Below are 131,255 nucleotides of genomic sequence, written 5' to 3' on the forward strand. Positions count from 1 at the left end.
CAACTGCAGCAAATTGTAAGCAATCCCAGCACGATGTGGGGCTGCTCTCAGGGGAAGGTGGGACCACCCACCCCCACAGTGCCAGCCCCCACAGGAGGCCCGCCAGGCCCCCGCCTGGCTCCCAGGCTGCTCTGGAACCAGCAGCCAAGTGCAAAATGGAACCAGGCCCGCCCTGGCCAAGAGCGGAAGGAGCTGCTGCTTGTACATTTTCTCCTTTTATTTGAAGCTGTCACAACAGGTGAAGTGCCGAGGCAAGTCCGTCTTCTCTCGTCTTCCAAGGAGCTGGGCCACTGCTCACGCCCGCAGCACCCAGCCCTCACGCCAGCGCGTGGAAAACCTCCAGCTTCTCCCGGTACAGCTGGTGGAACTGCCGGGCCAGGCACTGGAAGGGGGCTTCGTAGTTTTCCATCTCCTTCTGTGGAGACAGGCGAGGAGGGTCGTGCTCTGTGTGGCATCAGAGCCGGCAGGCACTCTTACTGCATGTCAGTGCCACACACACCCGCCTCATTTCGCCTCCACTCCACTGGGGGAGGCTTTACCAGAAGGAAACTGACACAGAGATTAAGTAACTCGCCCGAAGCCACACACTTGTCAGTGGCGGAGCTGGTTTGAACCTAGGCTGCGTCTACAGAGCCCGGCCACTCAGCCACTCACTCCACGAGAAGGGAGTTAAAGGGCACTTCTTTGGCTTTGACCAAAAGGCCCCAGAGGCCACACAAAATAACAGCAAGGACCCCACACCCTCAAGGGAAGGCAGACATGATAGGCCCTCCCACCTCCAGGTCAGGGCTGTGCTGTGGCATTTCCCTCCCGGAGGGCAGGTTCCAAGAGAAAGCCTGAGGCGGGGGCTTAGGCCAGGGAAGAATGAAGGTGTGACAGGCTGGCTATTGTGGTGGCCAAGCCAGGGAGGGCTCAGTGGGACAGCAGCCCTGCTCCTCTGTGCACCTGAGGCCACAGCCGCCCTTCCCTGGACCGAGCAGGAGCACCAGCCTGGAGCTGTCTTAACAGGACTCTGCAGGGACCACTTCCAGGAGGGTGGGTCCCAACAGGAACAGCCGGCCAGGAACCGCTAGAACCGAGGCTGCAGGGGGGTGAGGAGGAGCCCAGCCTGAAGAGGTGTCACCTGCCAGGAGGAGGCTGCAGGTGAGAGCTCCACTGGTGGGGGCAGGGAAGGCCCATCTCTTGAGCATCTGCTGAGACACCTGGCAAGTCCTGAGGGGCCACGGGAGGTGGCAGTAGAGACCCCACGCCCCTCATTCCTCTCTCTTCCCTTTTCCTGCAGCTGCAGGCTGTGAGCTGAGCGCAGCACAGAAACCCAGCAGGTGAGGGGGCGGGGGAGGTGCTGATGTTAGATCAAATCAGGAATTCTGACAGTCACCAGGAACTGGGCATCTTAGTAACTGAAATAATATTTTTGTGATTAACGGTGCCCAAAGGACTTTCTCTCACCCTCTGTGTGCACACACATATTTAAATTTTTTAAGTAAAATTTATTCAAACTAAAAACAAACAACTAGTTCACCCATTTCTCCCGCCTCTACCTCTGGCAACCACCAATCTGTTCTTGATATCTATAAGCTTGCTGGTGTGTTGTTTGTTTTTACCATTTCACAGATTAGACCATATCGTATTTGTCTTTCTCTGACTTACTTCACTTAGTGTAATGCTCTCACGTTTCATCCATGTAGCTGCAAAAGGCAGAACTGCCTTCTTTTTATGGCTGGATAATATTCCACTGCACATACACTGAGCGGCCAGATTATCATGTGCTTCACTGTACCCATCAGTACTTCACTGACACTTTCAAAAATACTGAATATTGAAAACTTCCTAAGCAAATACTCTCAAGGTTTTATTATTATTATTATCTGCATGACTAATTCACATCATTGTACTGATGGGGTGGTCATAATAATCTGGCCACACAGTGTATATGTACCACAGTTTCTTTATCCATTCATCCATCGATGGATACTTAGGTGATTTCCACATCTTGGCTTTTGTGAGTAATGCTGCAATGAACACGGGGATGAAGATATCTTTTCGAGTTAGTGTTTTCCTTTTCTTTGAATAAATATCCAGAAGTGGGATTCCTGGAGCATATGGCAGTTCTATTTTTAACTTCTGAGGAAACTCCATATTGGTCGCCATAGTGGCTATACCTGTGTACATCTTTTAAAATTTTTTTAAAGAAATAAGCAGGTAGAAGAAAGAACTCACAACTTTCAAGGCAGCAGCTCAGCTAAGAACACACGAGAACCAGTTTTCAAACAATCCCTGGCAGCTGACAAAAGTGCAGCCTCCATAAGATGCAATGAACTATCCCCAATGAACGGCATAATTTCCAAACCAAAGAATGTTACAGAATCACCAAGCTCAGGGTTTCACAGACGCCAGCCGGGGCCGGGTGCAGAGCCCCGCCGGAAACTCAGGCTCCCCAGTCTGAGAAGAGCAGCCTGTCTGCCCTGCCAGCTGGGTGACCGAGATGCACCGAGGAACCAGTTCTGGTGGAGAAAGTTACCTGGACTTTCTGGCAAAGGGAATCCCAGGTGGAGGAAATAAGCTGCCCAGAGAAGAGACAGAGGGGGCAGAAGTGCAGGGAGAGGGATCAGAAGGTGGCGGTTAGTAGCCGAGGAGCATGCGCACTAAGTTCATGACTGCTGAGGACAGAGGCCACACCCTCCAATTGGACAAGAGAATTAACCGTTACACCTGCTGGGCACCTTTGGTTGTGCAGAGCATAAACTCCTAGGCCACGCTAATGTCAAATAGAAAGGCTGGACCCCTATGTTACACCATTCACAAACATTAATTCAAAGTGGATTCAAAACCTGAACTTAAGACCTGAAACCATAAAACTCCCAGAAGAAAACATTGGGAAAAAGCTCCCTGACATCGATCTTGGCAATGATTTTATGGGAACGACACCAAAAGCAGAAGTTAAAGCAAAAATCAACAAGTAGGACTATATTAAAGTAAAAAGCTTCTGCAAGGCAAGAGAAACCCACGGAATGGGAGAAAATACTTGCAAACCACACATCTGAGAAGGGGTTAATATCCAAAATACATAACTCGGACAACCCAATAGCAAAAACACAAATAATCTGATAAAACATGGGCAAAAGGCCTGAGCAGACATTTTTGCGAAGAAAATATTCAAATGGCCAACCAGCATATGAAAAGGTGCTCCACATCACCAATCACCAGGGAGTGCAAATCGAAGGCAGTGACTTGGCACCACACGCCTGTTAGAAGGGCTCATCAGGAGGACAAGAAATAACAGTATTGCGGAGGATGTGGAGAAAAGGGGGCCCTTGTGCGCTGCTGGTGGGATTGCAAATCAGGGCAGTCACTGTGGAAATGAGCATTACGCTAAGTGAAAGACGCCACAGAAAGACAAATACCGTATGATCTCACATGTGTGTGGAATCTAGAAAAACAGACCTCACAGAAACAGAGCGCCGACTGGTGGTTGCCAGTGGCCGCGGGCGTGGGGGTGGGCGTTATGGGTGCGGGTGGTCAAAGGGTATCCACTTGCAGTTTTAAGATGAGTACGCTTTGCCCCGGCCGGTGTGGCTCAGTGGATTGAGCGTTGTCCCAAGCACCAGGAGATCATGGGTTCTGTTCCTGGTCAGGGCACAGGCCCAGGTTGTGGGCCCAATGCCCAGTAGGGGGCGTGCAGGAGGCAGCCAATTGGTGTTTCTCTCATACCTATGTTTCTGTCTCTCTCCCTTCCCCTTCCTCTCTCTAAAAAATCAATAAAAACATTACAAAAAGGAAGCTGAGTAAGTTCTGGGGAAGGGACTGCAAATAACAAAAGAAAGGCAGGCAAACACGTAGGCCCCGCCAGGTGCGCCAGACCCAGGCGATGGCGCTGCATTAAGGAGAGAGGAGACGGGCTTGGCGTCAAGACTTGCCTGTGCCTCAGAGTTCAGTTGTATTTCCTGTTTATTTACAGCTTTTTTAACCGAGCTGCCTCAGGGGGAGACTAGTTAACTCGCACAGTTCACACCAAGTGCTTAACTGCAGCCTCTGCAAGCACAGTTTATACCCACGTGTCCACAGTGCGGCAGCAAACACCCGGGCAGAGTGTAAACCCACCGCCCCGTGGCCTCTGGTGTTCACTTTTGAGTTCCATCAGGAGTTCCGGGGAGTATGGGATGTTGGGGTGAGGAGGCAGTTTCACAAATGGGAATGTTGGAAGGGGAACACTAAAATGTTGTTGGCTGCGGGCAGTACGGCTCACTGCTTTGCTCAAAGGCGCACTGCGTAAAACCCTGTCTACACAGGAAAAGCTCGTTACTTTGAGCTTCGTTAATTTAGCATTTGTGATGACTGGGCCGGAGGCAAGAGTGGCATTTATGTTTGTACCACCTAAGAATGAAAGGACTTAGCAGGTGATAGAGTATAAATAAGACGCCTAGGGAAATATTTACATGCTAGAAAAGCTCCCGTGCACGGAGTGTTTGCTGAGCACCCGACTTGGTCTAAGGCAGTGGTTCTTAACCTCGGCTGCACGTTAGAATCACCTGGGAATCTTTTTAAAATCCTGATTTCTGGGCCTCATCCTCCAGAAATTCTGTTTCTTTGTTACTCATGTTGTGGCCTCACTCCATAACAAAGAAACAGAATTTCCGCAGGATGAGGCCCAGAAATCAGGATTTTAAAAAGATTCCCAGGTGATTCTAACGTGCAGCCGAGGTTGAGGACCACTGGTCTAAGTGTTCTATATTCACCATCTGACTCCATTATCAGGCCTACTACTCAACGTGGGGCATGGCTTATGATCCCCACCTGACAGGGCAGGAGCCCAAGGCACTGACAGGTTAAGCGACATGCTGAGGACCCACGGCTAGTCCTGCACTCCCGTGGGAGCTCAGAGCACCTGCCTTTACTCGCTAAGCGCTCCTTAAGGAAGCACGCCTTGGCGGGGCGGAGGTGGGGTGTTAAAGTTCCCATCCACGTGCCACTGAACAGCATCGTCTGCCAAGTTTCGTAGACTCAACAACAGAAGTGCCCGTGGCTTAAGTACATTTTAAGTAAAAACAACCTCCAGGCTATTTATTCATTAGCCCACTGACTTTTGGAGCCAAAGAACCCGGTCCAGGGGCCACATGGCCGGGGTGAGGTCCATGTTACCATCACTCTGTGCCAGGCCTACCGGTCAGCCCAGCAGCCCCGGCGAGGGGCGCTGCTGGCTCTGAAATGGACGTCTCTGGAGAAAAGTGCCGGCCACACAAGCACGTCCGATTGATACAGCCTGGTCACACACCTGCACCCAGTCACAGGGAGGCTGGGACCTCAAAACTCCCAACACAGGAAGCGGGTTCACTAGGACCAAACAGCTAAATCCTGGTGTGTGTACGGAGGGTGCGGTGACAAATCACTCAGACGTCTCCCTTCTGAGGACTCCAGCTGACCCTGCTGGGGGACAGTCTGTGGCTTGGAGTCACCTGGCGGCTGCAGTAGGTGGGACAGGGAGCACTTATGGGAGCCAGATGCTAGGATCCCAATGCTGACTCTGCCCTCTACTAGTCACATGACCTTGGACGAGTCACTTCGCCTCCTCAACACGGAAGCAGGGGCTGAACGGGAACGATGAAGTAACGTTCCAGCGGCACGTAACTCACAAAACTGCGTGCAAACGTCAAGCATCGCTGTAACTGAACACAGTCGGCTTGTACTCTTCACTAACTGAGATACAGCTTTCCCGGGGCTGGCTGGCTAAGCTGCTTTATTGAAATGCACGAGTGACTCCTGCTACACTGAGCAATGACCTTGGGCTGAGAATGTCAACACCAGTTCCTAATTCCCCTGTGGTGCACAATGGTGGGGTAACAACTCCGATGCACGTGAGGTCACGCGAATGCCCGCTTCCAGCAGAAGCCCACTCCCCGCCGGCTACCGAGCACGTGGACACTTACCACGGATGTTTCAAAACATTCCAGGCCTTGGCCCAGCGCCCACTCCTGGGCCTGCGCCGCTTCCACTACTCGTCTGCTGACCAGGTCTGTCTTGTTGCCCACTAACACACCTGCTCAAAAGAAACAACCACAGCATCGCATTGCACTGGCAGCCGGGGCAGCTGGAGGGAAAAGAGCAAGCGGACGGAGGCGCAAAAGATCGCCCGACAGGTGCCTGGTTCGAGGTGGTGAGCAAGACAGGGGCCCTAAGATGTTGACCCTAAGGCCACAGCAGGACGGGCTCTGCTTTTCACACACAGCTCCTGCTCGGCCCTTTCCCTAGACTCCTGTGTATCTGTCTGCCTTGTCCCCTTAAGGCGGCAAGTGCCCTGAAGGCGAGGGCCGAGTGTATGCATTTTCGATAAACTCCTAGCTCATGGAGCAAACTTTAAAAATGGTCATTAATACTAATCTAAGGCCTGGGCTCGGAGTCAGGGATTCGGCGGTAATTTAGTTCTGTCCCCAGCTGCATCCGCTGCAGCTAATTTCTGAGCCTGTCTCTGGAGATGGTTTTTCCTGGTCTGTAATGAGGAGGATTTGTTGATCTCACATGAGGATGAAAAATAAATTGATTTAAAGCATTCAGAAGTGACAGCCGGGCCTGCATGTTTACTTGTGCCCTGCACACAGGAAGCAATGAGTTCTTTGTGGGCTGCCTTTCCAGAAGCGACACCTCCTCTTCCCATCACAGCCCCTCCCCTTTGCTGCCGGAGTCTCCCCAACCCTGCATGGTGGGTGGGTGTCACCATGCCTGTTTTACAGACTCAGAGGTGTGTGCACCCTCAGACTCAAAGCCCAGGGCACCCCTCTGTCCACTCTCAGCCAGGTCTGCGGTGACCTGTGCTCTTGAGGGACAGAGGTGCTGCCGGCAAACCCGATGCCGCAGCTCCTACCTGGGAGGGAGGTGCCTGGCACCTGTGACCGCGCCTTCTCCAGCCACTTGCTGCAGTTGAGGAAGGACTGCTCATTGGTCACGTCGTAGACGAGGCACAGGACGTTGGGACTCTCCCACTGCAAGAGGGACAGGATGAGACATATCAGGAGCAGTGAAAGTGACTTCTAGGCTGGCAGAAAATCTGGCCAATTTTCTGGGGAGGGACATGTGGATGAAGGGAAATGACAAACTGTAAAGGGGACGTGAGTCAGACAGCTGAGCCACAGAAGAGAACAGTTTGCCCAAAGGAATGAATGGAGGGCTGGGCGCGTGGGCGGCTGGGAAAGGGGCGGTGGGGAAGGTGCAGCGACGAAGTCCAGGCGTGAGTTGATGTCAGTGCCAGGCTCTCTGGGCGTCATTGCGAAACACCCAACCCTGCTGGGGTGGTCTCAGCATCCCTGCTGTGCAGCTGCAGTGAGGGTGACCGCCTTGCCCAGGTCAGATATGCTTCCAGCGCTAGAGCAGGACTGCAGCTTTCCTCTCCTGGGAGGCGCTTTCGCCTGCCACTGGCCTCAGGGACTCGTTCCCGCTCATCCTGACGGATGGCCCACTGTTGTGCAAGCTGGTGCGCCGGCTGCTCTGCAGGCCCACAGCGCATCCCTTCTTCCACCAGCCAGTCACCAGCGCTGGTTCATGTGCGCCTCCTTCCTCAGGGCTGCCTTTCCAAAACGCTTCTCCTGCAGAGCACCCGCCCTCACCCAGCCGACACCGCAGGGTCCTGCACTGGGGCTACGCTCTCAGGACGCTCACCTTCTGGGGCTGCTCAGATCCGGGCACCCTGCTGCTGGGCACAGGGGGTAGGACTGCCCTGCTCAGGCTGTGATGCATGTGACTGTGGCCACATCCTGGTCCCTGGGGACCCCCACCTTGCGCAGGGAAAGCCTGGTTTGTTTCTGGGGTGTTGGAACCGCCCAGGGTGTGAGGGAGAATCCTTTTCCCTCCAGTTTTCCTTGGAAGGTCAGCCCAGAGTCGCCCTGGAGGGCTCACCTCCCTACCCACAAGGCCTCCAGGATGGGGAGCACTAAACCGATGATTCCCTCACACCTTCACTCCACAGACTAACTCAGGAACTCGATTAAGCCCCTTCCCCCATGAGCATGCAGGGGACACCTTCTCCCTCCAGGCCTCAGCCAGGGGCCCAGGGCAGTCCCGGGATCGAGCTGGAGCAGGGAGCCTGGAGTCAGGGTGTGCGCTGCTCCTGGCCCTAACCTCCAGGCATGTCCTCCCTCTGCCGGGGAAGCGCAGCACCCAGCGCCAGGCTGTGCACACAGTAGGTAGGCATGTGGTGAGCATGAACTGATGCGTGAAGCCAGTCCTGTGTGAACTTACCATCATTAGATCTGTTTCGCTTAGACAATAGCCCCAAAGGGGCAGGAAACAGTTTCTATTAAAATGTAGCCGTTCTTGGGAAGGCAGCGAGGGCTCTGGGGAGCGTAACCCTTCTAATTAGCTCGCTGGCCCAGATCGGCGGAGCCGCTGCCTGGGAAGAAACAGCAGGCTGGACCTGGGAGGACGGCTGGATGCGCATGGGGAGCCCTGGGCAGCGGGGCACGTCCTAGGCTGAGCCCATGGAGCCAGGGTGTGGGCCCGGAAGGTGAGCCTCAAGCTGGGGCCTCTGGGGCACCCCTTCCCAACCCCCCCAGGGGAAGGAATGTGTGCTCCTATTCTGGGAGGCTGAGGAGGAGGGCTGAGGGGCCACCATCAGGAGGCAGCTGCTCCAAAGGAAGGCCCCGGAGTGGGCGGCTCGAGGACTGAGCCACACAGCTCGGGCGCATCTGGGACCCGGCCTCTCAGAGCTGGGGGGAGGCACGTGCACGAGCCACCCCTACTTGCCAGGAGGCCACAGGTCCCAAGGCTGGGAGCAGTGCCCCTTACAGAATTTTGCCACGATAGCTTCTCTCGGCAGCCAGAGTGCAGTGACGTTTCTGGGAGGGGGCTGTAAGGGGGGACCTGGGGCGGGAGGTGATGTTAGGAAATGAAACCGCAGGATACTTGCCAATTTATCCAGCATTTCCGAAAACAGCTCCTTGCCGGCGGAGTCAAAAATGAAGAGCTCCTAGAATCAGGAAGACGCGTCCCAAGGGTGTCTACACATGCGCGGGGGTGGGGGGGGGGGGGGGGGGGCACTGGCTGCAAGCCAGCGGCACTGCCCTCAGCTCAGTGCTGACCTGGCTTTGGGGTGAGGTGCACGCACAGGTGCACACACACTCGTAGAGGCTGCACCCCCCGCCCTGGGGCACGAGGACGGCGATGGGAAGAGGAACAGCCTCCAGAACCCGCGAGGCGGCCGGTTTCCCACACACCAGCGCTTTCTGCGCAGCTCACCTTTGCTAACCCCAAGTGCAGAACCACCAGGAACAAGCTGACTCCCCACCTGGCAGAACAGAATGCTAAACAGGCTGACAAGTGCTCTGCCTTCCAAAAGGTCATTGTGCACTTTGTTAACCAAATTGATTTTCAAATCTTAAAACCATTCTTTCTAAAGGAGGTCACTGAGCAGGCCTGGGAAGGCGCGGAAAGTAGGACAGTCTGTCATCCCTCCGATGGTGCAGGGTGGTTCTGAGGAGGACACAGGCTGACCCCGTCCACACCTCCGCCAGCCGATGGGAGACCCCTCCCCAACGCTGTTGCCAGAAAGTCCCTCTAAACTCTCCCCTTCAGCTCCCTCGGGCCCTGGAAACGCCTGGCTGGCTTCCGACCCCTGCGCACGCTGTCCGAGTATCAGAGCTGTAATCGGAGCTGTACGCGCTGACCTGTGCACTTCCCACTGTATCAGGGGCAGTTAAAATGGTTTTGGCTCATGGACCTCTTTAAGAATCTGGTGATTCTTAAACCTTCTCCCCAGGGAAGCACAAACATAGGATCTTGCAATTCACTTTTAGGTGTGGATTCCCATAGAGGGAGGCAGGCTGAGAATCTTGATAGGTAAGTTGTGAGGGCAAGGCCCGTATTTGTCTTACTTCCTCTCCCTAGAATGCTTCCCTGCCCCGCAGTGCTGTCCCCAAACGCTCAACGAGTCCAGGCCAAGTCCTTGCACCGTCTCTCACAGGGAGGATGACGGTGACCCGGGGACCCTGGGCACTGAGCTCCCCCGGGGGGAGGACACCACTCACCACACTGTCCCCTGTGTCAGGAACTGGCAGCGTCTTCACCACCAAGTCTACCCCGGTTGTCTGCCAAGGAAAACCAAGAACACGTGTGTCAGGGGCCCCAAGGGGCGTGTTTCAGGAGGTCACGACAAGCACCCACGCCAGGAGACATCCCCAGCGTGGGTGTTTGTGTCCCGCACGCCCTGGTGGTGCAGAGTCACAGAGGACCAGCGAGGCTTGTCCCGCTCCCTGCCCCGGAGGAGCTGTGCGTGGTGAGGTGACCCCTGGCTCAGGGTATCTCCCAGTGCCCGCAGGCCTCGGCTGGCCGACAGCCCCCGCGCCTCACCAGCGTGTAGTTCTTCTGGAAGTGGGCTCCGTCGCTGCGGAAGATCTGCGCCAGGGCGGTCTTGCCCACTGCGGGGTCCCCTGTGCGGACAGAGCACACGAAAAGCCTCACTGCCATCCTGACCGGACCGAGGGCTTCCCACTCCAGAGCGCTGGTCCACAAACCCCAACCTGCACTGAGTTTTCGGAGAAAATGTACTCGATTCTCCTGGGAACTCGCTCTGAGGTCGCTGGCAGGGCCATGGGTCCATGAGACCAATCTCCCAAACCCATGATGGCCAGTGACGTTTCTTCAATGCTAGCCCCTCATCTGAAAGAACTGACCCAGAACTGACACTCTTCCCGGGAACATACCCTGTGGGAAAACCTGTCACTTTCAAACTGGAATTTACTTTGAAGTCTTGAAGGTAAACAGGTGTGGCCAGGCCCAGGCTGACAGGCTCAGCTGACTAAACCCATCTGAGCTTAGGGCAGTGGTTCTCAACCTTGGGTGCACATTAGAATCACCTGGGAATCTTTTTAAAATCCTGATTTCTGGGCCTCATCCTGCGGAAATTCTGTCTCTATTATGGGGCGGCGCCACAACATGAGTAACAAAGAAACAGAATTTCTGGAGGATGAGGCCCAGAAATCAGGATTTTAAAAAGATTCCCAGGTGATTCTAATGTGCACCCAAGGTTGAGAACCACTGGCTTAGAGCATCCAGAGTCAGGACCCTGCATCGTTTTTGTGTGGGGGGGTGTTGTTGGGGGGGGGGGGGAGTTGAGAGTTCCTGCATTTATGTAAAACGAAACGATGCCACCTTCAAGTCCATTTCCAGGTGATACTGCCCCTCCACCTGGGTGTGCCCATCTGTGACCGCTGGGGTCCGTCTTCCCAGGGCCAAGTCTGTCTGCGGCAGCAGCTGTCTCCTCCAGGCTGGCCTCACCCAGTGGGTTCATCTCCCCGGCCTGCCTTTGTGGGTCGATAACCCCATAAACTGGTTCCTCAAAACTAAAGGTTTATGTCATAGTCTCAGGCTGAGATCTGGACTTCTCGTAAGAATGTTGGGGGCAAGTTCATCTGGAGTTCCTCCTGTGCCCCCAAGGGTGCTGGCGGCAGGCCATGCCCATCCTTGATTGCCCTGTGCCCTCCCCACCTTCCCACCGATGGCTCTGCCTGGCCTCCTCTGATGCCACGCTGTTTCCATCTGCAACACCGTCTCCACCGTGAGCCTCACACTGAGTCTCCACCCCCGCCAGCCCCGACAGGACGCCTGTTTTCACTCGCGTCCCTGACTTGCATCCTTGGGTGCCATCTCTTCACCTTCGCTTCCTATTTTACAGCGGCTTCAATGCTTTTCTTGACTTGATTTCCCCATAGCCTTCTGCTCTGTTAACTTTCCTTTTTAACAAACTTTAAATCAGCTTTTATTTTTCAATTCCAGTTGGCATACAGCATCGTATTGGTTTCAGTGACGAGACATATAACTTACCAAGTGATCACCCTGAGAAGCCTCGTACCCATCTGGCACCATACAGCTATCTGTTCACCTCTCAGTTTGGACTTTTCTCATCTATAATTTTCTCTGTGAGACAATGACTTGACTATTCATGGCATTTCATTTCATGTTAATTCCTCCGGGTTTGGGTGAGCTATCGGGGTCTTGCTTTCCTATTGGCCACCACCTCTTACAAGGAAACCAACACCTGTGAGCCTCCCTCCTGAGCCCATTCATACAATCTCAGTCAATGCCGCCCTCCCCCCTCATCATTACCCTCATCTGACAGATGTAGAGACCGAGGCCCAGAGAAGCTGAGTAACCTCCCTAGGATTCCAACACCGTGTTCTCTGGGCCAGACCCCCTGCCCTCCTTGAGCTCAGGGAGCCCTCTGACCATACTGACACGGCCCCCGGGCCCTCATCACAGCAGCCTTCCAGGACACTGGACGACCACAGGCTGGAGTCACCGGCACCCCTCCACCTCCCGCCCCGCCACGCCCCGCGAGCAGAGAGCACATCAATCTCCCTGCGTTTGGCCTGCATCCACCCTCCCCACTCCCTTTGGGCTTCTGAATCCAGTTGGAAATTGGCTCATCCGCTTGTGAAATTCCCCACAGATTTGTCTGGTTAATTTCACATTTCTTTCTTCCGACTGCCAGTCAGTCACCCACACTCATGGGAAACCTCCTGTGTCGGCTGAGGCGGGATCTGAGCACAGCGAGGAGAAAGAGCGATAAACACGTTCGCAGAGCAACAAGATGACAAGTGCAAATTCAAACAGCACAAGCTGAGAAGCCGAGCGTCTGGGGCGCAGCGAGGAAAGAAAGAGCGAGTGGTTTCATTCGTGGGCAGACTTCCCAGGGGCGAGGCTGAGCCGGGGCTGATGGCAGGGAGGGGCACTCTTGACGGAGGGGGTGACATCTGCAAAGGCACAATGCAGGGGTGACCTCCGAATCGCCAAGCCCAGTGGTCTCTTCTCAGTCCTCAAGCTCCTCGCCCTCTGGCCTGGTGGGCCTGGTGGCCCTGCACCGGCCTGGTTCTCCCGCCCCGCAGACGTGGGCACCCCGTGGGTCTGTCCTTGGCCCTCTGCCCTCTGCCCCCGTCTACTCTGTATCCTTTACTCGCTACCTTGACTGCGCCTCGTGAGGAATGACGGGCCTTCACTCAATCCCGGCTCATCTACTGTGAGGGTCAGGTTGTGTCCCCGGGCCCTGCGCTGTCTCACCCACCCCCATCTCGCTGGTTCTGTTCATGGTGTCACCATTCACTGTCACTGCCCCCAGACTCCACCCAGTCACCTCTGACTCTCCTGCTTCCTCCCACGCTCAACCCCCCTCCTCTTCATCCCAGCCACACGACCTGGGTTGTCCCTGCTGGCTGCCCCGGTTACCCCACACCTGGGCTGGTCGCAGCCCTCACCCACCTATCCGGGCCCCGCCCTGTGATGCTGGGGCCGGGACAATGCAAACTCGGCTCTGCCAAGGAGAGTTCTAGAGAGACAGGAAGGTGGCGGGGAGCAGGACTTGCTCCTTGCATCTGCTCGTCGTTTCTCTTAGCAGCAGCCTGGCCACGGCCTTCACCCCAGCAGCACGTTAGCTGCTGCCTCCAGGTTTATTACACCCGCTCAGAGGCACCAGGGGCCCCTCCTCAGAGGTCGCCTCTCAGCTCCCCAGGCTCCTCCGGCTTCGAGGTCCTGAGGACCCCCTCTTCCCTGTTCCCCAGCCCTGGGGCGAGGCTCCTGCAGTGACTCTGCTGCCCTGCTGTCCCCTTTCATCATCCAGGTCCTCCATGGTGGATTAATGTCCCCATGACACCCTCACACCGGGACACCTAGAGCAGGTCTGCGCCTGCCTGGACCCTGACCCCAGTAGCACCGTGGTGCCAGGGATGGTCTGAAATAGACTGGGTCGTGTCCCGGATGGTGGGCAGTGGGTCCCAGTGATCGGTGCCATGGGTGGCCTCCCACGCTGGTGCCCAAGTCCCTGCGGCACCACCGAGTGGGCAGCCTCCTCAGAGGTCTGCGCCTGCTCCGTGGGGTTCTGCTTCAGGCTTCTGGCAACCCCGCCTCTCTCTCCTGGTTCTGTGTCATCTCAGTTTTCCTCTTGTTTTTTTCAGGTCTTCAACACCTGCTGAACCAATTCTCTGTTGAAATGCCTAATGTAGTTTCTGTTTTCTTGACTGGTCTTGCCTGAAAACACTTCCCAACGGGCCCTCTCTCCTTTCTGTCTTCTCCCTGCTCCAACCCACCCCGAGCTCAGCATCAGCAGATGGACCTTCATCACATAACCTTCCATCCTGCTGCTCTCACACGAAGCCCGCCAAGGACTCCTCCCCCTCCCCCCCTCCCCCACCAACCCCTGCCCCCTTCCCACTCGCCCTCCAACTATCCCTTTCACAAAGCCTTGGCTCTGGGCTCTATTCGCTCTGTGTGTAAATGCAGTAACTAATATATATATGTTTCTTTTTAAATGCAGTAACATTGTTAATAACATTATGTAAGTTTCAGGTGTACCTTATAATTCGGTATCTGTATATTAGTACTTGTTCTCCTGATCTCTGAAAATCCCTCGAATACAACCTTCCAGGTCTCCCTAATCCAAGTCCAAATCCTGCCCATTCTCTGCCAGGCCAAGCTCAGTGTCCTCCCTGCACAGCCTCCGAAGGTCATCTCTCCCGCCTTTGTCTGTGTCTGTGTGGCTAATGTGCTCACTGCAGCTAGCATGAGACCCGATGTCAGAACAGCCGGCCAGTGAGGCCCTATTATCATCCCTACTCCCTCCGGCTCCATCATTACCAGCTGTGTGTCTGTGGGTCAGTAATCTCTCCGGGCCTCAGTTGTACCATCTGCAAAATGGGGATAATAGAACCTATTTCACAGAATTGTTATGAGGATTTAATGAGTTCATATGTACAGTGCCTGATGTATGTTGAATAACAGTTAAGTGATTTTTTAAGTAAATAACATGGAGATAAATGTCAAGTGCTGTTTGCCCTCCTGAGCTGAGCCAGCACAATAGCAGCTGTGCCCTGAGGTATTTCTCTGGTGTCTGGCGCACAGAGGGCATTCCGTTCTGTGTGCTGCACGGCAAGTTATCATGTACATATCAGCGCTTCCTGGAGTGCAGGGGCTGGCCTGACTCACCCTTGTATTCCCACCACACCTTGCATGGTGACTTACATGTAGTAGGTGCTCAGTAAAAATCTGTTGAATGAATAAGCACTTGAACTGTGAGAGAAAAAAGGCAGATTAATTGCAACAGTAGGCCTGTGGGGGTAAAGAGAAAGGAAAACTGAGAGGGGGCATGTGTCAGGTGGGGTGGTGTGGAGCTGATTTGCTGTACTGAGGTCTCTGGCCCCGGGAAACTTCCAAGAGGAGATACCCTGAAGGCTTTGAAAGGGGGCTGCAGATTGAGAGCTGGGTTGGAGTTGAGGAATCACTCAGGCATGGGTGAAATCAGGTGCAACAGTACCTGAGGGAGGGGGTGTAAAGAAAGGTAAAGCCTCTAGAATCTAGACTTGAAGAAAGTATAGCTCGGGGCTAAGAACAAGCCCTGGAAATCAGTCACCTGGGACTAGCTCCCAGCTCGGCCACATCCAGCTGTGTGACCCACGGCAAGTGTCTTAACCTCTCTGGGCCTCGGCTGCCCCATCTGTAAAGGATGATGAGGACAATACTGACCCCATCGAGTTGGGTGAGGACTGGGATGACTGCGGTGAGATCTAGCACAATGCTGGCACATGGAGAGTGCTCAGTAAGTTAGCTCCCTGGTGGAAGTTGAATGAAAAAGGAAAAAAAAAACAGAGAGAGAGAAGCCCATGAAAAAAAAAAATCTAACGTCAGAAAATAAAAACGTTCCCACCTTATCCATGCGGAAACTGAGGCTCAGAGAAGTGCTTTGTCCAAGCGGACTCAGCCAATGGAGGCACAGCCAGATTTATTTTTGTTGCTCAATACTGCCTCCCCTGGCGCTCTGCCGGAGCCCTCTCTTGAGAACCATTAATTTCTTTAGCTTCAGTGTGATTTGAGTTACTGTTGTCAGTCATCTTTGTGTGTGACTCTTATTTCCAAATTAGAAAAGTCATCAAAGATATCATCTATTTCAGTCTGCAAGGGATGAGTCAAAAAAAATAAAAAAGAACCTCTTTTTTTTTTCCTAGCAATAATCGCGCCTCAGGTAAACCTCAATGGTTAGGATACTGCCACTGTGCAAAACTTATTTTTCCTCTTTATTATTTCTCACTGCTGCTTTCCTGAGCTGCTCCAGGAACCCTGGAAAGGTCACAGGTTTCAAGAGGAACATGGGTTAAGAGTTTTGGAGTTGAAATCCTACCTATGACCCCCCTTCACTAGGGGTGACCTTGCCTCTTAGTGCCTCCGTAAGGTCAGAACAATCTGGCCCCTACCCCAGGGTGCCACTGTGAGGATGAAACGAAACACGTGTGCCTGGCAGGCAGCAAGGACTCAGTAAAGTACGTGTGTGTTCTGTGGTCCCAGGGCTATAATCCTGGCAAATGCTTTTCTAAATGTCCAGCCTGATTCAAAGAGAGCACCACAAATGGGAACGCCACATACTCATTCATTCCACCAATATTCACCGAGGACCTACGGGCTCCAGATGTTGTCCGGGGTGCTGGGGCTGCATCAGTCAACACAACAAATATGCTTGCCTTTGGGGGATTCAACACTATGACCCCCTGAGTGTGGGGCGGCTCAGTAACTTTAAAAACAACACACACGCGCTTTTTGCAAACTCTGGTCAACTGTAAGCGACTACAGTTGTCTAATCCCCGTTATCAGAGGGGGCGGGGTGAGGAAAAGATCCCATGAGAACGACTACCAAAGTCACTATGCCTAACTTTGGGGTTCAGCACGTGGGTTAGTTGGTGTGCTTAGCCTGCTGTAAGGGACCTTTGCCCCCTCAGGAGAGCTCAACCTGGTGACGGTGGTCTCAGAGTATGACGGGGCGGAAGCCAGCCGGAGGTGCCATGTGCCCTGGAAGAGGATCCTTCCAGGCTAATGGAATTTACACCACCAGCAACTGCATGAGCTCGCCTCGGGGAGAGAGAAAGGGAAAGAGGGTGGGCAACTTGCTGAAAAAAGCTCTCGGTAACTTAGGAGGTCTCTGGACTCCGGACACTGTAAATGTCACTCACCTGCCAGAATGCATTTGGCTGCCAGCTTCACCATGGTAACCAACCCCTCCACGGGCCAGACCGGGGAAGAGTGGAGACTAGAGGCGTTGGGGCCTGTGGCCGCGGTGGGGACAGGAAAGGCGGGCCCCGGACCCTCTGGGCTGCACAGGGAGGGGCGGCTACCGGCGCTGGGGTTGGGGCGGGGGCGCACGGGAGCTCCAGAGGGGACCCGCTCAAGGCCTCAGTAGGCCGCCTGGAAGGTGCCAGCGAGGTGGCACGGCTCCCATTCCCGGCCCGGACCCCGCCAGACCGGGACCATCAGGAAGACTGACCCCGCAACCCTGAGGCCCTAAGCACCGCGCCGGACGCGCTGGCCCGGCAACCGCCGGCCCCGCCCCCTCCGCTTTCTCGCTGGCCCTCGATTGGCTGCCACCAAAAACTCCCACCCGAAGGATTTCGGAGACCAGTGGGAGGAGGGGGCGGGACTAAGATCTTTCTTGCAAGACAATTCGTAGTAGTGTCTGCTCTTCAAGCTTATACCGCTTGACTAATGGTTGTAGGAGATGTCAATCATTTCCACCTCCCGCCTCTCCGCGCTGCCGGAAAGTTCTTGGAAAAGCAGCTCCCACGTCTTGTAGCGGGAGCTGTGATTAAAGAAGCTTTCTGATTGGCGGGAGGGTGACCTGGTCCATCTTCGGGAGGAACGGGGGTTCTCCGTATCCCCTGCGCTCCTGGACGTGGACTCGCCCGCTCAGGGCTCCCGGAGAGCGCGGGAGGCTGGCGCGGCGCCTGCGCAGTAAGGAGACGAGGCCGCGGTTGCCGAAGCGGAGCTTAGGGCGAGTGTGAAATCCCAGCGGTTCTTGTCGCTCCCCAGGTCCCTAGGTTCCGGGAGCGCGGCCGCGAGGTGCATTTGGAAATCCAGTCCTTGCCCCGCATCCTACGGGGAAATCTTATTTTTAAAGCCCAGGGATGATATGCGCATTAAACTCCCAAATATGGAAGTGTTTAGAGTGGTGTCAGTGAATTTGTTTAAATGTTTAAAGTGGTGTCAGAGAACAAGTGAATTTTGATTGGGGGGCAGCGGGGGGTGGGGGGGTGATTGCACTGAGGAATTTTAAGTACCTTTCTCTGAGCCCATTTCCGTGTGTAAAATGAAGAACGTATCACACCGCATATTGAATGAAGCGAGCATCCAGGACACTGGTCACCCGGGGAGGTCCCACTTGCTCTGGTTAGGAAACCCAAAGGGAAATCACTGCCGTCTCCCCTGAGCCTCTTTCCTCGTCTCCAAAGCTGGGCTGGCGGAACCCCTTCATGGGGTTATCCTGAGGCTTAAAAGAGAAAGCATGTGCCTGTCTGGGACCTGGTAGGTGCTCAACACTCAACAGTTGGATGGATGGATGGGGAGAAATGCATCTGGTGGATTTGGCTTATCACGGTCACACAGGTTAGCCAGACGCAGCCTGCTCTCACTCTTCCCGCTCCCGTGGCTGAGCCAAAAGGGAGGAGCAGCCTGAGCGGACATGCGGGTGTTCAGGATCTGCGGCCACATGCCTTTCCGTTACCGGCGTTTTGCGCTCTCTCAGCTGCTCTGTCTCAGTGTAGCCACTAGCCTTGCACCAGGGGGCATGAACATTCCTCCCCCCCCCCCCCCCCCCCCCGTGAAGCTTTCAGCCCTGAATCCGCAGGAAAACAATGCAAACTGCCTGAAATTTTCTCTTCTTGGGAAGCATTCCTGGTGTTCTGGTAAAATCTGTCTCCTTCATTCTCCTTACCTACTTTTTTCTTTGGAGACCTCATGTGCATCTGCCCCAGACACCCCAGGCCTTCCTGCCTCCGCCTCCAGGCTGTCCTGTTCACTGGGACCCCATTAGTCCCTTAAAGGACCCCTTGAGTGAGTCAGCCTTCTGAGGCAGCTCCATGGAGCTGAGACACCGAGCTACATCTGGGGGCATCCTCTGGAGCCTCAGTTTCCTCCCTTAAGGGGGGTAATAGCACCTCCCAGGCAGGGCTGCACCACATCCACTCTTTACCTTTCGTGGCTGCTGCTCTGTGTGACTTTAGTCAGCACCATCATGAGAGCATTCTGGATCGTTCCAGGGAGATGGTAAACCCTGTATATTGAATTCTTCCCTCATCCCAAGGGCCTTCTGTACATTCTTGATAGCTAAGTGACAGCTGCATGACAAGAGTCATTGGCTTTAAGGCGGCCAGAGAGTTTGGAACCATGAAAGGCCTTGAGAAATTCTAATCTAACCCTCTCTGAGCAGCTGCAACAGTGAGAGCTGGCACGTGTTGAGCACGTGCTAAATGCTGGCCCCACTGTAAGTGCTTTAAAGGATTAATTCATTTAATACTCACGCCCACACCTGATAGTCACAATAACCCCTATTACCCCCAGTTGATAGATGGGGAAATTGAAGCCCAATGAGGTTAAGTCAAATGCACAGGGTCGCACAGCTAGTGCATGGCAGAACTGGGGATTACGAGTAAACACAGGTAGTCTAGCACCCCCTGACCCCAGCAGGGCCTCCCCCACCTCAAACTCCATCACACTTCCTCCCATAGGGTTGAGTTCCTTGCAGTAATAGCTCGTGCTGGCCGAGCATTATATGCCAGGCACGTGCTAAGCTCTTCACAGCCTCTCTCTTGTTTGATGCAATGACCCTGGGAAGTGAAAACAATTATTACTTCAACTTAACAGGCAAGGAAAGTGAGGTCCGGAGAGAGCCCAAGGTCATGCATCAAGCCAGCAGGAATCAGAACCAGCCTCGGGTCACCTGCTCTTAGAATTGGTGTTTGTTTGTTTGTTTTTAATCACCTAGACTCTAATCACCTAGACTCACTAATGTTATGGCCCCACCCCATAACAAAGAAACAGAATTTCCAGAGGATGAGGCCCAGAAATCAGGATTTTTAAAAAGATTCCCAGGTGATTCTAATGTGTAGCCAAGGTTGAGAACCACTGACCTAGAGTATCCTTTACAGTTTCACTAATAAGCTTGTTCTGAGTGCATATCCTGGACCAGCCGCTGTGCTGGTTGCTAGGGCCACCACAGCGAAGGTGACAGAACCCCAGAGGCTCTGGCAGACCATGGCCGAGTGAAAGTGCCAGCTCTGCTCTAGCCGGTTTGGCTCAGTGGATAGAGCCTCGGCCTGCGGACTGAAGGGTCCCAGGTTCGATTCCGGCCAAGGGCACATGCCTGGGTTGTGGGCTCAATCCCCAGTAGGGGGCATGCAGGAGGCAGCCAATCAATGATTCTCTCTCATCATTGTTGTTTCTATCTCTCTATCCCTCTCCCTTCCTCTCTAAAATCAATAAAAATATTTATTTTTTAAAAAAAAGAAGAAGAGGAAAGTGCCAGCCCTGACTTGCATCGTGGAGCCCAGAATCTGGATTTTGTGTGAAATCCTCCGACTCTCAGATTTTGGCAACGAACTTAAATTTAAAGCACCACAACCATAATAGGACACCTCTGTTGACTGGTTCAACCTGGGGGGCAGGGCGCTGCGCGGCTGTGGCCACTAGTCAATTGGAGGAACAAACCCCGTGACATGAGTGGATACGGGACCCCAAGGAGCACTCCTGACCCTGGAGAGGTGGAAGGCGCTGGGAAGGAGATGCTAGAAGGAGAGCCCTGAAGCGTGGGTGGGGATTTATGAGGTGGACAGAGAGGAAGGGACGTCCTGAGTAGATGGAACAGCATGTGCGAAGGCATGGAGCTGCGGGAGGTAGTGCCCTGAGCATTTGTAGAATGGCACGTGACTGTCTTCGCTTGGGTGGGAGATTGGTAAGAAATAGGTCTGAAACCTTCATGAAACCTTCTTTGAGGAATTCATCCAACACATACTTTATTGAGTGCTTAGTAAGCACCATGGACAGAACCACCATCTGTTCTCAGGCTCTTCCAGCCCAGGAAGGAGGCAGGTCATCGAGCAACGATGGCCTGTGACTGCTGTGAGAGTGCTGAGCGGGAAAGGGCCTGTTGCATTAGGACCAAACACCGTGTGCTGTTGTCCCCTGACCAGCGGCATCAGCATCACACAGTGACTTGTTAGACATGCACATTCTCGGGCCCCGCCCCAGACACTGAGCACTGGGGGTGAGGACCACAGTCTGTGCTCTCATAAGCCTTCCTGGAGATGCTGACGCAGGCTTGTGTTTAAGAGCCACTGCTGTGAGGTCATGCCAGGACCCACCTTGATCTACTTTCTCTGCTGGCTTTACTGTATCTCAGGCTCCCCTACCCCCCTCCTACCTCAGGGCCTTTGCACTTACTGTTGTCAACATGGCTGCATGACACTTTCCCTCATGACCTTCTGATCTCTGTCCAAGTGCCATCTCCTTGGAGAGGCCTCCCAGCACTCAATTTAAAGAATGCTCCCAATCTGTCAGTCTCAATCCCCTGGTCTTACTTTACTTTCTTCATAGCGCGCACCACTGCCTGGTATTATGTGCCATGTGTATTTGTTTATTTGTGTAGTATCTGTCTACCTCCACGACAAGGTTAGCTTCATGAAAACGGAGACTTGCTTTCTTTTGTCCTCCCAGCATCTAGGACAGGGCCCAGCATGGTGAGACATTCAGTAAATATTTTTGAATGAATGAAATCTCCTAGGGTTTACCTGTCTGGTCATTCATTCATTCATTCAATAAGCACCAATTCTTGAGCACCAGTTCTTGCGTAGGTAAGGGGCTTAGTGGGGGAAGGGGTGCCATGGCCATTCAGATAGGGGCAGCCAGATGTCTGGGCCCTCCACCCCCCTCCTCCATGGCACAGCCAGCTCCATACTCACACAACCTCCAGACCTGTAGGCTCCATGGCGGAGGAGGGCTTAACAGCATTGCTCCCCAAAGCCAGGGACTGGACTGTTTGGGCTAGTTAGGAAGTGAGGGCTTTGAGTGAGAAGGAAGCGAGAGGCAGCTGCTGACAAGTTGTTCCAGGGACTGTTCAGTCATCCTGGGGTTGAACGCTTCCCAACAGTCATGACAAGCAGCGTGCGTCTGAGCAGCGGCTCGGTGCCAGGGACAGCCGTAATATTCCCCGCCCGGCGCCTGGGCTCATGGTGCCCGCTGCAGGCACCAAGCCTCCACCATTGCTTCAGGCTTCTCCTCTGCCCGTGCTGCTCCTCAGAGCCCCATCACCACAATCCCTCTGGGTAAATAAGAGGCTTTAGGGGAAATTAGTGGGAGGGGATCTGGGCAGGAATCTTCAAGAATACCTCTCACGCATTAGATCAATTTTGCGCTAATGCCCTCATGTCAGAGGGCGATGCAAAAGAGGGGCCTAGTAGATTCATCGGAATTTTATGTGTTTAGATCAGGGTTTCCTCGCCGAGGCACAACTGACACTTTGGATTAGATAATTCCCTATTGTGGGGGGCTGTTCTGTGCCTTCCAGGATGGTCAGCAACATCTCTGGCCTCTGCTCACTAGATGCCAGAATCATCTCCCTCCTTGTGACAAACAAAAATGTCTCCAGGAATTGACAAATGTCCCCTGGGCACAAAAATGGTCCATGGGTGAGAACCACTGACATATGAGAAGGAAGTAATGACTTTTAAATTGGAATTTGCAAGGACCTGGACTCAGACTGTCTGGGTTTGAATCCTGCTTTGCCACTTAAGCTCTCTGTGTGTCTGTTTCCTCATCCCTGCCCTGTGGGTGCCTGAGGACCAACTGTGTGAACACAGGGAAGGTTCTAGAACAACGCCTGGCAAGTAGTAAGACCCAGTCAACACCGGCTCTTCTTAACAGCCCTTGGGCTGCCGCTGAGTCCCCGGAGGGCGATCTTGAATGCGGTGGTGGCGTCTGCTTTACAATGTTCTGTGATGCACTGTGTCGCATCTGCCTTCTGGTACACCGCCTGCTCTTGGTAATGACTTTGCTGTTTGGTTTTTCACTGTTCACGTGGCTCTGGTTGTTTATGCCTCCGCTGATGCAGTGCTTGGCATGGCCATCACAATAAAGGGCAGAGGAAATGTGACTGACTCACCTTCCATGCGCCCAGAATGCAAAGTGGAGCCCGGAGCTGTGGGCTCAGGATTGCACGGAGGCTGTGATGTCCCAATCCCGTCAGCAGGGGGCAGCAGCCACCAGGAAAATGCCTGCTGCAGGAGGGCGCCAAGGGTGGCCTTTTGGTTTACTTCACAGCTGCAGGTGTTTCAAGTTGAGCAAATCATTCCTCCAGAGCCACGGGGGTGGGGGTGGGGGTAGTGGGGGCGGGGGATGAGGGGTAGTGGTGGTGGGGGGCCTCCTTTAACAGCCCGCAATAGGTCATCTGCAGGAGCCAAGAGCTACTTTTCTAGAACATTCCACATTTATCCTGGCTGTCCATTTCTGGCTGGTTCAGTCTGAACCTAGGCCAAATTCAGCTAGGGGCAATGTTAAGCTGGCTCCTGTTGCTCTAGGTTCCTTCCCCCTACTGCTCACCACCCCACCCCTAACCCCCAAACCCCTTAACAGTCCCAAGTCGCATCCTCTCATATTTCCCCTGAGTCCACTTTCCCCCTCTCCATTGCATTCTCCTCCCAGCAGCCTGGTCATTTTTTAAATTTTAAATTTTGGGACAGTCTCTTCCCTGGCTTTAAAAATCTAGAAGCGGGGAAAGAGCACTCGAGAACACTTGCTCCGCCCTGCCCCCAGGCTGCAGTGCCCATCCGGGCGACCACCAAGCAGCTCCTGGCGCCTCCTTTCAGGTTATGTTACCTCCATCCCAGCAAACGCCATGAACGTTGCTTCTTATCCCTCCTCTCCTCCTTCCCCCTAAACAGAAGCTGCCACACACTCCCTGCACTTCGCTTTTCCCTCTAACAACACCCACAATGCCTCTCGCCTTATTTATTTTTAAATGGCTGTGTCCTATTCCTTTGCAGAGCGTGGCCCTTTTAAATCCTGTTATATTTTCACTGCTACCCCCTGCCCAAGGCTTCCTACTGTCTGGGGGCGGAGGGGGCGGGATGTCTGCTCTCCTCAGAGAGCTGCCAGGCCACTGCCCTTCTCCATCCCACACTCTGTGCCTTGGGCAGGCGGCTTTCTCCATCCTCAAACCGGCCCGGCCTCTCCTGCCCCCGGGCCTGGGCCCTGCTGCCCCTTCCTAACCTCGTTTGTCCTCCTGTGCTTGTCTCGGCCCGAACATCACTGTGCCTTCCACCAGCGCTGGCCAGCACCTGCAGCTGCTGGGAGAGTCGCGCAGACTGTTGGGGTTCAAATCCCAGCTAGGCCACTTGGTAGCTGTGTGACCTTGGGCAGCTTGCTGCACCTCTCTGCCAACTGGAATGGGAACAGCAACAGATGCTTTGTGCTGGGCGGGTTTGTGGCGAGGATGCGAAGACTGTGAGTCAGCACAGAGGAGGCCTCCGTGCCCCTGGTGATGGGAGACCCCGAGGACAGGGTCCCCCCTTTGTAGGAGTCGTATCCCAGGGCTGGTGTGGAGTGAGAATGCTGGCAAGATGGGCCAAGCCTACTGGGCGTATTTGAAAGCCTCCTGGGCCCACTAGGAAGATCTCTGGAAGAATCATTGTCTTACCCTGTGGTTTTTAACTGTGCCTCCTGTTATATTAGTTAAAATAACAGCCAACAGCCATTGACCCTGGTGCCGGGCTCACCTTTAGTCAGTGATGGCGAACCTATGACACGCGTGTCAGAGGTGACACGCGAACTCATTTTTTTGGTTGATTTTTCTTTGTTAAATGGCATTTAAATATATAAAATAAATATCAAAAATGTAAGTCTTTGTTTTACTATGGTTGCAAATATCAAAAAATTTCTATAGGTGACACGGCACCAGAGTTAAGTTAGGGTTTTTCCAAATGCTGACACGCTGAGCTCAAAAGGTTCGCCACCACTGGGTTAGCTCATGCCGTTCTCAGCACCATCTTGACAGGCAGGGAGCATCATTATCACTATTTTCCAGGTGAGGAAGTGGGGGCCCAGAGAGGGTTGGCAATGCGCCGAGGACCATACGCTTGAACGGGCAGGATTTGAACCACACTCCTGGCCACTCGCTGCTCTGCCTCAGTTTGCGCATCTCTGCCGATTGGCACTGCCCGCCTCTCCTCCCTTCTGGCCTTCTCTCCGCCTTGCTCAGTGACACCCTGCTCCTGGTCCTCCCCTGCCCGCCGGCTGGTCTTTCTCCCATGCACTGGCGGCTGCTCTGCCCCTGCTGTGGGCGTGGTGGTCCCCTAGGCCAGTGGTCGGCAAACTCATTAGTCAACAGAGCCAAATATCAACAGTACAACGATTGAAATTTCTTTTGAGATCCAAATTTTTTAAACTTAAACTATATAGGTAGGTACATTGTTATTAACTTAATTAGGGTACTCCTAAGGCTTAGGAAGAGCCACACCCAAGGGGCCAAAGAGCCGCATGTGGCTCTCGAGCCACAGTTTGCTGACCACAGCCCTAGGGCTCTGTGTCCGCCTGCTTCCTTCCCGGCTCTCCCTGGCGAGTGTGCTCCGGCCATGACCTACCTCCCACCAAAGGCCACTTGGGAACAGCCGTGTCCCACTCCCTTCTTTCTCCAAGAGCTATAGTGGGGGTCAAAATGAACACTGCATGCTGCCGGATACGCCGTGCAATCTGTAAGGTGCTGGACAAAGGCGCGGGCTGTCAGTGTCCATGATCGGCTCCATCCGAGGTTGGTTCCCCACCTCCTGTCACATACTCTGGGAGCGGCCGGTGGCGCCTCCCGTGGTGGCCCAGAGCTGGCACCTGGCAGCCGGGAAGCAGACCGAAACCCCTGTAGCTGTTCGGAATGAAAAGTCGAGACGCCGCTTCCAAATGGAACCACAAGACAAACAGGCGGGCCCAGCGATTGCCCGGCTGGGCGGCCTCCAGGACCCATAGAGGCTGGAAACCCGCACGATCGCTCCTGCCGCAGGCGGGTCGCAGATGGCGCAGAGGATGCCGGCGAGACAGGCAGCCCAGAGCCTCTCCATTGGCCACCGCGGAGGGCAGTGTGCCCAGCGGTGCACCCGGGGGACAAGAGGCACCGCAGGACTGACTTGCGAGTCAACAGAGTCTGAATCTAAACGACAACAAAAGGTGGGATGACCCCTAATCTCCCCCAGAGGGTTCTGACATCTCGCTTGCTGGGGAAGGTTTTAAGAATCTCACTGATTTAATCTTTGTTGGGGAGAAGCCCAGTTTGGGGATATGGGAAACCCAAGAGCGGACACCGGAGTGTGTGAAGTGGTCCCGCAAGGTGCTGGCATTTCACCTCTCTGCCCCTTTAAGAGCCACACGCCCATTTTCCAGAGGAGGAAACCGAGGCTCAGTGAAATGAGTTGAAGACGCATCTGACACAACAGGGGTAGTGAGAAGGGTGAGAGGGATTAGAATTCAGACCTTCGCTCTCCAAGTCTGTTCCACTACTTCCCGGCTGGGTGGCCTTGGGGAGCTAATGAACTTGGCTGAGCCTGTTTCTTTGTCTGGAAGATGGGACCAAAGACCTACCTCAGAGAGCTGTGAGGATTAAATGCATGTAAAGCACTTAATGCAGTCACTGAGTCAACACCCCCAATGCAGGCAGCTGTTACTGCTCTAGGGCTCTGAATGAATGAATGAATGAATGAATGAATAATTAAATGGATGAATGAATAATTAAATGAACAAATGAATAACTTAAATGTACTCCTACCCTCTCCCAAGGGAGAGGACGCTTTCCTTGCAAGAAACCCGAGGACCGAAGGTAATTCCCTTTAGATGGAAATGAGGTGCCCAGTGCAGTTTCACGTGGCAGGAAAATTGGCCACCACATCCTCTGTGTTACTCACATTCCTGAAGGATCTTTCCCAAAGCAAAGGAAGCGCTGGCCTCACGCAGACCATCGCCACCACCTCTCTGGCTAACAAGGCGGCGTTTTGCGACGATGATGCAAGAAGCCTTCCAATAACTGACCCTCCGCCCCGGCTAAAAGCTTTGAATTTTGCAAAACTGCCGGGCAGAGCAATTCCTCATCTGGCGCTGGCTCGCCCGGCGAGGGTCACAGCCACGCAGACCTGTCTCCGAAGCGCTCCGCCGGCTGATTGCCCTGGGCCGGTTCCCGAGAGTGAACAGATGAGAGCGTCAGAGGCGGGGGGACAAGTGGCCCGGGCCCTGGAGAAGCTGGGGTGCTGGGGGAGGGCAGGTTTCTCACTGGCGCGGCCCAAGCTGGCCCCGCAGGCTCCAGGTGAATACAGGCCACGTTGGAATGCTGTGCTCCCGGGGCAGTAGCGGCTTCAGCCCGGTCCCCGGCTGCTGCTTTCCTAGGGCGTCCTGCTCTCGGCTCCGTGTCCCTAAAGTGGGCTGCACATTGGGATGTTTTGCGCATCACCCCACTGGGCAGAGGAGTTCGGTGGGTCCGAGCTTAGGCTGTGGGTGGAGTAAACGGATGGGCCTCGACTCCAACACTGTGTTGGTCCGGGGCTCGCCCAGAGCAGACCCTGAGCGAGGGCCGGGCACAGCGGTTTAGTGTGAGCCGGCTCCTGGGAGCGGTAGTGGGGACGTGAGCCAGGGAGGAGAAAGGAACCAGGAGAGCCTACCACGAAGCCAACTGCCGCTGCGGCAGCTCAGCCCTGCTGGGACTCGGGGAGACTGCATGGCGGACACCTGGGGTCGCCCCAGCTGAGGGCCGAGGAAGCTGGCCAGTTCGTACCCACTCAGCATCGGGCCCTGGCACCCCTGCCTTGCCTGTGCTGGGGCTGGACACGCACAGCCAGGAGCAAACCCCTGCGTCAGCGAGTCCCAGGGCTTCAGGGGGAGGGGCGGGGGCTCGCAGCACAGTCACTGAACCTCGGCCCAGTCTCCTGAGCCGGTCAAAGGGTGAGGATGCCCATCCTGGGAGCTTGGCGAAGGATTCGGGGGAGGGGGCACAAGGCCCTCAGATAGGCCCTGCGGCCGAGTTTGCTATTATTATAATTAGAGTTACCACTCCTGTTTCCGGGAGGCCCTTCTCAAAATATTTTTGCGCTAGCTGGTTTGGCTCAGTGGATAGAGTGTCAACCTGTTGACTGAAGGGTCCCAGGTTCTATTCCAGTCAAGGGCACATACCTCCATTGCAGGCTCCCGACCCTGGTTGGGGGCAGCGGGAGGCAACCAATCAATGTATCTTTCCACCTCTCTAAAAATCAATGGAAAAAATATCCTCAGGTGAGGATTAAAAAAATAATAATTTTTTTAACATTTTCAATTTCAGCTTATATTCAATTTTATTTAGTACTAGAGGCCTGGTGCATGAATTTGTGTACCAGTGGGGTTCCTCGGCCTCGCCTGCGGGATCAGGCTGAAACCAGCTCTCTGACATCCCCCGAGGGGTCCTAGATTGTGAGAGGGTGCAGGCCAGGCTGAGGGACCCCACTGGTGCACGATCAGGGCTGGGGAGAGACGCGGGAAGTTGGCCAGCTGGGGAGGGACTGTGGGAGGGCTGTCTTGTTCAGTCCTGATTGGCCGGACCCCAGCAGTAAGCTAGCCTACTGGTCAGAGTGTCTGCCCCCTGGTGGTCATAGTGACTGGTTGACTGATTGACTATCTGCCCACTGGTGGTCAGTGTACCTCAGAGCGAGCAGTTGAGTGGCCTTAGCATAGCATTAGCATATTACGCTTTGATTGCTTGAACAGCTGACCCTTCCTAACCGCAGTGCATAAATGTCGTGCACCAGGCCTCTAGTATGATATAATATATCTGATACAACATAATATAATATACAAGTCACCTATAACGAGTTGAAATGCACATCGTAGATCTTTCCCCATGTTAGTGTAAAATACCCACAATGTCTAGTTTAAAGAACACACAGCGGTTCGTTTGTAGATGCCTCATAACTTTTCTCGATCTTGTCCCTCCCTGCGTGGCAGGAGCCTTTTTGGGGTCACCAGTGCCTGGCCCTGAGGGAGGGTGGGGCCGGGATGTGGGAATTCAGGTGAGCCCAGCAGAGCAGCAGCTGTGGTGGGCGATGCTGCCAGAAGGTGCCCGTGCTGGGGCCAGGAGGTGGTGGGCACACCGGGGACAGCAGAAACCCTAGCGCGGACGTTAAATGAGCCTGCTGTCCGCACGCCAGAGCCTTCCCAAGCGGCGTTCTGAGCAGTGAGTCAGCCTGGGAGGGACGGAAGAGAGAGAATGACCTGATACCTCTGCCTCCTTAGGACATGGCGCCCTCTTTGGATCCTTCTGTGTGACATCTGCGCTCAATAAATATCCAGGTGATGATGGATTCAACAAGGCAGCACGCAGCCAGCGGGAGGCTAAATGGATTTTAATGGCCTGTAAGTAGGCTCAGATCACAGCGGCTCCGAGTTGGAAGGGACTCGCTGTCTAGGGGAAAACTCCTGCTGATGCATGAGTTCTTTCAACAAGTTCCCTCGTCTCCACTTGAATGCTTCCCATGACAGGCTGCTCACCGCCTCACAGGACAGCTTGTCTTACTGCCCAGCGGCTCCGAGGGTGGACAGGGCTTTCTCAGGGTTAGCCAAGAGCTGTTGCCTGTAACCCCCCTGGTTGGTTTTGATTTTGTGCCTGAAGAATCGCACAAAAGAAACCCGGTTCCGCTTCCGGCCGCACGCCCCGCCTTTAGTTTTGGAAAAGCTTACTCTTCTCCATGTGTGGGTGCTGTGCTTCCTTTTTCACTCATGAATGTTTGTCATTGTTTATGTGTGTACTTATTCCACAAGGATGTGTTAAGCGCCTCCTTTGTGCCAGGGCCTGTGTTGGGTGCTAGAGTCACGATGGTAGGTGACCAGGATTCCAGCCGTCACACCTGACAACCACATAGGAAAGACAGGAGATGATGATGACAGGAGATGATGATGGTGACAGGAGATGATGATGATGACAGGAGATGATGATAATGATAGGAGATGATGATGATGATGATGATGATGATGATGACAACGACTGAGGTGAAATTCACATAACACACAACTAACCATTTTAGTGTGCAACTCAGTGCATTTAGTGCATTCATCATCTTGTGCAAGCACCTCTCCCCAGTTTCAAACGTTTTTCATCACCCCAGAGAACACCCTGTACCCATTGTGTCATTCCCCATTCCTGTTTTCCTTCCATCCATCCATCCATCCATCCATCCATCCATCCATCCATCTATCCATCCATCCATCCATCCATCCATCCATCCATCCATCCATCCATCTATCCATCCACCCATCCATCCATCCACCCACCTACCCATCCATCCATCTATCCATCCAACCATTTATTCATCCATCCACTCATCTATCCATCCACCCACCTACCCACCCATCCATCTAACCACCCACCTACACATCCATCCATCCACCCATCTATCCATCCAACCACCTATCCATCCATCCATCCATCCATCATCCATCCATCCATCCATCCATCCATCTACCCATCCATCCATCCATCCATCTATCCATTCACCCATCCATCCATCCATCTATCCATCCACCCATTTATTCATCCATCCATCTCCTGGAAATCTTTAATCTGCTTTCTATCTCTATGCATTTACCTATTCTGGACTTTTCATATAACATGCAATATGTGACCTTTTGTGTCTGGCTTCTTTCACTGAGCATAATGTTTTCAAGGTTCATCTATGTTGTAGCATGTGTCAGAATTTCATTCCTTAAGGCTGAGTAATATTCCATCATATGAATATGCAGCATTTTGATTACCCATTCACCCACTGATGGACAGTAGGTCATTTTCACCTTTGGGCTATCATAAATAATGCTGCTATAAATATTTGTATATAAGTTTCTGTATGGACGTACGTTTTCATTTCTCTTGGATGTATACCGAGGAGTGGATTTCGAGGTCGAATGTTTTGAGGAACCACTAAACTGCTCTCCACAGTGACTGCACCATTTTAAGCTCTTGCCAGCAAGACACAAGGGTACCAATTTCTCCACATCCCAGCCAATAATTCTTTCTTTCTTTCTTTTTTTATTATAGCTAGCCTAGTGGATGTGAGGTGGTATTTCATTGTGGGTTCTTCATTTTCTTAATGAGTATCTTTTCATGTGCTTGTTGGGCACTTGTATCTTCTTTGGAGAAATGTCTGTTCAAGTCCTTTGCCTATTTTTAAATTGGGTTGTGTGATAGTTCATTTTATGTGTCAACTTGACTGGGCCATGTGGTGCCCAAATATTTGGCCAAACATTATTCTGGGTGTTTTGGTGTGTGTGGGGGATGGGGGAGGGGGCGCGTAGTATTTTTGGATGAGCATAATGTTTAAATCAGTAGACTGAGTAAAGCAGATTGCCCTCCCTGATGTGGGTATGTCTATTCCAATCAGTTGAAGGCCTGAATAGAACAAAAAGACTGGCTTCTCGAGTAAGAGAGAATTCATCAGCCTGATTGCTTTCAAACTGGGACACTGGTATTTTTCGGGCCTCCAGACTTGAGTTGGAACTACACCATCTGCTCCCCTGGGTCTCCAGCTTGCTGATTCACCATGCAGATCTCGGGACTTGTCAGCCTCCATAATCATGTCAGCTAGTTTCTTATAATAAATTTCTTTCTACATCATTACTAGAAGCCCGGTGCACAGATTCATGCACCGGTGGGGTCCCTCGGCCTGGCTTGCGGGAATCGGGCCGAAACTGGCTCTCTGACATCCTCTGAGGAGTCCCGGATTGCGAGAGGGCGGTTCTCAGGTGACACACCCTGAAATCGGGCTTCCTCCTCTCTGGTTCCGAGTGTGTCACCTGAGAACCACAGCTGCCAAGTCACCATAGCTCGGCAGCTCCTGTGTTGAGTGTCTGCCCCCTGGTGGTCAGTGCGCATCATAGCTACCGGTCGGCCGGTCGAACAGTAGGTTGGTTGATTGGTTGCTTAGGCTTTTATATATATAGACTAGAGGCCTGGTGCACAAAATTTGTGCTTGGGGGGCTGTGGGGGTCCCTCAACCCAGCCTGCATCCTCTTGCAATCTGGGACTGCTGGCTCCTAACCGCTCGCCTGCCTGCCTGATCGCCCCTAACTGCTTACCTGCCTGCCTGATCACCCCTAACTGCTCGCCTGCCTGCCTGATCGCCCCTAACTGCTCACCTGCCTGCCTGATCACCCCTAACTGCTCGCCTGCCTGCCTGATCGCCCCTAACTGCTCACCTGTCTGCCTGATCACCCCAACTGCTCACCTGCCTGCCTGATCGCCCCTAACCGCCTCTGCCTTGGCCCCCGCCACCGTGGCTTCCTCTGGAAGGACGTCCGGATTGATGTCTGGAAGGTTGTTCAGCTGTCCGGTCTAATTAGCATATTATGCTTTTATTATTATAGATGTCTATGTCTATGTCTATCTCTCTCCTACTGGTTCTGTTTCTCTGGAAAACCCTGACTACTGTAAGTTAGTTGTCTCTTTGTTGTTAAGTGGTAAGAGTTCTTTATATATTCATGATGCTAGACCTCACCAGATATGTGATTTAAAATTATTTTCTTCCCCAGGACATCTGTAATACTTTCAATAATAAAGATAGATTTTAAGAAAGTTATTTTCTTCCCTTCAGGAAGACAGATCATTAAAAGGTAATAAACATGAAGTGGAGTCGGTGGAGAAGAAAGCACAAAGCACACAGCACACAGCAGAATGGAAGCTCCACGAGAGTAAGCCTCATCGCTTATTTGTTGGGGAACCCTCACTGGGCCTGGCAGATAGTAGCTGCTCAATAAGGAATTGTAAGTACAAACGAGCAACTAAACTTGGGTAGCAGTGGGAGTGGAGAAAGCTTCTTAGAGGCAGCCTCACTTAGCTGAGGCTTGAGGCTCCCATAGGCCTAGTCGGGCAGGGGAGGAACGGTGGTCCAGGTAGAAGGATTAGCCACTGGGAAGGCCCAAGGACAGAGAGGACACGGTGATGTTGGGGACTGCTGTCTAGTCAGAGCAGAGACTGCAGGGCATGATGTAGGGCTGGGGGAGCAGCTAGATGCGGGTGGGAGAGAGGAGCACACAGCAGAGTGGTAACGGAGGGGAATGGTGAGATAGGAAGGGATCAGATGTGAAGGGCTTTGCAGGCTGTTGAGGAGTTTGGAGCTCTCTGAGAAAGAGAGGAAGCACAAAGCAGTGGTGGGTAAATGAATGAGTGGAAACCGAAGGAAGGCCCAGGGATGTGTTCCAGGCACCCGCAGGGGAGGCAGGGGAGGCAGGGGAGGCGGAAGAAGAGCATGGGGCCTGGCTTAGGGTCCGGGCTCCTTGAAGTGTGAATCCTGTCTCTGATCCGCCATCAGACAAAGAGTGGGGGGTCAAGCAAATGGGTCCTGGCATATCTGCCAAGATCTCTAACGCGCCCTTTCCTCATCTGCAAACGGGATGATCAGGGCTCCCTGGCTTGAGTGCCACGCATGGGGCAGCCTGCCCTGGGCCATGGGAGACCCACAGCTGACCCTCACAAAAATGAGCATGTATCTTCTACCACTTCCCTGAGACGGCACAGGGAGAGCGGAAACGAAGGTAAGACAAGTGAGGACCTCTGTGACATGGGACAGGGTCCCGTCTGGCTGCCCAGGCCCTTCTCTGGCTGGAGAGTTCCGGACTTTTGTCCCAACCCCTGGACATGGCCCCTTGGTTCCAACAGAAACCCTAATACCAGAGTCACCCAGCTTGAATCTTGTAGAGGGGCATCAGGGGCACTGGGGCGGGGCGTCTTCACGGTCAGGGGGAGGCAGAGAAAGAAGACCAATCCTCGCTTTGGGAGGAATTCTCACAATTGCTACGTTGGCTCGAGGAGGTGGTGCTCCCAGAGTGCGGGGCTTGTGTCGGACACGCGAACATTCCTTGCTGCGTGGGTGAGTGAGTGTTTTCACATCCTGTTTTCCCTGTGACTAGCTGTGCGATGTGGGAATGTTACCTAACCACTCTGAACCTTCGTTTCCTCACCTGTAGAATAGAGACCGTTCTCTTCCTTGGAGGGCCAGGTGTGAGTTAAGAGGAGGTATAACTGAGCGTCTGGCACTCTGGCGCGCAGTAGGCGCTCTAGGGCGGAAGAGGCAGATTGGGAAGGCAGCTCTGCCCAGCAAGCCCATGGCGTCCAGAGGAGAGAGTCCCCAGCCCCAACGTCCTCTTCCCTTCTTCCCCGCCTCCGATCCTTCCTTCTGACCGCCCTCCCTCCCTCCTTCCTCGCCTACCTGTGCCCTCTCCTTGCTCCAGGACGTTCAATCCATCATCCAGCCCTCTGCCCACAGGCAGGCTGTCCCACTCTTATCAAAAGCCACTCAGGAACCCATTTGCGGCTCTTCCTCCTGGCCCAGCTCCCTCCCTCCCTGCTCCCAGCCTCTCCCAGACAGAAGGGGGACTGAGATAATGAATGAGGCTCCTCTGAGCATAACAATGAAGACCAGCAGACTGTTTAGCTGGTGAGCAAACTAAGAGGGAGAGTGTGGAGGGTGGGGATGAGGTGCTGGCGGTGGGTGGCGCATGGCGGGAGGCGGTGGATGCTGGAGTCTGACAACACGGGGCCTGCAGGGCGGGCGCTGGGCAGGGAGGGCTTCCCTGGGCCTCTCCCTCCTTGCTGAGCAGGGAGGTCTCAGGATGAGGTGGGGGGCAGGGCGGGATGGGAAGCAGGGGCTTGGGGTCTAGTCCCTGCTCTGCTCTCATTTCTTTGTGGCCTTGAGGAGCCCCTGGCCACCTCGGGGGGCCTCTGCAGCCACATTTGGGTCACGTCCCCCTTTTGTGTGCCAGGCTCTGGGATCCAGCAGGGTACCCCACAGATGTGCCCGGGAGCATCTTACATTCGCTGGGAGACATGGCTGTGAATTAGATTGTCTCCATTCCCCCCCCCCCATTTCACCAGGGGACGGGGGGCTGAGGGGGTTCAGGGGCTCTGACCCCAATGGGGGCATCCATTCAGGTGGATTTCCTGAGGATGGATAGGATGGAGCCAGGGAAAGGGGGTGGGAGGCAGGGAGAGCAGAGTCCGGGCTGAGGGAACAGCGTGGAGGGTTGCGCAGAGGGAGAAGGCTGTGATGGACGCCAGCAGGAGACAAGGCTGTGCCTGGATTTTTATGCTATAAAATGACGTATAGAGTAATTTATTATAAATCTATTATGAAATAATAAATAAAATAGAAGTATTTTGTTCTACAATGGGGCAGTCGCTGGATAGTTTTAAGCAGGAGAACAAAGTGACTAGATGTGTTTTAAAGAGAGCCCTGGACTGGGGCGGGGAAGGGGCGGCCAGGACCGGCGAGGAGGCCACACGCTGGTCCAGGGGCCCGGGCTGCTCCCGCCAGCATCTCTCAGAGCCTGGCTGAAGCCAGGTCACCTCCACACCGTATAAAGGTGCCAGACCAGAGTTACGGACAGTGAGCACGGTTACGCCTCATGAGAAGAGAGGCCTGAAGCGGCCACCTGGGCTGTGGGGGCCTGGATCTGGTGGTGAGGCAGCAGGAAGGCTTGGCAATGAGCTGGTGTCGATGTCACTGGCCATGATACATCCTCACTCTGTCTCCCTCCCAGCCCACAAGGTGTCCCCACCTGTCCTGCCCTTGTCCTGCCCAGGCTCAGGCCATTCTTTCCAAACCCAGGGCTCTGAATCCGATGTCCCGTGTCCCCGACAGCCCTGCTCTCAGGCTCGCTGGGCCGCGCGCTCCCCCGCCCTGCGTCTGCGCTGCAGCGTGTGGGCTGTCATTGGGATGTGGGGCCAGCGGCGCTGAAGGCCACCCGGGGCCAGAGGCAGCTGTCACTGTCGCCCTGACCTGCCTGTCTTTCTTGCAGGCCCCGGACTGGTTTCCAGGGAGATGCTCTGGCTGCCCATCCCCACCCTGTCCTCAGTGTCCAAAGTTAGGCCTCCTGAGACGCCACATAAAATCAGGGTCAAGCCCTCGCCGGTGGGGCTCAGTGGGTAGAGCATCGGCCTGTGGACTGAAGGGTCCCCGGTTTGATTCCGGTCAAGAGCACGAACCTTGATTGCAGGCTCCATCCCCAGCCCCTGCTGAGGTGCATGCGGGAGGCAACCAATCGATGTGTGTCTCTCACAACGATGCTTCTCTGTCTCTGCCTCTCCCTTCCACTCTCTCTAAAAATCAGTGGGAAAAAATACCCTCGGGTGCAGATTAACAAAACAACAACAACCAAAGCCTGGGCCACCCCGAACCTGGCTGTTGTGAGCATGTGTCCGCGTGTGTCCACATGTGTCTGTGTATGTCCGTGTGCGCCCTCACCCCCGCCTGCCTGCTCAGCTGCACCGTCTCCTGCAGACCATCCCGCAGCCTCTCCTCTGGCTGAGCCCACGGCAGGTGGCCCGCAGGGACTGTTGCTGCTTTGGCCCAGGTCTGGTCCCCAGGCCGCTCCCAGGCAGGGCCGCTGGCTGCCACCAGGAGGGACGCCAGTGCATCCCTGCCCCTCAGCCCGAATCCCACGGGTTGCCCACTCGGGGCCTTGCCCTCGGTGAGCGCCTTCCCTGACAGTCCTGCCAGGATGACACCTGCCCCCCTCTGGGCCAGGAAGTCTGACACTGGGGAGGGAGGTCGCTCTTCTGTTTCCACCCCAAGGCCGTTGTGGGAAACAGCAGAAGCTGCTGCACTTCCGTCCCCGCCTCTGGTTCCCACCGGGGCATTCTCCCCGACTCCCAGGCCACGAGCTTTCTCCACAGATGGCACCCACAAAATGGGGCTCCCCGATCTGTGACCGGTTCAGGGAGGGACACAGCTCTGGAGGTGGCTGCCGAGTTAGGGTCCTGGCTCCACACTTACTCGTGGTGTGATTTTGGGCAAACATTTCCCTTCTCTGGGCCCAGGTTTTCTCATCTGAAAAATGAAGATAACGGTAGGGTTGTTGTACAGATGGAACCATGGGCATGGCTCAGCATGGAGTAACTGCTCAATGAGCATCAGAAGTGGCATTAATGGGACCTCTGACGGAGTGAATGGAAAAGAGAAGCTTGTTGTTGTGTTTTTACTGGTTCTGCTGGAGCTGCTGGGGGATCTTGCCATCACCAGCGAATCCAGCACAGAGGGAAGCCGTGCCCAGAGGTGGGGCAGGAAGGCCTTAATCCTGATGATGTCACGTGAGTGCCTGGATCCAGCTGCTCCTGCAGACCTGCCCCTGGACTATTTAGGCACGTAGCCAATCAAGTCTTTGTGTTTTCTTCCTCTTTTGCTTAAGTCAGTCAGAGTTGGGTTTCTGTCATTTGTAACAAAAAGAGTTTTAATGGGTATCCATCCGTCCATCCATCCATCCATCCGTCCATCCGTCCACAAGTCCTAGCTGTGTGGACTTGGACACATCCCTTCCTCTCTAAGGACCTGTACAATGGGAGTTTCACCACCTCCCTATGGGGTGGTTTCAAGGGTTAATGGGCAACCCGTGTGGAGTGCTGTGCTCGGTAACAAGGGCCGAGGAGGGGCTCAGTAGATTTCTTTCACCCCATCTTTTCTGTCTAAGCCTGCCCGCCCTGCACAGGTGTGCCTGGAAAGCCAAGGAGGACCACGCCCGCCCCACCCCCTGCCCAGGAGCCTTTCAAGCAGCGGAAGCCCATTGGTTCAGCCTTTATTGTTTCTCCAGCATTTTCCAGAAGGATGGTGTCATTTGAGGGCCGAAGGAGGACAGGGGGGAGTAAAAAATAACATAAACAAACTGAGCAGAAACGGAGGAGGCAGCAGGAGGGGCTGAGGCTGGGGGTCGGGGGTGGGGGGGGGCAGCCAGAGCCTCTTAACTTTCAGCCACCAGAGTGGAGAACTCTGCAAAAGAAAACGACAAAGAGTGAGTCAGAGGTGCACAGTGCAGGACGGACCGGCCGCGGCCCGACCGCTGGGCCCGCTGCGCAGGCCTTCCTCGGGTCTCGCATCTGCTGCCGAAGTCCCGGCGGGATGGGGTGATGAGCGCGGGAATGAGGGAAGGAAGGGAGGAAGGCGGGAAGGCGGGAAATGGTGAGCCTACTGTATCTTTTGCTTCACGATGCCATGCAGCCGGCAAATTATTCATAAAGACAATAGTAATAGCAATGGTGATTTTCTGAATGATTATCACATGCCAGCCACTCTTTTGAGCACTTCATACACAATATCTCATTCGACTCCGACACTAGTCCTGTGATGTGCGTTTTATCATTATTCCCATTCAACAGATGAGGAAGCCCAGGCTCTGAGCCCAGCCATTTTTACACGGAGGAAGCAGCCAGGCTTCAGGCCCAGGTCTGTGTGCCCTCGACTCGGCCCTTTCTCGGCCACTCATCTCGTTGGTCCCCACCTGGCCATCAAGGTCACAGACTCCCAGGCCCTGGCCTTGGAATTTCTGACGGAGGAGGCCTGGGGGAAAGGGCGAGTTATTTTACTTGCTCGAAGGTGATTCTGGTGAGCAGCCAGATTCAAGAACCTCTGTGTGCTCTTCGTCCTCAGGAGGGACCCTGAGCACGGGACATGGCGCAGCTCAGAGGAGTGAGCACAGCAGGTGCTCAGAATAAGCAAAGCTCTGTCTCCCACGGCGCCTCACTTAACATCACAAGCCCTCAGGAGACGGGGGGAGGAGCACCCCCATTTTACAGAAGGAAAAACTGAGGCCCAGAGAGGAGAAGTGACTTTGCAGGTGAGGGGAGGCCCAGGGGAGATATGGTCCCTGCCCCACGGGAGCTTCTTGTCTAGTCGGGAGGAAGACAACGTCTGGCAGGAAGTGCTCCAAGCCGCTGGCCTTTCTCTGAGTCTCAAACCCACTGAGGGTGTGGTCACCTCAGGACCTTTGCACCTGCTGCTCACCCACCTGGTGCACTCTCCGGACCTTCTCAGGGCTGGCTCCCTCCCACTCACGTGGTCTCCTCCCACACGTCTCTCCTCAAGGGGCCTTCTCTGGCCACTCCGGTGAAAGCAGCAATGCCCTTAGCTAGCACCACTTTTTATTATATCCACAGCACTTACACTCTCAAAGGACTTCTGAGTATTTCTTGCACAGTCCTTTGTTGCCTGCCTCCCCGACTGGAACATGATGCTTCAGACCCCCCTGGGGTCTTGCTCACTGCTCATCCCACCCCTGGCTCCGTGCCTGACACTGAGGGGCCACGTGTGGTTGTGAAAGGCTGAGAGGCGCGGGGACTTCACCGCCACAGGGGGACGAGGGCCATCTATCTTTGCAGCAGCAAAACCTTCAGAGGGATGGTGGCTTTGATAGAATCCTGTAAGCAGATGCAGGATCCCACGGGGAAAAGCAGGTGGAGGGGATCGTAGGTGGGGCTCAGACGGAGGAAACAATGGGGTGCATTTGGGAACAACCCAGCAGCCGGCCTGGGCTGCAATGTGGCTCTGTCTCTTATGGGCTGTGTGCCCTGGTCTCTAGCCTCGTCGTCATTGTCCCGCTCGGAGGAGTCAGGAGAGACGGGTGGTGCTCAGGGGGTCCTCGCCTCCTCCCTGAGCCCCTCTGCCCCGTGTTCCACGTCCTTGCAGGTGTGGGGGCCTCGCTGTGGTGGTCAGAGGGGGTGCTGAGACCTGTAATTGACACTAGAGGTCCGATGCACAAAATTCGTGCAAGGGGCTCAGCCCTTGCAGCCCCGGCTTCGTCAGGAAGGACGTCCGGAAGGTCGTTCAGCTGTCCACTCTAATTAGCATATTACGCTTTCATTATTATAGATAAGGGGGCCCAGGGAGTCTCTTCTCTGTAGCTTTTCTCTCCAGGAGACAAGAGAACCAGGAGTTTGCCACCCCCGCCCACACATCCATGTGGCTCTGAGATGCCATGTCCCCGGCCGGCAGGAGACTGAGGCCCCAGGTAAGTCCCCGTCGCCTCATGAAAGTGCAGTGTCCTGAGTGGGGACGCATGGGTGGGGTGAAGAGCTAGGGGGGCCTGCGTGCTAGGAAGCGGACCCTCTGGGCGAAGGACCCCCCATTTGTCATTGTCACTGGAGGGAGGGCTAGGGACAATTCCTTGTGAGAGACAAGGGAAAACGGGATGGCAAGTGGCTTCAGAGAGGCAGAACGAAATCTCTGGCGCTCCCTCGAGGTTTGTCCTGCCCTCGGACTCCGGACCAAGCACGTGCGTGACTCCTTCCTTGTCACCCTGATCCATGGTGACGTCAAAGGCTGGCGCAGGGGGCCTGGGTGAGGTGCACGGAACTGTCCTATGTTTGCAGCTCTTCTGTAAGCTGGAGGAATTTCCAGATCAAAAGGGGGAAAACAAAAGCCAACTAGACCAGCACCGGCTGTCGTCATGGAAATGACCTGGCCCTGACCCTGCCAGGAGGAAGGACCTGGGCTCCTCCCCTTTCCGGGGTCTGACCTGGGAAGTGGGCCCGCCTCCTGTCCCAGGCTGTCCCCGAGGACAGGACGGGAAAGGCAGGTGGCCGGAGGGGGCCCTGAGTACCGCCTCAGGTGGGAGAGTGGGAGGGTCCTCCAGCCGGTCCTGAGACCCCCAGGGCCGCGGGCCGGACAGTACAGCGCGTGGCAGAGACAGAACCCAGACACCAAACACTGACAACCCCTCCACGGGCCTGTGACCCTACAGGAGGCTCTTTGGAGGTGTCTTTTATCGCTAGTACTTCGAGTGACATTGTCCATTTGTATAGAATTTTAAAATTCTTATTTACCCAATGCCGACACGGGGAGCGTTTTGCATGTGTTATCTTATGACATTCTCACCACTGCCCCATGGAGAGATGCTTTTGTCCGCATTTTACAAATGGGGAAACTGAGGCCCGGGGGTGAAGTAGCTCGACCGAGGTCACATAGGAACTTGATTCGGGCTGCGCTCTTGGGCTTCCTTCTTTACCCCAGAGGCGCTGACCTGGAGTGACACACGAGCGGCTCAGATGCTCGCCCCCCCCCCCCCCCCCCCCCGTGATTCTGTCCTATCAGCCCTTTTCTATTTACCTCTTGGTACTTAGCACTTTCTGGAATGATCTTATTTATGTACTTACTTATTTTTACTGGTCTCCCCCTACTGGAATGTCAATTCCAGACGCCAGGGAGCCCTTCTTGTTCAGCACCCTCCTAGCAATAGAACAGACATGGCGCACGGCAGGCAGGTGCTGATACACGGATGCCAAATGGATGGGCTGATGGAGGGATGGAGGGATAGAGGGAGGGATGGAGGGATAGAGGGATGGAGGGATGGAGGGAGGGATGGAGGGATAGAGGGATGGAGGGAGGGATGGAGGGATAGAGGGATGGAGGGAGAGAGGAAAGGAAGGATAGAGAGATGGAGGGAGGGATGGAGGGAGAGCTGGAAGGAGGGATGGAGGGAGGGAAGGAGGGAGGGATGGAGGGAGAGATAAAGGGAGGGAGGGATGGAGGGGGAGAAGGATGGAGAGATGGAGGGATAGAGGGATGAAGGGAGGGATAGAGGGAGGGAGGGAAGGAGGGATGGATGGAGGGATGGAGGGAGGGAAGGATGGAGCGATGGCTCCTTAGGGGTCAGCAAGTACTGACTTCATGTAATTCTCACGCCAGCCCCAGGAGGTGAGTGGGATGACCCCATTTTGCAGATGGGCAAGGGAGGTCTGAAGAGGCGAAGTGTCTGGGTCATGAGGGAAGAGGCAGAGGCAGGACTTGGCCTGTGATGTCAGGAACATCCCGACATGAGTATGGGAGGCCGTTCCCAATGGAGCCAGTGTCCCAGATGGGGTGGGAGCATGAACTCTCTCAGGCTCCGACCTGCCACTCAACCTGGAAAACGGGCCCAGCCAGTGTGTCCTGTCCGTGGGCCCTGAGCTGCACTGTCCGCGACACCAGCTCACGGAGAGACGGCCAAGAGGGGGACTTGTCCTGACCGCTTCCGACGGCACTGGCCTCTCTGATCCTCACCTAGAAATGACCGGCTCTCGGCTGCGCATCAGTAAAGGGCCCTCCATGGCCTTCACCCGGCGATACTCGGTGCGGTCCGAGGGGAGGGGGCCCCGGAACCCCGGCCACGGGGCTCTCTGGCGGTGGGAGGTCAGGCGTTTTGGAGTCTGACTATGGGCGCTATTCTGGACCCTTGGGGTGTTTAGGAGCCTCTGAGAACACACCCCTCTGCCCATCTGGGATCCACCCCGAAGCAGCCAGGACATCGCATGGGGACCCCCTGGCTCTCTGTGGAGAGTGCCAGTCTCTCTAACTGTGTCCTCTCCACACCCCCACCCGGAGAAGGCACCTTGCCGGCAAAAGGAGGGCGGGGTCACCTCTTCTGCTCGGTTTGCATCTCCCTCAGGGCAGAGCTCAGGAAGCAGCCAGTTAACGAGCAGCTCCTATCAGAAAAGGTCTCCTCTACGCAGGCACGTCCCTCCTCAGAGCAAAACACATGGCAAGACCCTGAGGGTCTCGGTCAACCGACTTGGCAGTGACCCTGGGATGGGGAACAGCGTCAGAGCACGGGCGTCCGGCCTGGCTCTGCCACCACTCCTGTCCCTGGACAGGCCCCTCCCCTTCCAGGTCCTGGTTCTCTGATCCGAGCACTGCCGGGTCCAGACGACACCTTTCCACCCACCCCCCGCGTTTGGAGGAGGGGAACTAGGAGTCACTCCCAGTCCCCACTTCCTGTTTCCGTGACCTTGGACCAGACACTTCCCGTCACTGTGCCTCTACTTCCCCGCCTGTGGAATGGTGCTCCTGGGGCTGCCAGAGGAACCAGTAGTGAAGCCCTCGCCACAGGCCTGCTCCCCGGCCAGCGCCCAGCACTGGGTTGCAGGTGTTATCAAGGTGCTTCTACAGCCCCAGCCCCCTCAGAACCAAGCCTATGAGTGCCTGGCGGCTGCCTGGCACGGACTCTGCCAATGGCCATCATCTTTGTTTCTTGGGCCTTGTTGCTGTCCCCTCCATTTCTTGTCCCTGCCCGGCACCTGCAGACAACCTTCCAGCAACCCTGGAGGTGGGTCTGAATCCTGTCCTATCACTTCCTGGCTAGGTGGCCTTCGATCACTACTTTCCTCGCCGAGCCTCAGTTTTCTCATCTGTAAAGTGGGTATGACAATGCCTACTCGCGTGGCTATTGGGAAAACCAGCTGAGCAAATCCAGAAGGAGCCTGGCACACAGAACATGCTCTATACGTGTCATCCCACCTCCCTTGGATCTCTCAGCACAAGTGACACAGGTTGGAGCTTTGAAATTGTCACAGCATTAAGCACACGAATCCCGAAACGACGACCAGGAAGATGTAAACTGACAGAGGGCGCGGGAAGCCTGAAGAGCAAGCAGCAGAGAAGTTTCTGACACCATCTATCTCATCAGAGTGAGGATCCCACCTCCAGCGAGCCCATCCTTGGAAACCCAGTCTCTGACCCTCAGTTTCCGCATCTGTAAAATGGGGGTGCTGAGAGGATCTCTTCATAGGGCTATGGTGAGGGCTGCATGAGACAATGGATGAGAAGTGCTGCGGACAGCGATGCCTGGCTCAGACAGAGAGAGCACAGTGACATCACCCTATGGGTCAGGGAGTGTTTCCTCCCATCAGAATGTAAGGGCAGCCCTACCTTTGCATGGAGGCCTCAGCCCAGGCCCCTGGGGCCAGCTCACTGGGTTCTTCATCTTCCAGTCACGAGATGGGTGGGGCTGTGGGGGAGGGGAGCAGCAGACAGGGGCAGAGGATGATAGGACTCAGTTCTTTCCCTTGGGAACCTGAAATTAGCCTAATTAGGTCTGTCGCAGTGCTGGGCACTGTGGGGATTGGACAAATTTAGAAGTCATTGACAGGTGAGCCCAGCACACGCTGATAGCCCACAGCCCGGGTGAAACTGAGATGAACATTGAGTCAGCGTCTGGAAGGCTCCTTCCTCCCCTCTGTTGTGATGACCAGGACGAAGGCACCGACCTCCCGGTTTATCACCTCGCCTCGAAATAGCTCCCGGGCTGGGTTTCTTATGAATCGCTATTGCAAACAGGGATCGCTTTCTGAACCCAGGAGACCGGGAGCAGGGTCACCCGGGGTCACACCTCACGGCCTGCAAGGAGCCTTCGTCCACAGTTCTGGGGGCCCAGTCACCGCCCTGCATGTCAGCTCATGTCGCCCTTGCCTGCTCTCTTATCCCCATTTTACTTACAGGGAAACTGAGGCTGAGAGGCACGTAGCCAGGAAGGTTCTGACTTAGGCTGGCTCAGGCCAGGGTGCATCTCCTCCCAGAGGCTGGAGCCGACCGGCCGGAGGTGGAGAGGGATCACCCGCGAGGGCCGTCTCGCCTCCGCCCTCACTCCTGTTCCTGATGACAGGAGGGCAGTTATGTAAGGAGCGCGGCTTCGCTCCCTCCGCTAAACGATCCGGTGCCGCGTGAGGCCGGCTGAGGGAGGTCCGCGGGAATGAAAGCAGCATCTGGCTAAGCACAGAACCATTTATAACTCCAGTGTCTCAGCTCAGCCCGACGGAGGGGGAGGGAGGGGCAGAGTCAGAACACCCGCGGCCATTCGACCAAGGATTTGCCCTGTGACATGGGCACGTAACGTCCACGGGCCTCAGTTTCCACGTGTCTCAGTATAGATCGCAGCCCTTCCCGGGGGAGGACCCCACAAGATGGGATAAGGCACTGTACACCGTGGGGCTTTGCCATGGGGACTGCGGGCTGGCGCTGAGGCACCATCCTGCTGGCGTGGAAACCCAATCCCAGAGGGGCCGGAGGCTGGAATTACAGGCCGGGGGGGGGGGGGGGCGGGGGGGGCTCCTTCCATCCTTCTCACTTCCCTCCCGTCTTCGACTCGATTTCACCTCTGAGGACTGTATCCCTCTGCTTCCAAAGGGTCCTCAGGTGGCTCACAAGAGCGAGCACTCACGTGAAAGAAGAAACGGGTCATTCCCAGGCCCCTCACTGATTACAGCTACAGCTTTGAGGTGGGCACATTCCTCCCCACGGGGGTTTTAGTTCCTGCCTGACTTTAGGTAGCTCAGCCCCGGCTTCCTCATCACGCCACCTCCCACATTAGAGCGGCTCCTTAAGGATAAAAGAGAACAGATTCTGCCAGAAGGAAGCAGAAAAGACAAATGCCTTGAGGCCCGTGGATGAAGCAGGCTGGGATGGGAAGGCGATAGCAGCAAAAAAACAAACCCACAGACTCTTGGGTGAAAGCTGGCCTGAAGCGTAGGAGACGGGATCGGGTTTCAGGATTGCACACGTGTGTGTGCGTGTGCCGTGTGCATGTGCCGTGTGCATGTGCCGTGTGTGTGTGTATGGGGTGTGCACACCTTGTCTCCAGCATGGAGAGGAAGATCAAGATATTTGGAGTCAGAGTGTCAACGTTTGAATAGCTCCGCCCTGATACTGATACTGATAGTGATCCTGGGCAAGTTGCCCCACTTCCCGGAGCCTCAGTTTCCTTGTCTGGGGCAGCCGGTGTGGGGACTGCCGGAGCCGGAAGAGGGGAGGCCCGTGTGCAGTCCCCAGTGCACAGGAAGTGCCGCGCGGCCATAACCGCTGTCCCTGTCCCATCCATGTGCAGGCACCGGTGTGGAGAGCCCGGGCGGGGGACAGGCCGGGTGACAGGCAGGGTGGCAGCGGGTCCCAGCTGGACCTGTGAGCCCCAATCCTGGCTCCGTGGCTGAGTGGCCCTGGGCACGTTTCTCTCAGTGCCTCAGTTTCCTCGTTTGTAAAATGGGAAGAGTAAGGGCACCTGTTTTCTCGGGCATTGTGAGGCAGCGGTTCTCCAAGTGTGGTCCCAGCTTATCAGCACCACGGGGACTTGGTAGAAATGCAAACTCGTGCCCCCGCGCCCCCCCCCCCCGGCGCCCCCAATCCTAAGGAACCAGACGCTTCTGTGTTGAGAAACACGCTCTGGGCCATTCAGCCTCAGGTTCACCCTGCTCAGGACGAGGGCTGGGGAAGGAAGCTGGCACTCAGTGTCGTCTGCTGTTTGTGCCCAGAATGGGCAGCTGCTGCTGGGTTGGGGGGCAGCGTCCACCTCTGCCTCAAGCCCCCTTCCCAGCGCTGCACTTGGGGGGCCTCCCAGAACCAGTCGGCCACGCCTACTCAAGTCCGAGGTTCCTGGAACGAGTGGACCAGGGACGGGAATGCAAGGATGATGAAGATTAGAACTTGGTCTTCCTGGTCTCTCCCTTCCGCCTGGGACCCTGAAGAACACGGTAAACACCCCTCATCTTCAGAAGCGCCAACGGCGCTGGAGACGGAGGCAGCCCTGCGTCGAGGAGCCCCACACCTGCTGCACGCCAGCCCCGGCCACACGCGTCTCCAGCCCACACGGACCTCGTCCTCACTGCATCCCCGAGCAGGACACAGGTTCACTCACTCACTCAGCTACCTTCCGGCGTGCCCGCCCTTTTCTAGCACACGGAGCAAAACTGAGGCCTGCTCTCATGGGACTGATATGCCAGCGGGGGAGAGAAGCAAGCAATGCGTCAGTGAATGTCACCGTATGGGAGAAGCTCATTCAACTTTGAGTGAATGAATGAAGCAGGCAGCCCGGGCACGGGCTGGGGGTCCAGACAGACCTGAACTCAGATCTTGACCTTGTCATTTCCCAGGCACAGATATTTAGGCAAACTCAGCCTCTGGGAGCCTCTATAGATGGGATAGTAAGAGTGTCCACCTCCAAGACAGCTGGGAAGCTCCAATGAGTAAATGCTCGCACTGTGCCCGGCACACGGTCAGTGCTCCGTGACGGTGAAGGTGATTGTTGTCACTGTTCAAGGTGGCACAGCCGAGCCGAGGGGCCGGGCTGGGCCTCCTGCAGCGGTTTGTTCCCGGGGACACCCGTGGGTCCCCAGAGCTGGAAGGGACCCCAGTGATTGGCTAGTGACTTGACTCCTGAGCTTAGTAAACAGGCACGTGAAGGTCAGAGGGATTCTGCGACGCCCCCAGTCCCGCCAGGAGGTGAAAGCATCCTCCAGGCCACAGGTCCTCAAACTACGGCCCGCGGGCCACATGCAAATACAAATATTGTATTTGTTCCCATTTTGTTTTTTTACTTCAAAATAAGATATGTGCAGTGTGCATAGGAATTTGTTCATAGTTTTTTTTTAAACTATAGTCCGGCCCTCCAACGGTCTGAGGGACAGTGAACTGGCCCCCTGTTTAAAAAGTTTGAGGACCCCTGCTCCAGGCCCTCCAGCCTTTAGAGCAGCGGTTCTCAACCTGTGGGTCAAGACCCCTTTGGGGGTCGAACGACCCTTTCACAGGGGTCGCCTAAGACCATCGGAAAACACATATATAATTACATATTGTTTTTGTGATTCATCACTATGCTTTAATTATGTTCAATTTGTGACAATGAAATTGGGGGTCACCACAACATGAGGAACTGTATTAAAGGGTCGCGGCATTAGGAAGGTTGAGAACCACTGCTTTAGAGCAAGCAGGCAGCCAAGCTGAGAGCCTGGAATAGAACCTCCTGGGGCGGTTGTGGCTCTGCCCCCATCTGGCTGCCTGCTGGGCAACAGCATGCCCACCTCTCAGCACCTCCCGAAGGAGCGCTGTGTTTGGGGGTGGCCGTGGGGTGGTCTGCTCTCACAGCCTATTTCCTCTCTTGCCCCGCCCCCCGCTGTGTTCTGTCCTGACCCGCAGGCCTTCACCAGGTGGCCTGAGCCGGCACTGTGCTGGCAGACAGACCTGGGTTTGAACCCACTGTCACCTTGGGCCCTGGAGGTGGTCTTTCTGTGACTACACGCATGTCCTCTATCATCTCAAGGTCAAATGAGGTGACATTTGCGCAGACCCCAGCACAGGCTGGGCACACATTACACACCCGGGTAACACTTCTCCGGGCACATCCCACGCTGGGCAAATCAATCATATTGCCTCTTTCTAAACATGCCCTAGACTCCCTCCCTTAGTGGCTTTGCCAGGACCAGCGCCTTGCCTGGGCCTCCCTCCCCGCCCTCCCAGCCTGCGGCGTTCCTGCCCACAGCCTCCAGACCTGCCCGTGTCTCTCCCTCTCCACAGAGCCGGTCTGCACCTCCCGGCCTCTGCCTGGCGTCCCCATTCGTTTGTGTGCACATACACAGGGCTGTGAGCACCGTGGGGACAGAATAGAAACAGTAGCTTGGTGGTGTTTGCTGAGCACGTACTATGTGCTGGGCACTGCACTCAGCACTCCACACATCGGGTCATGGACGCCTCACAGAATCCCAGGTGGGTCTGTATTATCGCATCCCGTTTAGAGATGAGGAAACTGGGGCTCAGGGTTGCTGAGCTGCTGCTTAGGGGCACCCAGCCAGGAAATGGTGCCTCTGGGCGTTGGGCCTGATTCAACTGTACCTCCCCCATGTCCGGCACAGGGGTGCCCCTGGTAGCGTTTGTTGGAAGAGTTTAGTAAGCTCTTTAAGATCGGAGGGAGGGGAGGAGGGAGGGAGCCAAGGAAGCAGGCCAGGACCTGGCCTGGTTTCTCTTCTTCATTTAGGTTGCTGGTGAGCAGCCAGCCATGGAGACCCTGCCTAGGGCTCTGAGCCGTGGCACGTTGGCTGCAAATAAAATGGGAGCAGGTCTGGAGGCCTGGGGTGGGTCACGGCGGGAGTCCAGGCTCCGGGGGAGCTATCCGATAAGTGGTTTGGTGAGGATGGGGGTGTGGGGGAGATGGGCCACTTACTGGAGTCACCGATTTCCCTCCAGCACCCTTCACTTGCCTCCTTTAACCGCCCCCCCCCCCTTCCTTCCCAGCCACAAAAAAGGGGCAGCTGTCATCACCAGGCTGGGCAGCCGCTGCGTCTGACCTTCAGAGGTTCTCTATTCTCGTTTCTGACATAAAACTTTCATAAACGATGCCCGCGATCAGCATCCTCATACCTTTCCCAGAGCAATTTCTGTCTACAGCCACTTAATTTCACAACGAGCACAAGCAGGTCTTAGGCTAAAACTGTGCAAGTGGAACCTCAGTGTGGCCAAGGTCACGGCCGCTGCAGGGCAGAGAGGAAGCCGAGCATGGGGTGGGGGCGGCCTTCCCACTCAGGCGGCAGATGTGCAGTGCGTGCCCGCTTTGGCCAGGTGGACACTGAGGCGAAAGGGTGAGCACCGTGAACAAACGCACTGGGCACTCGCTCTGCACCAGGCACCGTTCGAAACGCTTCGCACACTGACATCTAACCCTCGTGACAAACCTCGGGGAGGAGAACGGTCATCAGGCTCAGTTTAGAGAAGGGAAGACTGAGGCCCAGAGTGGTTACTGGAATTGCCCAAAGGCACGCAGCCGGGAGGTGGCGGAGCTGGGATTTGACCCCAGACCGCCTGCGCCTGGAGGCCAAGCTCCTACACACGGTTTTCACCTAGACCGGCAGGAAAGACGGTCATAGGCGCAGGGGCTGCACAGCGAGTCGGAAAGGGTTCTTCGGAGCTGGTTTGATTCCCTGCCCACCCCTCATGTCCTGGCTCCTTGAATAGCCTAAGGCACAGTGTGCCCACCTGCGAAATGAAGACAGCGTCCGAGGATGCTGTGATGCTAAGGAGGAGAGTGATGCGGGATGTGATGCGGGATGTGACGCGGGATGTGCTCCGGGCACGGGGGTTAGGTCTGCGTGGAGAAGGTTGTGAGAGGCTGGACCGCCAGCCCCTCCCCTGCCCTGGAAGCAAAGCGTGAACAGCAAGGTACTCCGTCTCCTCACTCCCAGCCCGTCCTCGGCCGGCCGTTTTTCCTGGCTCGCCTACAATGCGGGAACGGTCTGTTTGGGTGAACGGGCCTGAGACTTGAAGTTACAGGACACCTGACAAGATGTGGAGGAGGATAGGGGAGAAGGAATTTCCATCCCTGGAATCTGAGAACGTGAGAGCCAGCGGGGTCCGTGGGGATTAGCTGGCCTCATCTCCTCGGGTTACAGAGGGAGACGGAGGCCCAGAGAAGAAGAGAGACTCCCAAGGTCACACAGCCAGTGTGGACAGAGCCAGGACCAAAACCCAGGGAAAGATGCAGGCCAAGTTCAGGGACGGTCCCACATGCTCCTGCCTGCCCTTTCCACAAGGTGGGGGGGGGGGGGGGAGAGGGGCGGGGAGAATCTGCTCCCTTAGGATCGTTCAAATCTGGAAGAAATACACCAGTTTTTCTTTGCCTGGTTACATGACAGAGCCTCAGCCCTAACAGACTGCCTTTCTCCTTCTGATCTTGGGAGTTGTGTGACCCCTCCTCTCCTTGCCCGTGACAGACATAGCTCCGAGCTTTTAGCATCCAAACATCCCAAGATCCCCATGTGCCCGGGCCCCAGGCCGTGGCTACTCACCGTCGATGCCGATCTTGCCATCCCCATCCTTGTCGCCCGCAGCCAGCAGCGTCTTGGTTTCGGTAGCAGACAGGTCTCTGGCATCTGCAGCGAAGCCCTTCAGGATGGATCTGGGAGGAAACGCCGGGGAGGGAGTCAGATCAAGGTCACCTTTGCAGGAACCCTCTGTGGACGGTGGGCTGGCATCTGCAGGGGAAGGGGCAGCTGGGACAGGCAGCCAGCAGCGGGCATGCGGGCGGTTGTGCGGGGCCGGCAGCCGGGCTGTGCTGTGCCCTCCTGGGTGGCTGTGTGGGAAGGACAGGCTGTCCTCAGTGACGGGTCCACCTTGCTCCAGGCAGGGCGCCTGCCCTTGGCTATTTGTTCAGCCAATGCAACCAACACAAAGGTATCCTCTCTGTGCCTGTGCCATGCTGGGAATGGGCACAGAGAAACCCTGGGAAACTGCCTGAAAAGATGAGGAGGGGTCAAACGCCCTGAGAGAGACGGCCCGGTGTGATGGGTGTGGGGGCGGGAAGTAGACAGGTGCTCGAAGGAGGCATCTATCACTCCTGGAACTAAGGGAAGAGTCTGGAGAAGGTGATGCCGGGAGGCGGGTGGCAGTGTGTGTGTGTGTGCGTGTGTATGCACAGGTGTGCACACACATCAGACCCGGGGGGATAGAAGAAGGCTCTAGACCAGTGGTTCTCAACCTTCCTAATGCCGCAACCCTTTAATACAGTTCCTCATGTTGTGGTGACCCCCAACCATAAAATTATTTTCGTTGCTACTTCATAACTGTAATTTTGCTACTGTTAGGAATCGTAATGTCAATATCTGATAGGCAGGATGTATTTTCATTGGGACAAATTGAACATAATTAAAGCATAGTGATTCATCACAAAAACAATATGTAATTATATATGTGTTTTCCAATGGTCTTAGGCAACCCCTGTGAAAGGGTCGTTCGACCCCCAAAGGGGTCGCGACCTACAGGTTGAGAACCGCTGCTCTAGACAGAGGGTAGCCTTGTGGATGGTGGGGGGGGGGGCAGGGGGAGGGAGACTGGATGGATGAGGAAGTCCTCACTCAAAAGGCTCCTCTCCCCCCTCCCCGCTTCTCTTTCTGACAAAATCCAAGGCAGCCTATGCCAGAGAGTGACATGGGGCGCAGCGGGGTCGTGGACCTGGGCCAGGGGGCCAGGGGGGCTGTGGTGGGAGGTTCCTGTGCTGGTGCCTTTGTGCACTTTCCTCATCATGACCTCCTCCTCCTTTGCTTTGCTCCCTGGTCTCCTGAACCCCAATGCTGGTTCCGCCTCCCGGATTCACCCAGGCACTGCCCTGGCCGCCCTGGGCCAGGAGGCTGGGCTCTGTGGGTGGTGGAGGTGCCTTTTAGACAAATGAAAATCGATGGAACACTCGGGCTGGCGCTCTCTGTCTTGCCTATAGTGTTAGGCGGAGAAAAACGGCCTCTGAATTGTGTTAAATTATTAAGTAGCATCAGCCCATTAGCAGGATTAAGCAGCTATCATTTAGGCTAGTTAGTCGCACTTTTTGCTGAGGAGGTGGTTCTCCCGGAAGCAACAGTGGTCGGACGAGGTTATTTCTGTGAAGGTGCAGACAGGAGGGCAAGAGTCCCAGCCCCCACTCCCTCTCCCCAGCCCCCGCTGCGCAGCCCCGCAGGCCTCAGTTTACCCCAGCTCGTCCTCCTCGATGAAGCCACTCTTGTCTTTGTCCAGGATCTGGAACACCTTCTTCACTTCGTCCGCGCTCTTCTTCTTCAGCCCCACCATCTGGAAGAACTTTCTGTGGTCGAAGGAGTCGGCAGCTGCGGGGGTGGAGAGAGGGGTTAGAATGCCTACGGGCAAGGGCAGTAGGGAAGGGGGGTGGGGGGGTGTCCCAGAATTTGTCACTGACTCCCTGTGCCCCTCCTGGGGAAGAAAGGGGATCCACCTCCATGGGAGGGGGGGCAGGCCAGGATGGAGAGGGCGCTTTGCCCAAGGTCACAGAGGCAGAGGTGGGAGAGGGGAGCCTACACCCAGACGCCCTGGCTCCCAGGCCTCCCCCACCCACCACTGGACCCTCCCTCCGCTGATGGTGGGGCCCCCTCCCTCCGAAGGCAGAGGGTGTCCAGGCGCCTTGCTGTGGTGGCTGAGAGGCGGAACTGCAGGATGGGAACCTGGTGTGTGTATTTTGGGGCGGGGGAGCCGGCCGGTGGGGGAAGAGGCAAGCTTTTTCTTGGCCACAGATTGTGTTACCAGAAAACCCACACAGAGAGGAGAAATGTCTCTCAAGGTCACACCCTGGGCGGAGGAAGGGGAGGACCCAGAAATTCTGGTTTTGCTGCAGAAATCCGTTCTGGTGGGAGTTGGGGGGATGTTGGAAGGCTCCCCAGGAATTCCCAGTTAAGTTTCTATTTGGAGGGAGCAAGGCAGCTCCCAGAGAAGTGGGGGGTTGTCTCCGCGCCCTGGAGGGTGGCTTCCCCAGCTTCTTCCTGCCCAGGGGAGGGGGGACCAAGCGGAAAGGAAATGGGGTCCCCCTCCCCAGTGTTCTATGTCCAGAGCTCCTTTTGAAGAACCCCTGGGAAGGGGTACCATGTGAAGGGGGGTAACATGTGTGTGTGTGGGGGTGGGGTGCTGTTAGGAGTCCTGTTCTCCCTTCACCGAGGGCTGACACTAGGGTGGGGGATCAAGACCCAGTCCTAACCCCACTGGTGCCTGCTGGGTGACCTTGGGGTTAGAACTGGGTCTTGGTTTCTGACCCTCTCCCAGCCTCAGTTTCCCCATCCGGGTGATGGGAGGGAGGCGGCCAGCCTGGAGTCCTGGGCTGCTCAGAAGCTTCCCTCTCTCCCTGGGCCGCCCAGGGAGCTGAAGTTGCAGTGCTAAGGATGCTCAGCCTGGCTGGGCAGGGCAGAGCAGGGCGCCAGCCCTAGGAAGGTCACCTCACTCTGGGCCCCCTGGAAAGGGCTCTGAGCCCTGGGGGCGGGGGGTTTGGACAGCAGTGGGGCCAGCCCTTCCCCACTGCCCCGCGGGAAGAGCCCTGTCCACAATGGGGGGCGAGGTAAGGGGTGGGCGAGAAGGCATGCCCGCTGCCTGCAGCCCCTCCTGCGCGCCTAAAGGGGAAGTCCCGGGCCAAGGACCCGGGTCTTCGACCTTGGTGGGGACTCCAGCCCTCCCAGCAGGGCCACCCAGCCTTTGGTGGCCCCAAGTTTCCAGTGGCTGGGGCAGGTCGCACGGCTTCCCCACCGACCCAAGTCCCGCCCGGACGAGTTTGGGACATGCTGAGGACTCCCACTCTCCGCCCGCTCCCCCACCCCCCGCCCCCGGCGCCCCCGACGGGATGCACAGACGGAGAGGGCCAGGGGCCAGGGGCCAGGGTGGTGGGCGAGGGTAGAGGACTGGGTTGGGGGGGGGGCGCTGCTCACCGGCAAAGGCCCCCAGGGCCTTCTTGATGTCCTCAACGCTGAGCAAGTCTGTCATCGACATCCTGCAACTGTTTGAGCGGGCAGAGCAAGTGCGAAAAGATTAAAAAGTGCTTTTCTCATCATTTCTGCTCATATGACCGGCGCTGCAGTGCTGCGCGCCGGGCGCACGCGGGCCGGCTTGGCGCGGAGCCAGGGGGCGCGGGGCCGGGCGCGCAGCCAGAGCCGCTCGGTTCCGCCGGTTCCGCCGGTTCCGCCGCCCCGCGCGAGTCCCGCAGCCGCCGCCGCCGCCGCTGTCCCGCCCCGCCAGGGGTCCTCGCCGCCCCGGGGCTGCGGCCAGGGCACCGGGGGAAGGGGGACCTCTGGACTTTAGGGGTGGCCCGTGTCACCAGCCGGGGTGGAGGGTTCGCCTGCCATCAAGGGCACGCGGGGTGCACCTCGGAGGATGCCCCGCGGCTTCGGGGAGAACGCGGACAGGCAGGGGCCAGACCTACACCCTCCAGGGGCCCGAGCCCGGCCGCCACTCTCTCTCGGCTCCTACCTCACGCAGCCTCCGCTCTGGTCTGTCCTGGATGCAAATTTTATGCTGCAAAATCTGAGCGCTCAGGTCTGGAAACCCGACCCACAGGACTGGGAGGGGGGGCTCAGGTAGGCGGGCACTGCCGGGCTCTCTGCGGGTGCCCCGGCCCACATCTGGTCAGGGATGCGCATCCTGAAACCTCATTTTCTCCCTCTAGTCTCACTTTTCAAAGAACCCTGCTTAGATCTCCATAGCTACTTGCTTCTCGGTCTCCTGAGCCCCGGAATAGCGGGGTGGGACTCCTCCTGCCCCCACAAAACTTTTGGAGGAGGTAGGGCAGGAGAGGCTACTCCGAATCTCTATGTACTGCCCCCCCCCCCCAACTCCCCTCCGTCTTGGAGACCAAAAGGCCCAGGTTTGGGGAGAGGGTGGCACCTTCAGACCACACTTTCCGGACAGCGAAGCGCAGCAGGTAGATGGCCTGAACTCCATCTGGGGAAATGTGACACCTCCTATCTCCACGCAGCAGAAACCAGTTGCATTCTTTCCCACGGCCACGGCCATGGCCACGGCCTCCATCCGAGGAGTCAGGCTGCACGGCCGCCTGTGGAGTGTGTGGAGCACTAAACAGGGAGCCAGGAGGCCTGGGTTCTAGATCTGGGGCTGCGCTAAGTCCCGGTGTGACCTTGGGCTGTGACCGTCCCGTCTCTGGCCTTCTGTCTCCCTTGGTGGATGGGGTTGGTGGTCCCTTGGGGAGGGACCTTGAAACTCCCCCTTCAGGTGTGTGGGCAGGTGGGCAGGGACTAAGATGGTGGCCCTTGGTGGTGGGGGGCAGGGGGAGCAGGGAAAATAGCCAGCTGCCCAGAGCTCAGGTTCCATGGCGCTCACTGTCAACACGGTCTCCCTCCGCTTGGCCCTGGACGGCTGCCCTCCTTGGAAACCTTAGGATGCTGCTGGCGCTGACTGCCCCCCTCCTGTGAGTCAGCTCCTTCAGGAACAGCCTGCCGTCTGGCCTCCCGGCACCCAGGCTGCAGCTCCCGGCCTGGTCCCTCCCGTGGGAGGCCTTCTCCGGACCCTCAGCTGCCCCTGCGGCCCCAGGCAGCTGTCAGCCTGGCCATGCCGGGCCCCCGTGCGCTCATGTCAACCCCCAGAAGCACTCGCTGGAGAATTGGTTTCCCCAGCTGAAGGGTCCTTATGCTGTCCTGGTAGGGAAACTGAGGCCACAGAGCCAGCAAATGGCCCGTGCATGTGCGGAGAGGCAGCGGCAGAGAGCGGCCCACTCCCAGGGCTGCTGACGCGGCGTTGGTGACGCCACCCTGGGGCTCCCCCCAGAGCTCAGGACCCAGCGCTATGAGGTCCCACATGGCTGAGTGTCCGGATGCTGACCCCTGGGGCAAAGGCTCCACAGGGGCCCGGCCTTCGCCTCCTTCCTCCGTCTCTCCCGCTGCAGAGCCTCCATCAACGTGACACCCTCCCCGGGCTGCAGTCCACCCACCAGCATCAGATGCTATCGCCTCAGCCCGGCTCCCGCCCGCCCGTGCCCCTTCCCCCTGCCTCTCTGCCCACTGACGGCAGCACTGGAGCCCACGGATGTCTGGCTCCACCCCTCTCATTTTACAAGTGGAAAACCTGAGGCCCAGCCAGGCAGTCTGCCCCAGGCCGCCCCGGGAGTTAGTCTGGAGCTCCCAGGAATTCTTGTTCTCAGGCCTGGGCTCCGCCACGGCCTACCAGTGCCGCACCCCTCAGCCCAGCCCTGTGCCGCTGGGGGAAGGGGAGGAATGGCTGTCCCTTCCAGCTGGCCTCCTCCCCACTGCATCCCTCCATCCTCCTCCGATCTCAGGAGCTGCCACTCACCTTGGTTGGGGGTGGAGGGCTGAGCCTGGGCTGAGAGGCTGGGCTGGTGGGAGGTCCTGTGGGGAAGTGAGCCTGGTGGTGGGATAGCCGCCTATATAGGCTTCTGCTCTGGCTATTTTGGGAGGTGCTGCTCCCCCCGGCCCACGGCCCCCTCCCCTTCTGGTGTCAGATACTTCTCAACTGCGGTGCTGGGTGTCTGTATCACATTCAGCCTCCCTGGGCCCATCAAGCTGGGCCTATTAATAACCTTGGCCCCTGCCTCCCTTCAGCACCCAAGCTGAGGCTCAGGCCAGGCTCTCCTCTTCCGTGAAGCCTTCCATGACCACTTTCGACGGCAGCAATGTTTCTGTTCTCCAAAAGCCTGCAAGGGAAGGAAGAGGGAGGCGAGCGAAGGGATGGAACTGGGATTGTCTCCCACGCACGGGCTGGGCTCCTGTACACATGTCACCTCACCGCGGCCTCGCTGTTCAGGCCTGGTCCCTCTTGCATGGATGAGGAAACAGTGCAAAGATGTCAGGAGTTACAGGGTTTACACACAAAGCCGTGGGCCTGGAGCAGGAGTGGACTGGCACTTCCATGAGGTGGGCTAGTGCCTGGCAGGAAGCCCTGCTCTCCCTGTTCTCTGGCAGGTCCCTTCCTCTGCATCTCAGCCTCCCGTCTGTGAAATGAGCTCAACCAGGGGCGGACTCTGCTCTATCGATGGGCTTTGGGGGCCATGAACCCCCTGAAATGCCCCAAAAAGTCATGTGCAAGTGCAGCTTTGTGAAGCAAAGGCCCCTGGCGTTCATGAGATTCACACGGGGCAGGTCTCTGGGGTGGTCCGCCTTCAGGGGAGATGAACATCCAAGGGCTGTGTTTTGAAAAGAATGAATGAATGAATGAATGAATGAGACAAAAATTTATTATCTAATGGGAACAGCACGAAAAGCTCCTCTCCTCATGCCCAGCCTTAAAAAGACTCTCCGGGCACCAACACTGTCAACAGTGAAGGCCAATCCTTAATGGCGACATGAGGAGGCCCAGCCTTTATGCAAAGGCTGTTGAGGAGGGAAGCTCCACCATCCTTCACTGGCATCGGCTCCCCGGAGGGGCGGGGGGAGGCGTGGAGGGGGGGCTCCATGGGGAGGCCCGTGCTGGAGCCTGGATGTCCTGGGGGTGTGGCCGAGGATGACGGCCACAGGGGGAGTAGGGGGAGAGGGTTGCATTTCTGAGAAGATGCTCCGGACTTGGGGCTGTCATGAACGAGATGGACAAATCCATGTTAACTCTGAGTGTGTGAGCGGGGTCCATTGGACAACGGAGGGACTGCTTTTGAAGGCGGTAAGTCTGGGCAGGAGGCGGGGCCGGGTTCGGATGATGACATGTTGGCGTTGAGAATCCTGCGATGTTAGGGCCGGGAGAGCCTCTACAGTGATCAGCTATGACCTACTCATGAGATGGGGCAAAAACCAAGACCAAGGTCATGCGCCCAAATCATCCCTGGAGGGGTAGACAAGCCAGGCTGCTGTGCTGGGTGTGGGGAGCCTGGAAGACATTCTGGTGGAGACGCCCGGGGGTCTGAACGCTGGCGAGCAGTTGGGCCTGGACACAGAGCTTTGGTGTTCATCAGGGAGGTCAAGCAATTGAAGCCAAAGGCATGGCGGGGTTCAGAGAAGAGGGAACAAGGCTCAGAGAGGTTAGGCAACTTGCCTCAGGTCACAGAGCATAGGTAGGACTTACACCCAGGTCTCTCTGACCCCAAAGCTCTGGCCTTTTTCTACTCTCCAGTCTTGCTTCTTGATAAGACCAAGAGAAGAAACACGCTGGGCAGTGCCCACCATGAGTGGATTCTCTGGGGCCAGGATGCCTGCCTCTCTGTCCCCATGCGTCTCCTGGAGCAGATCTAAATGGGATGATCCATATTGTAGGGGGTGCATTTATTGACCTACTGTGCACTTGGTGCTATATTGAATTATTTCATTTTACCCTCATTACAGCCCTCAGAGGCTTGAGGAAATGGGGTCTCAGAGAGGATTAGTGACTTGTCCAAGGTCACACAGCTAGTAAGAGAGAGCTGAGATTTAAACTCAAGGCTTCCAGTTCAGAAGCATGTTCCCCCTTCTCCCCCTCCAATGACACTGGAAGAGGGTAGGACATCCTAAAGCCTGAGTTGAAATCTTGAAGAATTATTCAGTTCCTTCTCCCTGAATCTCTGCCAATTCGAGCATCCATCACTTTATTAACATGGTTTTACAAGAGACCTTTATGCCAGAGAATAGATTTATCAGGCAGGACCTTTTAGACTGCAAGCGACAGAAAGCCTGACTTAGGCTGGTTGAATTCTGTGCCTGTGTGTGGTGACAGATGTTAAATAGACTTATTGTGGTAGTCATTTCACAATACATACAAATATAGAATCATCATGCCGTAGGCCTGAAACGAATATAATGCTGGATGACAATTATACCTCAGTAAAAGAAGAAGCATTCCATGCTGCCCCCTCCACCCCCCAAACAAGGACGAAAGGGGCATTTGTTGCCTCGCGTAACTGAGAAGTCCATGAGGTTTAGGTATGGCTCCATCCAGAACTCAAATGCCGCCATGAGAATGAGAATGCTGGCTCTATCTCTCAGCAATTCCTTGTGCTGCAGTGGCCCCCTTCTCAGACTGGCTGTCCCCTGAGGGAAACAGGGCCTCCCTCCTGCAGGGCTGTAAGTCCTGTGGGGAGAAGGGAGCCCACTGCCCTCGTTTTGGTCGAAAGTCCCAGAACTGAGTTTCATTGGCTGTGATCGGCTCGGTTTGGACGTACACGGTCACTAGCAATTGCAAGGGTGGAGGCTGGGCCACAAGGCCACCTTCACGCTTGGGTGGGGCTGAATGTCAAGTCATTGGAGCTGCTTGGGGTGAGGACCCGCCTTGGACCCTCTCCAGAGGTGAAGGCGTCTAGGTGGTCAGGGCCCGGAACTGCTCGTCGAGCGAGTCTCTGGGGCGCCCACGCGTGCCGGGCACCCGGGAGGGTCAGGCCCTGGTGAGTGCAATGGCAGCTCACATTGACCTCAGGAAGGATTCACTCTGGGGCAAAGTGCCTTTCTGGACCTGAGATCCCCACCCCCAACCTGTCCCTTGTGAGGCCTAATGAGCAGCTACCCCAGCCCCTGAGCCGCTGCTTAAAAAGGCAGCCGAAGGGCCAGTGGGATTTCCCCCTGGTTCAGGGTTTCTCACTCTGGACATCAACAAGGCTGCTGGGTAGGCAGACGGATGGCACAGTGTGGGGACATTGACCTTTCTATCCCCTCAGCCCAAAAACTGTGCCTGGCCTGGAGCTGGACACTTGCTTATCCATGTTGCGGGAGTGATTCCATTATCGTCTTTTTACAGATATAAAGACCAAGGTTCAGAGAAGTCCAGCCACTTACCCCAGGTCACACAGCACGCAGAGACCAGAGCCTGGGCTGTCTGCCTCCACCGCGCTCAGCGCCCTCCCCACAGGGGCCTCCCAGCTGGTGCGTGGGTCAGCAGTCTCTGAGCTGCCAGGAGACGGCACTCAGCTGTTAGCGGTGCTGGTGGTATTTCCTTAGTTCACACTATTTCCACCTGCTGTGGCCGGAAAAAGATAGACTTCCTGCTGGGGGCCTAGTGGGCTGGGTGGATGCTGCAGGACCTAATGATACTCATGAGCTCAGCCCGGTGCGATGGTGAGCATTCACTCCAAGGGCTCTCGGCCCCATTCCTGAGTCAGATCTCCAGACTGAGGTCTTGTTTCCCTGCCCACCCCTCACCACCAAGAGAGAGCCCTATGGGTGGTCAGGCACATAAGTAGACAGCCCTGGGTCCCTACCCTGGCTCTGCCTCTTACCTGCTGTGTGACCTTGAGCAGTTGCTTTACCTCTCTGAGCCTCAGTTTCCCCATCTGTAAAATGGAGCTGAAGAGAAAGCTGTGGTGAGTACTCAATGACATCATGTCTGAGTAAGGGGTTTGGAGGACACAACGTCCTACACACATGATAATCAGGGTGGTCGTTCATCATTGTGTGGCATTTACCCTTGACCCTGTGCTGCCACTGAAAGAGAGGGCCACCAAGTTTCTTTATGGATAGAAACCTGTATTGACCTTGATCATGAACTCAATAATGGCCCCATTATTCCCCTATTCTCCAGCCATCTTTCCAGCTGGGAGTTGGAGGCACCAACACGGGTGTCCAGCTTCTCTCCACGAGGGCCTCTAAGGAGAATACATTAAACTGATGCTTTTATTTAAGAATATTTTTATTGATTTCAGAGAGGAATGGAGGGGGAGGGAGAGATGGAAACATCAATGATGAGAGAATCATTGACTGGCTGCCTCCTGCACACCCGCTACTGAGGATTGAGTCTACAACCCGGGCATGTGCCCTTGACTGGAACCGAACCCAGGACCCTTCAGTTCGCAGGCCGACGCTTTATCCACTGAGCCAAACCAGCGAGGGCCAGACTGCTGTTTTTATTTTTGGTTGTGTGTGGACAGTGGTGTTGTTCTCGAAAACATTGCAGGAACGCTACTTACAATGCTGCTGAAACCCATTTCTTCATGGCACTTCAGGGGCAGCTGCTGGTGTAGAATTAGTTTTTCAGGAACTGGAGCCTTCCCTTGGGGTTCAAGCCTCATATCTACTGGGCTCTCTCCTCCTGACCCAAAATCGCGGCTTATATTCTGATAAGAGAGGACACTTTGGGGAACAGGAAACTGGATATTGAAACCAGGCTGAGCCAATCTGGGACGTGTCTTGGTGGCCCTTCAGCCCGGGGGGCGGGGAGGCCTGCTGTTGGCGCCGAGTGTGAGAGCCCTAGGGATGCGACCAACAAGTGCCCAGGGCATGACCGAGTCATGGTTTTTTCTTATCAAATGCGTATTGCTTTCGTCCTGATTCTGGGTCAAATTCTACTGAAAAAAATCTTAAACCACAGCAGCTGAATCCGATTGAAAACCCCATGGTTCCCATCTCGCTCCGGTACTGTATGCAGATTAGGGCTGAGGTGTGACGGATGGCAACCACTGAGAATGGGGAGTAAACACCCTCCTCTCGATCATGAGTCCTTGGTCGCACAGAACTGGGGGGCCCTTAGCAATCCACTAAGCAATTCAGCCATCTTAAGGTTTTTCTTTGTGCTGCATTTTTTTTTATTGTGATAAAAAATGAATAACAAAATCTAACTGCAGGTACACAGGGCGGCCACCACAGGCCCCAGTGGCTGCCCAGCTTGTGAAATATACATGCTGTGTTGCAGGATCATGGCATGCAGCAGAGATAGAGACATACTCCGCTCTCCTGGGTTCTGAACAGATTCTCTTACACGTGAGCTTTTAAGGACTCCCAGGGCCCACCCAGACTCTTAGAGTGATCTGCAGACGAGCAAGAAAGGAGAGCTTCATTCCTGTAGGTGTGGTTCATGCCGGGTCAAGTTTATGTCACTTGCAACAGAAAGAGTCCTGACTATGATAATCTATCATATTGGTGAGTCCTACTTTTATTTTACTTATTATTATTTATTTTTTTTGTTAATCCACACCTGAGGATGTCTCTCCATTGATTTTTAGAGAGTGGAAGGGAGAGAGAAAAACATTGATGTGAGAGAGACACATCAGTTGGTTGCCTTCACATATGCCCCGACCAGGGCCAGGGATCTAGCCTGCAACAGAGGTACGTGCCCTTGACTGGAATCAAACCCAGGACCCTTTAATCCCCAGGCCGACACTCTTCAGCTAAGGCCTGATGAGCCATGTCTTTAGTATTTGTGCTCAATGCTGTCACTTCCCCTTGACTGTGGGTGGGGTTCAGTATGGGATGGAAGTGATGCTGTGCCCTGCTGGAGGGAACATGAAAAGATGCCACATGAAGAAGGAGAGGTCCAGACACCACACAGAGAGATCGAAGTCCAGCCTCCTCGATGAGCCCAGCCCTCTGGGCAACCTGCCAGTGATCACCGGCAAGAGCAGAAGAACCACCCAGCGGAGCCCCGTTCATTCACAGAATTTGGAAAATACTGAAATGATTGTTGTTTTAAGCCCTGCGCTTTGGTGTAGCTTGTTGCACAGCAATAGGTAACTGAAGCACTGACTAAGTCACTATTTCATAGGGTTGTCAGGCCCAAATAAGACAGTGCATGCCAATTGCTTAGCACAGTGCCTGCCTCATGGAAAATGCTCTTTAATTGTCAACTATTTTTTTCCTATTGTTGTCATTATTACATGTTTGTTGCCCAAAATTAGATCATGAGCTCGTCAAGGGCAACAAGTATGTCATACGTATGCTTTGCTGCATCCCTGGACCCAGCCCAGGACCTGGCATAGAGTAGACGTTCTGTCAATGTTGCTTTCAATGAATGAATGAATGAATGAATGAACAGCTAAGAGTGCAAAACCCAGACACTTATGCATAGCTTATCCGTAGCATGCTTTTTTAAAAATCTGAACATACTTCAGATGGAACTCACTCCATAGGACATCTGGGCCCCTGAGCACCCACTTCCTCAGGCAACTGATCTCCCGGTAGCAACTCAGTGACCCATACTCTGCACACCTGGCTCCAGGCTCTCAGGGGTCGGTGCACAGGGGATACAGAGGGCGTGGAGAATACCACATTGGCTCTTAAATTCTGTCCCATCGAAGGGACACACCTTATTCTGGTTCTGTTTCATTGGCCAAAGCCAGTCCCACAGCCCCACCTAACTTCCAGAGGCAGGAAGTGCAGTCCTCGGGGCGGCCTGGGGAGAGGAGGATCAGAAATCCCAGCAAGCAGCGAGGGTATTCACTCTCCATCCCTGGGCCTTCGTCCCAGGGCAAGGCCATGTGGCACCCCTGGGGCTCACTCACCGTGGCAGGGCTGTTCCCAAGGACAGGGAACTGTTTTAAACCGGGAAACCACCCGAAGACCTTTGGGCAAGGCAGCCAACAGCTGTACCACCCAGATAAGCTCTGGGTGCAGGGAGTTGCTGTAATAGCCCCGGCTTCTCATTTCTCAGAGAGAAAAAATCAAGACTCTAATAAGTAAAGTGACTCGCTGAGTCCTTGGGGATCAACTCATTTTTATTAAAAATGTAATATACGTGAGATAAAGCTAATAGAGCAAGACGGGCATTCTCGGCAGCGGGTACATGGTGTTCGGTGAAATCCAACTTTTTTGTACTATTAAAAATTTTCATAATAAAATGTTGAAAAACGAATAACCTTTGACATAGGTATTACATTTACGTGCTTCAAAATTCAGGAAGTACAAAAAGTTAAACAGTATAAAGTCTCTGTTCTTTTTTTTAATCCTCATCCTAGGATGTGTTTTACTGATTTGGGAAGAGAGAGAGAGAGAGAGAGAGAGAGAGAGAGAGAGAGAGAAAGGGACATTGATGTATGAGAGAAACATCAATCAGTTGTGTTCCGTGCTCGCCCCCGCTGCCCCCCATCAGGGATCAAGCGTGAAACCTAGGTATATGCCCTGACGGGAATCGAACCGGCAACCTTTCAGTGCACGGACGACACTCCAACCAACTGAGCCACACTGCCTGGGGCTGGGTCTCTGTTCTTCCCTGTCCCAGGCACCCGGTTCCCTCCTCAAAGGCAGCCGATGTTACCAGCTTCTCTGTTTCCTCTGGGAGATCTTCTGTATCTATTTGCCAACAGCTCCGGACAGATTCGGCCTTCCCCTTCTTTCATAACTGAGGGGTCGCCCGCTGCTCACATGCACACGCATCGAGAACTTCCTCTGCGCCAGCTCCATGCTGAGCCGTGACCTCTTTAATCCTCAGACCCGCCCTGGGAGGGAGGCACAAGAAGATCCCCATTCCAAGGGTGAGAAAACCAAAACACAGAGAACGTAAGTGGACTCTTCTAGCGCCCATGACTCAGACGTGGCAGCACTGGGATTTGAACCTGGGTTTCTCTGACCCAGCATTCCATGCTCTGAGCTACCCCCCTGCAGTGCGGGCGTGTGGGGTTGCTGAGCTGCTCCGGCCTCTGGTCCACGGGGATGAAGGGGGAGGGAAGCATCTAAATCAGTGGTTCTCAACCTTCTGGCCCTTTAAGTACAGTTCCTCATGTGGTGACCCAACCATAACATTATTTTCGTTGCTACTTCATAACTGTCATGTGGCTACTGTTATGAATCGTAATGTAAATATCTGATATGCAGGATGGTCTTAGGCGACCCCTGGGAAAGGGTCGTTCGGCCGCCAAAGGGGTTGCGTGCGACCCATAGGTTGAGAACCGCTGCCCTAAATGAAGCCGGAGAGGAGGGCATGCACCCCGTGGGAACCGGGCCCCGCTGGTGGTAATGCGGCTCCAGCACGTCCTGTCCCACTAATTTCACTGAGTCTTTCCCAAGCAGTGCCTCCTGGGATTAAGCTGGACCTATACCTGTCACACTGACTCAGCGGGTATAATCCGAAAGCCATTTTCTCTCCCCGCCCCATCTGGTGCTGTGGGGCGAATTCCTGCCCTGGTGGGAGTACCAAAGGCTCTCAGCTGGTAGCCACTCATGTTTGTCCGCTCAGCACCTAGCATGTCTACTTGCATCTCATAACCGAAACTCCAAGCTTCCTTCAGAGATAAAGCTCCGCCCCTCCTCTAGCTGGAGCCTCTGGCAGAGGGATGGGCCCGCCTTCTCCTGGTTCCCTGTGCTTTTCTCCCATCCCTTGCCAGGCTGGCTAAGTGATGGGCAGGGGCAGGGAGGTCTCACGCCCTGATACTCTTGGGGACTGGGCTTGGCTCTTTCTGGGTCTGGCAGATACTGAGAGCTGTGTTCCAGGAAGCCCTGTGGGTACTTCAGAGACCCTCGCTGCTAGACAGTCGTCCCCATTTCATGGATGACACTTCTTAGGAAGGACACAGAGACTCCTCGCCTGACCCCGGGCATCCAGTTCTTCCCCTTCAACCGTTTCCTGCTGAGGTGTCCTCACCCTCCAGACAGCTGTCGAGGGCGGGTCTGAGATGGCCTCATGCGGACCTGCTGTTGTGTGGCCTCGTCTGTAGAAGATAAACTCCCCGGACAGTACTGCACTCCCTGCACTTGGGGATCGTTACCGCCAATCAGAGTCCTGCCCTCTGCTGCCCTTCATCCGGCCACAGTCCAGGGGGCCATCCGGATCCAGGACGCTTGGGCCAACCTTTCCCATTGGTCCGCTGGGAGCATCCCCAGCAGGCCCTGGTGGGCTCATCTGCACAGGTGGCCACCAATGATCCCCCCACTGCATGGGCGCGCCTCTGACTCAGCAAGAGGTGGGGTTTCCTCGCCCTTGATGGCTGGAGACGGCCTGTGACTCGCTTGGACCAACTGAGAAGGCGCACGTGTGCTGCGCAGGCCATGGAGCCCGGACCTGCAGACGCCCAGTGGCCTCCGCCTTTGCTCTTCGGGGACCCAGCTGCCCGGTCCAGAAGCGTAGACTCGGTTACTCAGTGATTAGAAAGCAAGGGACGAGGGAGTGGGTTGACCGTCCCCCCACCATTTCTACTCCCCGACTTTCCGTTGAATTCAGCCACGTGAGAGACCACGTGAACGACCAGAGAGGACGCCCCGTGGAGCAGAAGAGCTGCCGGCTGAGCCCAGCGGCCCACAGAACCACGAGACATGGTGCAGGGTTGTTTCAAGCCACGAATCACAAAAGGAGAAAGCTGAACAGGCATCGGTGCCAGGAAGCGAGTGGGACAAAACCCCAAGGACGTGGCATTGGCCTGGGGACGTGGTGGCCGGTGGAGCGAGGAGGGCGGAGGAGGTGCTAGCGGGGGCTGCGCGGGCACTGAGAACTCGGCGCCTGGCGGCTGTCGGAAGAGGGGACCCCCTTGTGTAGTGGCAGAACCTGTAGCAGCACTGTGAGCCCCAGTGATACAGGTGACGGAAAAGGTAACTTGTGCGTCTTCTAAGCGGGCGTGCAGGCCGACCTGAGAGTGGCAGGTGGCTTCTTGTAGTGGCATAGAGTCAGGTATCCAAGAGAACAGTGACCTCAGGAAGGAACCGTGCAATCTCCAAGGAGGGTTTGGAGGAAACAGGACACAAGGATAGTCTTCCATTAGCAGATGTTCTCAGAGCAACTCAGGGACCATAACATGGCAGGGCGGGGGGGGGGGGGGGGGGGTTATTGTAAACATGGCCCTAAAATAAGTATCATTTCAAGGCTGTAAGACCTCTTTTTATGACTTTGAAAAGACTTAAGGTCGCTCTTCACAGACGCTCTCAGCTAGACAGAAGGGTTTCAACAATCTTAAAGGCATTTTCCCACACAGGCTGCCACGCTCAGGGTAGAAGAAAGAATGCTTTGGGAGGAATTCCGGGTGGGTCTTTGGCATGTGTAGTAATCCCCAATAGGATTCACGGGAAACCTACCACGTTTTTAAGGAAGGTGACTGGTCAGAGAACCCTCAGCCTGGGTGTAAAGAAACAGACAGTTCAAATTGCAAAGAGGCCTTGGGGCCTCCACTCCCTGTAGACAGGAAGCAAACGGAGAAAGCTGCTCCCCTGCAAAGGTTAGCAATTCCTTCTGGAAAAGCCAGGAACCCAGGGGGCGGACCATGAGCCAAGGGGGACGAGGGATTAGGGAGCTACTCCACAGCGCATAGCATTTCCTGCGGGGAGGGGAGGACAGGGGCGGCACCCAGCCAGGTGGACTTCAGCTTTGCTATGGACTAGAGGTGGCTACCTACTCCCCCTTCCTCTCCTTTTCGAATGGGGGTGCCGTGTCTATTGTGATCATGTCATTCCTTTCTCACCACTGTATCCGGGGGAGAAGGGCAGAAAACCGGTACTTTCGTCCATACATCTCTGAATCAAGAGGAGACTGACCGTGAAAAGCTGCTTCATCTCACCGGGGCCTGACCCAGATGCTAAGATCCTGGGCCTCGAGCCTGAGGTCGGGGACATGAGACTTTGGGATCTTGGGAGAGAGAGGGTGTATCTTACATGCAGAATATTTGTGGCCAAAGGGCGGACGAGGGCAATGTAAGGATGGTCATGACGTCTCTGTATCTTCTCTCTCTGAGAAGGGCAGTCTCTTTTCCCGCTCTGGATCCAGGCTGCTCTGTGGCTTGCTGTGACCGACACAATGCTGCAGAAAGCCAGTCCCCACATAAAGAAATACGATCAAAAAGAGAAGAAATACGATCACCAGCGGGGAGAGCGACCCTAGAGGACAAGGTGGCCGAGATGGGCTGAGAGAGAACCCAGCCAGCCCCAGCCAGCCCTGTCACTCTGTGTGGTGCCAGACGTGTTAGCAAAACCATCCTGGATCCTCTCACCAAGCGGCCGCGACGTAGCCAGCACCCCACCGAGGAGAGACAAGCTGTTCTCACCAGGCCTTGACTAGTTGCAGAATCATGAGCAAGTAAACAGCTGTTGTTGTTTTAACACACTGCACGTTGGGCTTAACATTTATTCAGCAGTGGAAGCGGATCCAGAACTTGGTGCCAGAGTGAAATTTGAACCCGTGCAAATACTGCATCCGCGGCGACGTGTGCCTCGCAGGATTTCAAGTCGCCACGGCCCGTTGACGGCTACGCCCCTTCTGCTCTCTCTTTTCTTGTCTCTTCATGAAAGTGTCCCCATCTCACCATCGTATGTTGTGTGTGTGCATGCGTTTGTGTGTGCGCGCGCACATGCGTGCAGAAGTGGGCATGCAAATAAATGATCCTTTTAGTTCTCCAGTCACCAGACCAAGAAGCGATGCACCTGAGGACCCTCCTCCGCATCTGGGCCTGATGCCTATGGGGAGATGCTGGCCTCTGAGTGGGTGCTCTCACCGGATGGCACGTTGCGGGGTGTGGGCAGGGAGTGGGGGCACTTTGCCTGTTGGAGAATCGTAAGCTTTGATGGGCAGAGGGAAGACTGTGTAGATTATCTCCAAAGATGGCCACCAGCACTTCCGTCCCTGCGTGTGCTTGTCACTCTTCCCAGCAAAGGGTGGACCCGATTTCTCCCTCCCTCGACTCTGGGGTGTCCCTGGGACTGGCTTTGACCAACAACATGGCAGAAGTTGCACTGAGTGAGTTTCAGAGCCTCGCCCTCAGATGCCTTGCAGTCTCCACCATGGCCTTCGTGGGGGCCAGTCGCCATGTACCAGAGCTCTCATCCCCGGATGTCGGAGCCCCATGGAGACAGGGGCCCAGCAGCCTCCAGCCCAGCCCAGCCCATGTGCCAGACTGTGTGAAGCCACCGAGGGCTCCCAGGTGCAGCTAAATCCCAGCTGTAACCCCACAGGACACCACCTGGAGCGAAGGAGCTACCCACGTACCCAACCCAAAGAATCACCAGATACAGGACATCACTGGGATTACGTTTTGAGATGTTTTTTCCACAGCAGGTCTGTGAAACACACCCCAACAGTTACCCTTTGAGATTGGGACACATGGTCCTCCAACAACTCCTTCTAAGGAAAAATGCAGTTTTCAACTCTCTGCCTCTCCGACTGTAACCCTTTTACAGAGGCCAGAGTCACAGAACTGTTCGTAACCCTCTTATTTCTGCAAGACCAGCATTAGGGGTCTAGCACAGGGCTCAGCAAACTCGAGCCAAATCCAGCCAACTCCCTTCACTTTCTTTTTTCTTCTTCGAAGGGCTCGTGAGCTATGACCCACGATGCCTAAAGTAGTTCCTATCTGGCCCTTGAAGAAAAAATGTCCAGTCTAGAATGTTGCTTTGGTCTGTGGGCACAGCTGGCAGCTCTTGTCTTGGACGCTCAGCTAAAACTTGGGTGGAATTACTTTCATTTTTATACGCGGTTTCAGGTGTTGGACAAACAGAGCCGTCCATGGTCAGGTAAGCCTGAGAAATACACAGTGGGGAGGACAAAGAGGTGACTGAGAATCTTCCATCGCAGCCTTCTCTCCCGGGGGCAAGAGGAGGCCTGACTGTCACAGGCGCTTCTCTAAATGTCCTGGACCCTTTTCCGCTGGCGCATCTCACGTGACTCGTGTTCCATGGGACACGCGTTTGGGAACGCCCGTTGCCTGATGCGGAAGATGGTGGACATTCAGGAAGATGGTGGACATTCAGAAGGGTGCCACGGAGCCAGGCAGAATTCTTTTTTTTTAAAATATATTTTATGGATTTTTTTACAGAGAGGAAGGGAGAAGAAGAGGGATAGAGAGTTGGAAACATCAATGAGAGAGAAACATCCATCAGCTGCCTCCTGCACACTCCCTACTGGGGTGGGGATGTGCCCGCAACCAAGGCACATGCCCTTGACTGGAATTGAACCTGGGACCCTTCAGTCCGCAGGCCGACGCTCTATCCACTGAGCCAAACCAGTCAGGGCAGAATTCTTGATCCTATGTCTTCACCTTGACCTTCCTGCCCTCTTTCCTCCCCAGGGTCATCTGGCTGCCTGCCCATCTGCTCACGAACAGTCTAATTCATACTAGGCTGTGAGAGACTTATAGTTCTCTAGTGGAGGTAAGGTGGGGGGATTGAGGTTTAGTTTTTGAAAGGTGACAGCAAAGGACAAAGTTGAATTCAGAGGCCTTCACTTTCTCCCCCACCCCTCTCTTTCTTCTTTGACACCATCAAAGTGGTGCTTTGTCACTCCGCAGTCATCCCGTCACAGTTCTGTGGTTTGCTGGAGTTACTTCTGAGCAGATTTCTTTACGATCAGAGGAGTATTTGATGCCGGGAGGAAAGGAATCTGTTCAGATCGGCTGCATATCCCCTGACACGCCGGGCGCCTCTGTCAAGGGCGTCCACGCTCCCAGCTGCTCCCTTTGATTACATTTGAAAGGCACTGGCAGGGCTGAGCCGGCACTCCAGGTCCTGAGGGGTTTTGCTCCTGTTTGCCACCGTCCCAGGAGCTAAGAAAGAGCCAATGCACAGTGGCGATGGCAGCGGGTGCCCCGTCTCTTTGCAAAGCTGAGCTGTGTTTGGAGGAAGGTTTGTGCAGGAAGATGAGAGACATCTTAAAAGCCGCTGTGGTTGGGCTCACCTTGGAATGGAACCTCAAGCTGCAATGGCACACTGGACGTGTCCAGGGGCTCCGGGAGTCGGACCCAGACACACAAAGCTTCGGCAGTTTCTCCCCCAAAGGCCACAATTTCTCTGACTGGCATCGAACCTCCAATGTACTGGAGGCATTTTTAGGGACACACCCTGCTCTGCAGCTTCAGTGAAAGTCCGGCGGAGTGAGGCTTGGTCATGGCTACCTGGGTGCAGTCTGGTGGTCCAGGGGCAGTTTAAGGGTGAACTTAACAATGATGGGGGTGATACTGGGGCCTGCCCTCTGCAGAAATGGAGCAGACTGTGTGTGTGTGTGTGTGGTTGATGTCAAATAGGTCAGGCTCTTCCTGGGCCGGTCCAGACACTCCTGTCTCAGCTGCCCTCTCCCAGGGGGGTCTGCTGGTCTCCCGGGCCCTGTGACTGGAGAGGGAGCCAGGAGGGAGCTGCCCGCCAGGTGTGCCATGTGCTGTGTAACTGCTCCTCCTGCAGCCTCGCAAGCTGGCACAGGGCTGCACGTTTGGCTCAGCTCTGGGTGCCTTGGCCAGTACAACTCTGGAGCCTGCAGCACCGCGGGCCAGACCCAGTCTATTGTGTCTGCACAGGCTGGTCACCCCTGGCCACTCCCATCCTGTCCTAAGAGGCCAGGCCTAGCAGCTGGAGCCTGGCCCTGGGATAAAGGGTCTGAGCTGGGCATGCCCACGAAGCTCGTTGCGCCCCCGTCTCTATGTGGGAGGGAGGGCTCCTCCCTCGGGTGAGAGGGTTGCAGGTTTGGGCCAGGTGCACCTTGCTGCATGTGACTGTGCGTAGAGCCGGGAGGGTCTCATGCACATCCCGTGATGGAACGGGAGTTGTGGCATGTGCCGGCAGCACAGCCATCAGAGCTGGCGTGGAGCTCCCAGTCAGGCCTCCTTCACAGGAACCTACGCGTGGCCTTTCCTGTGTGCAGCTGCCCTGGGGGGGGGGGGGGGGGCGGAGAGGAGGGTGGGGGAATGCAAACCGAACCCAGTAAAATGGAAATTAGATCTTTACTCCCAATTCTCAACCCTCCACGACTCCCCATCACACGGGGAAGGAAACCCCAGGTCCTTCCATGACCCATGCTGACGGCTCTGGGTATCTCACCGCCCTCCCTCTGCCTGCACCTCCCTCTGCCCTCCTCCGTCACCACAGGCTCAGGGCGTCCCAGCCCCTGGTCCTGCGACCCCCGTGCATGTTCTCACCAGACCCTCTGCCTCCGTGTGGCCCTCCGGCACTTCAGCTAGGTCTCTGCACAGCTCTCGCTTGTGGGAGAGGCCTTCCCTGGCCGCCACCCGCGGTGTGCCCAGGACTCAAGTCTAATTTAGCTGATGTCTTGGCTGCAAGCAAGAGCTGGTCTATTTTATTGGGGGTTAAGGAACATATAAGATGGGAAGGAGCTGCTGGCGGAGGGGAGGCAACGAGGGGCGCATCCTGAAGTTGGCGGTGACGGGAGGCAGCAGCCCTCTCCTGGCCCGGGACCGCTGACCTTCCAGGGGGCAGCATCTCCATGTGGGTGTCAGAGGGGGACTCAGGGACGGGGCCAGTCACCCAGTCACCCAGCAACCCGGAGCAACACCTCCTACCTGCTGACAAGGAGGGGGATGGCGTGAAAGCACAGGGCTGCCCAGAAAGCACAAGTAAACAGATTGACAAACGACTGGACAACCGAGTGAAGGAAAATGGAAAACTTAAGCGAGACAAGAAATGCCATCGACAAAGTCAAAAGCAAGCAATAAAAAATGAAAAAAAAACATTGCAGCCCACATGACAGAAAAGGGGCCAGTTTCTCCTCATCGACGAGAAAGGATGAAGAATCCAGTAGAAAAACGGGCCCAGGGCCTAACAGAGCGTGAAAGGAACAGGAACACAAGAGGCCCATAAATGCAGACAAATCTGCTCAGCCTCGTCCCCATCAAGGAAACAAATCAAAACGAAACACTTTGCTTTCTGCCTGTCAGATGGGCAAACGGCTTAAAGTCTAACCGTGTCCAGCAATGCAATGAGGGGAGGAGATGAATATTTTCCTTCAGGAGGGAAACTTGGTGATTTCTATGTAGATTTCAAAAGGCACAAGCCCTTGACCCAGAAATTCCACCAGTAGGTAGTTACCTGTGGATACTTATAACTATTCTCCCCAATGAATGTTTATCTCCAAAGATTTGGGTAACAGCAAAGTAAATTATAAACAATTTAACTTTCCATCCATGGGAGACCCCTATGGACTAACAATGAGATATACTGTGAGTTTATTCTTTTTTTTTTTCCTTTTTTTTTTTTTTTACTATGAACATCATTCAATTTTGTTTTGTGGGGATTATAGGGGTCACAAGATGATTAACCCATTTTTATTTTCTGAATTTAAAAAAGGCCCTAATTACATCTATATATATGAAAGCCTAAGCAACTGTTTGACCTTTTGACTAGTGCTATGACATGCACTGACCACCAGGGGGCAGACACTCAAAGCACAGGCATGGAAACATGGAACAGACTGGTGAATCTCATACTAAAGGCCCAGCAGTGCACAGATTTGTGCATCGGTGGGGTCTCTTGGCCTGGCCTGTGGGGATTGGGCCAAAACCAGCAGTCTGACATCCCCCAAGGGGTGCCAGGTTGTGAGAGGGTGCAGGCCAGGCCGAGGGACCCCACCAGTGCACGAATCTGTGCACCGGGCCTCCGGTGTAATATAAAACGATGGAGAAGCCTGCAGTGGGAGTCAGCAGGCCAGTTCCACATGTGGTCCGGAGATGGCGTCCGAGCAGCTCTGCTATTTGTCAAATGGGGGCCGACTTTGGGTAAGTCATTCCACTGCTTTGGACCCCGAGTTTTCATTTGTACAAATGGGAGGAATATTTCCTCTTTTGTATTGTGATTTGGGGCAAGTGATTTTACTTCTCTGAGAGTTGGGCTCTTTATCCATAAAATATGGACAATGTTACTTTATAGGATTGTGCAGAGTAAATGAAATAGTGCATGTAAAGTATTTAAGACAGCAGCTAAGTAGGAGGGGACCAGTAAATGCTGGTGGCGGTGGCGGTGGTGGTGGTGATGGTGATGATAGAGGAAGAGGAAGGAAAGGAAGACCAGGAGTGAGGAGGGACCAGGACGAGGCGAATGAGAAAGAGGGGAAGAGGAAGATCTACCAGGAGGCTGCTGTGTGCCAGGCACTTGCATTCCTTAGCTCAAGCCGTGGTTCTCCTTATGCCCTGAGGTCTGCACAAAGGCCCTTTATGATCGAGGAAATAGAGGTAAAACCTGCAACTTGTCTGAGGTTGCCCAGCATTTGCCTCCCCTCCCCCCAGCGTCCCCAGGCCTTGTCTGTTTCCCTGCCGACCACCTCCGGCCCATCACTACTTGGAGGCTTTTATTTTGAAGCCTGCACAGGATTCCGGTGACCCGTTTTTTGTTTGTTTGTTTTTTGTTTTGTTTTTTTCAGAGTTTGTCCACAGGGCTTGGAAAGGCTTCCTTCCCACATGGCACTGTGGGCACCCATCTGGCCTGGTTCTCTAGCTGAAAGGTTGAGTCCTCCCCACCCCCCACACTCAGGACGGGGTCAGGGAGCTCCCAGTCTGCTCTCCTCATCTCTCCCAGCACACACTAAACAGCAGGGTGCATGCAAAATAACGACTCACCATCCGAGACCTTCAGCCAAATGGGTTTGCAAATTGGATGAGCCTGAGACACCAGGTTAGTAACCAGGTTAACAAATAACAATGGTCCAGGTGGTGACGATTGGCAGCTCTCAGGCTGATGGGAGCCGGGCACCTTGCCCAGGGCATCTGGCCTCTGCGGGTCTCGGGGTCCCCACCGGCCACGGAGGACGATGGCTCCAGAGGGCAAACCCTCTCCTGTGTGTCCGGTGCCTCGTGTTCTCCATGGCGTCCCAGGCGTTAGCGTGTGGGGTCCATCGGGAAACCATCTTTGAATTTGTAACCAAGTTAGACATGTCTGCAAGGGGAGCAGGAAATGGTTGAGGTCGGCGTTATGACTGGACAACCTTTCGAGGACGCGTACTGTGTCACTCTGGCAGCTCTGAGTCTCGGCTGCCTTGTGCCCAGTGAGCCAGGTGAAGCACCTGGCCATTGCACAGCCCTGCACCTGTGTTCTCCACCAGGTGGCGCTCCGGGCGCCGGGCCATGTGGCCTGGGGAAGCAGCCACACTCTGAAATGAGAAGAACGGAACTCAAGTCCCAGCTCTGTGATCTGGGGCAAACCATTCCTCCCCTATGAAATGAGAGGAATAATATAAAGAAAAGAAAAAAGAAAACACATTGCCAATTAAAAAAAAAGAAGGAAATGCCTGTTATACTTTATTCCTGCAGGATGATGACTTTGTAGCTAGAAAAATACCTAGATTAATTTTTGTGAGCCTCCTGAGCACATCTGGATGGAAGACACTTGCACACACACACACACACACACACACACACACACACACACAGAGAGAGAGAGAGAGAGAGAGAGAGAGAGAGAGCGCAATAAACCACTTTGTAGAAAAAGTAATTTCTCCTTCCTCCTGAGAAGTCGCTGACATTACAGAGAAAAGACATAAAAGGTAAAATCCCACACAGACAAAGGAACCAGAAAGGGCAGCAACAGGCGACAGCTGAACACACGTTGGAAGGGGATTTGTGTGGAATGTGGGTAACATATGCAGAAAAGCAGAAGAAACCGGAACATGTGAGGAGGTGACAAACAGTGCGAAGAAAACGAGGCTTCGGAACCCTGACCAGGCCCAGGGCTTCAGGGAAGCAGGTGGGGAGGATGACGGGGTGAGTTGAGAGCCAAGGTCTTGCCCTTGAACCTCCTGCAGGAGGTTTATTCTCTGGGGACGGGCAGAGGGTACGTCTCCGGACACCAAGGCCACCAGCATGGCCGTGGACAGGGACAGAGCACAGGCACGAGTTAGACGTGTGCGTTCTGAACGGTCCAAAGAGCCTCCTGACCAGGAAGACCAGTGCAAAGGTCCCAGAAGCTTCCAACGACACAAAAATGAGAATGGAGTCAGAATTTTTGTTTTTCTCAGGGTCCGCACAGGATACTAGAAAGCCGTGCAAAACTGCCTTTGATATGCGGAGGTGAAATTATTTTCAGCAAATAAATCCATACACAGCTAAACTCAATCAGGTGGGAGGGTGAAGGAAGGACCCTTCTCAGGCAGGCAAGCACTCGGGACATTAACCTCTGAAGCAGGCATTCTTAGAGGGATATCAGAGGATGTGCTCCAGAAACAGGAAGGAGGACCACAGCAAGAGCACATGGCATCCAGGACAACAGAGAACAGCTGCAGGAAGCCATGGGGAGGCTAAGCCAACAGCTGGCTAGGACAGTTAGGACTGATCTTTCTTAAACCACTGCAGAGAGCTTTGAGGGAAAAGTAGATTTGGTAAGTAGGTGATACACTTAGTAACATGAAGGAGCTTCTGCAAAGAATTAAAAATATATATATTTGGGACATTCTGGCAAGTAAAAATTCAAAGCAATTACTAACTCATAGAAAAACAAAAGTTGCCCCAGAGGAAAAAATTAATCGTGAAACACATTTATACATAAATAACAGATAGAGAGGGTCATGGACTTCGACCCAAGGATTATTGTTTTAAATAAAAGTTGCGATATAAATATTTTGGGAGGATGGAGGAGGGAGGAATATTGTGTGTGTACGAACACCCACGCAAGAATGATGAATGCTCATTGACTCCAAGAGGAAACCTGTATCTAAAAACTAATCAATTAAAAATAGAAATATAAGCTTCGTTTTTAGAAATATGGTGCAGTTAGAGGAAATAATGGACCGGGTTGAAGTGGTCCCTTTGCGTTAGGGAAGGGAGGGCAGGGCTTTTAATACTCTTCACTCTTGTTGTGAACTAAGTACTTGCACCTTTTATTCAAACGTTGACAAATCAATAAAAACGGCGACAGGTGCAGTCAGAGCCCCTGGGTGGGGAGAAGAGCTGGACGGGAAGGCCGTTCACCGGGACAAAAAGCCGGGGAGGACCCTTGGTCATGCCATACCTTTCACCCTTCCATGTAAGTCTGTACGTGTGGTTTGGGGGGACCGTGCCCCACATGGGACATGCAGGGCCCACGTGTGGCGGCCGAGGAGCAGGGGGATCGGGCCCTTCTCCCTCATCTTACCTTTTTGGGGTTGGGTTGGGAGAGGAGAGGAATGAGCCGGAGGCAGGCTGCAGCCGGCTTAACTGAGAACCATCTGGACTTGGTCTCCGAAGAGCCAGAGGCTTGGAAGGCTGAGAGGGAGTTACTCCTAGGAAAGGCCCCCCCTGGGTGAAAGGCTGCAGGCGCAGGTGGGACAGGAAGACCCGTTAGGCAGCTGCTGAAACCGGAAGAGAGGAGGGGAGTCTGAATGCAGACCAGGCTGTAGGGATGGAGAGAGGGGGCGGTTGGGGGGCCTCAGAGATCAAATCCATTCCTGATAGACTGCGCGCATAGCAGCTAGCAGAGGACAGGAAGGCCACGGGGACCCGTAGGATTCTGGCTTCGGTGACTGGTGCAGACAGAAGGAATGAGGAAGAGCCTCTGGAGAGAGTGGGGCTGCCAGCTGCTAGGAGCTGGGGGCATTCGGTGGGGTGTCCCGGGGGCAGCTGAGCATGGGCCTGGCACTCCAGGGAGAGATGGGTGACCTTCGGTATGCAATGGTAATGGAGGTAGGGGAGCCGATGAAGCCACAGGCAGAGAGCCCGTGGGGATGGGAGGGGGATGAGGACACAGATGCATGGGAGCCCGGACACGTAAGAGGTGGTGGAGCCAGTGGTGTGTGAGGGCTGGACTGAGTGAGCACCGTGGGCAGACGGCAGAGGCCAGGGCTGGAGAAGGGGCCACCAGGTGGGGTCCCGGGCAGGATAGCACCCAGAAGGCCACTGGCAGCCCTGCGGGAGGTCTCAGGGCCACGGGGGTGGGAGCAGATTGCCAAAGGTGAGGGGGTAGAGGGGCAGTTACAGAATTTCCAGGAACTCCTGTTGCAAAGCTGCCCAGTTCCTGGGTGTGCAGTTCCGGACAGTTACTGCACTTTGTGGGCTGGGAGAGAAAGCTCTTCCCTTAATGCAGAGGCAGAGGCCACGGGCCAGAGGGCATGCACTAGTGAGAGGGGCAGAAGTAGAATATTGTAAGATATATTTGTAAGATATTAATCATGCTCTGTTACCGGTGATTGTTTTGTTCTGATTAAAGGAGGCACATTCTAACCTGGCTGGGAGTTGCACGTGGGACCTGGAAGCTCACCTGGACATGCAACCCATCCTCCTCATCAGGGAGCTGCCTATTATCATGGAGAGATGAACAGCCTTGTTGCAGAAACCAGAATCGCCAGCCCTTTGAGGACCCCCAGCCTTTGCAAATCTCAGCCTGCATTGGCTGTGAACTGCCCATTTGGCAGACCCTTTTGTCTACTTTCCTGAGTAATCTTTGTCCTTCTGCCCAATGTAAGCAGCCGGCTTATGGGGAGGGGAGAGCACATTTTGTGGGTGACCTGCTGCTCTCCCATCCTGCCGGCAGCATTGGAACAAACGCTCATATATGATTCAACCCCATCTCTGCTGAATTGGCTCCAGTAGTGCCAGGCAGCGTGGACCCATTGTTTGTCCAGTTTCACTATGTCCCAGGGCCCAGCCTGGCCCAAGAAGCCCACCTGCTGTGCCCCTTCATGTCCTCTCCCTGCCTCCCCCCCGCCCCCCCGCACCTCACAAACTCTTGTTGGTCCTGCTTTGGACACTGGAGATTCATAGATGAATGTCCCTGTTTGGCCTGAATGTGTTCACGGCACATGACCCTTAGCAGGAGGGGGTGGAAAGTCTGGAAGATGCTCTGATGGAGGTTGGCAGGCGTGGAGAGACTCGCACCCCAGCCTTCGAGGAAAGTCTTTGACCAGCTTTGGATCTTAGATGATGCAGAACCAAAGGGTGAATGAGAGCCATCGAATGACGGAGGCGGAATGCCAGTGGAGAGAATGCACACAGAGAGGCCAGGTCCATCTACAGGGGAAGGGACAGGTGAGGGGGTGGGGCTGGAGCAAGAGCTTGGCCAGGGGCTTCGGAGCAGCTCAGAGTGTGCAGAGGGAGGGCTCATGAGAAGGGAAGGTTGGCGTCCCTTTTCAGTAACTATTTGTGGGCGGCACTGATTTTTTAATAGAACCTGGTGCCAACACCTGGAGCCACAGCTCTTATGCTGGTCATACCCCCTCTGCCCCTGCCCCCGGCCCTGGTGCCTTGGAGAGAGTCAAGTTCTAACAGGTCCCGGCTGTGCCAGTGCAGCCAGAGGAGCCCTCCTTTCCTGGGGCAGAGGCTTTTTAAGGCCTTGCCGTCGCAGAAGCACCAAGAAATGGAGGTAGGTCCCTAGGGAGGAGGTGACCCTTGGGTGAGGGTGGAGTGAAGCTCTTGGGCGGCTGCTCTGCCTCATCTGCCAGGTTCGCCTTCCTGAGCTCTTCTCATCCTAAAACTCTGAATTGTGACCAGGAGATTCTTGGTTCTTAACTTTGCTGCAGGGCCAAGGGCCCAAACTGCTGCCTGTTTTTGTAAATAAAGTTTTATTGGGAGACAGCCGCAGCCCAATCAATGATTTACTATTTACAGCTGCGTTCAGGCGGAGAGCAGAATCAGCAGTGATGACCCACAACAATGCCCTGAGAAGCCTAACATGTTTACCGCCTGGCTCTTGACAGAAAATGTTTCCAGCCCCAGATCGCGTGCAAGAAATAGGACTCAGGGCAGCCGCTGTAACAAAGGTCACAATGTCAGTGGCTTGAGCATCAAAGAAATTTCTTTCTTTCTATGAACAGTGTGAACACCAGCTGTCCGGGTGTGAGCCACAGACCCAAGTTCCCTCTACATTGTTGCTCCACTGCCCTCCGTCCTCAGCGTCTCCAGCCAGGAGGAGGAGGAGAAGGGACAGGGAGGATGCACCTTCTCCCTTTGGGGGCACACCCAGGAAGTTATGCCTCCAGTTTCCACTTCCATCCCATTGGCCTGCACCTGGCCACATGGTCACGTGCAGCTACCTTGAGCTGGGTGGCCGTAAGTCCAGCTACGACTCAGGGACTTTCTCCCCAGAAGGGGGTCGTGGGCCCTAGGGGATTTTAGCAGTCCCTGGCCAAGAAGAACAAAAGCGCAGAGTGAGGAAGGGGAGGGATTTGCATTCCCCGAGCAGGTGCCACAAACTAATACAAAATGCTTCCTTTCCCCACTTCCTCCCTCAAATATTTCTTGAGCCCTCGGTTGTGTCAGGCTTTATCTGGGGCCCTTTGCAAATGAAGACACTGATGGTCAGAGAGGTTGGGTGAGTTGTCTGAGGGCCCATCCTTCCATGGGACACTCTAGCAGCTCAGCGGTTCTCAACCTGTGGGTTGCGACCCCTTTGGCGGTCAAATGACCCTTTCACAGGGGTCACCTAAGACCATCCTGCATATCAGATATTTACATTACGATTCATAACAGGAGCAACATGACAGTTATGAAGTAGCAACGAAAATAATTTTATGGTTGGGTCACAGCATGAGGAACTGTATTTAAAGGGCCAGAAGGTTGAGAACCACTGCTAGCTAGAAGCTAGACTTGGGGCCTGCTGGGCTGGCTGGATGTGGGAAAATGAAAGCACTCACGTTACGTTAGCAGAGAGAATTGAATACAGGGGATTGGTTGAACAGATCTCACAAGACTGAAAGCACAAAACGGGGGCACTGATGTAACCAGGGGTGGGAACTGCTTCCGATGGCCATGGGGACAGAAGAAAAAGAGGGGGGGATATCAGAACCTAGAAGCTTGGAGGAGGGGGCTGGTGGGGTGATGTTGCCCAGCTGGTACTGGTGCCTTAGAGCTTGGAGACGGGCCCACAGGGAGCCAGGACTCAGAACTTCAGACTTCTGAGGGGGGCCAGGAAGGTGGAAAAAACTAGAAACTAGAATCCATTGTTACTGGGACCAACTGTGGCTTCCAGGGCAGCGCTGTTGGGCACAACGAGCAAATATAAAGGGGCAAATGCCTTCCTCCTCTCAGTCCTCCAGTCTCCCTCTAGTGCCCCTATTGGCGGAGACTAATTGAGTAGCCGGCCAAGCAGAAATGTGGTTTGAGACCCAAACCCCGTGCTGGAAAGCTGAGCATAGCGGGTAGATCTGGAGCTGAGAGGAGAGAGTTTAAATGACCAGCCCAGAAGCTATGACTGCATTTGCCCCCCGCCCCCACCCCCACCCCCATCTTTGCAAATCTGGAGTCACTGTCTCTGAGCCAGTGCGGACCCAGAACCTTCAAACACCTGCCTCCCGATCCCCTGGCTGGTGGGAAGGCAAAATGGTACAGCCACTTCGGAAAACAGTTTTCTTACAACGTGAACTATGCACCGACCGTACAAGCCAGCATCCCACCGTTCGATATCGACCCACAATAGATGAGAACGCATGCCACGCCAGCCCGTGTGCTTGAATGTTTGCAGCAGCTTTGTTTTAATAAACCCCACACTGCAAACAACCCTAGTGTCCATCAGTTTGTGCCTGGATGAGCCAAGTGCGATATATCCGTACAACAGAGTCCCACTTGGCAATAGAAGGAATAAGTTACTGATGTGCACATCAGCACTGATGAATGCCACCCATCTTAGACGATGAGAAAAAGCCAGACACAAAGACCGCATGCTCTATGAGCCCATTTGTATACATTTCAGAAACGACAGGAGAGAAAGATAGCAGATTGGCGGCTGCCAGGCCTGGGGTGGGGAAGGGAGGAGATTGGCTGGAAAGAGCACGAGGGATCTTCTCAGGATAATGGCTCTGTCCTATATAGCGATGGGGTGGTTACATCATGTCAAACCCCACAAGCTGTACAACTTTAAGTGGGTGAGTGTTGTGGCTCGTCAGTTATTCTTCGATACGGTGCTTCTAAACACCCAGTGAGAATGCAGCTAGGAGGGCCCCTTAGTGACTTACTTCCAGTGCAACCTCCTGTGAGTCACAGGCTGAGCAGCGAGGGGATCTTGTACATTGTTAATCAGATTACATGGCTCTTTATTTTAACCCTCTAACGGGGTCTCTTTCCTCTTTGAATGAAATCCAGGGGGTTACGGAGGGTTACCAGTCCCTCCGCCCGGCTCCTTGACCCCAGCACTGCAGGACCTGAAGCAATGGTACAAATGGAGGCCCACGCACATGGGTAAGTGCAGAAGCTGTAGAGAGAGCCAGTGAGCTGCTAACAGGACAAGCTCGATCCTCCCGCCTTGACAGTGTGCTTCACGACGACCTGGAAGGCCAGGTTCAAATGCATAATTCTTGGCGTCCTTAGAGTTCTGTGCCAGAAGGTGACGGTGCGGAGAGGCAGACCCTGAGCACAGCCTACCTCCCCGCCCCCCTTGCCATTCACCCCAGCTCCACCTGAAGCAGAGAGGATACCTGCTAGGCCCCTGAAGTCATTTGTGTTTGCAACCCCCTGGGGGCTGAGACAGTACTGCGCACGGACTCATGGAAATTGGATTCTTAACATGTATCTCCTTGTTCTCCCCAAAATTGTTATTCTGTGTGCATGTGTATGTGTTTATGAGTGCACACATGTGCATGCATGTATGTGTGCACATGTGTATGCCTGTTCACATATGCATTTGAACGCATGTGCATGCATGCCTGTGCTGTCTGCAAATATGCGTGTGCATACGTGTGTGCACACATGCATGCATGTTTACGTGTGTACTTCAACGAGAGCGTGAGCTCAGTGAGAGGAGCAGTTATGCTATACTCATCTCTGTATCCTTTGTACCTGTGCAGAGTGCATACTAAATGAACGCTTGTGGAATGAATCAATGAATGAGTGAGGGCCAGCATAGCACAGTTACTAACTGTGTGAGTTTTGGAGTCAACCAGATTTGAGGTCAAAATCTTACTTTGCCACTCATTCACTAAGACATTTGGGTCCAGTCTCCTAACCCCACAGAGCCTGAGTTTCCTTATCTCCAGGGATAAAAGTAAGACCAGGGATAAAAATATGACCTGTATTATGGGGCTGGCGTGTGGATGAAGTAGCAGTAATCAGAGCCAACATGTACAAGCAGGACTTTGGGCCAGGCATGGTTCTAAGGCAGTGGTTCTCAACCTTCCTAATACCGCGACCCTTTAATACAGTTCCTCATGTTGTGGTGACCCCCAATTTCATTGTTACAAATTGAACATAATTAAAGCATAGTGATTAATCACAAAAACAATATGTAATTATATATGTATTTTCCGATGGTCTTAGGCGACCCCTGTGAAAGGGTCGTTCGACTCCCAAAGGGGTCGCGACCCACAGGTTGAGAATCACTGTTCTAAGGGCTTTGCAAAATGCTAACTCATCTACTTCTGCAATTTCACAGTGGACAGGAGGTTAGACAGTAAACTCAGTGCATCTTGGCCATTATCATATTTCTAATCAATGGAGAGGTGATTCCGGATCTTGCTCAGACTCTGTCTGATCAGAGCTGACTGATGGGGCCCTCTGGAGAGGGCAGTGCGATCCAGCGGGCAGCGCGCTGCCAGGCTAGCTCACAGTTTGACCCTTGGACTAGTGGTCCTTCTATTGCGGCTATGACGTTCTTCCTCTAGGTGGCGCCGCAGAGTGGAAACGGGGCTGCTGAGTTGTTGCGCCCCCTGGTGGTCGTTTCCCGTCAACATGCTGATTAAGTGCAGAGTTGTTTCCACAAGTCAAGTGCACTTAGAGTGGATGGCAAATATAGAGGGGAAATTAGAATGGAAGGTGATAAGTTTTAAGACAAAGAGGAACAAATTGTGCAGGAGGAGACAGACCAATACAAGACCAGCCATACCAAGGAAATGATCATCAATAATAACAACATTAACATCTATAACTTACTGACCGCCTTCTGTGTGTCAGGCATTGTGCTAAGCACTTGACATTCATTGTCTTATTCCACACACCTCCAGAAGGTGTGCATCACAAGAACAATGACTTTCATCTGGAGCCAGGCACATAGTAGGTGTCTGGCACGTAGTAAGTGCTCAATATATTTTGAACACATGTATAATGCAGTAATCCTATGAAGCAAGCCAGGAGACTGATAGTCAGAGAAGATACATGAGCCAGGGCACCCAGGTTCCCCACCAGCTCTGCCCTGTGCTGGGGCCTCCCAGAGAAGGGCAGGGCCCTCTGCCCTCAGGGAGCTTGCTGTCTAGAAGACCCCCCCCCCCCCCGCCTGTTTTCAAATGCTGCTCCAGGAGAAGGGGTGCTGCCAGAGCTGGCTATTTTAAGGCTCAGGGAGGCTGTCCAGTGAAGCTCTCCTCATAAATTATGAAGGGAGACACATGTGGGTCAGGATTGGGGAATTCGGTGCGCCAGGGATCTTCCGGAATCTTGCTAGTAGTCTAATCTGGGATTTTCCTTCCCACCTCACCCCCACCTGCCCCCAGGAGAGCTGCTGATTCAGCAGCCGCATCTGCTGAGTCCCCATAATGAGCTCCCCTGCCCACAGAAAACGCTCCCCTTCCCCCAAGCCCTGACTGTCCTGGGTCACCGGTCACCACAGCTCCATTTCTCGCAGCTGGGGCTCTTGGCCTGACCACTGGCTACTGGAGGGGGTTTCTCTAACCTGAGCGCTGTGCTTCATCTTGCGTCCCAGCACCCGGCGCGCATGCTGTGACTTTTACGTCCAGCCCTCATTCAGGCTCTGGGAGTCCCCCAGGTCTGGGCTGAGCGTGTGGAACCGTATCCCGGAGTCATGGTTGTGAATGGACATTGGTAAACTTTCATGAAGTGGCCACTTCCTTCTCTGAAAGGCCCTGGTGTTTGTTTTGGAGTCCTTGAGCCTTTTTTCAGCATTCCATCCCCTCATCACTGTCAGAATGTCACTTGACTGTCACTTGCTTCCCACGGCCCTTAGCAGTTTTCTGCTTCCTCACCCGCTGCTTAAAATCTTTGCTTAAAATCTCTGAGTTGTTAGCTTTGGTGAGCTCTCAAAGCAGCTAGCAGGAGGGTGGGCCCGGGATGCTTCTCCTAAAATAAAAGGTACATATATACCCGCCTGAGGGTCTGGGCTGGGCTGCCCCTTCAGTGACTGTTTGTTTACTCACAGGCTGGGAGGCTGGAGGTGAGGTTCTGAGATGGAGAGGTCACTTCAGGCATTTCCTGCTGCTCAAGGGAAGGTGTGAAGAGTCGGTCTCCTCCGCCCGGGTGGGGTGGGGGTGGGGGTGGGGTGGGGGTGGGGGAGACACGGGAACCGCAGCAGCAGTAGCAGCAGGATGGGAGCCCACTGCTGACTGAGTGTCTGGCCTCAAATTACACCGTCTCAGAGCCCAGGCATAAAATTAGCAGCGGTGTTCTGTGTATGAGGAGCCAGAGAAATACCCAATTCAGCAGAACCATGGAGGGGACAGAAGGGAGGGAGAGGAAGGGTGGGGTGGGGTGGGGTGGGGGAAGGCCCTGGGCCTTCCCCTGGACAACCTCCTCTGCACACTTAGGAGGCAGCCCCAGTGTGGCTGAGTCAGGGCCATGGGAGGCTTCCTGGGGTCAAGGCGAAGACAAGACTTAGAGAAGCCTGGGAAGACGAACTTGAGGGCGTGCCCTACCCAGCACACACACACGCACATGCACACACACATGCACACACGCACAAGCACACACAGTGACACTGTAAACAAGAATAAGAAACTCCACGTGTCCGTGCACTTTTCATGCATTTTCCTCATGAATTGTCACTACAGCCCCATTTGGTAAGCCTGTTTCACAGATAAGTAAACATGGGGTCGGAAGGACTTATGAGCTTGTCTGAGTGTTAGGGGCAGAAATAAAATACTGGGGACCAGCCATAATTGCAAGAAATACTAATCATGAGCTCTTAACTCTGATTGTTTTGTTCTGATTAAAGGAGGCACATTCTAAGCTGGCTGGGGGTTGCATGTGGGACCTGGGAGCTCACCTGGACACGCAGCCCATCCTCTCCATCCGGGAGCTGCCCATTATGGAGAGATGAACAGCCTTGTCACAGAAACCAGATTCACCAGCCCTTTGAGGACCCCCAGCCTTTGCATGCACGCAGGCCTTTGCAAATCTCAGCCTGGATTGGCTGTGAACTGCCCATTTGGCTTACCCATTTGCCTACTTCCCCATGTAGTCTTTGTCCTTCTGCCCAATGTAAGCAGCTGGCCTATGGGGAGAGGCAGAGCACATGTTGTGGGTGGCCTGCTGCTCTCCCATCCTGCCGGCAGCATGGGAACAAACGCTCATGTGATTCCACCCTGTCTCTGCTGAACTGGCTCCAGTCGTGCCAGGCAGCCCGGACCCCTTGGCTGTGTGGTTACACGAGTGCACGTGGCATAAACGCACTCATGTTTATGCTCACTGTGCACCCACTGAGACCTGAGCATCTAAATGTCCTCTCACACTCACAGTCACCACTGGACACACACCCACACTTGCCCACACAGTTGTGTGTCTTCATTTGTATGTTACTGTGGACAAAAAGGGGCCCCATACTGAACCCAACAAGCTCAGGGCAGGCCTACATGGTGGGACCTACAAACTCAGAGCGACACGGAGGCGCAGGCTCGTGGACTCCAGGCTATGTTGATATGTCTCTCAAACCTCCCTAATCTATCACCCATGGATTTCACGTAACCCCTTACGCCTTCCCCTGTTATCCTAATGTATAAAATTGGTTTGTTCGGACCACATAGCATGGTCCGAACAAACCAATTCCTAACGGGAGTCACACCCTAGGCCCATAGTAGCTTCCCTCACAAAGGTCCATCTTGACCTTAAGTGAGCCTGTCTGCTGTCTTTTCGCATCTACGATAACATAATTTTGTTTTTTATATATATTTTTATTGACTTCATAGAGGAAGGGAGAGGGAAAGAGAGATAGAAACATCAATGATGAGAGAGAATCATTGATCAGCTGCCTCCTGCACACCCCCTACTGGGGATCAAGCCCGCAACCCAAGCATGTGCCCTTGACTGGATTTGAACCCGGGACCCTTCAGTCCGCAGGCTGATGCTCTATCCACTGAGCCAAACCAGCCAGGGCAAGATAACAGACCTTTGAAATGTCAGAGTAATCTCCTTTTCCACCCCTCAGAGTACAGGCCACAGGACCCCTCATTGTTATTTTGTTCCCCAAATACCATCTCTGTGTGCTGTTAATGTTAATTACTAGCTGTCTTGTACCCACCACTGTAAAAGAGGTATATGTCTCTCCATTTTACTTTTTATCCAATGCCAGCGATTTCCCCCCTTTGCTTCCTCCCACCTCCCTAATCTATCACCCATGGATTTCACGTAACCCCTTACGCCTTCCCCTGTTATCCTAATGTACAAAATAAGCTGCAAAACTGCCATGGGCATTTTCTCAGTCTTTTGAGATGTTGCTTCCTAGAGATTGTCAGCAGTTTGGCTCAAATGAACTATAAAAACTCCCCACAGGTTTGGATGTTTCCTACGTCGACATTTATGAACACCAACACTCGTTTGCAACCATACACATAGGATAATACACACAACCACATGCCAGGCTGGATCGCACTTGTTTGCAAAATGTGGTGTCGCTTCCTGTCATCCTGACCCACTTTGAACTAGCGCCTCCATGTCGCTGGCCATGGGAGGTGCTTACACCTCTGGGTACTTACCTGCTGCATCTGCCACGCTCAGCCCTCCTGTTGCTGCTCATTGGGTTGCCTCCTCCTCCAGATTGGGTTGCCTCCTCCTCCTCAGACTGGCAGCCTGAGACCACAGTGACTGAGCTGGAGTCGTTGTCTGTATTATTTCTAGCTCTTCAGGTATGAACTCTTCATTTCGCACGTTGAGCCTACAAGCTGGGCTCACCGCATAGGTGTTCTCCGCGTGGTGGGTAGCTCAGGGTTGCGTGCCCGCACAGGCTCGTGGACTGCAGGCTGTGTTGATATCTCTCTCAGTTTTGGAGTTCTACGCCAACCGGAGAGCTCAGATCCGGGGCTCACATGAGCGCATGTTTCAGGCTCGACAACGCTCTGACCTGGTGTGTCTAATCCTCAATCCACCCATGGCTGGGAGAGAGCACCTCAATTCCTGCAGCGACCCAGGCTGATGGTGGAGAGATTCTGTCCCTCTAATCGGTTCTGACACCCGGCTTCCTACCAACGCCAGGACCATCGCCTGGACCCAGACTCCGATTAGCATGGAAATCTCGACCCCAAGAGCCTTGGTTTTCCCACGGGGTGTTCGGCAGCAGCCTCTCACTGGTATGGTTTCCTCCTCTCTTAGAGCCTGAATTTCATATATATATATATTTGCTTATGAGCCAGATGCTATATGTTTAAAATACTTAAAAATATATTATGCTGCGTATTTTATGTGGCTGGAGGGGGATGGGAAATGTCACCTTGTGTTTACCCTGCCATCTTGACTTATCTCTGTATTCCATGTGCCCTGCTCAGTACATAGTTGGTTGAGCATCTCTCTCCCTTCTTCTCCTTTATGATCCTCTCCTCTGTCTCTGCCCAGCTCTGCCCTTACCTCCCAAGGCGTCCATAAGGACCTGGTTCCAGAGCCCTGGGCCCTGGCCGGCCCGGGGAGGAGAGGGACTGCTCTGCAGTCGGGCCTGCAGGGCTGGGCCCAGAGCACGCTTCCTCCGGCACTGTGCTCTGCCCGGACTCTGTTTGGGGCAGCAGGCCCCTTGGGGTGCCTGGGTGGAGCAGAGACGGGGTGCAGACAAAGGCCTGAGGCTGCCAGCTGCTCTCCATTCTTGGAGCCAGACAGTCCTCGGGGTCCCGAGGGTGGCGCCTGTCCTCAGGCCCTTTGTCGGGGAAATGACAAAGGGCCCGCAGTGGGAGACCCTGGCTCCAGGCTCCACCCGCTGGCGTTGACCCGGACACCTGTGTCCCGGTCCTGGGGGTCCGAAGGCAGCACGAGCCAGAAGGGCCCCTTCTGTGATCCACGGGCGCCCAGGCAGGTCCGCGTCCTCGCCGATGTCCTCTCGTGGTCCTGCTGCGCATCTGCCGTGCGGCCTGAGTGTGAGCGGGTGTGACAGGCTGGGAGGCGGGTGTGGCCGTGGCCTTCTCGGCGAGCTCCCTTCAGAACGTCGGTGGAGCGCTTGCCCTGTGCGGACACTGGGCGAGCCGGCGGGCAGTCATTAAACATATAAGTGTGCAGACAAATACGAAACGACAGCGGGTTCCAGCTGCTCTGAAGTGGAAGGACCGGGATCTGGGAGAGAACGTCACAGGGCGGTCTTCATTCAGGGTGAGGGGTGGGGAAGGCCTTGCTAAAGAGGCGACTTCCAAATCGAGCCTTAAAGGAGCAGGGAGGGGCGTTCCAGCAGCGGAACGGCATGCACGACGGCCCTGAGGGGCAGGCATCTTGGAGCCTTCTCGAAAGGGAATGGAGGCCATTGTGGGAAGGACACGGCTGGGAGAGGGGCCAGCGAAGCCAGCGGGACCTTCAGCGCTGCAGAGGGAGCAGGGCTGGGAGTGTGGACTCCTAGTGCAGGGCGAGCAGCTGAAGGGTCCTGGCAGGGAAGGGTGTGATCGGGTGTGCGTCAGGGGCTCACTCGGGGTGGCAGCCCTGCAGAGGATGGGTCGTGCCAGGCCTGCGTAGGCCCGAGGCTCTAGGGATGAGGAAATATAGCCTGGAGCTCCAGGGGCAGAGGAAGACAGAAACATAAACCAACCTCCACAGTCTAGTATGACAGAGGGGCCCGTGAGCACTAACTCTGTTGGGGAAACCAGGGGGGGCTTCCTGAAGGAGGTGGCATTTGAGCAGGGCTTGAGGGATGGCGGGCATGGTAGAGGCCAGCACTCCAGGCCCAGGGAATCACTTGGGTGCATGGGTTTGGCTTGATGAGGCTGAGGAGGAGGAGTGACTCCCCAAGGTCACAGGGCCTGTAGTGACTAAGCCAGCCCTGAGACCCTGTCTCTGATGGAGTGGGGCTCTCTCATGCCCACCTGAGGCCTGGCAGCAAGAACTGGCCTCGAGGAAGTTCCCAAAGGCCCCAAATCAGTGGCCTCCTGGAAACCTGGCATCTGGGGGTGTGCGTTTCCCCAAATCAGCACAGCTGGGAGGTGGGGAAGAGGAAGCATGGGCCACTGGCCAGACCCAGAGCCTGAAGGAGGGGCCTGTGCTAGAGCTGAGAGAAGCGGGGGTGGGGCCTCCCCACAGGCGGCTCCCTGGGACTCCTGGGACCACAGCCCAGATGCAGGGTGGCTGGAGGGAAGTGAAAGGCGAACTCAGTCTGGGCCTGGCTGGGTGAGACCCTCCGCCTCCCACTCTCCTGGACCCCTGACGGCCATGGCCGTGGCCCAGCAGCTGCGGGCTGAGAGGTGAGTGCAGGGTGCTGCCCTAGCTAGGCCTCCTCACTGTTCCCAGCAGGCCCGGGGACAGAGGTCGGCCTCCTGCAGCCACTTAATAATAGCAAAAGTTGAGAGGCGGAGTTGAGTCAGAACCTAAATACTCAGAAATGTAGAGTCTTGGAACTGTTTTAAGGAAACTGGGCTGCGGTTTCACCTCCCGCAAGCACAGATGAAGACTTGAGGCTCAGAGATGAGCAGTGACTTCCCCAGAGTCACACGGGAGTGGGTGGCAGGGTCCGGGTGGGGACTCAGGTGATCTGTCTCCCAGGCTGGGCTCACTGCTCCACACTGTGGTCAGCAATGGTTTTTCATCTTTTATTCAAACAGAACACAGAATCTGGCTTGTCCTCCCTCCTTATCCAGGGCTTGGCTCAAATGCCACCTCCTCCCAGAAGCCTTCCCTGACTGCCCCATCTCTGTTCTTTGACCCCTTGCCCTGCTTTCTTTTTCTGTACCGTCTTCATATTACTGCAATGCTATTCGAACTCATTTGTTTTCTTGACCACTGGCTCCCCCTTTAGAAGCGAGTTTGACGAGGGTGCGGTATTTGTCACTTTTGGTCACTGCTGTATCCCTAGAAAGTAGAACAATGCTGGTACGAGCTATGCTGAATGAATGAATGAGTGGACCTTTGAGTTGGAAAATGTTCTCAGGTCCTTCTGGTCCAGTCCTGTCATTGTACAGATGAGAAAACCGAGGCCCAAGGAGGAGAGAGAACTTACTTGGGGCACAGGGAGTCACTGGCAAGGCCTGGGCTTGGAGCACAGCCTCACCAGCGCTTGGGTTCACCTATAGCAGCATTTTCTGAATGTTTCCAGCCTGTGATCCAAACTGTGGGGGGTCTGAGGACCCTGGGCTTGGCTCCTGTCCTCCTGGAACAGCAGGTGACATCAGAAAAAGAGCGTGCAGACTCTGAGGAGGTGACTCCGAGGGTCGCCGGAGATGCGCCAGGATGGTGTGGGCTGCAGTGGGCAGCAAAGGGCCATGGGGGCATCAGGCCGGAAATGGAACCTGGCGGGGGGGGGGGGGGGGGGGGCGGTCTCCGGGTTTGGATGGCGGAAGGAAAGCTTGTCTGCCTGTGTGCCGAGGGCGGGGCAGGAGAGGCTGGTGTTTACAGGGCGGATCAATAATGGCCTTGGTGAGCCACAGAGCTGGTCTGGGCGCTGGGGTGAGGTCATCCCCCCAGACCCCAGCCCCACTTCCCCACAAGTTCTCCTTGGAGACTGGGCCTCACACGCAAACTCGAGCCTTCAGGAAACAGCTGCTGTTGGAGGCGGTGGCACTTCCCATTCCTCAGGGTACGTGGGTCAGAGACATGGCTCCCTGCCCCTGTTCAGCTGCCCGTGGCCCGAGAGGATGGTGCCGCCCCAGCCCCGGAGCCACCGGCTTCCCTGCCCCGAGGCCTTGTTTGAGAGTGGGACCCGCGGGCGTTCTGCTCGAGGGCTAGGCAGAGGGTCCAATGGCCGGGCGACAGAGTCCCCCAGCGGGACTCTCTAAGGCCCGAGCTGTCCGAAGATGGAAAGGGCTAAGCGAGGGCAGTGAGTTTAGTTCCAGCAAACGTGTTTTGAGTACCTACTGTGTGCAGGAACCACAAACCTTAAACTGGCTGCCGCCCAAGGGTCTTTCCAACCTTCGGCCTCGCCTGTCCAGGCTCCTGAGTGGACTTTGCGTGAACAGCACGCGTGTGTATGGGCCCTGAGCATCCTGGGCCGAGGGGGCTCTCACTTGACTTCAGCTCTGAGGGGTCCTGGCTGAGGCCTCCGGGGGAATGGTTATTTTAGGGGCACATCCAGCTGGGGTTGCTGCACACCACCCGCCCCCTCCCCGGCAGCTTCCCGGCTCTGCTCCGCAGGCAGTCAGACCATCCCGGCCCCGCCCACCGGAGGACTTGCTCAAGCACAGACACAGAGAGGGGCCCTTGTTGAGCACCTACTGTGTGCCCACTGCAGCTCTGAGCGCTAGGGATGCAGAGTGGGCAAGGTCCCTGCTCTCATGGGGGTTCTCTAGTGTGGCCTCCTGACTCTCCTGTGATGTATGTGCACTTATGACCCCCATTTTACAGAGGGGGGAGGAGCCAGAGCACAGAGAGGAGTCCTAGGGTACTGGGGTTCGGGTCTCCCTCTTCTGTCTGTGCCCTCCTGCCCTGGGTATGCACAGACAGGCTGATGCCCTCCTGTCATGGCATCTCCTTCACCCCCACCACCCGGGGCAAGACACATGGGCCCTTCGGCAGTGGGCCCTGCTGGCCGCACCTGCTTCCTCTCTCATTGCTTCTCCCACCAGCTCTGTGCTCAGGTGCACTCAGAAGACCCCCCCTCCCCCCACTGCGGATCCTTGAACTTGCCCGCTCGCCGGGCCAGGGCCTTTGGCTCTCAGTGCTCCCCCTGCCTGCCACGCTGTGGTCAGTTTCTCTTTCTTTTTGTGCTGGCCAAGGAGGCTTCCGGGAAGAATTCCTCCTCAGCCCTCAGGTCCACGGGCCCCCATCCTTGCACCATGCCCTGCTTTTCTCCTGATGGGTGGCCCCCCTCCTAGAAGCGGCTGCTTGCCCGCCGCACACTGACTCTCGGAGGGACGGACTAACGGCCAGGCTCCTGCTGCACCTCTGCCCATGGGGTTCTGACATTGTGAGGCCCAGGCAGGCAGAGGCCGGTCCGATGTGCTCAGAACCTCTGAGCTGCGGGGATGACTCCAGGGGCTTGCTCCTATTGTTACTTCAGATGGGGAGCCTGAGGCTCGGCAGGGCTGGGATTGATCTGAGTTCATCTTCAAACCAGGGACAGCCCTGCCTCTTGGGCAAGCTTGTCAGCCTCTCTGTGCCTCAGTTTCCTTGGCTGTAGCACGGGGACCCTGTCTTAGAAGAGCGCCTGGAGGGGGCTCAGGAAATGTCAGCCGTGGTTACTCTTGCCCAACCTGCCCAATTCCCTGCCCGCGGCCGTTTTCACCCCTCCGGTTCCTTCCTGCCCACCCCCAGCCACTGAGATGAAACACCCACGAGAGGCACAGCCTCAGGGGAGCGTGCGGAGGAGGAAGTTTCTCCCAAGGGTGTCACCACAGGGCATGTGTGGAAAGTGAGTGGGGAGGCTGCCAGTGGCCACAAGTGACTCTGGGAGTGGAGGGGATTTCCTCTGCCTGCCCACTGCCCCCCTGAGACACCCCCCCCCCCACTCCGCCCCATGGCAGCCTCCTGCGTCCTGTCCTGAGGTAGCCTGAGATGCCAAGCAGCCCAGTCACCTGGGAACCAGCAGTGGCTGGGCCTGGGTGTGCAGACTTTGAAATCGTTTCTCCTGAAGTCCTGGTCAGCTCTGAGGCTTTGGAGGTGCAGCCCCTGCCCCCGGCTCCTCCCCTGTTTCCCAATTGCTACCATAGCAGAGTCACAATTGCTTCTAGTTTCCTCATCTGTCCACGCCTCCGCTGGCTGGCTGCTCTCCCTCCCCCTGTTCCTCTCAGCCCCTCCCCCTGCACACTGCTCTTCGCTGAGGGTCTTAGCCACAGTCGCCGAGGTCCTCACCTCTCCCTCTGCAGCTGAGATGCCCCCAACCCAGCTCCAGAGTCACACACCAGCTCTTGCTGGACCCTGACCTGGGTGCCCAAGAGGCCTCTCAAATGAGCATGCCCGAAACGGAGTCCATCAGCGCTGCTCCCCTCCCACCATCCTGGTCAGGATATGGGTGACATGTGGGTGTCACTGTTGACACTGCTGTTTCTTTCATCTCCACGTCCAAACAGTCCCCAAGCCCTGCTGGTCACAACTCAGGAATGACGGGCAAATGGGTGGTGTGTCCACTGGAAATGCAGAAGGCTGCAGCGAACAGAGAAACGGGTAGCAGCTGAAACAAATGGGGGGTCACTTATTTATTTCTTTAATAACAAGAAGCACAGAGGTTCGCAGCGGGTTCTGCAGCTCAGTGACTCCAGGACCAGCATCTCAGAGATCCCGTTGGCATCCCTCATGTTTTTGCCCCGTGGATGCAATGTAGCTGCTGCAGGTCCAGACGTCACACCTGCCTTCAAGGCAGGCCGGAGGGAGAAAAGGAGGAGACCATGCCGGCCTTGCCCCTCTCTCTGGGTCAGGAAAGCAAACACTCTCCAACAGGCCCCTGCCACAGAGCCTCTCTTAGGTCTCATTGGCCAAAACTTGTCACAGGGCTGCTCCTAGCTGCAAGGGAGTCTGGCAGACAGGAATGGGATCTGTACGTTTGGCTCAGCCCAATCATGACCTGTCACCTTGGAGCTGGGCACATTGCCACCTTGAACAAAACCGGAACCTGGTCAGTAGTGAGGAACAAGGGACACAACAAATGAAACCGTGTCTGTCGGCCAAGAGTGGTATCTCCTGTTTCTGTCTTTCCCTCCTGTCCCCGCTGTCACATCACCTCCCAGTCAGGGCACTTCAGAGCCTCCCAGTGGTGCTCTATCCCTTCCAGTCTCTGATCTCCTGTCTCCTCCACACGGCTGCCTGAGTCGGCCTCCTAAAGCCAGATCATACTGTTTTCACTCCCTTCCGAGGCCGTGCTGGCTCCCTAGCGCCTGTAGAACTCCCTCAGCTCGGCACTGGGGACCCTCCTCGGCCTGGCCTCAGCTGCCTGCTCAGCCCTGATGACATCGGACTCCAGCCACAGTTGACCTGGGCCCAATCCTCAGGCCTCAGAACCTTAGCATATGCTGTTCCCTCTGCCTGGTGGATTCTAGGTCTGTGTAGACCTTGCTCAAATGTCCCCTCCTCTGTGACATTTCCCCAACCTGGGCATGACAAGCCCTTCTCTCTCTGAGGCATATGCTCCTCTGCTCACCGCTGTGACCGGGACAGAGAACAGGGTTGGATACGGGAGGTACTTGATGGGCTGGTCCTGGGTGGGTCAGGTAACCGCAAAGTGATTTGTTAGATTTTAACTTGGCCGTGGGTACATGTCCCATCTCCAGAGGCCCTCACCCCCAAGGACTGGTCTGTGTGGTGGCTCGGCCCGGAAGGGGTGCCGTGGGGCCTGGCCCGGGAGGGGGTGCCGTGGGGCCTGGCCCGGGAGGGGGTGCCGTGGGGCCCGGCCCGGGAGGGGTGCCATGGTGGCCCAGGAGGGGTGCCGTGGTGGCCCGGCCAGGAACGGGTGCTGAACGAGGAGTGCGGACTCACCCAGCCGCTTTGCACGCTGCCTCACACCCAGTGGCTCCTGAACCGATCGGGCGGCTGACAGGCTCCTTTTCTTCCTCAGCGACTTCGAGCAGCTTCCCGACGACGTGGCCATCTCAGCCAACATCGCTGACATCGAGGAGAAGAGGGGCTTCACCAGCCACTTTGTAAGAGAGACCCCTGGACCTTCACCCTCTGACCTCTGACCTCTGCCCTCAGAACCTTCAACTCTCCTGTCTCTTACCTTCCACCCAGCGGTCCTCGGCAGGGCGGTTCTGCCCTCAGGGGGCATGTGGCAGTCGGTACCCTCGGGCATGCTTATTGTTACCACGTGGGGTGGGGGTGCTACTGGCACCCAGGGGGTGGAGGTCGGGGATGCTGCCCCACACGCCGCCGTGCACAGGACGGCCCGCGACCAAGAATCCCTGCTGTAACCCTGGGAGCCCGGAGCCGCTCCCCCCGGCCCCTGGCCTCCGAGGTCCTACCCCCTGGCCTCTGTCCTAGGTTTTCGTCATCGAGGTGAAGACGAAAGGGGGATCCAAGTACCTCATCTACCGCCGCTACCGCCAGTTCCACGCCTTGCAGAGCAAGCTGGAGGAGCGGTACGGGCCCGAGAGCAAGACCAGCCCCCTCACCTGCAACCTGCCCGCCCTCCCAGGTAGGCCGGCCGCTCCCAGGCCTGCTGTGGGCAGAGCTGGCCCCTGGCCGAGGACAAAGCCATGTCCACCTTCTCCCTCCCAGCTCTGCGACTTCTCAGTTCCTGCCCCGTTGAGCCTGCAAGAGAAATCCCCACCCACGTGGTCCTGGGGGACCCTGCACGCCCTGCAGGCCACACACAAGCGTCTCTCCCCCAAAGACAGAGCCCTTCGGGTCCTTTCCTTCTTCGAGCACAATCCCACCCCTACTAGCTCCTGCTTCCTCTCTGTCTACAAATGCCCGCAGTTCCTCCCCGCCAGCTCCGGGAGGGGCTGCAGCCAACCCCAGGGACTCCGGCTTCTCTTTCCGCCTTTGGAGTTGGACTTGCTTGCTCCTGCCTCTTCCCCTCTCTGGGCTGCAGAGGAAAGCGGGGTCCCTCCTGCTCCCAGAGGGTCTCCCCAGGCAGCCTGTCCGCATGTGCCCTGTACCCTCACCTTCTTTGTGTCTCGACTCCACCAAGCTCCCACCCAGGCTCACCTCTTCCATCTCTACACAAACAGGAGCCGTGGGTGAGCGTTCTTGCAACAGCCTCCTTGATCCCAAACCCCTCAAGGATCTCTTCTTCCTTTTTTTTTTTTTAATATATTTTATTGATTTTTCACAGAGAGGAAGGGAGAGGGACAGAGAGTCAGAAACATCGATGAGAGAGAAACATCGATCAGCTGCCTCCTGCACACTCCCCACCAGGGATGCGCCCTCAACCAAGGCACATGCCCTTGGCCGGAATTGAACCCGGGACCCCTGAGTCCGCAGGCCAACGCTCTATCCACTGAGCCAAACTGGTCAGGGCTCTTCTTCCTTTTACAATAACTCCTCGCTCGCTGCCTCCCCTTCCCATGGCCCACCCGCTGCTCAGCCCACAGCCTCGGCCTCCGCTCTTCCTGTTCCACTGAGTTCCCTTCGGATGGTGGCCTGCGGCCGGTTCACTCTGACTTCGGTGGACACGGACGCCTCTCAGGCCTCGTCTTTATGGTCTTGCCTCCTCTTCCAGGAAGCTCTCTCCAAACTTCCGTGGCCCCAGCGTCTTCCAGTTCCTTCCTACCTCACTGCTGCTCCTCCAGGGTCTCCTTTAGACCCGGGGCTCCCTTCTGGGCACCCCCCACCCCCCGGGACGGGGCCCTATGGCCCCACGGGCGGCTCCTAGAGGGGACGTTTGTGTCCCTCTCCCCCCAGACACTCGGTCTCGCCTTTGAAGAAGGATTCATTCATCCGCTCAGCAAATATGTGCTGATTTGGGGAACATTCTGGACGGGTGGTCCTTAATCTTGGCGGCATATTGGAAGTCACTTGAGATTTAAAATTCCTATTGCCCGGGCCCTGCCCCAGGGATTCTGACCCAATGGCTCTGGGGTGAGTCCAGCACAGTGAGGTTTCTGACCGGCGGCTGGATGTGCAGCAGAGATGAGGGCCCCTCTCCTAGGTGATGGGGACACAGCCGTGAGCGTGTGTGTGTGCGTGTGTGTGTGTGTGTGTATGTGTGTATATGCATGTATGTGTGTATGCATGCATGTGCGTATATGTGTGTATGTGTGTGCGTATGTGTGTGTATGCGTATGCGTGCATGTGTGTGTGTGCGTATGTGTGTATGCGTGTGTGTGTGTGTGTGTGTGTGTGTGTGTGTGTGTGTGTGTGTGTGGTGGGGGCAGCCAGGTAACACATACGCAATTAACACAAGCCAAGTACCAGCCGGTGATCCTGTGACTCGGAGAATGCGAGTTGGACGGTGGGGTGGTACAGAGCGGCCACTTCCGCGCCTGGAAAGATGAGGGGAGGGACCTCGACCCGTGGGGAGGAGCCCAGAGATCCGGTGCTTGGCCTGGGCCCCCAGGACCCACCGCTCTTCGTCTCTCCTCAGCCAAAGTCTACATGGGTGTGAAGCAGGAGATCGCCGAGATGCGGATACCTGCCCTGAACGCTTACATGAAGGTAACGGCGGGGCCACGCACCCTGGCACCTGGGAGGGGTGGGGGGGGCCCAGGTGCCATCTCTGAGCACAGCTTTGGGAACTGGGGCTGGTTCTCTGGCTCTGATGAGCCACATCTCCAATCCTTAAAGGCCTGGCCCTCAGGGCTCCAGGGGGTGGGGATGGCGCCGGAGCAAGGGAGACGTACAAGGAGCCACACTTTGAACTGACCAATACAGTGCCTGTGTGGGGGTTCTGATACCAAGGTGACTGGGGCCCGCTGCCTGCCTCCGAGGTGCTCACTGCCCAGTGGAACATGGGCAGGTGGCTTGGCCTCCACCCCGGGGCACGAGGGGCCAGGGCCCAGCTCCCTCACACGGCATCTTTGTGCGAACGGGAGGAAGGGCCCCTTGCCAGGGCCCGGGCTGCAGTTAGTGTCATTCAGGGGCCTTGGCTGGGTGCCCTTGTTTATTCCCCAACCTATACACTGTCCGCATCCCTGGGCGATGGGGAGGCAGGGGAAGGGGCCTCTTAAAGGCAGAGACCAGGCTGGTGTGGGAAGGCCTTTCATGGAACGGAGCTAGGCAAGAAAGGAGCCATGTTCCCCATGTGGTAGTGAGCACGCTGTCACTGGAGGCATACAAGCCATGCGGGATGGCAGCTGCAGGAAACTGGAGAAGGAAGCGTCCTCATAGCCCAGAGGCACGCTCACCCTCCTCCCCGCTCTCACGGCTGAAGAGCACTGAGCTAGGGTCGCTGTAGTCTTTGCTCAGACATCGACTGTCTCGGAGATTTGGGGTGAGTTGCCCATCCTCGCTGGGCCCTGGGTTTCCCGCTTATGAAATGCGGCAGCGCCTCCAGGTCTCCTAGGGGTGGCATGGGGATCCATTGAGAAAAGGGCATGAAGGTGCTTTGGAAACTGAGATCATGACTCCCCGAGGAGTGAGGGTAGAAGGACTGTGGAGATGGGAGGAGGGGTAGATGGCCCACCTGCCCTCTCTGGTGGCTAGGGAACCAGCGGTGTAGGCATCTCCCCTCCAGGGGGAGCGGTTGGCAGCTGCTCCTCCAGGGTGTCTGGAAGGCCCACCCTCCACTCAAAGACCTGGGAGAGGTGACTGTGCTCTGAGGGAGGGGAAGAGGCTGCAGAGCTGGGAGCCTGCACCCCAGCTGGTCTCTGCAGCCAGCAGCCCGGAGGACCCCATCCCTGCCTCGCGGTGTCCAGTTTGATTCCTCGAAGCCCAGAGCTCAGTCAGTGCAGGAAGCTCTGCTGGGGTGACCCCATCCTGTGCTTGCACACTTGCGAAGATGGGAAGCTCACTACCACTCTCCCCTGACCCAGGCTGCTTGTCCCACTGTTGGACAGCTCTTAGGAGAGCCTGAGTCCCTCCTCACACTGGTCTCCTGATGGAGAATGTGGGTCACGTGATGGTGACAACGGCCTGGAACTATGTGAGCACTTTGACTAGCGACAGGGGGGCTCTTGGTATGCATTCGGCAGAAAGAGGAATGGGCTTATTTGCTTCCCTCAGTGAGTTGTGCATTAGATACTATTAACCTTATTTTAAAATGAGGGAGGGAGGCACAGAGAGGTAGTCACTCACTCAGTGTCACAGAGCAGGGAGGTAGGAGGGATGGGATTTGAACTCACATCTCTGAGACTCTAGTTGTGCTCTTACCCACTGTGCTGTGTCGCAATGAAAATAACAGCAACATTGGTGAGATCTCACTTGGACGGGTCACTTGCTAGATTTCCGGATGGGGTTCTGTGGGGTAATCCTTTTATTTGATCCTCACACAATCCCAGGAGGGAGATGCTGGAATCACCCCCATGTTATTAATGAGCACATGGAGGCCCAGAGTCACCCCGCTGGTGAGCGGCCGAGCCGGGATTAGATCTGGGTGCAGCCTGGCTCAGTGTCTGTGCGCTCAGACCCAACTCTGGGCTGCCCCCCAGCCCTCCTCTGGGACAGCTGTGTCTTCCTCAGGCTCTGTGCTCCCAGTTCCTCAGGGATGGGGTTCCTGACACCCCCGTCCCCCTCCTCCCACTGCCTCCATGAGATTCTCTGAGGAGGTCTGGGTTCTGCGCATCTGTGGGGGTTCAGCACCCAGAGCTAAGCACAGAGCTCCTGGGGGCCTGTGCGGTCCTGGGTCCTCACACCTCATGGTCTGCATCGTGGTGGTGCTCCCAGCCTCAGATTGAGTGAGAGTCCTGACCCCACCACTTCCTAGCTCTGCCAACTGGGCCAGGCACTGTCCCTCTCTGCACCTCAGTTTCCCCAATTGTGATATATGATAAAGTATAGGACAGGGGTGGGCAAACTTTTTGTGAGTGCGTGCCAAAACCAGCAAAATCTCTGACTCAAAATTCTTCTGCGTGCCAACCCTAATCTTTTGAGAGCATGTTACGCCTACTTGATATCTCTTAAGGTGTACATACGTGAAGAACCTTGAAGAAATAATAAAATTCATTCGAGCGACAAAAACACAGTATATGACGATGAAAAATACATTCATTTTTTAATGTATACATGTACACTGACAGTCTGACAGAAAACTTTATGGCTCTGTTTGACATTATCAGTGGGACTTTTGCTGCTGCATCACTGATGACAGAGATTTTACATCAGGTTTGTATTTCGTGACCTTCAGAGATATGCACGAGCTACTACTTTCATCCATCAGGCTACTCCTATTACGAGACTTAACAAAATTCATCACTGAGAACAAAGATTCACAAGCGTATGTGGATGAAACCAAAGCACTGGTCGGATCTAGGAAGGCAGGGAGATTTAAGGCAGAGGCATAGAAATTGCTCTTCCCCTCTCTCGCCAATCCATGTCTATGGTCTTTAAGATAACTTGTTATGTAAAATTATTTATTTATCTAAGATGCACCTACACTGAATTTATCTGAAAAATAAAGAAGTCGATATTAAGAAAAAAATTGTAAATAGAAGATTATAAGAGAGGGTTTCATGTGCCAGCAAAAGTTACTGGCGTGCCATGTTTGGCACGTGTGCCATAGGTTGCCCACCCCTGGTATAGGAAGTGTTTTTTAGGCCATAATATCACCAATTGTTATTATTTTGGATCATTTGGGGAATTGCTCCTCCCTCTCCCCGGTTGTCTCATTTTGAGCTAAGGGATGGGCGTTGGTGGCAGATGGCCCTGAGTGCCCCCCTTGGGCACTTGCTGGGCTGTGTGGCCTCAGGCAGGTCCCTGCACCTTTCTGGCTCTAACTCCCAGGTGACAGTAAGATGGAGTGAGGTCATACAGTGGGGCTCTCAGAGCAGAGCCTGGACAGGCACCGCCGTGTCCTGTGACCTGGCATCACTTGCACTGTCCAGCCTGGAGGTCTTTTCCAAACAAACTCTTCTTTGTGAAATGTTACCTGAGCCCATTGAAATGGTTAACATCTCCCTCTTTTCTGTGACCAGGCAGAGAAGAGGGGGTGCAGTGTGGGTGGAGGGATGGAGCCGTGGGGCTGGGGTGCGCACGCCTTGCTGATGACCACCCTCCCGTCTCGTCCGACATCTCGCCCAAACACAGAGCCTCCTCAGCCTGCCCATCTGGGTGCTGATGGATGAGGACGTCCGAATCTTCTTCTATCAGTCGCCCTACGACTCGGAGCAGGTGCCCCAGGCGCTCCGCCGGCTCCGCCCACGCACCCGGAAGGTGTAAGTGACATCCCGCGCTCCCAGGACCAGAGCCCAGGGCCACTTCCTCCTAACCAGGGGCTCTGCCCCCCTCTTTTCCCTGGAGGCAGGGAAGAAACCGAGACCAGTTCTGTCCTGCAGAAAATTATCATTGAAAATCAGCCACTGAATCAGGCTGGGCTTCCCAAGGCGAGGCTGCTGCTGCTGAGGGTGCCAGGGGAGGCACCCCTGCCTCCAGCTCCTCCCTCCTGCCTCCAGCCAGTACCTGGGAGTGTCCTCAGTGCCCAGCTACCTCCCCAGACGGCCACAGGCTGAATCCCATCCCTGGGCCCTGGAGCAGGGCATGTCCCCTCCCCACGCCCGTGTCCTCGGTGAAGCAGCCTATATAATAAAAGGCTAATATGCAAATTGACCAAACGGTGGAACAACCGGTTGCTATGGTGCCCACTGACCACCAGGGGGCAGGTGTTCAGTGCAGGAGCTGCCCCCTGGTGGTCAGTGCACTCCCACAGGGGGAGCACCACTCAGCCAGAAGCCAACTCACGCTGGCAAGAGCAGCGGCAGTGGCGGGAGCCTCTCCTGCCTCCATGGCAGTGCTAAGGATGTCTGAGAGCTCCCAGACCGCAAGAGGGCACAGGCTGGGCTGAGGGACCACCCTCCCCAAGTGCACGAATGTCATGCACCGGGCCTCTAGTTAGAATAATAACATAACTGTAGAGGTTGGGGAGTAGAAGAAAGGCAAATGGGAGATGTCTGGCAAGTTCGGGCTCTAAGTGGCTGTGTTCCCACTCTCACCCCCCCCTTCTTTCTTAGCCTCTGCTTCCTGGTCCACAAAGGGGTCCAATCTCTCCTCCAGGGGCAGCAAGAAGGGAGAGGGGGGTGAGTGATGGCCCGCAGGAGTGATTGTACCTGCCTCTGGCACAGAAGCAGAGAGCTGGGCCCAGAGAACCGGGAGTGCTGACAGCCCCTCTTCTCTCTCTGCAGCAAGAGCGAGTCCCCGCAAGGCGCTGGCTTAGACCGCTTGGCAGCTCCGAGAGCAGAGGTACCTGCGGGCCTGCCCCCCCCCACTTCGCCTCTGGGCAGCTCCACCCTCAGCGGGAGCCCTCCTGCTGGGTGTGGCTTGTGTCTAGGGTGGGGCTGGGTCCTGCCAGGAAGAAAGGCCCAGCCTCCGCCTTGGTCACTGGTCACTGAGGCCCCCGGCTCAGCTATGAGGAGGGGACACGATGAGCAACAGAGGCAGCATAGAGAGTGTCCCACCACCCATTCAGCAAGCTTTCCCGGGCCCCCTGGGCCAGCCCTGCTGGGGACTAACACCCCAGAGATGACAAGGCCCTGTCCTCCAGGGGCTCATGACTCCCCGAGGACACACACATAAACACGTGCGTCTCAGAGCCAGTGCGGTCAGTGCCTGCGGGTTCCGGGGGCGCTGGAGCCCACACAGACCTGGGGGGCAGGGAGGGTGCTGGATCCAGGGAGACTGGCTCCTTCCCTCCCGTGCTCACCACACCTGTGGAAGGAGCACCCACTCTGGAGTCCGGGAGACCTGGGTTCTAATCCCGGCTGCTCCGGTAACTAGTGGAGTGGCCTCCAACAAGCCACTCGTGCTCCGAGCCTCAGCTTCCTCGCCTGTTAAATGGGACACCAAGCAAGCACTTTAGTGGGAACTCAGCGCCTGTTTCCTTCCTCCCGCCTTCCTCCACTCTTCTCCCCAGGCCCTGTTTGACTTCACGGGGAACAGCAAGCTGGAGCTGAATTTCAAAGCTGGAGATGTGGTCTTCCTTCTCAGTCGCATCAACAAAGACTGGCTGGAGGTGAGGGTGGAGGTGAGGGTGGAGGTGAGGGTGGAGGTGAGGTAGAGGTGAGGTTGGAGGCGAGGTTAGAAGTGAGGATGGAGGTGAGGGTGGAGGTAAGATTGCTTTGGGTCTAGTGAGAGGATCAGAGAATGATAGGTCAAGGAAGTCCCCAGGGAAGATGCAGTTTGAGGATGGACATGGGCAGGTGGGAATCTAGCCCCTGGGGAGACAGATGACTGTGGAGCCTACACCTGCCTTTAGTTTGCCTGCCCCCAAGAAACACCTTAACCCGTTAACCTGCTGGGTTTAATTTCTTGGTCTGCCACGGGGTTTCTCAGCCACGGCGGTATTGACGGCGGTATTGACGGTGGTATTGACATTGGGCCGGTTAGTACTTTGTTGTGGAGCCGGCCTGTGCACTGTAGGATCTTTAGCAACATCCTTGGTTTCTATCCACTGGATGCCGGTCGCAAGGCTCCAGTTGCAACAATCAAATATGTCTCCAGACATTTGCCCCCGGGGGGCAACCGCCCCCCCGTGCTGTTGAGATGCATTGGTCTGTAACCTGGGGGAACATGACTGTCGCTTCAGGTGGCAAGGAAAGATAGCAGTGGAGGCCTCGCGCTCTGGAGCCGGCCTGCCTGGAGTCACGTCCTTGCCCTGTTTTAAGTGGCTTTGTGACCTTGGGAAACTTGCTCAACCCCGTGGCTTCCTTTTCTGTGAGCTGGAGCAATGCTGGCAGTTTCTTCACAGGTTCCTGGAAATGTTCAACGAGGCGTAGCTGTTCGGGGCTTGGTCCATCGAGAACCTGCGGGTGCGGCGTCCGCCGGGGCCAGGCTGCTGAGAGCGTTAAAGACACTCTGGAGCCAGGGCCTGTCTTGGTCATAGCGTTGTCCCCGCACGCAGCAAACGCAATTGCGGCCCCTACCAGGGCTCACAGTGACTCTCAGTGGAGGTGGGAGACCACCGGTGGGAGGCGCTGGCCCAGTGGCAGCCCTTTATGTTAGGTCCTGTTCTTTTCTTTTTTTTTTTCTGTTTCTTTAACATGTTTTTATTGATTTCAGAGAGAAGGGGAGGAGAGAGAGAGAAACATCAATGATGAGAGAATCATTGATCGGCTGCCTCTTGCATACTTCCTCCGGGGATCAAGCCCACAACCCGGGCATGTGCCCTGACCAGGAATCGAACCGTGATCTCCTGGTTCCTAGGATGACGCTCAACCACTGAGCCACACCGACCGGGCTGGTCCTGTTATTCTTAAATAAGATTCCTTTCTCTCAGGGCTCCTGGGCAGTGGTGTCTGAAGGCTGATGTGGGACAGGCCCCGAGGGGAGCATGGAGGGCAGGGGAGGGGCCCAGCATTCCGGCTGCAGAGGAGCAGAACCATTAGTCTTGGTGGTTTTGATGTTACCCCCGTCCTGGAAGTCTGAGTTAGACGGTCCTCAGCTCTGACAGCAGCCCGAGGGGTACGGCTGGGCCACGCTCCGGAAACGGGGCATGTGTGTGGCCTTCCTGTTTTCGGGAGAGTTCTTTGCCTCAGTGTGCTTGCTAACTTCTGGCCTCGGGTGAAGGGGAGACTCGGGGAGAAGTGAGGAGATTACGTGGAGCTTCTGCTTCTCCGTCTGTAAGATGGACATAAACCATGTCTCCCCCAGGGTTGGGAGGGCCAGGAGGACACGTGTGCAAAGCACAGGCAGTGGCTGGGTCTTGGGGACGCTTAGGCGGGAGCCTGGGCTGGAGAGGGAGACGGCTGGCTGTTGCGTCTCATGTGGGTGTTCGGTGGGATCTGTGGGATGAATGAATGAATGAATGAATGAGTGGGAACCACTCCTCCTTCTCCCTCTCTGTTCTGTCTTCCACGTTAACACCTGATTCTATACGAAGTTCACTATTTACCTGCACGTGTCGCTTTCCATTATAGTGGGGGTTCCGTGAGGGAAGGCCAGGACTGTCATCCACTCTCAGTGCCGGAGTCTCAGCCATGTAGCTGGTGCTCAGGGAATCTGTGAATGAACGAGTGAGTGAATGGGTGGATGGATGAAAGATGACAGCAGAAAGGAAACTCTTCTTAGATGTACAGCTCGGTGACCTTGGTCACCTTGCCTCCCTCTCCAGAAGGGAACCCAAACTCTGCCGCCTTTGCTGGTCATGACGAAGGCGCTGGGGGCCCCGAGGCGTGGCCCTGCTGCCCTTCTTCACGCAGACGAGGCGGCCTTTTCCTTCCTCCTCAGGGCACTGTCCGGGGAGCCACTGGCATCTTCCCACGGTCTTTCGTGAAGATCCTCAAGGACTTCCCTGAGGAAGACGACCCCACCAACTGGCTGCGCTGCTATTACTATGAGGACACCATCAGCACCATCAAGTGCGTGGCCTGGGGGAGGGCCCGGCCCACACTCCTTGGCCATCCCCACTCCCACCTCCCGATCACATACTGGACCGTGAGACCCACATCAGACACTACGTTGCCCCACCCCCATGCACACACTTCAAGCCCGCAGTGGCCCTGACTGTCCCCCGGATAAGCCATAACGGGGTGTCAGGGCCCATCGTGGCCTGGCCAGCCTCATCCCCAGGTCCCCATCCGGGCCCAGTGCCTCTCACCGATGCCGGTTGCCCCCTCAGGGACATCGCAGTGGAGGAAGACATCAGTAGCACCCCGCTCTTCAGGGACCTGCTGAAGCTCATGAGGTGAGGGGCAGGTTGGGTCGGGAGAGGACGGGGCGGAGGAATGGGTCACAGACCCTGGAGGAGAGATCAGAAGGGGAAACACAATGCCTTCGGTGCTATCTGCATCTATTTTGCTTTCTTGTTTTAAGCACGGCCCAGCCCTGCAGGTTGGGTGTCAGCTCCCTGTGTTAGAGATGTGTGGGGGGCTGCAGAAAGGCAAAGGGGCTTGGATGAGGTCACACAGTTTGTGAGTGTGGCTTTGCAGCTGGCGCTAAAGTCTCTTTCGGTGAAAATCTTGAACTTGGATCCTGCACCATCAGGGAACTACCGTCTCCCAAGATCCAGATCAGTTAGGGCAGTTACTTTAATCGCCTTGCTACCTTCCTGGCTATAAACGTCATACCTGTTCATTATTTTTTTAAGAATGTCAAAAATCCCAGAAAAGTATAAACTAGTGAAACCACCTCATATTTTCCCTCCTCTCATTATTTGATGTACGCTCAGATTTCTTCAGCACACACCCCATCCCGCCCCCACATAAAGAATTGGCTGCACAGTATTAATTACTGTGGCCACCCCCTTCTTTTAAGGCAGTGGTTCGCAACCTTCCTAATGCCGTGACCCTTTAATACAGTTCCTCACGTTGTGGTGGCCCCCAATTTCATTGTTACAAATTGAACATAATTAAAGCATAGTGATGAATCACAAAAACAAGATGTAATTATATATGTGTTTTCCGATGGTCTTAGGCGACCCCTGTGAAAGGGTCGTTCGACCCCCAAAGGGGTCGCGACCCACAGGTTGAGAACCGCTGTTTTAAGGCCTCTTAAGTTATCCTCCGCCTTTTCACCACCAGGCGTAATGTTGTGATCACAGCTTTGGTGACTTGCCTGATAATTTCCTTAGGATGATTTTCTAGGAGTGGAACTGGGGATCAAGGTGTTTGCCTGTCAGTCAGAGTGCCCAGCCCCCGGTACCCATCAGGTCCTCAGCCGCTTCACACGGGTGCCTCTTGGGCTCTATTCTGCTCTACTATGTACCTGCCAACCCACTCCTCTTCCGCATGACAGGTCTTGGGTGTTCAACACATTTATACACAAGACATTTCAGGCTGTGCCACTAATTTAATGGGAAAGTCTCCTCCCTCCCCCGTGGGCCTCACTTTCTCTATCTGTACAGTGGGAGGTTGGACCACTCAGGTGAGGAGGCCTGTGTCAAGCTCCGACTTCTTCTGATTTTCAGGACCAGAAGAATTCCCTCGGCCTCACTCTCAGCCCCCATGCTTAGGCCTAAGGCTGCTGGCCCTGTCGTTCACCCTGATCTTTCCCACCCAGGCAGGAGTTCCAGAGGGAGGACATCAGCTTAAATTACCGGGACGCTGACGGGGACCTGGTTCGGCTGCTCTCAGATGAGGATGTGCGGCTCATGGTGAAGCAGGCCCAAGCGCTCCCCTCCCAGAAGCGCCTCTTCCCCTGGAAGCTGCACATCACCCAGGAGGATGACTACAAGGTCTACAACACAGTCCCCTGACCGATGGTGTCCCCGGGCCGGGAGGGGACACCTGACGAAACGTCCCTTTAAGAAAAATTAAACAGACCTTGCCACGTCTGCTCACACAAATCCTGTGGTTTGGCTTCTAACGTGTTGCTTGGCCAGATTCATGGACAGCTCCAACCGCTGCAGAACAACTAGGCCCTAGATAAGGCACACGCTTCAAAGAACTATGAGCCTTGCAAGAAGTGGTGGGGTTCTCCAATGACCCCCCAATCTCCCCCCTGCCCACCATAGTCAGAGCTGGGGCCAGAATCCACTTGGCCCCAATTTTGAGATTGTCCTGAAATGCACAGGCAATGCTGCTGGTAGAATACTGAGTCCTGGGGATGTCCATGAGGTGGGGAGGCTGGACCAGGGCCTCTTGTGGGAGGTCAAGGCCTTGGGGATGAGGGATAAGGTGATCCTGAGAGAGTGGCATTACTGAGTTCAAGCAAAAGCAGAAAGGAGTCCCTCCTGGAGTAAAGTATCCTCAGTTTGGGATGACGGGAGTCACTCAAATTGAGATGAAGCAAAAGACTCGTTGTCAAAGATCAGCAAATCTCTGAATGAATGAAATAGGCAGTGAGGACAGAAGGGTCCTGGGTTAGATTACGGTCAAGGGCACATGTCTGGGTTGCAGACTCTATCCCCAGTGGGGGACGTGCAGGAGGCAGCATACCAATGATTCTCTCTCATCATTGATGTTTCTATCTCTCTCTCCCTCTGAAATATATATATATATATATAAAGAAAATAGGTAGTGACAACAAACAATAGCTTTAGGGTCCCAGGGATTATGGATTATTGAACTACATGACTAAAATGTTTAAAAAAATAAAGAATAAAATCATAACAATGAACAAGCTAAAGAGAATGACCAGGCAAATTTATGAAAGAAAGATAGAATATGTACACATATATATGTATATGTGTATATATATATGTATACATATGTACATATATATGCATATATATAGCTATACATATACATATGTATAGTTTTAAGTGTGTGTATGTAAACCTGTTGAAACAGCAAACTCAGTGAACGAGTTAGATAGTAAATTACACACAGGTGATGAAAAAAGTGGTGAATTGGAAGATAAAACCAAAGAAATTACCCAAAATATAACACAGAGAAACAAGTAGTTGGAGAATATGAAAATTATTAAGTTAAGAGATACGAGCAACAGAATGAGAGTGTTTAAAAATCAAAATCTCAGAATGAGAAAATATAGAGAGCAAAGAAGAAGCAACATTAAATAGATGGCAGATATAATATTTCAAAAGTAATGAAAAACTTAAATCCATGGATACAAGAGGCATGCCTGGGTATACAGGACAAATAAAAAGTGGTACAATGCTGGCTACAACGTTTTAAAACAACAAAACACCAAAGTCAAAGAGAAGATATTAAAAACAGTTAGAAAAAGTTGAGATCACTACAAAAATAACAATTAAAATGGTAAGCAGTTTTCTCAACAGCATCCATGGAAGCCAGAGTCAATATTATTATAGTTTCAAATTTTGGAGCCAAAATAACTCTCAATCAAGAACTATATCATCTTTCATTAGTGAGGGTGAAACAAAGGTATGTACAGATAAAAACTGAGAACTTGCCACCAAGATATCTGAACTAAAAGCATCTTTAAAGCACATTCTTCAAGAAGAAAGAATGTGGTCCTTGAAGAATAGTCTGAGATGTAAGAACAAAGGATAAGCAAAGACAATGGTAAGCATTGCGGTGGATTTGTGTTGTGTTGACTTAGCCTGGCTGAACTAGATTTCCAAGAATTTTCTTTCCTGTATGGATCCAGATAGCATGGGTGATCAGAGACATTTTGTAACAGATTTAGAAGGCAATTGTGAAGCAGCAGCCAACTTCTTTTTGGTTCAGATAAGAGATGCTGTTTCAGCTCATGCACATTGTTGCTTATCTGATGGTTCACATTCTAAAACTTCAGAACACAAAAGTCAAAGAGAAGATCTTCAGAGCACTCAGATGAAGTTGACATCACTGCAAAAGAAGAGCCTTATAAGACTAGCAGATTTCTCAGTAAAATCCTGATATCAGGTCCCAGCTCTTATGGTTTCTACTTCTCTTGGGCCAGTCATGTGTTTAGCTTCACAGCAAAGGGCACCAGTTTCTTCTGCAGGTAACCTCCACTGGAGCCTTGGGGGTGGTGAGAAACTGACATGGTTACTTAGAGTCTGTCCTTATGGTTCCAGCTCAGACATGCAGGTTCCAGTTGTCTTTGCTTCTCTCACTTCATGTGCATCTTCTATTTTTTGACTGCCTGCCTGGCAGACCCAACACGGGTGCAACAGTATTCTAAGGTGTTTATGCTGTTCATAAGCAGAGTTGGCTATTAGACTTTGCCAAATTAAATGTGCATGGTAAAATTCAATAAAAATCATGAAAAGAATAGAAACGGAACATATGTATTTCTTAATATTTAAATAAGAATTGATAAGAAAAAAGAAATCAATTAAAAAGTGTTGAGAGAAGGAAAAAGAAGTAGGATTCAAAAGATTAGTTGGTAAAAGTAAGTACAAATCTAATATAATAATAGAAGAATATGCAAATTAGCCAGGATGCTGTAACATCACAACCAATCTACAAGCAGCAGAGAGCTACAGGAGGGCGGGGCAGCGAGCTACAAGTGCACAGATTCGTGCGCAGGGCTACTAGTATATCAATAATTTTGGTAATGTAAACACATGTAGACTCAATGCACCAAATAATGCCAGATTGAGTTTAAAAAACACAAGTCCATGTAAGTGTCATACACATGAGAGACACATAAACTCTAAAGACATGGAAACACTGAAAGTAAAGGCATAGAAAAAGATATTTCTGCCAACTACTAAGCAAAAGACAGCTTGGTGGGGGCTGGGTGAGCCTATGAGACTCCCAGTCTATTTTTGTGTAAACTTGGCACCAAAACTCATTTAGAGGCAGTTCTTGACCCTGAGCTGAATAGTTAGCCTTACCAGCCACACTTGCACACTTTTGTTGTTGTTGCTTTTGGAGAATAATTTTTTACTTTATGTATAACTGAAATAAGACAATGTCAACATCGGAGGTGAAAAAGATTTTGCTGATAATGAGGCTGCTGCAACCTTTTGCGGTGGGGGTTGAGGATCTGAAGGAGGGGCCCACGCACAAATGAAAATGCTATATAAGAAATATGAATTTAGAAGGCATTGGGGACCAGGGGTGTCTCTTTCATGAAGAGTACACCGAAACTGGGTTCCGTCTGCTTTTAATCACTTGAGTACACATTTGCCCTTTAGCAATGCATACAGGCATATCACAGGTAAAGTTTGGTAAACAGTAAAAGGATTATCAGGTTAGGGCAGTGGTCAGCAAACTGCGGCCCCTTGAGTGTGGCTCTTCTACAAAATACCACGTGCGGGCACGCACGTACAGTGTGATTGAAACTTCATGGCCACACGCAAGGGGCCAAAGAGCCTCATGTGGCTTGCAAGCCGCAGCTTGCCTACCACTGAGTTAAGGAATTGCCTTGAGCCATTGAGCCCACAGCAGGGCAATATTATGCTGATTTTCAGCCCTCCTGAATATCAAAGTCCATTGGCCTTCCAATGGGTCTTTTTGCATTAATATGCTAACTACTGTTGGTTTTAGCCTCAGGCAGAGGCTGCTGAACATTGCATCAGTGGGTTTGCTATGATATTATCTGATGAAAACTTTGACATGAACAATCAGCTGTGGGAATAATTCTGCTCCGCAGATGGCTGATGAGGCCCACCAATCGGCTCCACCCTGCTGACTGTTCTTGGTGTGCCAAGTGCCGCAGGTACACACAGGATAGGTGTGGAACTACCTGGAACAAGCCAACATTTGCCATCTTGAAGGGCGTTTGCAATTTACTGTCCACTGTTATGCAAACAAGTCAGCCTGAGTAACCCGGGAAATGCTTTCTGACCAGTTAATAGTCATTTTGTATCACTGGTGCAGACTCACTGCAGGCATTCCGGACTGAAAAATACATACCCGTTATAAGATATTATCATTCCTGGAAAATTGCTATGTACACCTCCTTCCTGAACTTCATGTGAAAAGCAGGATTTCAGCTTTTCTTTCTCCCCAGTGGGATATGTGTATTACAGCCTGAGTACACATAACTGTAGAGCAAGGATAAACACTTATTTCAGACTGTGTGCTTGCTACAATCACAGGGCATAGGATTCCATGACTCCCGAAAGAGTTCAGTCTTCAGAATGTCATTTCCACAGTTGCCAATGTTTGGAATGATGCTGACCAATCAACCTTCTCAAGGGGTTGGCACAGACTCTGTCTACGATGGTTGAAAAATGAGCCTGCTCATAGGGGCTTTGAAGACTTTTTGGCAACTAATGAAGAGATGATGATGTCAAACTTTATTCTTGCACAAAATGTTTATCAGCCAAAAGGGCAAATAAGTTAGAGGAGCTGATAGCAGAAAAACGTTGAACTCTGTGATTCATCTATCATTCATTCTTTGCGTGACGGGGAAGTTATTGAAGTGGTGTGAGTAAGTGCAGATAAGAGCTGACTGGTAATCTGATAACAGAGGTGTCGTGCACACAGATGAAAATATTCTCATTGATAATATGTGATCTATTTGTGATCAATTAACTAATGGCCTTGAACAATTTTCAATTACTAGTGAGTAGAAGGTAATGGCAAATTACCTAGTTAGAAATAGACTTCTTAGGTAGAAATCTAAGCTAATAGGAAGAAACCATACAAATGATTGTTAAAAAATACTATGGACAGCTCTACTCCAACAAACTAGACAACCTGGAGGAAATGGACAAATTCCTAGAAAAATACAACATTCCAAAACTCAATCAGGAAGAATCTAAAAATCTCAACAGGCCAATAACTATGGAAGAAATTGAAGCAGTCATCAAAAAGCTTCCAGCAAACAAAAGCCCAGGACCAGACGGCTTCACAGGGGAGTTTTACCAAACATTCAAGGAAGAACTAAAACCTATCCTCCTCAGACTACTACAAAAAATTCAAGAGGAAGGAACACTTCCAAGCTCATTCTATGAAGCCAGCATCACCCTAATACCAAAACCAGGTAAAGACAACACAATGAAAGAGAATTACAGGCCAATATCCCTCATGAACATAGATGCCAAAATCCTCAACAAAATCTTAGCAAATCGGATCCAGCAGTACATCAGAAAGATCATACACCATGACCAAGTAGGATTTATCCCAGGGATGCAAGGATGGTACAATATCCGCAAATCAATAAACGTGATACATCACATAAACAAATTGAAAGAAAAAAACCACATGGTCATATCAATTGATGCAGAAAAAGCATTTGACAAAATTCAACACCCATTTTTGATAAAAGCTCTCAGCAAGGTGGGAGTAGAAGGATCATACCTCAACATAATAAAAGCCATATATGACAGGCCCACAGCCAACATCATACTCAATGGACAAAAACTAACACCATTTCCCCTAAGAACAGGAACAAGACAGGGATGCCCCCTCTCACCACTCCTGTCCAACATAGTACTGGAAGTGTTAGCCATTGCAATTCGGCAAGAAGAAGAAATAAAAGGCATCCAAATTGGAAAAGAGGAAGTAAAACTGTCCTTATTTGCAGACGACATGATATTATACATACAAAACCCTAGAGACTCCATCAAAAAGCTACTAGACTTAATACATGAATTTGGCAATGTAGCAGGACACAAAATTAACCCCAAGAAATCCGAGGCATTTCTATACACCAATAGTGAACTTTCAGAAAGAGAGATTATAAAAACAATCCCGTTTACCATCGCACCAAAAAAATTAAGCTACCTGGGAATAAACTTAACTAAAGAGGTAAAAGACCTCTACTCAGAAAACTACAGGACGTTGAAAAAAGATATAGAGGAAGACATAAACAGATGGAAGAACATACCGTGTTCATGGATTGGTAGAATCAACATCATTAAAATGTCCATACTACCCAAAGCAATCTATAAATTCAACGCACTTCCCATTAAAATACCAACGGCATACTTCAGAGATCTAGAACGAACTCTCCAAAAATTCATCTGGAATAAAAAAAGACCCCGAATAGCTGCAGCAATCCTGAAAAAGAACAAAGTAGGTGGGATCTCAATACCAGATATCAAGTTGTATTACAAAGCCACTGTTCTCAAAACTGCCTGGTACTGGCACAAGAATAGGCATATAGATCAATGGAATAGAATAGAGAGCCCAGAAATCGGCCTGAACCAATATGCTCAATTAATATTTGACAGAGGAGGCAAGAACATACAATGGAGCCAAGATAGTCTCTTCAATAAATGGTGTTGGGAAAATTGGACAGATATATGCAAGAAAATGAAACTAGACCACCAACTTACACCATACACAAAAATAAACTCAAAATGGATAAAGGACTTAAATGTACGACAGGAAACCATAAAAATTCTAGAAGAATCCAAAGGCAACAAAATCTCAGACATATGCCGAAGCAATTTCTTCACTGATACAGCTCCTAGGGCACTTGAAACGAAAGAGAAAATGAACAAATGGGACTACATCAAAATAAAAAGCTTCTGCACAGCAAAAGAAACCATCAACAAAACAACGAGAAAACCCACTGTGTGGGAAAACATATTTGCCAATGTCATATCTGATAAGGGCCTAATCTCCAAAATTTATAGGGAACTCATACAACTTAACAAAAGGAAGATAAACAATCCAATCAAAAAATGGGCAAAGGACCTAAATAGACACCTTTCAAAAGAGGACATTCAGAAAGCCAAGAGACATATGAAAACATGCTCAAAGTCACTAATCATCCGAGAGATGCAAATCAAAACAACAATGAGGTACCATCTCACACCTGTCAGACTGGCTATCATCAACAAATCAACAAACGACAAGTGCTGGAGAGGATGTGGAGAAAAAGGAACACTTGTGCACTGCTGGTGGGAATGCAGACTGGTGCAGCCACTATGGAAGACAGTATGGAGTTTCCTTAAAAAACTGAAAATGGAACTCCCATTTGACCCTGTGATCCCACTTCTAGGAATATATCCCAAGAAACCAGAAACACCAATCAGAAAGGATATATGCACCCCTATGTTCATAGCAGCACAATTCACCATAGCTAAGATCTGGAAACAGCCTAAGTGCCCATCAGTAGATGAATGGATTAGAAAACTGTGGTACATCTACACGATGGAATACTATGCTGCTCTAAAAAGGAAGGAACTCTTACCATTTGCAACGTCATGGATGGAACTGGAGAGCATTATGCTAAGTGAAATAAGCCAGTCAATGAAGGAAAAATACCACATGATCTCACTCATTCATGGATAATAGAGACCATTATAAACTTTTGAACAATAATAGATACAGAGGCAGAGCTGCCTCAAACAGATTGTCAAACTGCAGCGGGAAGGCCGGGGAGGGTTGGGGGGCAGGAGGTAGGGGGGTAAGAGATCAACTAAAGGACTTGTATGCATGCATATAAGCATAACCAATGGACATAAGACACTGGGGGATAGGGGAGGCTAGGGGACTGTCTAGGGCGGGGGGATAAAATGGACACATATGTAATAGCCTTCGTAATACTTTAAGCAATAAATTAAAAAAATAAATAAATAAATAAATAAAATTAAAAAAAACTAAAAAAAATAAAAAATAAAAAAATAAAAAAAAAGAGTCAATTGCAACATGACTTCTTCATTTATTTGAGAATCCTGTTCCTGATTCATAATCAAACTCCAATAGGAAAATTGTGGCATCCTCAAATCAGTATAATTCAAGGGTAGTTTAATAAGGGAGCTACTTACAGCGATAGGCTTTGTGCAGGAAAACAGCAAATATAGTTCAATATTCCAGAGATAGGACTGTGGACCTGTTACATTCCTGGGCACATAGGAATAAAGAGAAGAAGTGTTTACAAAACCGGAAAGCAGAGAGTTGAATAGAGAGGGCCAACTGGAGAGGACCAGTGACCTTTGCTTGGTGGACATAGTTGACCCAAATAACCCTGCAAGGGGAGAACCAGAGAAATCAATATCCCATCCACCTCCTCCTTCCTCCCTCTGATCTCTGGAGGGGGCTTTCCCCACCGCCAGACCTAACTGGAAGTCCAAGGACTCGGCTATTATAATCCATGCAGGTCGGCTTCCTAGGGCAGAGCAGGTGGAGTAGAGTGTAGACTAGGTAGAAATGGGCAAATGGAGACATCTGGCACAGCTGCTCATTCTGTCCCTCACCATCATCCTCTCTTGTCCTTCATCCAAATGAAAATCCCATGATCCCTGGGCAGTGAACATGGGAAGTCTCATTAGCTACAATAACATACAGGACAATATCAATCATTCTCCAAATTGAAACCTAAATGTTAGCTGTCTCGGGTACTTTTTATGTCAAATAGTGGGAGGGTGATGGTTTAAATAATATACACATGGCTGTTACAGTCCCTGCATCCCCTGCTGGTCACAGATCTGAAATCCATAGCTCAAGTGCTTTCCTCTCACCACTCATGTCATGTTCCCTTACTCTCTGCCAGGGCGGTGGACAAATTAGGGCTCTTCATTTGGTGGGATGAGCCAAGACTTCATTCTTACAGGCTCTGAGTTACTAGAATTCTTGTCTTAATTGGGTTGCCTCAGTGTTCCATTGACCAGGTCTCGGGGATCAGAAGATACGGAGGCACACACAGAAGTCACTGTAGTTCCAGACATGGCCTTTCTTGTGTAGCAACGACTTACGCTCCCCCTGACGGCCCCCCACCTCAGTCAGTCAATGACTCCTTCTCTGCCTGCTGGTTCAGTGGCCCAAGGAGCCCCAAATGGCTCTAATTTTTAAAACTGGGAATTTGATACATCCCACAAGTTTTTATATGTCCCCTTGTCATTCTATCATCAGTGTTTTCTTTAAATTCAATTATAGTCACCTTCTTTGAGCTATCAGTTACTTAGAAGTGTTTTTAAATTTCTAAGTTGGTGAGGATTAAAAACATTTTTAATTGTAAAATATAACAATACACAAAGTGCAGAAAAAGAAAAATAGCTGGAAATTAACTGGTTAACCTTCCCATAGCAGAAGTTAAGAAAAGAAATAATAGCATTACCTCAAGGAGGGTAGGAAGGTAAGCACAGAACTCAATGTCAACAACAAAAGCAAGAGAAAAAGATGAATAAGACCAGACGGGGTCTTTAAAAAGACTCTGACAAGACTAATGATAAATCTCCCTTGAGCCGCCTGAGCCGTTCTACCACAAAATGGTCTAAATCGGACCCGCTTTCTTCTTCTCTCCGTTGTCGTGAACATCTAACCCGTATGGTCCTGAGTGACCCCGAGCCACTAAGCAATGCTTTCACCCCAACGCCTCTACCAAGGAACTGAATAGAACCCAGGCGGGCTCGCTGGACCAACAGGCCACACCCACACCGCTGGTTGAGTTTGCGCAGGCGCGCACGGAAGTGAGCTGCGGGAAGCGGAAGTCCCGCCTTTCTCGCGCTTTCTCTTCGGAGGCCCAGGCAATGCAGAGGACAGGAGCGTTCTGAGAGCCCAACCACCGCCCCCACGAGCCTTCTCAACAAGCCCAAGAGTGAGATGACCCCGGAGGAGCTCCAGAAGCGGGAGGAGGAAGAGTTTAACACGGGCCCGCTCTCCGTGCTCACGCAGACCGTCAAGAACAACACCCAGGTGCTCATCAACTGTCGCAACAACAAGAAGCTCCTGGGCCGGGTGAAGGCTTTCGAATGTGAAGGAGACGTGGACCGAAGTCCCCAAGAGTGGCAAGGGCAAGAAGAAGTCCAAGCCGGTCAACAAGGACTGCTACGTCTCCAAGATGTTCCTGCGCGGGGATTCGGGCATTGTCGTCCTGCGGAACCCCCTCATCGCTGGCAGGTAGGGGCTTGCTCCCTGCTGTCAAAACTCACCCCCCGTCCTGCAAAGACCCGCCCTTTGACACGAGAACAATAAAAGCCTGGTGTGTTTAAAAAAAAAAAAAAAGACTAATGATAAAAAAAAGAAAGGGGAAAAACAGTATTAGGAATGAAAAGAAGCAAGATTCCAGATAAAATAGAAATTTAAACAAAATTAAGAGAAGTCTATCAAAAGCTGAATATTTTAAATTTTAGACAAAGCATATACTTGGGGAAAAAAATTAAGAGAACTAGAGCCTAAATTTTCCTTTAACAGTTAAATAAATGAAGCAGAATTATTGGGTCTCATCAGGCATATAGAGGTTTTGTCAAATTCTACCAAACGTTCAAGGACAGAGCATGCTCATATGACCAAAACAAAACGAAAACAAACAAAAACCTTCCAGAATACAAAAGACAAAATACTTCCCTTCACAACTCTTCCATGCAGCTGGAATAATCTTGGTGCTCAAGCAAAGACAGCACTTGAAACCTATATAATCTTATTAACCAATGTCACCCCAATACATCTAATTGAAAATAAAACTATTATAAAGTTATTCAAATTAAAATAGGACTCTAAAAACTACACAAAAGTACAGCAATGGGAGTGAAAGCTGTTATTGGCTCAGGGACTGACAATTTTGTAATAGAGCAAAAGAGAACCCAGAAGTAGAGTGCATATTTGATATTTGTGGTATTTGACGTGTGACAGAGGTAGGTTTACAGATCAGTGGGGGGGAAAGAAGAAGAAAATTTAAAAAAATGGTGTTTGGGCAAATTGCTCCACTGTAGAGAACACAAAACAAATGAGACTAGATCCCCAATTCAAACCATTCCAAAAGGCAATGTTAGGTGTCTTAAGCTGGAAGAAGGAAAAGCAATACTTTGAGGAGATATATAGGCTACTATCTACCTAATCTTGGGGAAGGGAAGGATTTCTTAAAACAAAACAAAATAAACAAATATTAATAAATGTGACTACATTAAACCTCGGAAGTTCTGTTCATGAAAAGATACAAGGGAAAGATAAGCCAAGAACTAATAGATATTTGAAAGACATATAACTGACAAAAGACTAGTATCCAGAATATATAAAGAATTCCCACATATCAATAAGAAAAACACAGACCACGATATTCAAAATGAGCAAAAGACAGGAGTAAGTATTTTGTTGAAGAGGAAAATAATAAATGGCCAATAAATGTATGAAAAGAATAAGAGGAATGTAAATTAATTCAATCTCTTTGGAAAACCATTTCCCATCATTTTGTGAAGTTGAACCTTCATGTATTTTATGACCCAACAATGAACTCCTGAGACATAAGCACGAATATTCACGGCAGCTCTCTTTCACAGGCGCCCTCCGCAACGTAAACAACCAAAACACTTGTCCAGGGGACAGTCGGTTCATTCACGGACTGTAACAGAGTGGTGACACGCATGTGAAGACACCCACGATGTTTAGAAACAGTTTGTTATATTACACATCTGTCACACACACTCTTTTCTATGTCTCCACTGTGACATTAAAGATATAATAGAGATTAAGTTTAACAGTTGGCTCCCACGGGGGATTCATATTCTCCAGCTTTCAGAACTTTGCCTTCATTTTGGGGGGAATGACTTGTTTTGATCTGTTCTGTTAGAGCAGTGGTTCTCAACCTTCTGGCCCTCTAAATACAGTTCCTCATGTTGTGACCCAACCATAAAATTATTTTCGTTGCTACTTCATAACTGTCATGTTGCTACTGTTATGAATCGTCATGTAAATATCTGATATGCAGGATGGTCTTAGGCGACCCCTGTGAAAGGGTTGTTCAACTTCCAAAGGGGTCGCGACCCACAGGTTGAGAACCGCTGTGTTAGAGCATTCGCTCGCTCCCTCCCTGCGTTGGGTGACCACACTTCCTTTTGGACAGCGACACTGATCAGTTCTTTCTCTCCCGGTTCCAGAAGGGGCACAGCAGGAGTGAGGGATGACCGGTCCCTTCTCTGCAGAGAATGGATGATGCCAGTGGTTCTGAGAGGGAGTGACTTCTACTCTTTGTTGTGCCAAGAATGCACCAGGCGACCAGCGAATGTGACTCAGTGTGTTTTCTCCACTCTTGGCAGCTGAATGTGATGGAAGTGGGGCTTTCCTGAGAAAAGGACAGGACGAGGTTGTGGATAGGTGAGCCGGGCCTTGGAAAGGGAGGCAGGGGATGGAATCTAGACTGTTGTGGGGAGGTGCTTGGAGCTGTCTTCCCTGGCTGAAAATTGTGGGACTTTCCACCTGTGAAATTCTGGTTAATGTTCTATTTCCCCACAAGTAAGTACAACAAGCCCTTAAATAGCTTTGGTTTGGAAGGTCGTCTGCCTTTGGGACCGAGGAAGAATGGGACTAAGGGACGGAAGGGCAGGTATAAGTGGGCATGGGAAGGTGGAGGGAGAGGACCGGGAGGCAGCTGCCCACCTGGAGGCTGCTGTGAGGAGGGGAAGCAGGGGCGGCCGTCTGGCCCCTGGATGGAAACGTGGGCTCTCAGCGCTTCCTAGCTGGGTAACTTGGGTAAGAGACCCAGTCTCCTCAGGTGTCAAATAGGCTAATAATAACGTCACCTTCCCTTGTCACAGGGATTTGTGACAATAAAGATATCTATCTCGCCCACTGCCTGACACACAACACTCACCCAGTAAATGCAGACTCATCTCTGAGCTTCACAAGGGACTGTGGGCATTGGAGCTGGAGACCCTGGCGCAGCAGGGAAGGGGGCGGAGGAGGCTGCTGGAGCCTGGAGGGAATCCCAGACACCTGGTCGAGCTCCCACCCCACCCCCACCCCACCCGATCCTTCCAATAACAGTTCCTTCGAGGAGACGTTGCCTCTCCCGCCCCCTCACGAAGTCATCCAGGAACTGCTGACAGTTCTTACTGTTAGTGGACATTTACAAATGGTCTCTTCCTCCCAGGCTTTACAGGAATTCAGTAGGTTTCCTGTAAGGCAGATGGGTGTGTTCACCCGTTTGGCATTTCAACTATGCACACTTGGACCCAAATAACGCCAGGTGGGATGTTTGGTGAGTTTGTATCTTTTCTGCTTAGAAAGTGGGGCATTTGAATAGCAACATTAGCTCCCGAGACCCTAAAGTCTCTCTCTTTTTTAAAAAAAATATATTTCTATTGATTTCAGAGAGGAATGGAGAGGGGGAGGGAGAGAGAGATAGAATCAAGAATTTTTTTAAAAAATATATTTCACCGATTTTCTACAGAGAGGAAGGGAGAGAGATAGCCAGAAACATTGATGAGAGAGAAACACCAATCAGCTGCCTCCTGCACACCTCCCACTGGGGATGCGCCCGCAACCCAGGCACATGCCCTTGACCGGAATCGAACCTGGGACCCCTCAGTCCGCAGGCCGATACTCCATCCACTGAGCCAAACTGGTTTCGGCATCCCTAAAGTCTCTTAACCTCAGAAACCTGGGCAACTGGATCCCTAGACCCCCATCCTATCTAATAAAAGAGTGATATGCAAATTAACCTTCACTCCACGACAAAGATGGCAGTGCCCATAGCAGCTGGGGCGGAATGATGGCGGCATCACCCCAGCCATGTGAGCCCAGTGTCTGCACCCCAGCTGCATGGAGGGAGGGGAGGGGACTTTGGCCAGAGGCCAAGGTGAGGAACTCTGGCATTGTTGCAGGCCGGCCTGAGGGACCACCCTGCCCCCTCCCAAGTGCACGAATTTCATGCACTGGGCCTCTAGTGAGTTAATAAAAGTCATCAGGGAACCCGATGACTCAGGAAACAGTTAAGACTGGAAATCAGTGTCCATGCGCTTCATCTGTTGGCTGTGGTGCTGTGGACAGAAACAGGCTCTGAATTCAACTCTGTCACCAGCTACGTTGGATTAAGGGCCCATTTTGACCTCTTTGAACCCTGATGATGTCATTTGAACTTCACTACCTCTGTAAAGACTTTAAATAAGAGGTTGCATTCCGGGGGCCTGGGGGTTAGGACTTCAACACAGGCATTTGGGGGCAGGGGTGCAGTTCAACCTTAACAAGAATGAAAGGAACAGAGACGAGGCTAAGAGAGCGAGCTGTCCCTGAGTCCCAGGAGTCCCCACGAGCATGGGAGGGGTTTGGGACCATGAGAGATCAGACCAGGGGCCTGACTGTGAAGTTCTGGGTCACGGGGGAGCCTGGGGAGCATGGACTCTGGCAGTGACTGGGTGGACCAGAAGGTCGACCTGCTGGCCCAGCCTCATGGTCTTTTGGGGAAGATGGTAACCAGTTCTGTCTGGCCTGGGGCTGCTGCACAGCTGCCCTCTCTCCCACTCAGTGTCTGTGGGGCATGAAGGCCTCCTCAGGCTGCTCTCTCAGGCAGCACTGAGGGCGGCTGGGGTTCCTCCTCCTCAAAATAAAAGGACAGGTGGGCTCCCTTAAGGGCCCAGAACCAGGTTAGCATCTCTGAGCACCACAACCATTTTGTGCGGAGTAAGTTCCACGGAAATTCCAGAACTTTTTGACTTCCCACAATTAATCACACTGTTTATCCCATCTAGTTTTGCTTTGTAATAAATAGGAAAACAAGAGCCCTGAGGATGTGGATGGGTTTATGGCAGCTCCCAGGCGTCCTGCCTTAAGGAGGAGCAGGAACCCCTGAGGCTGCAGAGAGAGCGGCCCCTTGAAGAGAAGCAGGGGATGCGGAGAGCCTACAAGAGAATCCACGGCATCGAAGGCCACCCCATCGGCCAGTCTGAAGCGAAGAAACAGGGTGGGGGGTCAGGTCCCTGTGAGAGGCCCTGATGGCCTTGGGCCCCATAGCGGATGGCCCCATGCACTCAGAATGTGCGCAGTGTCCTCAAATGCCTCCTCACCAAAGCCCAATCTCCCTCTGCCCATCGCCTGAGGCGGGGTGGGGCGAGAGACCACAGGCGTCCAGCCATCTCCCCGCTCCCATACTAATCTCCCCCGGACACATGCTTACCACTTCCTCTGCTGTACTCAAGAGACAATCAATTCAAAGGAAGAAATTATGCAACACGCGGAGCCAGAACAGTGTAGAGATAGTGATCTGACTGACAGGCCCGTCTAGAGAGAAGCAGGATCTGAGGGGGCCTCAGGGAAGGTATGCTTGAAAGCAGGAACAGAGCCCGAGCACTCCCTGAGTCCAGGACAGTCCTGCCAAGGGGGTGGGGGTGGGATTTCCAGCATGGGGAGAGGGGCCGTGTGGTCCTTAAGCTCCCTCCCATCTCTGTCAGCTTCTCCAGCCAGGGCCCGCGCCCCAGGCTCCTTGTGGCCATGCAGGGCCCCAACCCAGCCTGCCCTCTCTGAGCACAGCTCTCCACACCCAGGTCTCCTGGCTGCTCCATCGGCAGCTCTGCCCTCAGGACACCTTTGGTCAGAGGCAGCTCCGTGCCTTGAGTCCTACTCACAGAATCTGTCCAGGCCGCTCCCCAAGATGCTTCCCATCTGTGATGTCTTCATGTTCTCCTTCCCCATGGCTCAGCCACTGCGCCCTCACTCCCCAGCTGGAGACTCGGATTCATCCTCAACGCTAGTGCTAGCCCTGACCCAAGATAGGAGGGATGCACAGAGTCACAGCTGCTCCTCGGCTCTGAGACTCTCCCAGGTGATCCTCAACTTGATAAAGATTATCTACAAAAACCTATACCAATCCATATTAGACCAATGATGAGGGACTTGAAGCCTTCACACTAAGGTTAGGTACAAGGTGAGATCGCCACTGCTTTTCAGCATTGTACTAGACATTTTTGCTGATGCAATAAGATAAGAAAGTAAATAAAAGGTATACATATTGGGAAGGAATAAATAAAATTGGTTTTGTTTGCAGATGGCATGATCATCTATGCAGAAAATCTGAAAGAACTGACAAAAAATAAATCTCCTGGAAATAATAAGTGATTACAGCAAGGTTGCAAAATACAAGGTTAATATACAAAAGTCAATTCTTTCTCTATACCAGCAATGAACAAGTAGAATTTCAAATTAAAAAACACAAGAACATTTACATTACTCCCCCAAATGAAATGCTTATATATAAATCTAACAATATATGTATAAGATTTATATGAGAGAAATCATAAAACTCTGAAGAATACAATCAAAGAAGGACAAAATAAATGGAGAGATAGTCTATATTCATGGACAGGAAGACTCAGTATTGCCATGATGTCAGTTCTTCCCAATTTGATCTATAGATCCAACACAACCCCAATAAAAGTCCTAGGAAGTTATTTTGTGGGTATCAACAAACTGATACAAAGTTAACATGGAGAAGCAAAGTTAAGATGGAGCACAGAATATTGAAGGAGAGGAATGAAGTTGGCGGGCTGATGCTACCCGACTTTGAGTTACTGTAAAGCTGCAGCAATTTTTAAAGACAGCGGGATATTGGTGAAAGAATAGATAACCAGGTCAGCGGACAGAATCGCAGAAATAGATCTCCATAAATACAGTCAACCGAACTTTGATAAGAGAACAAAGGCAATACAATGGAGCAAAGTCAGTCTTTGCAACAAATGGGGTTGGAACAACTGGACATCCACATAAACACACACACGCATAAATTTAGACACTTCACAAAAATTAACTCAAGGTGGACCATAGATCTAAATATAAAATGAAAAACTATGAAGTCCCTAGAAGGTAACATAGGAGAAAACCTAGATGACTTTAGGTATAGTGATAATTGTTTACACACAGCACCAAAGGCACAGTCCACGAAAGACAAAATGGATAAGCTGGACTTCATTGAAGTTAAAAAAAATTCTGCTCTGCAAAAGTCAGTGTCATGAAAATAAGAAGACAAGCCACGGAGTGTGAGAAAATATTTGCAAAAAGACACATCTGATAAAGCACTATTATCCAAAATATTCAAAGAACTCTTAAAACTCAACAATAAGAAAATAAACAACCTGTGCTGGCTTCAGCAGTACATACACTAACATGGGAACGATACAGAGAAGAGTGAAGGAAAAAAAGAAAGAAGGAAATGAAACAACCTGATTAAAAAATGAGCCAAAGATCTTAACATATCACCAAAAAAGATATACACAGATGGCAAATAAACATACGAAAAGATTCTCCACATTATATGTTTTCAGGGAAATGCAGATTAAAACAACAGTGAGATACCACTACGAACGCCTAGGACAGTGGTCGGCAAACTCATTAGTCAACAGAGCCAAATATCAACAGTACAATGATCAAAATTTCTTTTGAGAGCCAAATTTTTTAAACTTAAACTAAATAGGTAGGTACATTGTTATTAACTTAATTAGGGTACTCCTAAACTTCCCTTTGCCAAAAACGTCCTCAATCTGAGGGGTCGACCTCAGTGAACGTACCCCCACTTCTTCTAACGCCACTTCTTCAAAATAGACTCGCCCAGGCCGAAAACCGACTTCTGCGCATGGGCCACGAAGTTTCAATCGCACTGTACCTGCGTCCCCGCACGTGGTATTTTGTGAAAGTGCCACACTCAAGGGGCCAAAGAGCCGCATGTGGCCCGTGAGCCGTGGTCTGCCGACCACTGGCCTAGAGAATGGCCAGCATCCAGAACTGATAACACCAGATGCTGGTGGGGATGTGCAGCAACGGGAATGCTCACCTCTTGCTGGTGGGGAGGCAGTGGTGCAGCCACCCTGGGAGACAGTTTGGTGATTTCTTCCAAAGGAGCTGAAAACGCGCATCCACACAAAACCCTGCCCACAGGTGTTTCCAGCAGCTCCATTTATAGACGCCAAGATTGGGAGCAACCAAGATGCCCGTCCGTAGGAGAATGGACAAACTGGGACATTCAGACAATGGAACATCATTCAGTGCTAAAAAGAAATGAGCTATTGAGCCACGGAAAGAAACGGAGAAACCTTAAATGCATATGACGAAGCCAGTCTGAAAAGGCTCCCTGCTGTATGATTCCCACTGCATGACATTCTGGAGAAGACAAAACGAGGGAGACAGTAAAAGATCAGTGGGTGCCAGGGTTTGGGGGAGGGATGAAGAGGGGCACAGAGGATTTTTAGGGCAGTGAACCTGTTCTGTGTGGTGCTCTCATGGTGGATACATGCCATCACACATGTGTCCAAACTATAGGACATACACCACCTGGAGTGAACCCTCATGGAACCTGTGGGCTCTGGGTAATGATGATGCGTCAGTGTGGGTTCCTCAGCTGTAACAAATGTTCCCTCTGGTCGGGGGTGTTGGTCGTGGGGGAGGCTGTGCACATGTGGGGGGATGGGGTGTATGAGAATTCTCTGTGTCTTCCTCTCAGTTTTGCTATAAAAATATAAAGTCCTAAAAAGATGTTTAAAGCTGCAGGTGAAGGCCTGCCTTGTTCTGCCCCCCGCCTCCCCGCCCAGCTGGCTCCCCAGCCTGGCCCCTGGCGCTCCTGGGCCCCAGCCCTCAGGTGTGTTGACTGCCTGCCCCTCAGAACAAACCTGCTTTCCCGTCACTCTAACCAGCCTGGGGTGGGGGCACCCCTCTCCTTGGGGGCCTGCCTCCTGATGCTAGTAATTGCCCGAGGTCTCTTAGCTCTGAAGTCTCCTAGGAGACCCTGGGACTCAGCCCCCCCTCTCAGGGGAGCGGTGCGTGGGGCAGGGGTTTTCCTGCGACTCCTCACACCAGAGCTCTTGTTTATCTGTCACATCTGTCTGCACGGGTGGCACGCGGCCCGCTCTTCTCTTCCTCATGACTCCAAACCACACAGTTCGGTTCCTGGTATCTCCCTCACCACCTTGGCACACCCATGAGAACCTCCTGTACGGCTCCCCATTTTCGGCTCAGGACGCCCCTGCCGGTAGGAGACGTGTTTGGGGCACGTTTCTGGCCTTGGAAGAGCTAGTGATCCAAGGCGAAGCCATGAGATGGCCCGATGATGGGGGTGGAATCCTGAGGCCTCAAACCACAAGTTCTCCTACTCCAGGACGTCAGAGCAGCTCCCCCACCTGGGAAACCAATTCCTTCCGCAAACCCTGAAAGGACATTTTCCACCGGCAGGGCTCAGCAGCCGACCCGTGGCAGCTGCTCTTGGAGGCGTCCTCTCCCCACTCCCAGACCTGGCCCTGTCCTTCCACCTCCCTCCCAGCTGCACAAAGAAACACCTGGTGGCTACCCCTCCTGCTCTGTAGGGTTACATGATAATGTCATCACCGGATCCTGTGATTAGATCCTTTAAACATGTCTACTCACTCTTCACTCTTCCTACCAAAGTCCCACCCAGCATCCTCTTCGTTCTGGGGACGGCCCCCTACCCTATGGACATGTCCCCACCACCCCCTAAGGCCTCCCTGGGCATCAGATATCATAACATGCTCCCGTCTTACTCTGGACTTCTCCTGCCCAGCCTTGGACTTGGACATTTCTCCAAGGAGCTCACTGCTGCTGGGGTGTCACTACGCTCAGACCTTCTCCATGGACAGAACCAGGAGATGGATGGATGGATGGATGAATGAATGACCACACGTGGGTGCAGCTATATTTATTGAAAATCATAACACTCCCAATTCCAATCCAGGCATTATTGCAGCTTCCTCCACAAATCTCGGCGCCTCTCCTCTTGGCTGTGAGGAGCCAGACTCGTGTCCCCAGTGTTGACTTAGTTGCTCACCCACCTGCTCTGACACCCACATCATGGGCTTCAATTGTACACCCCCACCACCCCCAGAGATGTTGAAGTTCTAACCCCCAGCAGGTGAGATGTGACCTTACCTGGAAATAAGTATAGAGATACTCAAGTACAAATGAGGTTATTAGGGTAGGCCCTCACCCATACAACTGGGGTCTTTATAGAAGGGAAAGTAGGACACAGAGATGCGTGCAAGAGGATGGAAGATGTGATGACTCACAGAGAAGACAGCCCTGTGATGGAGTGAGGCATCTATAAGCCACGGAACAGCAAGGATTGCCTGCAAGCACCGGAGTTAGAAGAGGCCAGAAGGATTCTCCCCTCCAGCCCTCAGCGAGCTGGCTGGCTCACAGCTTGATGCTGGACTTCTAGTCGCCAGAACTGTGAGACAGTAAACTTCTGTCGCCTTGAGCCACCTGGTTTTGGTGCTGTTCTAGTAGACTTTCCTGCTCTGCCCTCCTCCGTGACCTGCAGAACCTCCCTTGTAGCATCTTCCCTGTTCCGCCGTAGTTGCTTGCATTTCGCCTCCCAGTCAGGAGCAGGGGCCATGCCATTTGTGTCTTATCTCTGATGCTGAGGAGTTGTAGATGCTCAATGAACACCTGTGGGCTGGACTAGAGTGTCGTCGCGTTGAATGGAGTGGACAGATGGGATTGGATCAAACAGGAATGTAAAGGCGCCAAGGATGACCTCAGGAGCACATAGGAGGCCTCCCTGCACCACCTCCAAAGCCACAGACTCTCCCAGGCGTCCCCTTTGGATGAGGAATGAATCCCTCTGCTGGGTCATGTCTGGGAATTTATCTACAACAAGCATGTCAGACTCGCAGCCGGCGGGCCGCATGTCTCATTTATGCGGCCCGCCGGCTGCGAGTTTGACATGCTTGATCTACCATCATATATTTTTTTAATGTTATGATATCTAAGTGAACTTCCTCTTCTTTCTTGAGCAAGTGCAACTACCCAAACCTCAGTTCATTATCTCCTCAACACAGCCAGCCCTGGTCTGAAGGTCCTTCTAGAAACAGTTTACACTCAGGATGTCAGTCCACCTGCCTTTCCCACCTGCTCTTAGACCTGAACTTGTGTTAACTTTTCTCTGGCAATGAGTCAGGCTTCTGCAGCTGTCCACCTGTCCCGTCTGTCAGCCCCAGCCAGGCCTTATCATGTCTCCCAGAGCTTCTCATCGGACCGCCCTGCCCTACACCCGGCTCAGCACGGGCCCTTCCTCACAGGCACCCTTGTTGGGACAATGCAGGGGGCACCACTCACAGGGTGCCTGATGGGATTCTAAATGGTGCCTCCTGGGCTGTGCAACAGTGACCCTGAGTGGTCACCAGAGTGCTCTGTCACCACCTTGCTCCAGAAGACCATCGGCCAACCCTGGCCGGGTGGGTCAGTGGGTTGGAGCGTCATCTCATGCACCAAAAGGCGGTGGGTTTGATTCCCAGTCAGGGCACATACTGAGGCTGTGGGTACCTGGCGCAGTCAGCATCATGGAGGCAAAGTAGAATGATGGGTGCCTGGGACGGGGGGGGGGGGGGGGGGGGGGGGAGAGGGGATTGGGAATTACTGCTTCGTGGGGAGAGAGTTTCAGTTGGAGATGATGAAAAAGTTCTGGAGATGGATGGTGGTGATGGGTACAAGAGCGTGCATGTGCTTAATGCCTCTGAGCTGTGTAGGTTAAAATGGCGAAAGCGCCCGGCCACTTGGTTGGGCGTTGTCCCTGCAGTGAAAGGTTGCCAGTTCGATTCCCAGTGCTGATCCATGTTTTTCTCCCTCTCCCTTCCTGTCTCTTTAAAAAATCAATTTTAAAAATCATTTTTAAAAATGGTGAAAATGACATTTTATGTTATGTATTTACAACAATTAAAAAATAGGCACAACTAATTCATAGTGAGAAAAATCAGAATAGAGATGAATTTGCGAGAGAGGGACCGTGAAGGGGAGCGAAGGAGGCCGCTGGAGCCTGGAATGTTCTGCACTGACCTGGGTGGTTGCGTGGTTGCATAGATTTATAAATACTCACTGCCCTGCACACTTACGATTGTATACATGTACGTTAGAGTAGGAAAATTTAAACCATTTAAAGGCAGATACAGTAGAGCAGCTGAGGATATTGCTTCCCTTGATTTTTAGAGAGAGTGGAAGGGAGGGGAAGAGACGGAGAGAGAGAAACATCGATGTGAGAGAGACACATTGATTGGTTGCCACCTGTGAGCCTGCAACCCGGGTCCCTTCAGTCTGTAGGCCGACGTTCTATCCACTGAGCCAAGCCAGCTGGGGCCAGTACAGAACGTTTTAAAAAATTCCATGAGCCAATCTTCCTGTCCCGGCAGAGAGCAGCTGGCTCCATGACTGTGAAGGAGCTGGCCCGGAATCACAGAGCTGAGAAGAGCAGGGTTCGTGCCCCGCCCTCTCATCAGAACCGCACAGAGCAACCACAGCCCCAGATCCCCTGTGGGATTGCACACCCACATCAAAGGCACCCTCGTGAGCATGATTAAGCTTTTCTTGTTTTATTTGTTTCTGACTTCTTCTTGCTGCCGCTGGCTGGCTTGTTTTTATATCATCGGCAATTTTATTTTTCAAAGTTGAACAGTGGTAGATGCTCTTAGTCTATTTTCAGGCCACCTCACTGCCTAGTCCCCGTCACGCCGGGTGTGGGGCCCCCGGAGCCGAGATGCAGCTGAGCCACCTGGGGGAGGGTCCGACTGCCTGGCAGGAGCTCACCTGGGCTGGGAGGGGATGACTGCCAGGTGAGGGAGAACCTGGGCTGGGAGGGGATGACTGCCAGGTGAGGGAGAACCTGGGCTGGGTGGGGATAACTGCCAGGTGAGGGAGAACCTGGGTTGGGAGGGGATGACTGCCAGGTGAGGGAGAACCTGGGCTGGGAGGGGATGACTGCCAGGTGAGGGAGAACCTGGGCTGGGAGGGGATGACTGCCAGGTGAGGGAGAAGCCAGGTACAGCAACAAGCCCCAAATGGAAAGAGTTAAGCCGTCACCACTTGCGGTGATGGTAGCAGCAAGAGTGTAAAACCCAAGAACGCCCCCAATCCCCCCTTTTCCACTCTTCTCCATGGAGTGAGTGCCATGGAGGGTCAGATGGATCCTCTCACTGTTGAGGGAACCAGAACAAAAGGCTCCCTGGGGCCCAGGACAGTGAGAGAAGAGGGTGAGGGGAGGGGTGAGAGGTGGGGGGAGGGGTGAGAGGAGAGGAGAAAAGAGGAGTGAGAGGAAGGGGTGAGGGGAGGGGGTGAGAGGAGAGGAGTAGGAGTGGAAAAGTACTGGCTAAAGAGTCAGTGGAGAGCACAGGTGTTTTCTCTTTCTTCCCCAATAAGGAGGCCTTCTTAGAGGCACCTGAGGAAGGCAGAGGTCTTGGCATGAAACCATGTGAGCGCCAGGCCCTCAGAGTGAGCCCGGAGGCCGGAGCCCGCAGCCCGCAGCCTGGAGCCCAGAGCGCGTGCAGGAGGCTAGTGTGGAGGGCAGCTCCCCGCCAGGCCCATGGGAGCCTGACTCCTCACGCTGAGGTCTCTTTCCCTCTGTAGGAGGCAGGGGGGTTAGACCTTTCTTTGGGGTAACGAGATGGAGCTCCCCAAGCTCCCTGGCAGCAGACATCCCCGGCAACCTGGAGAGCCCAGCGACCTGGCCAGTGATCTCTGTTCCCAGGTGAGACTGACAGGCAAAGACCTTGCCTATGTTCCCGGACTCACTGTGCATGGGCCCGCCTTCCCCTTGTCCAGGCCCTCCACGCCCCCCACCCCCCACCCCTGCCTCCACACACACACACACACACACACACCCACACACAATCTGCAGGGAAGGAGCCGCTGGGTCCTGGGGAGTGCAAAGCAGCAGCCCCTGGTGAAGCTGCCTGAAGCGGCCCTGCTTACAGTGCCTGCCTTCTCCCTCTGCCCCTTTCCTGTGGTGAATAACTAGCTAATGACAGCGGGATCACCTTGACCTCCAAACGGGGCTCTAACTGACCAGGCCTGGGTGTGGCCCCTGCTGGGGTCCCCCGCCCTCAGCCTGCCCAGCACACAGAGGCGCACAGGGCGGGTGGGCGGGTGAGAGAACGGAGGAGAGCAGCCAGGCCCTGACGCCACTTCAACTCCCGCCTCTCAGCCCTGGACAGCCCTGCTTGCCCTCCACACCGAGGAATTTCACTCCAGCCAAAGTCCCGAGAGAGAACTCGGTCCTGCAGCCACCACTCCGCCTCCAGCCTCCAGCCCGGCTTCCTCTGCCTGGGCGGGCATTCCTGGCAGGAAAAGGCCAGAGTCCAGGGGCTTTGTTACAGGTTCCCGGACCTTCTTGCCAGTGTCCTGCCCCTGCCCCATGCCCTCCTCCCTGGGAGGCCTCCTCCTCTCCTCTCACTCTGCCGCTGCTGCTCCTTCTGCCTCAGACTACGGCTTGGCAGGGCACTGCTACTGAGCTGGACTTGATTTAAAATGTCATATTTTGTTTATTGTGAATTTCTTGAATGGATTTTGACTTTTCACAATAGTGCCTTGAAACATGCTGTATCTTGCTTACTAAGTGTTGGGGTGCCCCCTTCCATTTTGTACCCAAGAGGGTACCTCACTCTGTTTGCCTTAACCCCAGCCCTGCCATGCCCAGGAGTCTTTCATTCATTCCACCTGTAGTTGCCGGGGTTCTTGTTCCGGCATCTAGAAGGGTTCAGCAAATTTGGAGAAGGGCTGTGTGTAACTTAATAAAGAGCCCAGAGACGAAGCATAATTTTGAGAGGCATTAGGGAGTCAGAGACGACTTCGTTAAAGGAACTAAGTTTTCCTCGTCTCAGGACCCCTTGCTATTTATTAACGCAATTTGTCCTAAGGCGGGGTGCAGATGTACACTTCAAAGGGTAGGGGCCAGTACAGAATCCATTGTCAGAGTGGGAGAATTTGCCTGTGGCTGTGCAGGTGTTTGGCCAGTAGGAGGCAATAGCATGTAGATTAAGATGCCCTGAGCTGACTGGCAGCAAGCAATCAGCCCTTTTCAGGTCTGGGAAAACGGCTTTCGCCATTCCCAACAGGCGACAACATATATGACTCAGCCCTTGTCGAGTCGCCAAGTTCCACCAACCTTTTGATGAAACTCTTGCAATTATGATGCTGGAACTGGCTTCCGGCGGTAGCCACTAAGGGCCCCTCTGTGCCAGGGCGTGTGCTGGGTGCTGGAGAGAGGAGTGCGAGCCACACCTAAGACAGTGTTGGGGAAAGACAGCCATGAACACTGAGGACTGTGGGACAGTTTGGGCGGCCCAAGACAAAAGGACACCGGGCGGGGGTAGGGGCCCAAGTCATACCGACCACCCCTTGGGGGTCACTGTGGCCAGGTCTGAGCCCACGTCTCGCCGTCAGCATCTCATTGGTTGTCTCAATGGCCCTTGG

The 131,255-nt window shown here is 53.7% G+C and overlaps 3 protein-coding genes and 2 pseudogenes across 6 annotated transcripts; 2 read left to right on the plus strand and 3 right to left on the minus strand.

Annotated features, from left to right (window-relative positions):
• Window positions 1-202: 202 nt before the first annotated feature.
• IFT27 (intraflagellar transport 27) lies at window positions 203-17,350 on the minus strand. 2 transcript variants are annotated; one of them, XM_036301315.1, is made up of 7 exons: window positions 16,968-17,350; window positions 10,333-10,412; window positions 10,011-10,070; window positions 8,894-8,953; window positions 6,857-6,974; window positions 5,925-6,034; window positions 203-415 (listed from the first exon to the last, which is right to left on the minus strand). In XM_036301315.1, exons 1-7 carry the CDS (start codon window positions 16,999-17,001, stop codon window positions 317-319), a joined length of 561 nt encoding a protein of 186 aa, XP_036157208.1. In that variant the 5' UTR covers window positions 17,002-17,350; the 3' UTR covers window positions 203-316. The 2 variants fall into 2 exon arrangements, with proteins under 2 accessions (XP_036157208.1, XP_036157209.1); XM_036301316.1 differs by lacking the exon at window positions 8,894-8,953.
• On the minus strand, window positions 15,858-16,028 carry LOC118652180 (annotated as a pseudogene).
• A 19,423-nt stretch (window positions 17,351-36,773) lies between the features above and the next one.
• Window positions 36,774-55,809, minus strand: PVALB (parvalbumin). Of its 3 annotated transcripts, none has more exons than XM_036299847.1 (5): window positions 55,710-55,809; window positions 53,339-53,406; window positions 51,610-51,742; window positions 49,940-50,049; window positions 36,774-37,026 (listed from the first exon to the last, which is right to left on the minus strand). In XM_036299847.1, the coding sequence occupies exons 2-5, from the start codon at window positions 53,397-53,399 to the stop codon at window positions 37,013-37,015; spliced, it is 318 nt and encodes a 105-aa protein (XP_036155740.1). In that variant the 5' UTR covers window positions 53,400-53,406; window positions 55,710-55,809; the 3' UTR covers window positions 36,774-37,012. The 3 variants fall into 3 exon arrangements, with proteins under 3 accessions (XP_036155740.1, XP_036155738.1, XP_036155739.1); XM_036299845.1 differs by lacking the exon at window positions 36,774-37,026 and adding an exon at window positions 37,377-37,583; XM_036299846.1 differs by lacking the exons at window positions 36,774-37,026; window positions 55,710-55,809 and adding exons at window positions 37,377-37,583; window positions 53,877-53,913.
• A 32,933-nt stretch (window positions 55,810-88,742) lies between these two features.
• NCF4 (neutrophil cytosolic factor 4) lies at window positions 88,743-107,172 on the plus strand. The gene is made up of 10 exons (XM_036301165.1): window positions 88,743-88,913; window positions 94,148-94,232; window positions 94,570-94,723; window positions 96,617-96,687; window positions 100,213-100,340; window positions 101,304-101,361; window positions 102,032-102,130; window positions 104,344-104,474; window positions 104,735-104,800; window positions 106,114-107,172. Exons 1-10 carry the CDS (start codon window positions 88,882-88,884, stop codon window positions 106,307-106,309), a joined length of 1,020 nt encoding a protein of 339 aa, XP_036157058.1. The 5' UTR covers window positions 88,743-88,881; the 3' UTR covers window positions 106,310-107,172.
• Window positions 107,173-115,848: 8,676 nt separating this feature from the next.
• Window positions 115,849-116,259, plus strand: LOC118651277 (annotated as a pseudogene).
• The last annotated feature ends 14,996 nt before the right edge of the window (window positions 116,260-131,255 follow it).

This window comes from Myotis myotis, unplaced genomic scaffold, assembly GCF_014108235.1.
Source record: "Myotis myotis isolate mMyoMyo1 unplaced genomic scaffold, mMyoMyo1.p scaffold_m19_p_3, whole genome shotgun sequence".
Taxonomy (NCBI): Eukaryota; Metazoa; Chordata; class Mammalia; order Chiroptera; family Vespertilionidae; genus Myotis; species Myotis myotis.

Excerpts from the sequence above, each read along its gene's own strand:
- IFT27 (XM_036301315.1), bottom strand. The coding sequence starts at position 17,001 with ATGGTGAAGCTGGCAGCCAAATGCATTCTGGCAG. Across the intron at positions 10,413-16,967 it reads AGCCAAATGCATTCTGGCAG|GGGACCCCGCAGTGGGCAAG; the intron begins GTGAGTGACATT and ends CTGTCCGCACAG. Across the intron at positions 6,975-8,893 it reads CGGAAATGCTGGATAAATTG|TGGGAGAGTCCCAACGTCCT; the intron begins GCAAGTATCCTG and ends TCCCTCTTGCAG.
- PVALB (XM_036299845.1), bottom strand. The coding sequence starts at position 53,399 with ATGTCGATGACAGACTTGCTCAGCGTTGAGGACATCAAGAAGGCCCTG. Across the intron at positions 50,050-51,609 it reads ATCGAGGAGGACGAGCTGGG|ATCCATCCTGAAGGGCTTCG; the intron begins GTAAACTGAGGC and ends GTTTCCTCCCAG. Across the intron at positions 37,584-49,939 it reads TGGCAAGATCGGCATCGACG|AGTTCTCCACTCTGGTGGCT; the intron begins GTGAGTAGCCAC and ends TTTCTTTTGCAG.
- NCF4 (XM_036301165.1), top strand. The coding sequence starts at position 88,882 with ATGGCCGTGGCCCAGCAGCTGCGGGCTGAGAG. Across the intron at positions 102,131-104,343 it reads TCAACAAAGACTGGCTGGAG|GGCACTGTCCGGGGAGCCAC; the intron begins GTGAGGGTGGAG and ends CTTCCTCCTCAG. Across the intron at positions 104,475-104,734 it reads GACACCATCAGCACCATCAA|GGACATCGCAGTGGAGGAAG; the intron begins GTGCGTGGCCTG and ends TTGCCCCCTCAG.